General features: G+C 40.7%; 1 protein-coding gene and 1 long non-coding RNA gene across 5 annotated transcripts; both read right to left on the minus strand.

Annotated features, from left to right (window-relative positions):
* Positions 1–10,981: 10,981 nt before the first annotated feature.
* LOC131132444 (uncharacterized) lies at positions 10,982–15,027 on the minus strand. The gene is made up of 3 exons (XR_009130366.1): positions 14,907–15,027; positions 14,456–14,535; positions 10,982–12,612 (listed from the first exon to the last, which is right to left on the minus strand). It is a non-coding gene; the product is annotated as an uncharacterized LOC131132444 (long non-coding RNA).
* A 975-nt stretch (positions 15,028–16,002) lies between these two features.
* On the minus strand, positions 16,003–104,634 carry dock4b (dedicator of cytokinesis 4b). Of its 4 annotated transcripts, none has more exons than XM_058078052.1 (53): positions 104,462–104,634; positions 76,833–76,916; positions 73,931–73,971; positions 73,800–73,855; positions 73,633–73,729; positions 73,145–73,293; positions 71,504–71,588; positions 69,552–69,703; positions 66,681–66,762; positions 66,547–66,607; positions 66,338–66,470; positions 65,947–66,035; positions 61,059–61,184; positions 56,570–56,694; positions 56,113–56,275; positions 54,262–54,368; positions 53,187–53,340; positions 50,783–50,880; positions 50,612–50,695; positions 49,309–49,409; positions 49,027–49,108; positions 48,780–48,950; positions 47,426–47,618; positions 47,199–47,335; positions 45,922–46,056; positions 45,427–45,525; positions 44,227–44,321; positions 44,079–44,154; positions 43,915–44,015; positions 43,760–43,818; positions 43,290–43,438; positions 43,114–43,199; positions 41,291–41,317; positions 41,056–41,151; positions 40,927–40,987; positions 40,754–40,847; positions 40,549–40,697; positions 40,376–40,462; positions 40,048–40,152; positions 39,030–39,171; positions 37,616–37,782; positions 35,046–35,132; positions 32,622–32,798; positions 29,946–30,029; positions 28,219–28,338; positions 27,918–28,039; positions 27,094–27,205; positions 26,134–26,215; positions 24,657–24,766; positions 20,883–20,955; positions 20,111–20,227; positions 19,893–19,954; positions 16,003–17,487 (listed from the first exon to the last, which is right to left on the minus strand). In XM_058078052.1, exons 1-53 carry the CDS (start codon positions 104,496–104,498, stop codon positions 17,050–17,052), a joined length of 5,919 nt encoding a protein of 1,972 aa, XP_057934035.1. In that variant the 5' UTR covers positions 104,499–104,634; the 3' UTR covers positions 16,003–17,049. The 4 variants fall into 4 exon arrangements, with proteins under 4 accessions (XP_057934035.1, XP_057934034.1, XP_057934037.1 ...); XM_058078051.1 differs by having other exon boundaries at positions 27,094–27,214; XM_058078054.1 differs by lacking the exon at positions 41,291–41,317 and having other exon boundaries at positions 16,004–17,487; positions 27,094–27,214.
* Positions 104,635–107,516: the final 2,882 nt, after the last annotated feature.

Raw genomic sequence — 107,516 nt, forward strand, 5'->3', positions numbered from 1 at the left:
CCTTAGTCACAGATTACATTCATGGATAGAATTCCGAGGTGCAGCCAGGGCATTGAGGGGTTCCTTTTTCAGTGTTGGGCACGTCACTTTAAAAAAGTAATTAGTTATAGTTACATCTCCAAAATAGTAACCGAGTTACTCCACTAGTTACTATTAACTATTGCATTACTTATTCCCATCACTGTCCTTTATCCAGATAATGTGGTCCTGTGATCTTCACCACACACTGTATCAGCTCACAGTGGAGTGTGAAGCAGCTGGGATGAGAATCAGCACGTCCGTGGTTCCCTGGTTCTCATCTCCGAGCCGGGGATATGATCCGACCCAAAGTGGAGAAGTCTAAGTACCTCGGGGGTTCATGAGTGAAACTCAAAACTGCTGCTCCTCCGCATTGAGAGAAGACAGATGAGATGGCTCGGATGCCCTCGAGATGTGTTCAGGGCATGTCCGACCTGTAGTAAGCCTCGGGGGGATACCCAGGACACTTCAGAGACACAATGTCTCTCAATTGGCCTGGGGACGCCTCGGGATCCGCCGGGAGGAGTTGGGCAAAGTAGCGAGGGAGAAGGAACTACGGGATTCTTTGCTTAGCCGGCTGAGTCCGATGAAGGATAAAGATGGATGCATGCATGAAAGCTACTTTTCTGGGACTCATATGGTGTGGTGGAATCAGACAGGATGTTCTTTATGAAAATGTATTTTTCAGAAGAATTAAGCTGAATAGCCGTGGGCTAAGATAAGAAGTGTATTACAGTGCCTAATAGCCATCTTGTTGTATCATCCATCTTCATGTGGACAACCAGGGCTTGAATCAAACCTATTGGAGTTTATTCTTATGTTTTGTGTGTGTGTGTGTGTGTGTGTGTGTGTGTGTGTGTGTGTAAGCAACCCGCACGCAAGTGTTTACACAAGTGTGTGTGTGTGTGTGTGTGTGTGTGTGTTCATGTGTGGCCAGTCCACCTGACAGATGAGAAAAAGAAGGCCTACCGGGAACCAATTTCCCCCAGTCTGTTCCCAAAGCCTGTTCATTACCACAAGCAGCAGAGAACAATACTCCATAGCCCGCCAACTTCATTTGCTGCCATTTTCTCTCATTCTCTCCCTGGTGAAGCAACAACAGTGCGCCACCGTGACTCCCCGCAGTGCGCCAGCGAGCGCCTGCGAAGGAGAGATTGGTTGAAGCGAGTACTCCGCCGTTTCAGAGCTTCAAAAAAAAAATGCTGCCCGGAATGTTTTCTCCCTGTGTTTTTTCTTTTTTTTTCCATCCATCATGTTTCTAAAAGTGGGGAGGGGGAATGAGCCAGAAAACTTCACATCTTTAACTTTGTTGTTTGTTGTTGCAAAAGCATGGCAACTGTGAAAGTTTGTTACAGGACAAACTGGTTTGATGAGTGCTAATGTGCTAAAATTGGTTTGGATGAAATAGCTCCCTTTCCTGAGTAAAAAAAAAAACAAAACTTGTGTGAAATTACCTTGGGTGCCAGTCCAACGAGCACGCCCACTCTCCAGATCCACTGTCACCCTAAATATAAATATAGTAGAACATGAGTGAATATGGAAATTCTGTATGTAAAAATATAATAGGCCTGATTGCAAAAAAAAAATGCTGCCCGGAATGTTTTCTCTCTGTGTTTTTTTTTTTTTTCATCCATCATGTTTCTAAAAGTGGGGAGGGGGAATGAGCCAGAAAACTTCACATCTTTACTTTGTTGTTTGTTGTTGCAAAAGCATGGCAACTGTGAAAGTTTGTTACAGGACAAACTGGTTTGATGAGTGCTAATGTGCTAAAATTGGTTTGGATGAAATAGCTCCCTTTCCTGAGTAAAAAAAAAAACAAAACTTGTGTGAAATTACCTTGGGTGCCAGTCCAAAGAGCACGCCCACTCTCGTCCCACGTTGTCTCAGGTGGACTCCAGATCCACTGTGACCTTAAATATAATATAGTAGAACATGAGTAAATATGGAAATTCATTTATTCATTTTCTACCGCTTTTCCTCACGAGGGTCACGGGGGGTGCTGGAGCCTATCCCAGCTGTCTTTGGGCGAGAGGCGGGGTACACCCTGGACTGGTCACCAGCCAATCACAGGGCACATATAGACAAACAACCATTCACACTCACATTCATACCTATGGACAATTTGGAGTCACCAATTAACCTAGCATGTTTTTGGAATGTGGGAGGAAACCGGAGTACCCGGAGAAAACCCACGCATGCACGGGGAGAACATGCAAACTCCACACAGAGATGGCCGAGGGTGGAATTGAACCCTGGTCTCCTAACTGTGAGGTCTGCGCACTAACCACTAGACCGCCGTGCCGCCCCAATATAGAAATTATGTATGTAAAAATATAATAGGCCTGATTGCAAACAAAACAGCAGACATGTCGTTTATATTCCCACAGAGAGACAAATTAGATGCTAAAGGTGCAACAGCAGCGCCGTAGTCCGCCTCGCGTGCATGAAAGATGCATGTCTCATTTGGCATGACGTGCATGTTTGTTCGGACTACAAACAAGCAGATGCATCACGCGGAAAACGCTCTTTTGCACGGCTCACAGTATGTGGAATAAACCGGGCTCCTAATGGCCCCTGCTGCAAGCATGCATGACAACAGCCAAGCATTGACTTGGGCATTGTTTTGTTTTCATGACTGTGCATAATTGCAATATGCACAAGAAACCAACATATCAGAAGTCTATCTATGTGATGGCTGTTTACTTTTCTACCACCTGGCTTGAGTTGAATGGCAGATTTGCGAGGCTAATGCGCATCAGCAGCATTAGTATGCCTCACGGGAGCTGTGTGCACTTTGTCAAGAGGAGAGGTGATGTAAGGAGGGGGAATAAATGCAGTTGCAGTTTCCCCCGCTGACCTGGAGCTCACCATGCACCCCCCCACCCCAAATAGTGACACAGTGCCCCCTCTGGGCAGGAAGTGAAAGCTTACATTGTACTGTACACAATCATAGTTGGGAATCTTTGGGAATTTAATAATGATACTATATTCTATTTATTGTGTCTTTACCAATTTTACACGAGATAGACACATTATTAGCCACTCCTGCACAATGTAAGCGACATATTATTTTTTTTGAATGAGTTTCTGCAGGTGAGTGAACGCTGCATTATGACTTAAATTATCTATAGCAGGGGGATTTATTTTCAATATTACTCAGCCTGTCTGACCTTTGCAGGTATTAAGCAACTTAATGACATCTCTTTGTGTGCGGTTTGATTTAAGAGCTAATTATGATAGATTACGGGCAGTAAATAAATACAAATGTTAAAACCCACAGGTTAATGCAAGTCATCTCCAAATGTGGGAAATGTTAGCACAGTGGATTTGATTTGGAAAAAAATAAAAAGTCTCTGTGTTATGCTGTAAACACTCCTTGGAATAGATTAAGCTCCTTTGGATAAGATTTGAACCGAGAAGAAAGGGAAAACAATTGGCACTATCTTGTTTGGATAGACTGATAGTTACACAGCGGCTTTGCTCCAATATTTAAATGAGCACGTTTTTTTCTCTGCGAGAAATGCAATACTCGGCAGCACTCGTATGAATGAGATGTCTAAATAGGTGGACTGTATATAAAAACATATACAGTAGATATAGATTGTGATGCTATCCTCAGGGCCCCTTTTGCGTCAATAGTTTATTTCTCCGACTTGGCAGAGTGCACCTGACCCCGAGGGACCCGCATGTGTGCGTGTGAACAAGCGTGTCCACGCACATGAGTATGCGTTCGAATCACTCCAGCTGTCTCCTCACATCCATCCACTCTGTGATGACTGAACTTCACAGTGGATCTCTCTGAATGATACCTTCAGGGCTCCACCCAAACAGACGTTTCAAACAATGCTTCCTGGCACTCGACCCACAGAAGATCTACACATTGAGGAAAGTGGGGGAAAAAAAAACAGAGTGGATGGTGCACGTGGGTGTAGTTTGATGCTAAGTCAACAATCAGATGCCACTTCAACTGATTGGGAGCAATTCTGCTGTTGTGCACTCAAATTGTCACAAATAGTTGCTGTCATGTGAAGCAGCAATTTGACACAAAATGCATTGAAAGTGACTACATTGGAGTTTGAGTCTACATTTGAGTTCTGTCACTCATAGCTAGGTTTGACTTTCATACCAATATTTATTTGGAATTGAACAGGCGCTGTCTTTAAGTTCAAGTGTGGTGGTGGTGGTTGTCTTTTGCCTGGCGACAACTAGTGGCCACAATAATTAATTCAGTTGAGCTTGTGACGCAGATAGACACACAAATTTAACATGTCTGTAAGTAATGTGCAAATATAATTAGATGATACTGCGTGGTTTGAGAAATTATTTTTGGGGGGGTTTGACAGCACTAACTAAATTGTGAATATGTTTATGCTGCCAAGATGGAGGATTGGACTGTATATCCAAGCTCACCAGGTGGCGATCAGACTTTTCCAACAAAGTATCATAACTTTTCCAAGAACAGGATAGGGTTCATGTACTTCATATACAGTTCATAGGAAATAGAACTAAGATGTATTTGAAACCAATTTGAAAGTGTTATTTTCTGTTTCTTATTAATCTAATGAGGACGGCACGGTAGTCTAGTGGTTAGCACGCAGACCTCACAGCTCGGAGACCAGGGTTCAATTCCACCCTTGGAGTTTGCATGTTCTCCCCGTGCATGCGTGGGTTTTCTTCGGGTACTCCGGTTTCCTCCCACATTCCAAAAACATGCTAGGTTAATTGGTGACTCCAAATTGTCCATAGGTATGAATGTGAGTGTGAATGGTTGTTTGTCTATATGTGCCCTGTGATTGGCTGGCTACCAGTCCAGGGTGTACCCCGATTCTCGCTCAAAGACAGCTGGGATAGGCTCCAGCAACCCCGCTAGACTAGAGTCTAGTGAGGAAAAGCGGTAGAAAATGAATGAATTACTCTAATGAGCAACCTACAGTATACAGCCTATCCCAGCTGTCTTTGTGCAAGAGGTGGGGTACACCCTGGACTGGTGGCCAGCCAATCACAGGGCACATATAGACAAACAACCATTCACACTCACATTCATACCTATGGACAATTTGGAGTCGCCAATTAACCTAGCATGTTTTTGGAATGTTGGAGGAAACCAGAGTACCTGGAGAAAACCCACGCATGCACGGGGAGAACATGCAAACTCCACACAGAGATGACCGAGGGTGGAATTGAACCCTGGTCTCCTAGCTGTGAGGCCTGCGTGCTAACCACTCGTCCTCCATGCAGCCTAGGTGTATCTTATTGTGAACAATTCTTTCGTGATGACAAACACACCAGAAATGACGAATCCCTTCCGACGCCTGGTACATTGGAAGTGGCTTGATTGAACCTTGGAAACATTTCCAGGTAACGTCAAGTCTTTCTCCGCAGGAGATGAACATTTTGCATATTAAATGTGCTCGTAAGCTCACAGACGTTGTTTGTTCTCAGCACACAACAACAACTCGCCAAGTGTGAACCTACGACTTCCCAGACCTTTTAGATTGTTCTTGTAAAGGAAGTGTTGACAGCGCGCAACAATGCAAATCCACAGTGGATTTATTAACAACCCCAGTTTCTCAGCTTCCCCCCGAGGTGCCTCGACGGGTGGCGGGAGGCACGCATCCTCGCAGAGAAATCTTGTCATGCATATGCATCAAGGCACGACTAGGGCTCTTTAAGTGGCTTTGTGTGCACCATAAATTACAAAGCAATATTCTCTACTGTATAAAGGCCTCTTGCACCATTTAAATGGATTGTGCATCATTGATTTTTGCCGCAAGACTTCGTGTTTTACTATATGAATGTTACCGCTGACATTAATGAATTCAATTCCTAGAGGTCACCCAATTGTTGCGGTGACTAATTACAACCACGCTGCATTGACAGCATCTTCGCCCACAGCGTCGACATTAATTGGCCACCCGTCAAGAGAACACAAATACAACACATCCCTGCATTTGCACTAATGACACCGCTCCTGGTGGACTTTTCCAACCTGCATAGGTGAAACTTGGTGCATTTGACTCAATTCTGGCATCTAATTGGAACTATCCACCACTCACGTGAGGTCTTGCTGCATCGCTTGATCCTGACGAGCGAGCCCGCAAAACAACAATCAGCGGAACTCTATAATGAAAAAGAACCTATTCCATTTAATTAGGCTGCACCTCGTGGGTGTCTTATTACGCTGTTGAGGTCTAATCGGGAACACTCTCTCCACTGATGTTGTGTTTTCCGATGACGTGAACGAATTCTCAGCGGTTCGAGTCCATTAGGCATTAGGGACTGTTTATAACCAGAATTACTTGCATACTGGATCATTGTGCGGTGCATAATTTACATCCAATCTAAGGCGGTACAGCCCAGTTTGGTACAGATGCTCAATTGTATGTGGTTTCATTGATGGAAACATTGTCAGCTATCAGCCATTGCTGCTTCCGTTTTGGATGGATTCTTGACTATTTCTTGTTTTTAGGACCAGATGTGTGGTCGTAGTGACTTAACCAAAATAAATTAGCTGCACAATTGACAGACACCTGGTGAAAATGCATCATCATGCATTCCTTTTGCAGTGTTTCTATCTACAGGGTCAGGCAAAATGATCTGACACATTTGTAGGTTAAATAAAAGGCAAATAAAGTAAAGCAACAACAAGGATGTTCAAAAAGTACATTAATGCCATTCTGTTTCATTCATTCATTTTCTACCGCTTATCCTCACGAGGATTGCGGGGGGTGCTGGAGCCTATCCCAGCCGTCTTCGGGCGAGAGGCGGGGTATACCCTGGACTGGTGGCCAGCCAATCACAAGGCACATATAGACAAACAACCATTCACACTCACATTCATACCTATGAACAATTTGGAGTCGCCAATTAACCTAGCATGTTTTTGGAATGTGGGAGGAAACCGGAGTACCCGGAGAAAACCCACGCATGCACGGGGGGAGAACATGCAAACTCCACACAGAGATGGCCGAGGGTGGAATTGAACTCGGGTCTCCTAACTGTTTGGCCTGTGTGCTAACCACTTGGTCGCTGTGCAGCCAAGGGACATTCAAACAAACCAAATATGAAAGTAAACGCGTTCAACTCACATTCTCTCACAGTTTTATTTACATTTTCATTGGTTTCTTCTGATACCTGATCATCAGGACTTGGGTTTCGTCAACGTGAGGATGAATCGGATGAAACAATGAAAGCGCAATGGTCACCAGTCCAATTCCTGGCAGCAACTGAAAAAGAAACCAAAAACAATGGCATTATAAAGAAACACTTATTTGCCTTTTATTTAATCTACTAATGTGTCACATCATTTTGCCTGACTCTGTATATGAAGTACATGTGCCTTATCCTTCTGGGATATATAATATTTCCTCTTTATGTCTGTTTTTGTGACTGCTTTCATGTATGCCGAAACACAATTGCCGCATAAACAAAGAGTGACAATTTTTTCTGTGTTTTTGTAGATTCATCTGCATATAAGTGGGTTTAAAATGTGACTTATGCATGTATCAGTGCAGTAAACGCAAACAGAAAGATGCTTAGACGCTCAAACAGCACTGTGGGGGTGGTTTGCTTGTGACGCACCAAACCAAGCAATCACTTTGGGCTGCACTGTTCTCCTATATTGTGTTTCTGTTAAGCAGATGCGACACGACTGATCATCTCTGACACACACCACTCACATCTAGACCAATTTCCTCTCACATTACCTTCCCAGTGGAGTTTACCAATCTTTAAACAGGGGAGATGAGTCAGGGTTGTGAATTAAAGACGGGAGAAATCTTTTTTTTTTTTGCAGCCACATGCAGAGTGATATGATGGGTCTTTCATTTCTTGCCAGCAATCAAGATTTAAGAGTGGCGGAAATGGCAATGAGCACCGTGCCCGGTAGCAGCATGGTGCTACAAAAGCACAGGAAATGCTGCTTCAACGGCAAATACTACATTAGTACTTTTACTATTACACTAAAAGATACAATAAATCAACAAGACAATTTTACCTGACATTTTAATGATACAGATTAGCATCTCTTATTGCCATGGCAACGCAGCATCACCTTCAATTATCTACGGAGCAAACAATATTAGAAAGTAGAGTTCATGAAGGCTTGGATTCACTGATACGTGAACGCTGTGGTTGTTAGAAGGTACCTTCAGTGTCAGCCCAATGCAATATAAATCAACAGCTATATTTAGGTGCTGCGTCAACACAGAGTACACCAATTAACATTTTAAAGGTTAGCTCTTTCTCCATTGAGAACATGCACACACACACACACACACACACCCTCTTCCATTCTTTATCTCACATTTGTTTACCGCACATCTTTGACACAGTTTAAAATTCCGGGATCGTCTCCTGGAGTGAAAACATCATGAAAAAAAATCAGTCCCGAAAAAGCAAAGCGGTGTTTCGTCAAGGTTTCAACATACAGTAGGTAAGCGGGGCTCAATCGACTGGAGCGGGAAGAAGAAGAAAAAGACTCTTTAATGCCAGAGCCAACAACGATTTCATCTAATTGCAGGTACTGTAGATGCTTACAAAGAAGAACAAAGGTAAGCCAACAAATAAAGGCATGATTCACTGTCAGAATGTGGCCAAATTGTCATTACAGTGGATCCCCGCATATTTGTGATTCAGCACTCATAACCTCTCAAATACACAGACCCTGGGTTAAAAATAGGCAGTTTTTCGTTTTTTCCACAGAAGACACATCATTCACCCTGCGTTGGTAGTAATTTATAAATACTAGAGAGATCACGAGACACTCAAGAAGAGATGACATACGAGATTGGGTCTACAAGAAAAGTACAATAAAGAAATACAACAATATATTGCAATCTACTAATTATTATAATCTATCTTACACTCTTCTGCACTCTGTATGTGTATCCCAGCGACCCCGTCGCAGAGGCTGCACTACTGACCAAACAAGAAATCTTGTCACATTCTAATCTTGCAAAATCCCCTCATAAAGACATCATAATAAAGCATAGAATGTACGCATGTCAATGCAAGATGGCTACGCCCTGTTTACCTAGCCTGATGACGAGGCTAAAGCCTACACCGTGACTCCGAATCAACTTCCATTATCATTCATTGGTGGTGAACGCCTCTACATTATATCATCTTAAATGCGTTTTCAGTGCGATTATAAGAACATGATGAAAAAGGCAGTAACTAAAAAGCAAAGCGGTGTTTCATCAAGGTTTCATCATTCAGTAGGTAGCAGAGCTCAATCAACTGGAGCGGGAAGAAGAAGAAAAAGACTCTTTAATACCTGAGCCAACAGCCATTTCATCTAATTGCAGTCAGATGCTTACAATAAGAACAAAGATATGCCAACAAATAAGACAAATTGTCAAATGATTTACTGTCTGAATTCGGCCAAATTGGATCCCAAGCATATCTGTGAATCACCATCTACAACCTCACAAATTAATTGATTTTTGTTAAAAAATGATGACTTTTTTAGACATTTATTTCTCTCTGAAGTCTGTAATAATGTATAAATACATCGTCATACAAGGTTAGCTTTGAACACCCCATCGCTACGCGCTGAGAGGCTGCATAGCGGGAAAAGACGGTATAAAGGTTGCTGGATAAAGACTGCTTCAACCATGTTTGCCTTTTGTCGTCATGGCAAACCTGAGATGGAAGCGCTAACTGCGCTAAATATATCGGGGTATGGGTTTTGGTCCATATCTCCCATCCCTACTATTTAATAAGTGTGTGAGGCATATATAGGAGCTTAAACCGGGATGTTGCTTCTATGCGTCAAGCTTGTTTACTTCAGAACAGTGGCAATTGAAGAGAGAAGGGGAGGGTTCTGGAGCTGAATCTGAATCAAATCAAATGATCTGAAATCGGAACAGAATCAGCCAGAAAATTTGGAGGGTGTCAAAAACTAGACTTCTTTATGAGCTTTGGTACATCAGTACTGTACTCTCGGGGGTGGGCGTTTTAATCCAAACATTGATAGTACCAATACCTTTAATACTATCAATATTGCTGATACTGCAATTGGCTGGCAACCAGTCTAGTGTGAATGGCTGGAATATTGCTGATATGGTTATACTGTTAACAAACTCCTTGGACACAAAGGGAATGGGAGACAGTAGAAGTACTTGTTTATGTTTATTTATATTGCACTATTGACTATATTTCACTCAAGCAATATATCATAAAAGTGGATAATTATCTTATATTGTGAAAGAGTTTACAAGTAAGTTTGTTGATTTTTTTGGTTACCTAAAAGGCAAAAACGGGGCTGCACGGTGGTGAAGTGGTAAAGTGGTTAGCACGCAGACGTCACAGCTTGGAGACCAGAGTTCAATTCCACCCTCGGCCATCTCTGTGTGGAGTTTTCTCCGGGTACTCCGGTTTCCTCCCACATTCCAAAAACATGCTAGGTTAATTGGCGACTCCAAATTGTCCATAGGTATGAATGTGAGTGTGAATGGTTGTTTGTCTACATATATGTGCCCTGTGATTGGCTGGCCACCAGTCCAGGGTGTACCCTGCCTCTCGCCCAAAGACAGCTGGAAAAGGCTCCAGCACCCCCGCGACCCTCGTGAGGATAAGCAGTAGAAAATGAATGAATGAATAAAAGGCAAAAAAACAAACTCAATCAATGATCAGCATCAGCATCGCCAAAACTGTCCCTGGGTTTCAGGATGAGGATTTTCAGATCAATACTAAAATGTCTCGCCCACACCTACTGTACGCCACTAATTAGGTAATATACGGCTGCCACAGCAATCAGTGAGACGCTATTTCCCTCGTTAACCCCTTGCTATGTTATTGTGTGCGCCATTTTAGCATATATTGGCACTGAATATTGACTCACATGACCACACACAAACACCCGTGTCCCTTCGTCTCCTGGTTGAAGTCAAGATGGCTGAACGAGACGTTTTCTTTCAGCGGCCTGCCAAAAACATCACACGTTTGCGCCTCATTGTTGTGCGGCTGCCAGCGCTGAAGTGCTTTTTACTCTCATCTCCAAGCTGTTGAAAACATCCAGACACTCGCAGCACATGAAAGCTTTTTTATTCCCTGACATGGAAGAAGAATAAGCTTGGAAGAAGTATAGAAAAGAAGCCATTTAGCCCCGAATTGATTTCAATAGGAAGGCCTCCTGGCTAGCATCTTGTTCAATAGAAGGCAACAGCGTATAAGAGGGCAATTAGTGTCTGGCCATGCACAGGAGCAGCTTGCATCAAATCTGTTCCAGGAGTGATGTGCGATACCAAGTCAAATTCAGGCTGGTATTGGCTATATCGGTACTTTGTGTCTGTAGTCTATTTCAAAACATAGCATGAACAATACAAAATGCCAAATATTTACGTACTACGTACATATATTGACTAGCGGTATTATTTACAATATTATGACATTGAAAAAAAAATATTCTGAGATTTCAAGAATAAAGTCGGAAATTTATAAGGAAAAAAGTCTCAAAATTACCACAATAAATGTTGACATTTATGAGAAAAAAATCATACAAAAGAGTTGTCATAAATTTACAAGAATAAAGTCTGAATATTTAAAAAAAAATTCTCATAAATAGATGACTTCATTACTTTAATATTCCATTGTTATGTTACCTTTGGTCTTGGGAAATTGTAATATTACGACTTTTTTAATCATAAATTTTAGACTTTTTTTCCATTAATTGACAACCTTTTTTTTGAAAGGACTAATGTTACCTCTGGTCTTTGGCAAAAGGTCATTTCAGATTTTTTTCCTCGTTTATTTACAACTTTTTTCTCGTAGATTTACAACCGTATGAAATTTCTTTCTTGAAATTTCGTCAATGTATTTTTTGCCCGTGTGGCCATAACATTAGTATGTCACGCAATAGAGCGAACGCACTACACAACAGAAAAAACAGAAGATAAACCTTATATAAACTATGTGAAAATTATGTTTTAAGAAATAATCAAATAAAACCAGTGAAGAACTACTAATTCACAAGCAATTCAAACTCTAAAAGTTGGGTTGGGCGATACTTTTTATGTCCCCGTATGAATGCTAAAACGTAAACAAGCCGCAACGGATATACAAGAATGAAATGCGGTCATCATGAGGAAAAGGAACATTCTTGTGTTGAAGTATTTACGTGGCAGACTGCTCAGTGGTGGCACAAAATCATTATAAACACGGAACAATTAAACAAACAACAAACACTTACTACAGAGCGTGAATGGAAGCTAGCTGAGTTAGCTTGTGTGGTTGTGTGCGCGCTCGACTTTCCTTTCCACGTTGTACCTGTTACTATTACACATTACCAATGTATGAGCATAGTGGAAATCTACCAGCAGAGCCTCCGGTCGGCCTCTACTGTAAATATGTCCGCTCGATGGGTATCAGTGTGAAAGGCAGTTAGCAGCTGGTGCTTAGCGGGTTGCTGCAGGCCCCGGCCAACACACACCCCCTCCTCACTGATGAAGACAGATGGATTGGGCCACAGTCCTGACGCAGGATGCCACAGACACCCCCCACCACCACTCGTTCTCCTACCGACCTCCAGTACCACCATCAGCAGCACCTCATGGGCAGGCAGATTAGAGCCAAGCTTCCGATGATAGGAGCCTGCAGAGGGGGCAGCAGGCAGATAGGAGACATTTTCACCTGCACTTTTGAACCCAGTAGTAAACCATGTCAAGAGTGATAACAAAATATGAGGCTGGCCTATCCTAATGCAGTCATCCCAGCCCATCTCCACACGTCCGTGTAAAGCATGAACTTTGTCAAAAGTCTGTTTTCACTTTACAGAGAACCAAATGGAACAGAACGAAATAAGTCAAATAAATAAATACTTAAATGTGTCTCTAATTCACTAAAATGTAATTCATAAATACGTTCTGAAATGTGCCATATTTGAATATTGTGATATAGGTTAAAAAAAAAAGCTAATTATTAGTATCAACTTTGGTCCTTTTCACATTTTTGCTGTTCTTTTTTTTCCAAATATTTAAACTTTCTTCTCAAATAATCTTCGCAGATTTTCTTCTCTTAATAGTATGACTTTATTCCCATAATATTTGGATTTTATTCCCATAACAACAAATTTATTCACGTAAAATTGCAACTTTTTTTTGTTAGAATTACACTTTTTCACTTCCTAAAACAACAACTGGTTTTTTCCCATTTCTGCTGATGTTTTTTGTAACTTTCCAAATATTAAAATTTTGTTCTGGTACATTTTCTTCTCAAAATTATTCCTTCATTCCCATAATATTTTGACTTTATTCTTGTCATAGTATTATTTTTATAATATTTTATTATAATTATATTTTTATATTATTTTATAATATTTATTTTTAGATATATTTATATTTAATATTTTTATAATATTATTTTTAAACTTTTGCTGCAGCCTAATATTCCCAAAAAGACAACTTCAACAATCCATTGTTTTGTTTGTGTAACTTTTTTTTTTAAAAAGTAGGGCTCTCTTTAATATTTCAACTTTATGCTACTATAATAATTTGTTTCTATAATGTTACATTATTCTTGTAGAATTGTATTTTTTTCTCTTAATATTTTGACTTTATTCTTCTGAAATTGGAAAACACACATTTTTGAAACTAGTGATTTTGTGGTTACAAATGTCATCATTGTTGATGTTAATAATGACAACGCAAAACATGTCCGAAAAGGAGTAGGAAGAAACAGAGCTGATTTAATCCTAGCCCTTTTCCATGTCTCAGCAATTACTGGAATCAAGTTTTCTCAATTCCATACACGTGGCGGTGTAACTCAAACGCCTGAACCACGCCTGACACTGAGGTGCATTCATTCCTAAAATGGCGTTCATTTCCTCTAAGCTATTCACGCAACAGCATTTCCCGCATTGCCATTTCTTCTCGCCTCGTTCCGCTTTCAAAGCACTCCAAACCCTGCTGTCACCTCCCCCGTTCGGTGGCAGGCGTCCTCCGAGGACTTCACTCACGACGCCACTAAAAACAAGCTGTCGCGTTTGAAGCCGCCAGGTGAAAAATCCCCAATAAACTGCGAGAAGATAATATATGGGAATAGAGCAGGGAGATAAAAAGGTTCTTAAAAAAAAAAAAAAAAGATGCTCCCAAGCTTCCATTCTCCCTGGAGAGATTTGCAGAGCGAGACAAACACCTTTGGGTTTTTCTGTGGCTGTGTGTTCTCCAAAATTCACCCCAGGCAGCACAGCGTTAATACCCAGCACCGCTCCTGATAATTCTGTATCATTACCGGTGAATGCTATAAATGGAGGTTGTTTAGTGCTTGTATAATGGGGCTAAACGTGCTCTGCAGAATGCTCGCGCTGGATGTAATGAATGCCCCAAGAAAAGTGCTGAATGCGTTTACAATTACTGCAGCTCATAATATTTACATGCTCTTACAAGTGCATGCCTTACAGCTATAGTATTCTTTTTTTTTTTTTTTTTTTTTTTACCTGCTGTCCTCTTCTTCAGGCCTTTGTTTTATGCAACTGCAGCCATCCTGCCATCATATCTCCATTTGCAATAGACGATTCTACAAGGAGACTGTACAATTAACAAGGGGATGCTTTCCTGACATGATAATTGTTGCTAAATTACAGCCAAGCGTGTGTAATTATGATGAGTTGTGGCAGGTGTTTACAGTTTTGTACACAATTTACAAAGCAACACAATTCTAAAGCTTTGAAAGGCAAATCACATGTACTGTAATTAGACACAGTGGGATAAAAAGCGCACTAAACTATTGGATGCGGCTAACGCAAAAGAGGATTGACAACAAACACACATGGTTCAGCTTTGCAGTTACAAAATGGACGCCACAAAACATGTTAAAAAAACTCCAAAATGGCTACATGTGGCTAGCATGAAGCTAGTATAACTCAGGAGAAATTAGAATGACTGTACCTGTTATGGATTCATTGAGTCCAAGCGTCAATAAAGTAACTTAAAAGGGAGCAGGTGTCTCCAGGCATTTGGCAAGGCCTTGCTATATACTTCCTGTTTCCTGTCTGGACAGGAAGTGAGTACTTGGTGGCCATTTACAAAATGGACGCCACAAAACATGTTTAAAAACCACCAAAATGGCTACATGTGGCTAGCATGAAGCTAGTATAACTCAGGAGAAATTAGAATGACTGTACCTGTTATGGATTCATTGAGTCCAAGCGTCAATAAAGTAGCTTAAAAGGGAGCAGGTGTCTCCTGGCATTTTTGCAAGGCCTTGCTATATACTTCCTGCTTCCTGTTCAGACAGGAAGTGAGTACTTGGTGGCCATTTTTCAATGAAAGAATTTGTGCCGTCTCATTGTTGGCTTTTTATTTGCTTAATCGACAAAAATGTATGTTGTTACTTTAATTTAAATTACTTCTTAGCCATTTTCATTGGTAGACACTTGTATAAAGACTTAGCACTATCATGCTAGGTGTTAACATGCTAATGAGTGCAGCATTTTAGCTATTTTCATTGGTAAACACGTGGTAAACATTATGCTAGGTTTTACTATGTTAACATTAGCATTTACATTGCTAGCATGCTAACATTGGAATGGAAAAATTCAATAATTATATTACCATATTGTTACATTACCTAATTACTATATTAGGTATTATAGTATCGAAAAGATGACATATGAAATACAGGATTAAATAACTTTTACTTCTGCCTACTTTTGGACATGTGGAACTGTACATAATACATGTATTACGTGTTGTACTCCACTAAGTTGTATAAATGTTCCAGTTAAAATTAAACCATTAGTAACATTAGCAGAGCCGTATTTCTAGCCGTTTGCTTAGGTAGATTTATACAACACTTAGCACTGCTAGGTGTTAGCATGTTAATGTTAGCATTGCATAGCCGGGGTCTGCACTCTAATATGGTGTTTCTAGTTTACATGTAAGAACAGTAGTTAGTTAGCATTGATGCTAGCACTACGATAACCACATTAGACTGCAAACAGTACATAATGTGATTTTATATAATACTAAATATAATAACACAAACACAATGTCTACATTGGACAGTTTATTGAACTTGTAAATGTGTTAGGACGTCATTAATGTATGACCTTTGTTTTTCTACACTCACAAAACCCATAAAACATTTATAATAATAATAATAATCATTTGCGTCAACATTACATTCAAAGCTGTAAATTGTTATAACTACATTTTCTGTTAAAAACACACTATTTACATGAATTGCAATACACCTTTTTTTTCCTCTTTTATATTTGGCTTACTTACAGTAATCTTATGGCATCATTTACAGGTTCTCCAGAACTGATTGATGTGAAAATAAAAATTCACAACCCAAAAAATGAGACGTACAAACAATACGAGAGCGCCCACTAATCCCACTTTTCTCAAAAAATGCAGGCTGCTAAAATTCAGACTTCACAATATGATGTCATTTGCTTACAAAAATTAAACTGTACACATGTGAGCGATGTATTTTTCAATTCCAATTGTCCCATCGAGAATACATAACAGTACTTGTCGATCATGATAAACTTGTGCTTTAGATTACAGTAGATTAGAGCATTTGGGGGTGTTCCTTGGCACCAATTTAAAAAGAGAATCTTGCTTTAATTGTGCGTTTTCCTTTGGCACAATACTTTCGTAGTAACCCACCGCTTTAAGGTCATGCAGGCTCTGAAGCATGCAGAAAAAAAAGCTGATATTTGCGTTGGCGTTTGGTCCTCCTTAAGAAAAGTGCAAAAGTCTACAAGAGGGGGCAGATACCCTGAAACGTTGTCGCTGTAAAGGAAAAAGATTGTGAGCCTAGTGTGGATATGACGAGAGCACATTACTACACTTGAGTCAAAGTGCATGCTCCTCCTCAAGCACCATACAGTGTACAAATGTACAAAAAAAAAACGTGCAAGGTTCCCAATTAAGGCAAAAACAATCCAGTATATACTCATATACATATATTTCCCATGGAGACACCTATCAAAAGTGTGTTGGTCAATAGAAAAACTAAAGAAAAAGCAAGTGAGTGCCCAAAAAGTGCAAATAATGCCAGTGTGTTCCATCTTCCCAGCGCCTAAAGCTGAGACACCTTCCGCGGTAGAGGCCTCGGTCTGGGCACCCGAGGGTCCGAGGTTCCGTCCAGCTTCATGCTGCCCGTGCGCAGCTGGTGAGGTTTGGGAGGCAGGGCGGGAGGGTCCGTCTGCGGGGGGATGGAGAGACTGTGAGGCAGCGGTACGGGCCGGCGGGGGTTGTTCCTCTCGTAGACGCTGTAAGGGGGCGGCGTCTTGTTCTCCCTGCGGATGGGCTCGTCAGGGGTGGAGTTGGGGGTGGTGGCCGGCTGCGCGGGCAGGTCGCCGGCGGCGGGTAACTCAGTGCCCGACGCCTCGGAGACGCTGCAGCGGCTGAGGGAGGAGATGCCGCTGCTGTAGCTGCCGGAGAGGACGGGCGAGTTGGAAACCAGGCTGGATGAATGGCACTCGGTGGGTGACGGGGTGAAGGGGGGCACGCTCGTCTACAAAGACAGACACCCCTTAGCTTTACATTGCAGTAGGTCCTTAAAAACAGGGATGATCACAATCTTTCATTTGCGTTTTTGTAGTACAACCCCAAACAGTGGGTAGAATATTGTCATATAAAGGGTCTTTGACTGGCATTTTTACAGTAGGTCCTTAAAAACAGCACGATTTGGTCATATAAAGGATCTTTGACTGGCATGTTTGCCGTAGTTTTTTCAAAACTGGATTTTTTTATAATATAATGGATCTTTGACAAGCATTTTTATAAAAGGATATTTGTCTTGTATTGTTGCAGTAGGTTCTTTAAACCATGGGATGATTTTGTCGGATGAAAGGATCTTTGACTAGCATGTTTGCAGTAGGTCTTTAAAAACAGCATCATTTGGTCATATAAAGGATCTTTGACTGACATGTTTGATGCAGGTCCTTGAAAAAATGACACAATTATGTATTTTTGAAGTAGATCTTTGACTAGCATCATTAAAGTAGGTTCTTAAACACATAGGATGATTTTGTTAGGTAAAGGATCTTTGACTGGCATGTTTGAAGTGGATCATTAAAAACAGTGTATGATTACCATCAGAGCGGATCTTGGGTGAGCATTTTTGAAGTAGATCCCTTACAGTAGGGATCTTTGACTAGTATTGTTGGAGTAGGTTCTTAAAAACATAGGATGATTCGGCAGATAAAGGATCTTGGACTAGATTTTTTTTTAAGTAGCTCCGGAAAAACAGCGTATGATTTGGTCATGTAAAAGATCTTTGCATTTTTGTAGTAGGTCCTCAAAAACTGGATTATTTTATAATATATAGGATCTTTGACGGGAATTTTTATAAAAGGATCTTTGTCTTGTATTGTTGCAGTAGGTTATTTTGTCAGATGACAGGATCTTTGACTGGCATTTTTGCAGTTGGTCCTTAAAAATGGGATGATTTTGTCATATAAAAGATCTTTGACCAGCATTTTTGCAGTAGGTCCTTAAAAACTGGATGATTTTATCATGTAAACCAGGGGTGCTCACACTTTTTCAGCATGCGAGCTACTTTTAAAATGACCGAGTCAAAATGATCTACCCACTACAAAAATGCAAAACATCTATTTATTTTCAAATGTATTGAGGATTATTTGTACGTACAATGTATGTTGATGTACCTTACATAACCAAATGAGCCAATATTGCAAAACACACATAATTAACTATTAAATTTGTTTGTAATTACCTGAGTTTATTTTGATGACTTGCACTGAATTGAACCAGCCAGGGATGCATAGTCCGGACAGTAGCTGCTGATAGCCAGCCTCAAGCACACTTCCAAATGTTTATCAGTCATGGATAATATCCGTATCATAATATCCGTATAATATTCCATATCCGTATGGAAGTGATATGTTTTTTGCCTTTTTACTTGGTCCAGTTTTTGCCTTTTTACTTGGTCCAGCTCCTTCACTCATTTTAGTGACCATAAACTTTAGCGAGGGCTTAAAATCTCGCAATTCGCCGACTAGCTTAGCACTTTGCATCGTTGTTTACGCATGAGCGGTGACCTAAAGGTCAAAATTCAGTTGTCATCTGACTGGTTGTCCTGTATGTCAATCAAGTAACGGGGATGGATGATAGGCTGACATCGTAAGTTCTGCTGCACTTAGAGACGTTGTTTGATTTGATTGGTCGCCCGAAGGGCAACATTCAGTTGTCATCTGAATGGCTGCCCTGTATATCAATCAAGTGACGGCATTGATGCTGGGATATTTTTTTAATGTCACGCCGCGATCGACCAGCGATCGACCAGTACCACCTCCGCGATCGACCGGTAGCTCGCGATCGACTTAATGAGCACCCCTGATGTAAAGGATCTTTGACAAGCATTTTTGCAATATGTGAATTAAGACAAGGGATGATTTTTTCATACTTAGACTTGTGTTTTTAAGATCACTGATGCTTTTAAGGTACTTACAAAAGCACGACAGCAGTCCTGTCATATAGAGGATCTTTTTTTTGCATTATGACCTTTAAAACGAGGTGACTATGTAATATAAAGGATCTTTCACAAGCAGAGTGATCGTGTCATTCGAAGGATCTTTGACTAGCGTGAATGATGCACTGACTAGACTACATGTGCGCTCTTCAAAGCCACGCGCACACACACACACACACACACATACACACACAGCCACAAGTGATTGACAGTGCAGAGCTGCCACTCACACTTTCCACAGCTTGTTTCCTTTTTCTTTTTTTTTCTTTTTCATGCTAGCTGTCACCTGGGACAAAAAGCGGGAAGCTTAACACTTGTCGCTTGCAGAAGAAAAGCCTCATTAAGGACTCCGTCTGCACTTCATAAACCTTTTTATCACCTGAGAACATGCCTTCCCTTTCAGACAAGAAAATCTTCAAACCGACCTTTTGCGGCGACCTGGACATGAGGACGGGCGACTGGGACCTCATGTTTTTCGCCGAAGAGCCTGAATAAGATGGAGAAGAAGAAAGGGAGAATTCAAATATTTCCCCTGCATACCCTTTAACCAACACTCCTTAAACACAGCCGAGCCATCCTGTCAAATAGAGGATCTTTGCATTCCAATGATCATGCAGTGTGACTCCGCTTATGAATGGAATACCTGCGTACGGCGGCCTGGGAGGGATGGGAGGACATAGCAGTTTGCCGACAGGGTCAGAGAAGGACATGACACCCTCTTTGACGCTGTCTAGGCTCCAGCTACTGGGTGTGGCTCGCACTTGACAGCACACAGGAGACACATGACGAGTCACAACACAAACAAGATGGACGATGCATGCACAACCACTCATGCAATATGTACTTTTTAACATCGATATGATGCAAAACACGTCTATACTAGATGATGACAGCCATGTGCTGTGTTAAGTATGTGTAAACGTGTATGTTAAAATGTTGTATTCCGGTGTGCACACGTGTGTGTGTGCGTGAGAACAATACTCCACAATTAGAAGGTGTCATTTCATACAGGAGAAAATAGTCACACTTCTTTTTTTTATATATATACATATATCATATATATATATATATATCATGAGAACGACAGCCACATGTCACTAAAGGTGTCAAGTTAGCATATTGTTCACCGAGATCTCGCTGCATTATTTTTACATGCATTATCACATCGGAGACGGTGAGGAAATGTGTTTCTTCCGCCGTTAACGCTAATTATCTGGCGGGGATGCTGTTCTTTTGTGCACACGATTCTTCTATTGTCTGCGAAGAAACGCTCCCGCTGAGCAAAAAGAAGACAATTTCATATTTATGACTGTCATATCACATGCATGATGAGATCTTCCTTCAAATACAGTTGCACCATTGCATCATATATTTGAAGATGAAATGCCACAGAGACAAGCATGTGTGTGTTTTACCTTTGTCTGGAGCCGAGAGGTTGGGGTCACTGCGGGGTAAAGTGCCATCACCTATATGATGAGGAGCAGCCCTCTGCACACACACACACACACACACACACACACACACACACACATTGTCCATTATCAAAATAATTCTAATGACCCTAAAAGCTGCAGCAAAGTGCTTTTAAAGCAATTTTTCATTCGTAGCTACCTGACAACAACAGAGAAACAGTGCTTCAAACAGCAGCTGAATATACGATATTAATAACAAGCATGTTTTGAATCCAACCACTTTGCTATTTCTAGTATACCATATTTTCTGGACTATAAGTCGCTCCGGAATATAAGTCGCACAAGGCCAAAAATGCATAATTAGGTAGAAAAAAAACCATACATAAGTCACATATTTGCGGGTAATTTATTTTACTGGTCGTGCTTCAAACAGCAGGTGAATATACGATATTCATAACGACCATGTTTTGTACCCAACCAGCTTGCTATTTCTAGTATACCGTATTTTCTGGACTATAAGTCGCTCCAGAATATAAGTCGCACAAGGCCAAAAATGCATAATTAGGTCGAAAAAAAAACAAACATACATAAGTCGCACTGGAGTATATATTTGAGGGTAATTTATTTTCCTGTTCATGCTTCAAACATCAGTTGAATATACAATATTAATAACGAGCATGTTTTGTACCCAACCTGCTCGCTATTTCTAGTATACCATATTTTCTCGACTATAAGTCGCTCCGGAATATAAGTCGTACAAGGCCAAAAATGCATAATTAGGTAGAAAAAAAAAACATACATAAATCGTACTGGAGTATATATTTGCAGATATTTATTTTCCAAACTACTTGACCTAAACAGACATTACGTCCTCTTGGAAGACAAGTTCTAACAATAAAAGAATAGAGAACAGGCTGAATAGGTGTAAGATATGCTAACACAATGGTTATTCAGCTACACAAAAAATAAACATGAACAGAAAAGGTGTCCAGTGTTTATGTAACATAAACACTTTTTTCATTTACAAGTCGCTCTGGAGTATAAGTCGCAAGAACAGCCATCCTATGAAAAAAAGTGCGACTTATTCATTCATTCATTTTCTACCACTTATCCTCATGAGGGTCGCGGGGGTGCTGGAGCTTATCCCAGCTGTCTTCGGACGAGAAGCAGGGTACACCCAGCCAATCACAGGGCACATATAGACAAACAACCATTCACACTCACATTCATACCTATGGACAATTTGGAGTCGGCAATTAACCTAGCATGTTTTTGGAATGTGGGAGGAAACGAGAATACCCGGAGAAAGAAGAACATGCAAACGTGAAGAACATGCAAACTCCACAAAGAGATGGCCGAGGGTGGAATTGAACCCTGGTCTCTTAGCTGTGAGGTCTGCGCGCTAACCACTCGTCCGCCGTGCAGCCCAGTGCAACTTATAGTCCGGAAAATATTGTAATTATATTGTGAAGTATAATAAAACCACTTTTAACTTGTTTGCTCCCCATCACGTATTTAACCTCTATTACATTTTTTTGCGCCAAAAGCAAAAAGAGGTGATGATGCAACTGTAGTGCAGTTTCAAGAAGAACGTTCATAAGAATTGTGCCTGCAACTTTCCTATAGTAATACACTCTGTCTTGACGAGATCACGCATTGAGGGAAAATATGAATGCACACACACAGTTCGGATCCAAATGTGAAAATTGTAAATACTTCACGGCGTTATAATTGTAAATAAATGCAAATTTTCTATTTTCATGTAAAACAACCCTTTTGCAATTACCCTCAATGCTGCAGCAAAGTGCTTTTAAACCAATTCTCTATGAGTATCTACCTGTCAACAACTGAGGAAGAAAAAAAAAATAAACTCTCGTTTGTGCTTCAAACAGCAGGTGAAGTGCGGGGGAGATGAATGGCCTTGAGAAGAACACATATATTTATTTATTTTTCTCTGTTCACAGCTCAAGTGTGCACGGCCGACCTCCACACGGGGCACAATAATTGTTCAGGAATATTTTCTGTCGCTTTAGTGAAGGCCATCCTTAAGAAAAGAAATGAATGTGCACGTCTAAGCAATGAATGTCCTACTTTAAGAGCATGTCTTGTACCCAACAAGCTTGCTATTTCACTGCAATGTAGTACAATTATATAATACACTTTTTTAATATGGATAATATGGATGATTTCAATAAGTAATACAACCACATTTGACTCATTCGCTACCAAAGACGTATTGATACTTTTTTTTTTCAACTCAACCACTCGCTCCCACTCGATCTGTCCTTTAGGCAAAAAGAGGTGATGATGCAACTGTACAATAAAAGACATCATGTTTGGTGCAGTTTTAAGATGGAAAAAAAGGCCATAAGGTGGCAGGAGAGCCTTTTATAAGAACTCTGCCTGCAACTTTCCCATAGTAATACACTCTGCATACCAACCAGGATGTGCGCACAGCAACCAGGATGTTGGAAAAAAAAACGAAATTTGATTGCATGCACATACAATTCAGTCACTAATGTGAAAACTGTAAATAGTTCATAGTATTATGATTGTTAATAAATGCTTATTTATTCATTCATTCATTTTCTACCGCTTATCCTCATAAGGGCCACGGGGATGCTGGAGCTTTAACATTACTAGAGCCCTCTAGACATGAAATAACACCCCTATAGTCACTTTTACCCTCACTTTACCCATTATAGGAGACATAACCACAGAAGTTCCTTTTCCATTTTTGGCTGTTGTCTCATGAATGTCACATTGCTGATACCTGGTGACCAGTATAGAATACTGATTATCTTCTGAATGCCTTACATTTGTATCTTTTTAGTATTTTGCTCATTTTTATGCTTGAAATCCTTAATATAGGCCAAAAATAAATGAAATTTTCTTAGCCGCAAAATTCAAAGTGGCGAGGAACAACTATATGTGATAATAGAGGAAGATTTACATACTGTTAATTACATTATCATTCATTAGTAGTGAGTAGTGATACATTTTATACTTGAAATGCTTTTAATACGTGCGTGAGGTACATTGAAGAGAGAAGGTTTGTTAATCCAATAATTCAAAGTTTTATGGCAAATGTTGATCCAAAATTGGAGCAGTACACCTTGCACTGGTGGCCAGCCTATCACAGGGCACATATAGACAAACAACCATTCACACTCCCACATTCATACCCATGGACAATTTGGAGTCGCCAATTAACCTAGCATGTTTTTGGAATGTGGGAGGAAACCGGAGTACCCGGAGAAAACCCACGCATGCACGGGGAGAACATGCAAACTCCACACAGAGATGGCCGAGGGTGGAATTGAAGTCCGGTCTCCTAGCTGTGAAGTCTGCATGCTAACCACTTGTCCACTGTGCAGCCTAAATGGTTATTTTCACGTTTTTTTGTTGTTGTGGCATAGTTGTTTATATATTTTGGCTAAGTTTATATGGCTAAATTGGTGTCAAAGAGAAAGTTATGCTTGAAATGTAGCAGTTTTTTGTTAAGAACTGATATTTTGCTAACACTGACCTGTGTTCTACTGCTGATTACAAAAGAATAGGAAAGTCGAAGCTTTGTTTTAGTATATGCCATGCCTATACAGCACAATATTCTGTGTCAAAATCATCAAAAATGGCCGATCCTGAGAGGGATGGCCTTTGAAAAATGGCTGGGATTGAATGAGTTAATATTTCTACTTCCTCTTATACATCATAGGGACTCATTAGGGACTGTTTCATTGGATTCCATCTTTTCATGTCTGTATTTTCCCGGCTTACCAGCGTGGGGTCCAGAGGGTTGGGGAAGATGGCGCTGACGGGCCTCTCTCTGGGCGACAGGCAGGCGTTTTCTCTGGAATGCTTGTGTTTCTCCGCCATCTGCGGCGAACCTGCAGCAAGTGGGCGGCCATGAGTCACCCGCAGCCAAAAGATACAACAGAGCGGCGGGGAAGCGCGAGACTCGACCCGGGCGATGGACGCCAAGGCAAGTGGACACTCACAATGGACGGCGAACACAAAGAGAGCATTTCACAGCATCATGTGATGACACACGGCTGGCTCGCCTCCAGATAAGAACACACAAGCAGTAAGTCACCACAGGCTTTATGGCCAGCCAGGGGCCGGCAGCTGCTTTCACAAAGGGCAGCGTCGACGCGTCCATAAACGTCGCCATATATTCATACTTTTTATGACTTAGATGGGGCAGAAATACAGCGTGATAAGAGCGGGGCCGAGAGAACAGCATGCTGTAATGAGGTCCGAGAGGTACAACGCCAGCGTGCTCCAATCTTGTATTGGGCTCGCTTTATATTCACGGCATTTCTCTGCACCCAACTTTTCATTCCGCGTCCTCCTTGTCGTATCTCATGTGCCGCCTGTATGGCAAGATGTCAATCTCCCCTCTAACTTTAACAGACGGGACCATGTGGAGGTCTAAAGGGTCCCTGTTTCCTGGACGTGGCTTGAAAGACAAGAAGTCGGGCGTTTTTCCTCCCTGTGAGGTCTTGCATTCAATTTACATTTGTGGTACACTTTGGTGAAGATTCTTAGAAGATTCTTAGAAATAGACCTCTTTTCTGTGTTAACATTTTGGTGCAGATCAGGATAAAGGTGGATACTGGTAAAGCTATTGCTAGTCAGCTTGTTTTAGGACCAAAACGCAGCTTGAAAGACAAGAAGTGAAGCGATTATTTTTCAAAATCAATGTTTTTTTCAATGGAGTTTTGCATTAAATTCAAATGAGTGTGGTTGTGTTACATTTTGGTGCAGATCAGGATAAAGATGCATACTGGTAAAGTCATTGCTAGTCAGTTTGTTTTGGGACCATGTGACGCTTTAAGAGGCTGCTGTGAAGTGAAGTGAAGCCATTATTCTTCAAAATCAATGTTTTTTTCTTTGGAGTTTTGCATTAAATTCAAATGAATGTGATTGTGTTTGTGTTACATTTTGGTGCAGATCAGGATAAAGGTGCATACTTGTAAGGCTGTTGCTAGTCAGCTTGTTTTGGGACCAAAACGTGGCTTGAAAGACAAAAAGTGAAGCCATTATTTTTCAAAATCAATGTTTTTTTCAATGGAGTTTTGCATTAAATTCAAATCAGTGTGGTTGTGTTACATTTTGGTGCAGATCAGGATAAAGGTGCAGGGCTTGAAAGTACACATTGCTGCCCCCTACCGGATTGCAGTTTGTAATGCCATTTAGTACAGTTCTTGTGTTGTGTATCGTTAAACATAGATGTGATGGCGGTGATCCTTACCTCGGGCACTAGAGGGCGCTGAGCTGGTGACGTTGGGCGAGGCAGAGTGGTTGGAGCTCAGGCTTGAGGTAGATGGGCTGGGCTGGAAGAGGGAGAACGCATCAATCAAGAGTTACAGTTATGAGGTTATTAGGACCAATTCCTAATTTGATCATTTTTGGATGCGCTACGTGTGGAATATGCAGAATTGATAGATTGTTTTAAGGTTAGTAATTTCTATCTACTGTATTTTCTGGACTATAAGTGGCTCCGGAGTATAAGTCGCACAATGCCAAAAATGCATATTTAGGTAGAAAAAAACATACATAAGTCGCACTGGAGTATAAGTCACATTTTTTGTAGGTAATTTATTTTAACTACTTGACCAAAACAGACATTACGTCCTCTTGGAAGGCAAGTTCTAACAATAAAAGAATAGAGAACAGGCTGAATAGGTGTAAGATATGCTAACACAATGGTTATTCAGCTACACAAAAATTAAACATGAACAGAAAAGGTGTCCAGTGTTTATGGAACATAAACAGTTTTTATTTATAAGTCGCTCTGGAGTATAAGTCGCAGGAACAGCCAACCTATGAAAAAACATGTGACTTATAGTCCAGAAAATACGGTAAATTACCCACAAAAAAATGCAACTTATACTCCAGTGCGACTTATGTATGTTTTTTTCTACCTAATTATGCATTTATGGCCTTGTGCGACTTATATTCCGGAGCGACTTATAGTCCAGAAAATACAGTATTTTCCAAATTACTTGACCAAAACTGACATTATGTCCTCTTGGACACAAAAAATAAACATGAAGAGAAAAGGTGTCCAGTGTTTATGTAACATAAACAGTTTTTTCATTTATAAGTCGCTCTGGAGTATAAGTCGCAGGAACGGCCAACCTATGAAAAAAAGTGCCACTTATAGTCCGGAAAATACGTTAAATAAGCTGACTAAACTACGTAGAAGTACCTGCATGTTGAAGACTTCATCCGAGCTCTCTGACTGCCCTGTGATGTTGCTGACCTCGTTGGACGCCTGGGAGGACAGCGAGGAGGAGGAGTAGCGGTTCACCGCCGGGTAGCTGAGCAGGCTGCATTGTTTAAAAAAAAAAAAAAAAAAAAAAAACAAGAGATACATAAACATCCATAATTGTGAAGGTATACATAAAGAAAGCAAAAATAAGTCAGCTTAGAGACTCACCAGGATGCGGCGAGGAGACAGATAGCACATAGAAGAAGACATAAATGGGAGGAAAATGTCAGATTAGAAGAAGATTATCACAGCTTCCGTTGAGAGAGAGTGGAGTTTTTATAGAGAACAAACACAAGAAGCTTTTGCTTGAAGGTTGGAATCCAAAAAAAAAAAAAAAAAACAACTCAAATGAGACAAAATGGGAAATGTCAGAGTGAAGCGGATGCGAGGCAGGCAGTATCTTCCTGTGGGGCGCTGCCCCTTGGGATCAAACTGTGGAGGCAGAATGTCGCAGGGAGACAGCGCGACAGGGTCAGTGAACACATCAACACACACACACACACACACACTCAGGTGATGCTCAGGTGGTGGAGACCGGGAGGAGCACAAAGTGGCGCTTGAGGTGAAACAAGGACATGGAAAAGTTTCGAGCAAGAGAAGACAAAGGACGTGATGGATGGTGGAAAGACACGTCACAGTAATCCCTCCTTTATCACAGGGAATTCCGATAATTAATCCTTCCAAAAGTACGATTCCTTATTTGTCAATGGAATGTTTCATTGTTAGAACATAGAAAAATGAGGACTAGTAGAGGTCCTCACCTCCGTCTGGAGACCCCTCGACCGCCGTCCGGGCTGATGATGCTGGGTACCGAATTCCTGCAAGTGCGCGGGCTTCCATTGGTAAAGTGGACCGGGCTTGCACGCACATAAGCCGGAAACTCCTGGGATGGAAAAGCGGAATTGTTGTATGAGAATAATAATGACAGTGATGACATATGCAGAGGAAGTGTTTAATGAGGGGGACATTCCACTTCATTACTTTCAGGAAAATGATGTGCCTTGCAAATAGATAGTCATTAATAAGAATCTGTTTAAGGCGCATTAATGATGTGGTGCAAACCTGGATGCCCAAGCTGGATTTCATCAGATGGAACTGGTCCACCAGCTTCTTGTGGAGAGGCCTCATGTCCTGGGGGACCACCTTCTCGTGCACAGCCAGGCCGTATTCCAGAATGTGAGCCTGAGAGACAAATATCTTCAATATCTGACTTTGGTGCTCAAATATGCACATGTGTCATTGTTTGGAGACACCAGAAAACATCAGAGGAGGTTTCTATTTTAAGAAAATTCAGATCAAGTTTCACAGATTAGGATCAGAAAAGGATTCAAAGTGGTTTGTTTGGATTCCCCATGACAAAAAAGGAACATAAGAATGAAACCATTGAATTAGATTTTATACTTTTTATACACAAATTTGAATTTCAAGTCTGAAAAATCTGAAAAAATTAGGATCAAAAAAGGATTCAAAGCGTTTTGCATTTCACTGTATGCCACATATAAACAAAAAGCAAAACAAAAAAACAAAAAAAAACTTTCCTTGACATTTGAATTTAATTGTCATTTAAATTGCCCAAACTTCAACCATTAGGATTAAAAAAAGATTCAAAGTGGTTTGTGTTTGTTTTTACCCCCCATGTAAAAGGGGGGGGGCGGGGGGATAAGATTGAAACTACTTTTATTCAATTTATTTTTTATTTTGCATTTTAATAAACAAAAAACACACAAAAAATGATTTTTTAATTTAATTTTACTGTCATATAAAACTGTCATAATGTAAAAACCTCACACAGGATAGGATAGGATAGGATCCAAAACGGTTTCAAAGTGGTTTGGGTTTGCTTTTATTCCCTGTTTTAACAAAAACCGGAAAAAATAAAATAATTTTGTTGTTTTTTTTATTTTGTATTTCAATTCCAAAAAAATCACACAGATTAGGATCAAAAACGGATTCAAAGTGGTTTGCATTTCACTTTGTGCCCTGTGTAAACAAAAAACTTTTATTGCCTGTTTTAACAAAAACAGAAAGAAATAATATCATGTGAAATAATGATTTTTTTTTACATTTTGTATTTGAATTCCCCCAAGATCTCACAGATTAGAATCAAAAAGGGATTCAAAGTGGTTTGCATTTCACTGTGTGCCCTGTGTAAACAAAAAACTAACACGAAAATTGGAAAACTGAAATGTCATGATACTTTTGAGTTTAAAATTGACATTTAAAATGTAAAAAAGTCAAACATTAGGATCAAAAAATGTGTCAAAGTGGTTTGGGTTTGTTTTCATTCCCCGTGTAAACAAAAATAGAACAAAAGAATGAAAACTAACAGAAACATTTGAATTCAAAACTGACATTTAAGACTTAATTCAACTTTTTCCCTCAAAGTTTGTGGCAAAGAGGTCACAAAGATGCACAGTGAAGTGAAACAAGCACTTCCCTCATCTCCTCCTTCCTTTGTTACTTCTTCTCCTGACCTCCCTTGTGACCATTCTTCAAACACTCTTGTCACCCGCCTACATTTCAATATTCATACTCAACATATGCCGCCTGCTCATCAACATGCAAACACGTGTGTGTCCTCTTCCATTCCGCCCCTTGCTTGGCACCACATTGGATTTATTATGTTACAATTACTATTAGAGGATGCTGGCAATGTGGCTTGTGTGCGTTCACATTAGCATTATTATTGGACATTATTTGGACAAACTTTGCCTGGTACTACAAAAAAAAATGTTGACGTCAAACAAGAAAAGAGTCCCTTTCCTGCTATTTAATCTGCTGTTACCAACCTGTTCAAACATGAGCTCTCTCAGGCGCCCGATCTTCTCGCCGTCCTCGGGGTGATTCATCATGTAGTCCTTGACAAAAAAGGCCTGTGTTGAAAACAAAAATGTCTGTTATGCACCAACTTGGAACAGCGGGAGATGTTTTTGTCTTTCATGTTGGAGCTGAATCCACACTGGGATGCAGTGACTGACTGAGAGTCCAAACAAACACGTGAAAAACAATAGTGCTCGTCTGTTGACTATTCTATTGTTAAGAACGCGTAATTAGCGCTGCTCTGGTTGCAGAAAGGATTGTCATATGTACATATATTATCATGATATTTTAGCTTATATTACAAAGAAAATTGTATAGAAATATTTTTAGATTTATAACTATGTATAATTCTGGAAATTGTCATATTTACATATATTATCATGATATTTTTAGGTTTTTTTTAACAAAGAAAATTGTATAGAAATATGTTTAGATTTATAAATATGTATATTTCTGAAATTTGGCATAATTCCCAGATGTGACTAGTTTTATTTTAAAAATATTTGCCTAAAAATAAATATTTATGTATTTAATGAAAAACATGTATTTAAATTATTACTATCTAAATCTATTTATTTTTTTACATTATTATTACATTAAATAATTATTAATCATTATTAATAAATAATTATTATTACTTATACTACTAAAAATTATTAATAAATATTATTTTATTTAAAAAAAAATACTAAATAGTTCTAATTAAAATAATTACATTTATTGATGTATTTAAATAACAAAACACAGTTACTCTTAAATAAAAACTGAAATCATGTTGAAAATACTTATAATTACTAATAAAAAGTAGTTCTAGCTACAAATATGAGCTTATACGTGAACAAGTAAACACAAACAAATAGCCAAAAAAATTCAATACAAAAAAATCCATCCATCCATCATTAAGAAAATATCATTTAGCAATATCTGCAGTATATGTCCCCAAAATAAAATTAAAAAAATAATTACAAAAAATAAATGACTAATGGAGCGCGCAGACCTCACAGCTAGGAGACCAGGGTTCAATTCCACCCTCGGCCATCTCTGTGTGGAGTTTGCATGTTCTCCCCGTGCATGCTTGGGTTTTCTCCGGGTACTCCGGTTTCCTCCCACATTCCAAAAACATGCTAGGTTAATTGGCCACTCCAAATTGTCCATAGGTATGAATGTGAGTGTGAATGGTTGTTTGTCTATATGTGCCCTGTGATTGGCTGGCGACCAGTCCAGGGTGTACCCCGCCTCTCGCCCGAAGACAGCTGGGATAGGCTCCAGCACCCCCGCGACCCTCATGAGGAAAAAGCGGTAAAAAATGAATGAATGAAATGACTAATGGCAAGGGGATGCTAAGCTGTATACAGTAATGGCCAGAAGTTGTGAGAAGGACACAAATATTCATTTTCACAAAGTCCACTGCCTGATTTTTTATGATGGCAATTTGTATGCAAAGCCCCTCTTAGAAGTCATAATCCCCACAAAATATTTCCACTGCATTTCAGCCCTGCCACAAAAGGACCTGATGAAATCATGTTAGTGGTTCTCTGGGTAACAGAGTGTTGACAAAGATTGTTAACACTCTATTGAGACTCTTGTCAGACTCTATTGTCCTGATTGAGTGAGAAGGACAAGATGGGAAGCTTTAAAAAAAAGGAGGACGGCAACTTAACCAACCATTCATCAGATCATTAAAAACTTCAAAGGCGAGAGGTTCAAATGTTATTGAAGAAGACTTCAGGGCGCCTAAGAAAGTCCAGCAAGCATCTGGATTGTTACAGAAAGTTCATTGAGTTGCAGAATAAGACACCGCCAGTGCAGCGCTTGCTCGGGAATGGCGGCAGTGAGGCGAAGACTTTTGGTGTCAAGAAGGGCGCACAGAGGTCGCAAACATCAGGGACTGACTGCAATTCTGCAAAAAGATACCGATACTGAATAAAACTGTGATGTATCCCCTTTGAGATGGTTTGGGGGCATCCGGAGAAGAAAAGGTGAGTGCGACCATCAGTCCTGTGTCAAGCATCATGTGACCAAGGGAGGGGGGCTCAGTCACTATTTTGCAGAATGGTACTAAAACAACCTCTGAAAGCGATTTCTCAGAAGCAAACCTTTTTTTAAAAGTGATAACTAAGTGGCTTGGGGAACAACATCTGACCAAAACATCTAAAAACACTGAAGCAGCAAACAAGCCAAAGGTTAAAAACACCCTCCGAACGCCCCCCCCCCTTCAATAAGAGTCGACATGACAGCGGCGGACTTGAATATTTTGCCTTCATTGGCAGCGCGTTCCACAGCTGTTAATGGGAAATTAGCAGATTTATGCAAGGCTTTTATAAACAAAAATAACAAGCACGTCTCTCCATCTAAAGCTGCCATGTCCGTGAAGGGGCCTCTCAGTGGAAGAGGTGGTTGCTATGCGACACCGAGTGAGTCCACTCGCTTACTTGAGGATGAAACATTTTACAAGCTGCTCTTTTTCCCCACGCTGTGCTCCGGCTTGGGAGATTTTTGAAGAGGATGCAAACACTTCAGCGGATAACACGGCGTTCCTTGTGCCTTATATATTCCCGCTGCTTACCCGGCGCCATGCATCATCGGGCCCGCTCATATGTCACGGCGCTAAAAGCCCTCCAATCTTATACGCCATTTAGCCGCACCTCTTGGTAGCGGGCCAGGCCCCCGTTGACGGCGGCGTCGATGACCCCGTTGAGGCACATGGTGAGGGGGTTGACGTTCTGCATCTGGCGACTCTGACACTGCGTGATGAGGGTGCGCAGCTGCAGGTTCTTGTTCTCGATCACCTCGATGGCGTTCTCCAGCGGGCTCACCTCCACCTGTGGAGACAGAAATAAAATACTATAAATACAAACGTTTTCATACATTGTGCCTAAAACCTAAAAGTGGAGAAAATTTAGATTTTTTTTTAATAAAAAAAAACTCATGTACAAATCGGGACAATTGTACCTTGGTTAGTGTACGCCCCGGTTAGCACATTTTTCGGTTAGCATACAATATGGCTTGTCATTTTATTAATACACTGTGAGTCCAGCTGTGTTTGAATTTGTATTTTTAATCACAAAATGTCCTTGTTGGAACCTTGGTTAGCATACGCCCCGGTTACCATACAATATGGCTTGTCATGTTATTAATACACTGTGTGAGTCCAACTGTGTTTTTTGTATTTTTAATCATAAAATGTCCTTGTTTGCAGCTTGTTAGGTTTCTAATACAGTTGAACCTCGGTTAGCGTACGCCCCTGTTAGCGTACAAAATGGCTTGTCATGTTATTAATACACTGTGTGAGTCCAACTGTGTTCGAATTTTTATTTTTAATCACAAAATGTCCTTGTTTGCAGCTTGTTCGGTTTCTAATACAGTGGAACCTCGGTTAACGTACGCCCCGGTTAGCGAACAATATGGCTTGTCATGTTATTAATACACCGTGTGAGTCCAGCTGTGTTTGAATTTGTATTTTTAATCACAAAATGTCCTTGTTTGCAGCTTGTTAGGTTTCTAATACAGTGGAACCTTGGTTAGCGTACGCCCCAGTTAGAGCATTTTTCAGTCAAGAAGCTTGTGTGAGGTTAATACTTAAGATTTTCAGACATGCATGTTATCTTTTGGCTCGATTTAAATTTTCACTTCATTTGGAGCTTTAAATATATAAAAATATATATAATCCTATCGTTTATATTTTTCTCATAAAATACATTGAAAATAGGCATGTTTCAGACATAGTTGCATACGATGATTAATCATGATTAATTAATTTGAAAACTGTGATTAATCTGCTTTTGTTTGATCAAAAAACATCCTCTTTAGCAACATTTAAAGATTACAAAACGGAAACTGGAAGCAGAAGTCAGCTCCGTCGCCTGTGTATGACATCATCACTGGTTGACTTGGTACCGCTTTGCCAACTAACGCAGTTACACCACAAGTCTCTGCTTTTCTTTAAGAAGGTGAGAAACACAATTGACTTGACCGTAAAACTACAATTGTAAAACTATAAAACCGTGTTTTTGTGTTAATACACGATTATTTAGTCCAGTTATTGCAACCAAACGGCTGTTCATGCTTTCATTGATGACCGGTCATATTTCATTGCCTGTTTACTTTCGCTTTGAAATCGGCTGCCTTCCTGCATCACAAGCACTTACAATAAGGTGACGACAACACGCTCTGCTGTCCATCTGCCTTTTTCCCGCATCAGTGAGGTCGGAAGACTCGGAAGAGTTGAATCACTTTAGGGCCACTTGAGGCAGTAAGCAATCAATGGCCTTAATGTGTTCAAAACAGTTCCAAATTGAAGCGGCAGTAACAACTGGTATAAACCGTTCCAGCTTTGAGTTAAGGATTGCGTTGTTTATGACAAAATGCAGTTGAGATTGCGTGACTTTAAATTTATATTGCAGGGAGATTAATGTCTTTCCAATTAACAAAGAGCTGTCTGCTACAAAAAAATAGGAGTCATTTGGGGGCCGCAAACGCAACACAATGTGCATCGAGAAGTAGGTTTCATCACCTTTCTCATTCATCTTGTGACAAGTTTAAAGATAAACTGCTATGTTTGCAAGAGTAAAATAGTATTGGGTCACTTGCATGCAGCCTTGTCGCACCGACGGCTTAATCCTCTCCCTGATGGAGTTTTTGTCACTTCCATATTTCATACGCTATTGCACCGCCGAGCCGTCATTGCTGCTTTTATAAGCCACAATTTCACAGCGCGCTAAACACTCTAAATATGCATACGCACAGATCAACACAATATGTTATGTTGCACGGAAGTGCATTCAATGACGAGAAAAAAAAGCTTTTCATCCAACAGGGGAAGTAAAAAAAAAAAAAGTCAATTCCGCTCAAAAATTGGACATTTGTCATGAAAGCAATTAGATGTTTAGCACGGTGTCCAAAAGAGGCAGTGCTGGTGATTCGATGTAGCCAATAAGCCCAAACTCATGACCGAGGCCATTACCGTTGTTCAATGCACCGGTCTGGATCAATACGCCGCTATTGGATGACAGTCCTCTAACCTACAAAAGTGGATTACAGCATCCTCCTCCTGTTGTTGTTACACTCACCAGCTCCCGCTTGTCCACCTCGAACCACCGTGAGATGCCGGGAAGACTCTGGACCAGGGTCAGGGTCGTCCTTTCCACCCACAGGCTCTGCAGAGGTGCACGCAGCAATTAGCATCACGTGATTATGAGAACAACAATAATAATAGTAATAAACGGTGACAGACAGGCAGCACGGGGAAGCCAAACATTTACTCCAAGTGTAGGAGGAGGTCACATGTCATGTCTTATATCCGCTATCACCAATTGATGTTTGCCTGCTCGTCAAGACGCGTCCCACAAGGTCGCTCTGATGGAGTAGTGGAGGAGCTGGCATTCAGTGCAGTACTACTATGCTATTGTAAACATCATAAAATACATTTTTAAAGGAAAGGAGGAATTTATAATATCGTTTTTTTTCATTTTTGTTTAGATTTTTTTTACTATTAACATAATTTCTTAGATTCTAATAATAATTTTTTGTTTACTAATGACAAAAATGTCATATTACTAACATTATAAACATCAAATATTGTGTTTTTAACCCCCTCTCCCTTTTTTTTTTTTAGCAAAAATCATAACAAATAAGTATTTTTGTATCATTATAATTATGCAGTGAGCGAGGCAATGACTGGCATTCTTATTTGAGATTTAAAATTACAAAAAACTCAAAAACAAAGTTTTAATGTAAAAAAAAAATCAGCTTCCCAAAAACTGCTGTAAAATTGTTTCGATTTTTTACTATTAACATCATTTCTTAGATTCTATTACTTTTCTATTTTCTACTTTTATATTATCTTTTATGTTTACTAAAGCAAAAATGTCATATTACTAACAATATAAACATCAACTATTGTGTTTTTAAACCCCCTTTAAAAAAAACCAAATAAGTATTTTTGTATTATTATAATTATGCAGTGAGCGAGGCAATGACTGGCATTCTTATTTGAGATTTAAAAATACAAAAAACTCAAAAAAAGTTTTAATGCCAGAAAAAATCAGCTTCCCAAAAACTGCTGTAAAAATTGTTTAGATTTTTTACTATTAACATAATACATAATGTCTTAGATTCTATTACTTTTCTATTTTCTACTTTTATATTATCTTTTTCGTTTACTAATGACAAAAATGTCATATTACTTACAATATAAACATAAAATAGTGTGTTTTAACCCCCCGTTTTTTTTATAGCAAAAATCATAACAAATAAGTATTTTTGTATCATTATAATTATGCAGTGAGCGAGGCAATGATGGCTTTCTTATTTGAGATTTAAAAATACAAAACACTCAAAAACGTTTTAATGCCAAAAAAAAATCAGCTTCCCAAAAACTGCTGTAAAAATTTTTCGATTTTTTACTACTAACATAATTTCTTAGATTCTATTACTTTCCTATTTTCTAATTTTCTATTATCTTTTTTGTTTCCTAATGACAAAAATGTCATATTACTAACAATATAAACATCAAATATTGTGTTTTTAATCCCCCTCTAAAAAAAAATTTGAGATTTAAAAATACAAAAAAACTCAAAAAAGTTTTAATGACAAAAAAAATCAGCTTCCCAAAAACTGCTGTAAAATACAAATTATGATTATTTTCCATTTTTAAAGTAAATCTTAATTTTAACACTACTTTAGGATGAACTATACATATCACTTATAATTAACGCACATATTTATTAACATGTAACACATGTTGCTGCATGCTTTGAATGGGCAAATGTGGCGCCATCTGGTGGACAAATATAAAACTTGAAAGCCAATACAGTGTTCCCTTGTTGATCGCAGGGAATGGTTCCCAAAATACCCCACAATCAGTGAAATCTGGACTTTGATGTGTTTTAGGGCTGTCAAACCCTTCGCCATATACTTTATACAACATTTTTTCTCACACTTCTCTTTAGCTTAAACACTCTCCAAGCTCAAATTGTGTTTGAATTTTAATGATCAACCTACTAGGTTGTACACAAGAAATTATTAAGTGACTTCAGTGACATATTTCCCTCCTTTGACGGTGTAATGTTTTTGTATCCTTGTTAAAACATATTGCTCCTGTCCTTGTATTTTCCAGTTCGCTAGTTTTCTAGCAACTATTGACCACAACAAGAAATGGCACAAAGGAGATTGATTGACGGTCTGCAGCCAACCAGGATGCAGAACAGAATAGTGAGGTTCTCCCTTAGACAATCAGGACTTTTATGCACACGTCTTCAACTCTCACATGAATATACAGAAAAATCTAATACACCACAAGGACGTAGAACACAATCTAACACAATGCTCTTTAAGGTGACAAAAAGTCCATAAAATATCAGACTACACATTGATATGACAAATCTTCCCCCTTGTAATCGCTTCAAACTACAAAAATGTGTGCAACATTGAAGCAAAATGAGACGTACGGAGTGTGTTTCAAGTTGCTAAGCTGTGCATCCTGGTTCTTGATAATAATTAGCGCTACAAGAGTTAAGATGAATAATACATGTGCAACACAAATACATGTGCCTACACACCATGCATCAGCAACACAGAAGGGCTCATTATCATGAATACGTACAGTATATATTGTATAGCGTACAATTTAATGAGGTACCTTGAACTCGTTCTCCTTGTCTTTGGTGCCCTTGTGAAAGGGACGGTCGTATCGGAACCTCCAGATGTGATTGAACTTGTAGAAGCTTTTGATGTTGTCGGGCACGCCGTCTCGCTGCAGCACGTCCTGGCTCTCCGGGATGGGGGTCACAGCGTAGATCTGCAAGTCTGGTAGCGGGCCGTTAAAGGAAGCATTACAGGGATAATTGCATAGCTGGGATAGGCTCCAGCATGCCCGCGATCCTGGTGAGGATAAGCGGTGTAAAAAATGGATGTATGGACGTCAGTGATGGCATTCCTAGAAGATCATAGCACTTACTAAACGTTATTGTCATCCCATACCAAACACAGCCACTAGGGGGTGTATGAGCATCATCAACCTTATTTTGACTTAATGGATTTTCTAGAGTCATTCGTTAATTTTTTTAGGTTCTCATCTTTTCTTTATTTGTCATTTATTTTCAAATAAAATATTTTAAATACTTTTTTTAATTATTCTTATTAAATTTTTAATTTTAAAATATTTTTTTATATTTTTTAAGACTCTCATAATTTATATATGTTTTAATAAATATGTTTTAATTTGTTTAATATGTTTTTTCCAGTTACTCATTATTTTTTATTTATATATGTTATTTTTTTCTAAATTTTAAATATTTATATTTATTATTTATGTTTTCAAAGTTCCATTTTTGACAAAAAAATCATTTTATGTATTATTTTCCTTCAATATTATTCATTAATTATTTTTTCTAGAGAGGCGGGGTACACCCTGGACTGGTGGCCAGCCTCCTTCAATATTAACGCTTTATTATTTACATTGAATCTAAGAATTTATATTTATTATTTATGTAAGTCAATTTTATTTTGGATAATAATCATTTTATTCATTATTTTATTTTTTGATTTTTCTGTATTTATTGTCTTGTATTTATTATTTTTATTAATTAAGTGTTCCAGTAATTTATGTATATAATTGTCTCGTGTCATTCATTTTCATTCATCATTTTCATTATTTTTATGTATTATTTTTGGATTATTCTGTATTTATTGTATTGTATTTATTTTCCAGTTATTATTTATATTAATTGAGTGTTCTATTAATTTATGTATATAATTGTCTATTGTCATTCTTCCAACTCATCAAAAGTAGATATTGCAAAAAGCATCCATTTCACCATTGAGACAGTAGTGACTCAGATAAATAAATAAGCTCTGCTTCGTCCTACTCTTTTCAAGACATGTTGTAAACACTGTGCTGATAAAAGCATTAATTTCTCCATATACCGGATACAGTGTATCTATATCATATATAGCTAGTGAGCAGTCAACAACCTCTCTCTGCACACTGCACTGATTACGGTATATGAGAACACCCGCATACAGCGCACGAACGCCACAGTATCAGAGGATACACTGCGCATCCGCCTGGTAGATGGTCTGGTCCGGCTGGTTGACGTGCTGCATGGCGATGGCATGCGGGAACTCGGTGAGCATCCTCTGCTGGAAAGCCTCCAGCCTCTCATAGTCGTGGCCGCGGCACACAAACTCCTTGTTCTGCAAAGCGCAAGCGATAGGCACAGTGGGGTGAGTTTGACATCTAGTGGCAGCACGCCGCAACTGCACATTCATGAAAAGGCACTTAAAAGATCCGTGAATGTCACCTCCCATACTCAAGGACGCTTGTATAAGGAAAGTTAATTCTCCCTGTGGGCTTATTGCTTCTTTGGCAGAGGGGCAAAGGTCTTTAAGTTGTTCTCACAAAACATATGGAGAGCTCACACTTTGTCAAAGTCAAATCCAAGCACTTTGAAACACTTACATTCACTCATTTATGTACATGATTATCCCATTTATGCTATCATTTAAGTATGTTTTTGAATAGAATAAATGGCTTTAAAAAAGAAATGCATGTAGACAGCCACAGAGAATCTAACAAAGCATCCTTCAATTAAGTAATCATGGGGACATTCATCTTTACTATTATTTTTAAGCCATTTGTTTATTAAAACAGACCAAATTTGCCACAAATTTGTGGAATTTTTCACCTAAAAAGTGAATTATTTGCTACTGATGACACAAACAATCGGAAAAAAACATATTAATATAAACTAATGTAATCCTGTATGTGAAGATTTCAATTTGAACTATGAGCTTTTGTCATTTGTCATTTCATATTTGTCCACTTGAGGGCGCTACTTCCCTCCCATTCAAAGCATGCAGCAAAACTTGTATTTGTATGGTTTTTTTTTTTTAATTCAAAAACTGACTCTATGTCAACAAAGGTTTAACATTTTTATTTAAAAAAATATTATAATATTTCTTGTTATTTGTGAATAATGCGTGAGGATATTTAAAGCACCTCAAGCAGGGTAATAATGCTGTTAATGCCTTTAAAAAATTATATTTTTATATGTTAAAAAACATATTTACCCTTAAGAAAAAGGGGAACTTCTTCCCGTAGAATCCGACCCTGAAGAATTCTGGCTCGAGCCTTTGCTGGTCCATGATCTTGTCATAGAGGGAGGCTTCCATCATCTGGGAACACAAATATAAAAAAAGACTCCATTAAAAAAATATATAAAAATGTTAAAACAATAATTAAAATTATAATTACTAATAATTAAATAAATAAATAAAATTATAATTATCACAATAATTAAAACAATTAAATCATTAAAATTAAATCATTAAAATTACAATTAAAATTAATGATAAAATTAAAAATATTAAAATGAAAGAAGAAATAAAACCAGCTCACCCTCATTTTGCTGAGGTTCCTATAGTCATAGTAGGACTCATACTGGTCGGCCAGCTCTCTACACAAGATGATTCCGTTCTCCCAACACTGTGACGACAAACAAATGAGTCCCGTTTTTTTCCCACTTCCCTCCACCCTAAAAGCACAAGTAGGGGACGCTTGCTTTGTCTCACCTTGCCTCTGTCAAAGTTCTGCACAATGGTGAGGTGCAGGAACTCTTTCCGCTGCCACTCACTCTGCATGGGGTAGTTGAGGAACTCCCGCAGCGGCCTGTCCGACCACTCCAGGAGCTCGTCGTACAGCAGCAGGGTGTAGGACGCCTCTGTGATGCAAATACATATGTGACATTTGCAGGAATATAGAATAATATAATGTTACCTGTGTAGTTCTGCGCCTTAAGATGGAGGTCGTAAAGCTTGTGAATGTAACGGATGTACATCTCCTCCTTGTTCAGCTCTGTTTTGTAGAAGTTCTGAGCAAAGAGAGAAAAGACACAGAGTGAGACATCGCAATCATACTTTTTGCTACTTTGAACGGGTATGTGGACTCACCAGTAAACTGACAGTGCATCCTATTTTCTTGCCATCCACTTCACCCAGCTTCATGCAGTCTCTGAGACACAATCATTAAGTTTAGCAGCCAAAAACCTACTGAGGCGACGCTGGGTTTATTTATTTCACCTGTAGTCCAGCAGCCTCTCCATTAATCGGGTGACGGTGGCAATGAGGGAGATGCCGCTCTCCCTCCAGGTCTCGCGTTCAATCTTCTTCAGCAGGCTAAAAAGGTACAATATAGACAGATATCAAATATAGCAAGACGACGGGACGGCGGTCGCTCAATGTGTTGCCTCGATGCCATCATTTTGTTTTTTTAAAAGACGACAGACACAGAGAGAGAGAACAAATTGCATCTTACCTAGGGTACGGACCAAACAGAGGAATGCTACTCCAGGCAGGGAAGCGTAGGCGGGATAAATTAATACGATTAATATCAGCACACACACTCACACTATGGAGGCTTTTTTTTTCTTTTTTAGGAAAAATTAAATGAATATTCCAATTGACTTTATATATTTGGACGGGTCATCCAGAAACCAGAAGGTTGGCGGTTCGATCCTTGCTTCCTCCACCCAGTCACTTCACCCACCACCACCAGTGTGTGACCCCAGGGCAGCTGTAGCTACAGATGTAGTGTACCACCACCAGTTTGTGACCCCAGGGCAGGTGCGACTACAGACGTAGAGTACCACCACCAGTGTGTGACCCCAGGGCAGCTGCAGCTACAGACGTAGAGTACCACCACCAGTGTGCGACCCCATGGCAGCTGTAGCTACAGACATAGTGCACCACCACCAGTGTGTGGTGTGTGACCCCAGGGCAGCTGCAGCTACAGACGTCGAGTACCACCACCAGTGTGTGACCCCAGGGCAGCTGTAGCTACAGACGTAGAGTACCATCCCCACTTTGTGACTGACTGAGGAGCGAATGAATAACGGTTTGCGTACTATATAAAATCAACCCATTATTATTATTTAATTTTTCCACAAAAAAACTCCATATCACACAGGTTAGTGGGGTTAGTGGATGCTCTAATAAATAAATATCACACATATCGCTTTTCAAAACACCACAATTAAAAACAAAAGAAGATTTTGCAAGCATTAGCTGCAAATGCAATCACACCCAGGCAATATAATGCCAATTTACATTGTATTACACTACACTACATACAGTAATGTAGTAGAGCGGTGCGGTCATGGTGACTCACTATGAAGGACGCAGCAATTACAATACACAATTTACACTTCGATGAACAGAAACCTTAATGATATTTACACTGAATACTGCTCAAGGTATGAGATACACACACACACACACACACACACACGCACAAACAAAGCATGCAGAGCACAAACCTGGAAACACAAGGACTGATTGGACCAAGACCAGACAAAGACGAGATGACTCAAGATGAATGCTTACCTTTTTGACCATGCATTCATTTATATATTTCACATCATGGTACCCATATACTTGTTACTAGGGGGCTTACTGTTGCTAGGATACCAAAAACATCTTCCTACATCCAGCTAAAAAACGCTTATTATGTGCTGGAGCCTATCCCAGCTGTCTTCGGGCGAGAGGTGGTATACACCCTGGACTGGTGGCCAGCCAATCACAGGGCACATATAGACAAACAACCATTCACACTCACATTCATACCTATGGACAATTTGGAGTCGCCAATTAACCTAGCATGTTTTTGGAATGTGGGAGGAAACCGGAGTACCCGGAGAAAACCCACGCATGCACATGCAAACTCCACAGACATGGCCTAGGGTGGGATTGAACTCAGGTCTCCAAGCTGTGAGGCCCGCGTGCTAACCACTCGAACACCGCGCAGCCTAATTTTTATCATATTATCAATATTGTCCCCTCTTGTGCAAAATTGACTTGTTATGATATTTCACAATAATGTGTGTCCCAAGTGTTTGTTTATGAGCACAGAATGTGAGAAAATATGTTATTATGCTCAAATAAAAAAAGGCTTCACTACACATCTTAAAATAAAGCTTATAAAATAAAGGTTTTCTTCAGAGAAGTGGCTAGTGTAATGCTAGCACTATTGTGTCCTCTTGTCACACTTGTTATTCTTACGCTGTTTGCCCCCCGGCAAATAAACATTGGTACACCCTCTAATGGCAGCAAAAATGGCCGACACGCCTTTTCATAACTCACATGCTGTTGAAGAGCTCCCTATACGTCTCGTCTCCTTTGCCGTCCGACATCAGGCTGTCCAGCTTGTCGATCAGCTTCGCCTCCACCTATTTGGACCAAAAAAAATGCCTCAAGGCTTCCTTCTTGGCTGCTGGAAGTGATTTCTCACTGTCACATTTAGGTGAGGAGTTCCGTACCTGTTTAAAATTGCCGCTGCGTCTTTGCTCCCAGTCCATCATGTCATGGAAGATGGGGATCATCACATTTCTCAGGTCCGGCTGCGGGACAAGCGTCACCTCCAGAAAGGGGCCGATCATCGCCGGGATAAAGTTCAACTTGTGCTCCCCTGGAGAAGAAGTATATCAATACACAACACATGTTTTCACTGTGACTTATACTACATAAGATGCCTTTACATTACAATTGGGGTAGTATTTGGTCATTTGGCGACACCTAGTGGCTGCAATAATTAATTGAGATGCACCTGTGCTGCAGTTAAGTGCACAAATGTAATGATATGAACACTTTTTGTGATAGAATACACTTCTGCCTTGAAGATTATGCATCTATAAGTAATGTGCAACTCGATTACCTGTATGGATGGACACACCAGGATGCTAATTATGCATATATGCATACATAATTAGGCATTCTATTATGCCCTCACCTAAATTCTGCCACATACTGAAGATCTCACAGCCCATCATCACCCTCATGTCTCCATACCTGCACAGCATGGTAGCAACAGGATATGGTTTGGGTTATTTTGTTCACGCTTAGCAAAGATATATATTATATTACATAAGACAATAGCATGTTTACTTCTCCAGAGTCTTCTTCCTCTTGGAGGGAGAGAAAGACTCCAGCTGAAGGCACGGCTGGTTGATGAACAACACAGACAGGTAGAAATAGGAATCCCACACCTGAAAAACACCCCCCCAAAAAATGTCAGTTTTGATGCTTTTATTTGAAAATATCTCTTTTACCTTATAGTCGAACTTGTCATTGAGAAAGTTCTTCCTCAGAGCGTCAGAGAGGTAGAGGACGGTGGTGATGATGACGCTGGAAGGCAACATGTTGCCGTGACAAGACTGCAATAACACAACCAGCCACCAGGAGGACAGAGCGTCTTACTTGTTGGTGACCAGCCGCATGACCGTCCAGTCTTTGGGGAACATCTCAGGTCGGATGAGGATCCTGAAGACCGTAAAGATCTGAAGAAGGAAGTCCTGGACGAAACAGAATACAAACATATTTAAAAAAAATTATTGAATTTTATATCAACATGCATATAGGTTACAATCAATTCCAATACATTAATGATTTGGAGAACCTGATAAAGGGGAAATGAATACATGTAGCTCTTTTGACCACAATATGACTTATTGTATATCGCACAACACAGCAGCAACAGAACCAATGTTGTAATCACAGTAAAAACAACAAAGATAAGTAAATGTCAAGGTTTAGGTTGGCTGGTTGTGTTAAAACATCAAAAAATAGTTACTTAATTTAACAGCAACAGAACCAATGTTGTAATCGTAGTAAAAAGACCAAACAGGAAGTAAATGTCAAGGTTTAGGTTGGTTGGTTGTGTTAAAACATGATGGAGGTCAAAATAATAATTACTTAATTTAACAGCAACAGAACCAATGTTGTAATTACAGTAAAAACAAGAAAGATAAGTAAATGTCAAGGTTTAGGCTTGTTGGTTTTGTTAAAACATAACAGGGGTCAAAATAATAGTTACTTTATTTTGACCGCAACAGAACCAATGTTGTAAACACAGTAAAAACAACAAAGATAAGTAAATGTCAAGGTTTAGATTGGTTGGTTGGTTATGTTAAAACATCAAAATAATAGTTACTTAATTTAACAGCAACAGAACCAATGTTGTAATCACAGTAAAAACAACAAATAATAAGTAAATGTCAAGGTTCAGTTTGGTTGGTTGTGTTAAAACATGATGGAGGTCAAAATAGTAGTTACTTTAACAGCAACAGAACCAATGTTGTAATCGCAGGAAAAGGAACAAAGATGAGTAAATGTGAAAGTTTAGGTTGGTTGGTTGTGTTAAAACATGATGGAGGTCAAAATAATAATTACTTTATTTAATCATATTTTAAATATATATCTGTATTAATTCAATTTTGACCATCAAAAACACACACATAACTACTAATAAACATATGCATTCTTATAATAAATCAAACTGACTCAAATCATACTGACTGATGTATTTTTCATGCATAATACTATTGTTTCTCAGCATTAACTGACAACTGTATTAGTGTGCGTGCATTCCCAAAATAAATAGAGAGTGAGTGGTCGTACCCTCAAGTCATCTTTGCTGCTGAATGCCTGCAGCAGCTGCTGGTAGTGTCTGTCACTCATCTGTCGCAGGAGCGCCAGCAAACATGCCACAAACTCCCCCTGGCAGGATGGAACACACACACACACACAATAAAAGCATCATCATCATCATCATCATCATCATCATCAGGCATTCCATGTGTGCTGCAAACTCTCTTCAAGGACATTAATTGTCTTAAATGTCTGGCCTTAATTAACTTTATTGGACAGCTGAAATATATGTGGATACTTTTCAACTCTCACACCTCCCCTCTTTCCCCCTCCTCGAGTATCCGATGAGGATCTCATCACCAACCCCCGAGTGTATGTCGTATTATAAATCTTAATTACTGCCATTTGCGTTAATGTTGTTGGCACAATTATAGTCGCTGGTGCAGCAACTCCATTTAAAATCTATAATTACTTGCCAAAGCCCAAAACAATTTGGATATTACACACACACACACACAGACATACAGTGACATCCTGGAATTGCAGTCTCATCGCAGGCCCAGCAGGCTGTGGTCGGTTGCTGATTTCCAGGATGGTCCTTAGCAACACTCCCAGCAGGCTTTCCACGATCAGGTCCACCTCCTCTGAGATGATTGGCTCCTGGAAAGCAAAGGAGATGGACACATGCCTAAAGGAACATTTGGGGAGGAAGCGCTGTGTCATTTTTTTGATTAATTAAAGGGCTGCACGGCGGATGAGTGGTTAGCGTGCAGACCTCACAGAGAGCTGAGTTCAATCCCACCTTCGGCTATCACTGTGTGGAGTTTGCATGTTCTCCCCATGTTCTCTCCGGTTTTCCTCCCACATTCCAAAAACATGCTAGGTTAATTGGCGACTCCAAATTGTCCATAGGTATGAATGTGAGTGTGAATGGTTGTTTGTCTATATGTGCCCAGGGTGTATCCCGCCTCTTGCCCGAAGACAGCTGGGATAGGCTCCAGCACCCCCGCGACCCTCGTGAGGTAGAAAATGAATGAATGAATGATTAATTAAACAGGCCGAGTGGTTAACGCGCAGGCCACACAGCTAGGAGACCCGAGTTCAATTCCACTCTTGGCCATGCATGGGTTTTCTCCGGGTACTCCGGTTGCCTCCCACACTCCAAAAACATGCTAGGTTAATTGGCGACTCCAAATTGTCCATAGGTATGAATGTGAGTCGCCCGAAGACAGCTGGGATAGGCTCCAGCATCCCCCGCGACCCTATAATAAAACCATAAAGTAGAAACAATGATATATACATAATATTGTTTGTGTGTGCTGCCCTGACGAGACAGAGCGATAATGAGAAGGAGCTGCAGGCTGGCACAACGGCTGTCACCGCTGTCGCATCTCTTTAGATCCGCTGCCTGTCCGCTGCTCTGTGTGTGTGTGTGTGTGTGTGTATACGCATGTGCGTGTGTGTCCTTCACTGCATGCTAGAGTGAGTGCAAGTGGCACTGTGCCCACTTGCTTAAATTGATGGCTCTCATTAGTGAAGTGCACAGCGGCCCCGGTGTATCGCCGTGACACAACAAACTGACCGTAACCGCACAAAATAAAGAAGGCTGCTATTGCCGGGAAATTGCAGTTGGAATTCCTGCAGCTTTCATGTGATTTTCTCGTTATTTTAATTGTATGATGCTACTGGGTTACACGGCGACTAATTGACCTTCACATCATCCTCACACAGACCAATCTTGAGGATGACCTCTAGTATCTGTGATTTTAATTTGTGCCTGAAGACGCATGCGTAACACTCACAGAAGTTCCATTCTCCTCCTTCTTGAGGAGCGACAGCATGCTGGTGAGGATCCGTGCACACATGACCAGGTCCTTCTGCTCCTGCATGTGGGCCTGCAGGATGCGCAGCACCACCGGCAACAGGATGCACCTCGATTCTGCAACAGGAATAGCACGTTCAGTCCTCCCAGACACCTATAAAGAGGTGTTGTTACCATGGTGATATCCAGCAGCACGGGGCGGTTCACCTGGGTTAACGTAAAGCTGGCTCTCCACCGTCTTGGCAAGGCACTGCAGTTTGACGGCCTCCAAGGAGCAGTCGGCGTGGAGGATGGTAGGGAGGCTGCCCAGCGTCTCCCTGACGAAGCCGGCCACCTCTCGCACCGTGAAGATCTTCAGGAGCTCGCCGTAGACCGCCGGGAAGGTCCGCAGGAAGACCGCCTGAGCAGAACGGGTTCCGTTATGGACGACGGTTATGTTATAGTTAGCTGAGGCGGCAAATTAGCCTGGAATTTGCATTGTAGGGCAGGTTAGCAACAGTAGGGGAGTCAGCAGATCATGTAGCACTAAATTCATATGAAAATATTAATAGATTGACAATTAAAACATTAATTTATTATTATCTTTAATTAAAAAAAAACATTTATTGTGTTAGGGTCTTCTTGCATCATTTTACATAATTTTTGGTGTTTATTTATATATTTTTTTATTTTTATTTTATTATTTATTTATACATACGTATATTATTTAATTAGTTTTTTCATTAAATATGTATTTATTTTAAATTTTATTAACTGGGAGGAAAAATTAAAAAAAACAAAGCAACTCTAAATATATATATTTTTAAATAAATGTACAAACTGTCCGAATTTGAGTAATAAAACACATTAAAATTATAATAATTGCCCCTCCCAAAAATAATATATATGTATCTTTATTTATATTTTGATTATATTTATTGATTGATTGATTTATTATTATTATTTTTATTATTATTTAATTTGTATTTATTTGAAATTGTATTGACTGAGAGTACAACAAATTAAAAAAAATATAAAAAATATAAAAATTTATTTTAAAAAAATTACAAACTGTAACAATGTGAGTACCGGTAATAAAATACATTAAACTTAATAATAATTAAAAATAAATAAATAAATAAAATTATAACAAATCAGAGCAATGAGTTATTCGCCCTCTCAGAATTAAAAGTACAAAAAATATCTATGAATCTTAAGTAATTCTAATAAAATAAAATACATACACATTAATAATAATTGCACCATAAGACAAAAACAATAAACAATGTCAACAGAGAGGGGAATAATCAGGCATTCCCCCTCATGGCGTCCACACAGACTGCTGTGATTCCAATTATTACTGGCATTCTTTCTTTTTTTCTTTTTTTTTTTTTAAATCCTCTCCCTCTCCTCTCGAATTTCCCATTGGGAAAAGCCAAAAAGCTTCAACACACTCAAGACCCTCAAGTAGCATGAAATGATTCAATTACACCAGGGTGGGGAAATATGTGGAGGGAATACTTGACACACACACACACACAAAGTAATAACATGCTGTATAATCACACACACACACACACACCTGCGTTTGCGCCACCGCACTTGTGCCTTTGTTTTCCTGCGAGAGGAAGAAGCGGATGGACATAAAGAGCTCGTGGATGCAAACGCGGAACTCGTCCTCACTCTGGCCCCCCGTTGCCAAGGAGAAGAGGCGTCGGGACTGGATGATGTACTTGAATATGTACTCGCTGGCCTGAAAACACAACACATCATTTAAAGCACCTTAACCACACAAGACAATAACAGCACATGTTGATCAGTTCTCTCACCTTGAGGACCTGCTGGATGTGATCCTGATGTTCCGCATCCACAATGCGGTCCACGTACCACTTCAGAACTTTGATCAGGTCCCTTGGAAACACATGGCAGGTCACTTCCTGCTTATTCTTTACTGGTTTGTGCATATCAAAAGCGGTTTTCTCTTTTTACATCCACCAGGGGGCACCCTCAGCATTGTGTTCACACCATTAAAGCCCCAACACCAGTCTAGTGTGTTATGTCATTGCAATAGGTTGTATAGATATAATAATATATGATCACATGACGTATACCTGTATGACAGAGCCCCTGCAAAGTGGCTTTCAATGTAGGTGTCCATCACTGGTTTGAAGTGCTGAAATTTGCTGTCTTGCAGAAGATTGATGATGTGAACCTAAGACAAAAAGACACAGGAACGTAAGTACATGTATAATATATAATACTGGGATTATGGTATTGTATATAATGGTAATTCTGCCTAGCAACAAGTGACACAGCTCAGCAGCAATGAAGGGTTGCATGGCGGTTGAGCGGTTAGCATGCAGACCTTACAGCTAGGAGACCCAAGTTCAATCCCACCTTCGGCTATCACTGTGTGGAGTCTGCATGTTCTCCCCGTGTTCTCTCCAGTTTTCCTCCCACATTCCAAAAACATGCTAGATTAATTGGCGACTCCAAATTGTCCATAGGTATGAATGTGAGTGTGAATGGTTGTTTGTCTATATGTGCCCTGTGATTGGCTGGCCACCAGTCCAGGGTGTACCCCGCCTCTCGCCCGAAGACAGCTGGGATAGGCTCCAGCACCCCCTGCGACCCTCATGAGGATAAGCGGTAGAAAATGAATGAATGATTAATGAAAGAGGCCGAGTTGTTAACGTGCAGGCCACACATCTAGGAGACCCGAGTTCAATTCCACTCTCATGCGTGGGTTTTCTCCGGGTATTCCGGTTTCCTCCCACATTCCAAAAACTGGGAATTTAATACTCATTCATTCATTCATTCATTTTCTACCGCTTTTTCCTCACGAGGGTCGCGGGGGTGCTGGAGCCTATCCCAGCTGTCTTTGGGCGAGAGGCGGGGTACACCCTGGACTGGTGGCCAGCCAATCACAGGGCAGATATAGACAAACAACCATTCACACTCACATTCATACCTATGGACAATTTGGAGTCGCCAATTAACCTAGCATGTTTTTGGAATGTGGGAGGAAACCGGAGTACCCGGAGAAAACCCACGCATGCACGGGGAGAACATGCAAACTCCACACAGATGGCCGAGGGTGGAATTGAACCCTGGAGGAATTTAATACTAATTAATATAATTTAATTCAATACTAATTTACTAATTTAATGTAATAATAATACTGGGATTATGGTATTGTATATAATGGTAATTCTGCCTAGCAACAAGTGACGTCACAGCTCAGCAGCAATGATGCATCACTGTTTCAAAAACCGACAAACGCGTCAGCTTGCCAGACAATTTCATCACTCTGATCGCCTCGTCGGACTCGTGCGCCGGGTCAAAAGCTCCATCTTCTGGTCAGCGTGGCGTAACCGTGGCGAGATTGCTTCAGGTGTTTTTGGAAAGACTTACCAGCGAGTCAAAAACCTTGAGTCCATATCTTTGGGAGCTCTCATCCAGAATGCCGAAAAGTGTGTCCAAGGTGTCTTGCAGAAACTACAAAACGGGATAGGAAATGTCCAAATTGTCAATCAAGCAACCAACAATCAATCTTTAGCGATGACCAGATCCGGGGACGCCTACTTTGACAATCTCCGAGCCGTCAATCTCCTTCAGCTTAGAGAGGCTGTCGTTGATCCTCTCCGGGTGCGCTCGCCACTTCAACAGGTCCAGCATGTCGCCTGAGGTGAGGGAGTTTAAAAAAAAAAAAAACACATGTGAGGTGACAACCCACGAAGCAACATCACCACTTTGGGTCGGGTTAATGCGAGCTATACGTCCCTCGGCGGTGAAAAACATCACCGCAGCCTTCAATTACGCCGCCCAAAGTGACGGGAATCCAAACAAATGTTGACATTTTTAAGTTGAGCGGCGTAGAAGAGATAAGAAGTCATTTCCCTGAGTTCCCTGCACATGAATAAAACATCACCGCCACCGAGTCTTTTAGCGGTCTCTTTAAATTCTTTTTTTGGTGCAAATTTATGTAGAAAAATATCTGTCGAAAACATGATTTATACAAGACCTGGCAACCGAGCAAGCCAACATGTGTTTTCATTAAAGCAATACTAACTTCCTGTTAACTTTGATCCAAAATGACAGAACAACGGACATTCCCTTTTGCACAAATGCCGCATTAAAACGGCTGGAAGCGACAAAAACATAAACAAAAACATATTTAAGTAGCTGCTGTCATAATTTGTTTGTTTTCTTGTCTTCCTCGTTATCCTCATTAGTACTTTCTTCAGCAGCCTCTAAAAGAGAAAACATGTTTTAAAATATATAGATTATATTAATTGATTTATATATTTTTTATTTCTTAATTAATTTTATTTTTTTTAATTAATTAGTATTTTTTTTAAATTGTATTAACCGGGAGTATAGCAAATAAAAAAAACAAAAAGCAAATATAAATATTTATTTAAAAAATTAATTTACAAACTGTAACAATGTGATTATTATTAAACTTAATAATAATAAGATATAATATAATATATAATATAATAATAATTTTTTTTTCAATTATAACAAATTAGAGCAATGAGTTATTCGCCCCGTCAGTATTAAAAGTAAAATAAATATCTATGAATCTTAAGTAATTCTAATTGAATAAAATGCATACACATTAATAATAATTGCACCATAAGAGCAAAAACACTAAACAATGTCAACAGAGAGGGGAATAATCAGGCATTCCCCCCTCATGGCGTCCGCGTCCACAACATGTCGGGGTAAAAAAAAAATTATGCATATTTAATACAATTTTATGTATATTTTCCCTAAATTAAGCAAGTTTCAGCGTAAAAATAAAAACAAAAATACAAATAAATATAAGGCATTCGGAAGACGCATTCAAAGATGCTGTGATGGTATTTAGTAAGTGTTAGTAACGTCACTGTCATGTTTGCTGAGACGCACAAGCACCAGACTTGATCAACAGGTTTTGAAGGAACAACATAAAGTCAACTCTAAACCCCCGATGTTACTTCCTGTCCGCCCACTACTCAGCTCCCCTAACAAAAGGAACATATAAATATAAGGAGTATCAGTCTTATTTATGTATTAGATGGCTTATTTTGTTGTGACTATAGCTACAATATTGGGTAATACAAGTACAAAGATGACTATAGGGGTGTTATTTCATGTCTACAGGGCTCTAATAATATAAACAAGTATTTAGAACAGGGGTCTCAAACTCAATTTACTTGGGGGCCACTGGAGCTCGGGTCTGGGTGAGACTGGGCCGCATCAGGTTTTCCAAAAAAAAACAAAAAAAACACATTTATTAAAAACAAAAAAATTAAAAAAAACTTTGCTTTGGTTCCAATTTTCTACAAGAAAAGCTCTGATAAAACATTCCACTGGTCTCAAATATCCTTTTATTTTTCTACACAACTGCAGGGTCTTGAGACACATGCTAACTCGCTAACTAGCGACCTAAACGGTAGCCTTCAAGTTATTTCCTTTAAACTTAAATAGCCAAAAACTTACCACTTCCACACGGATAGGGAGGATAACTATTAACAGTTATTTAACCTTTAACATGAACATTAATCAAACGTAATAATTTTTTCTGGGTACATGATACCAGATAGCATCCATATCAAACTTGCGCGGGCCTCAAACTAGTGTCCTGCATGCCACATTTGGCCCGCGGGCCGCGTGTTTGAGACCCCTGATTTAGAAGGATGTTTTCTATGCTCTAACTAGGAAAATATTTCATTCATAAATAAGGAATGTATCTTTTTAAAGAGTTTTAGCGCATAGTGCAAAGAAATGGAAGCTATTCCCACCCCCCCCCTTTGCACATTCACAGATTTATTCACACACGTTTCCCCGCTCGGAGAACATATTCACACTTGCTGGTATTATTTTCCCTTCCAGCATATGTCAGTATGTTTGTGACTATTCGGTTCACCGAGTGCTTTCATCAGTCGGACACACACAAAAATGCAAATCCCCAAATGTAAGTTGTTTTTTTTTTCTTTACCGTTTTGTGTGAGCTTGGTGGAGCAGAGGAAGCTGGTGATCCAGAAAGACTCCTTGGTGCCTTTCAGTGTCTGGTTGTTGGACGGGATGTTGGCCTTGGAGAACGGTAGCTTCAGATAGCGTGTGCAGTCGGCCAAATTGGTGTTCTCTTCACACTGGAAACATACAAGGAATTGCTTTCGGTGTAATTGCAGATTGGATAATTGTTTTGAGAATATGACATAATATCAATTCTGTGGCTGCTGCACACCGTAGGCTGACGTTATTGGATGTTATATCATTATCCTGCTGCGAGGTGTTCTTTTCTTGGCCTTCAATGCTGCCAGTTGGTGTTATACAATCACAGAAGGGTAAGAAGCTGTTGTTGTTTTATTGATTCAGCGCGCAGATAGCTTTAGCGCTCGGCTGAGGCTGCCGGAGCCCCAAAGCTCGCACACGTCGGTCGGACTGCAGCTTCAGCATCTATTTTGGGTCTGAGGAGAAACTAGGCCATGCAAGTTTTCATTCGACTCTCCGCAAACTTTCATCTGACATTAGCGGCGGGGCCCCGATGCTTCTCAAGTCAAGGAAAATTATTTGACAACGCCGCTGATGGCCTGCAGCAGGCAGGAGGGTACAAAAAAAAAAAAAAAAAACACAAAAAATCAGACGTTTGGTCGCTGTTGTGCCCCGCAGCTGACAAATGAATCAATGCAGCCTGCGCGTCATTGTGCGATGAGGTTCACGCACACACCCTTTTTTGCCTGCAGCTGACGACGTAGTCTGCAATTACATTTTAAATGTTTTATTTGTGTCTGTAATATACACATGCTGAACAGACATGGGGCGAGCTTTTAAAAATAAATGATACACGGCTACCAGTGTTACATGCATGGCTGTTTGACAGCCTGTGGCGCCGAATAGAGACAGGACAACATGGGACACACTTAGGAGTGAATCACATAATCACACAGTAGCAGGACACAAATAGCTCCTTTAAGACGCTGCTCTGTAGTACTTGACAACATAAAATGTAGCAAAATATACATTGTTGCATAAAAAGGAGTATTTTTCTGCAGAGGACAAGCAGGCCGTACCTTATGGATAATGAGCTCGTGCGTGCCATCTGGCAGAGTCCTTCCGTCCTCTTGCATCAGGGGGACAAAGGAGTAGCCGAACAGCTTCTTCTCCCCCTTCTCTTTAGCTGGGTGCAAAAAAAAACAGGAATTAAATATCCTCACAAGCACACTTTTAATACTCATTTTTGGCATTAAAATGCAACCCCGGCATTATGGTTTATGTGCCGCCATACTCCTAATCAACACTCCGCACTCCAAAGGCAGGTTGAGCACAACTTTTCTGGCAGTTTGGTGTCACCGCAAGTCTAAATAGGGCTCCTAATGAGAAGCCCTTGGGTGTCGGAGCGAGCGGTGCCAGGAGGAATAAGGCTGCAGCATCTCCTGCATACAGCCACGCAAACTTGGCAGCAAACAGAGCACAAATGTAAAGAATCAAAAGTCCTCGTTAATGATTCATCTCATTAACAGGTAGGAATTTAGGATAAACGTGTGGCGACGATGCTGAACCGCTCTTCTCCATTTATAGCTTCGCCTTTTAAGAATGATTATTGTATGCATGAATGCGCTTGAGAAATAAAATTAAACGCAAATCTAAAAATTTAATAATTATTCCTACATTTATTTTATCTACATATTTACATTGCTTGACCATGAAAACATACTATAGAAGGATTTCAATGACTTAAACAATGCTAACATTAGCATGCTAACACCTTGCATAATAATGTTTAACATGCCCTAACTGCCCGAAGCGTGTGTTTATATAAATGCCTACCTCTGAAAATGCTACAAATGTTTCCATATTTAATTGTAATTATGTTAGCTAGTCGTGTCTGCTTAAATTCATATTCATGAAAATCACAAAAAAATGCTACTATGCTAATATTATCATGGTATGCTAACATGGATGCATGTTAGTATGCTAACACCTAACATGATAGTGGTGTTTGTGTCTACCCATGAGTCGACCCATGAAAATGGCTAAAAATGCTACTATGCTAATATCATCATGCTAGATATGCTAACATGTATGCATGTTAGTATGCAAACACCTAACATGATTGTGGTGTTTGTGAAAATGGCTAAAATGCTACTATGTTAATATTATCATGCTAGATATGCTAACATGTATGCATGTTAGTATGCTAACACCGAACATGATAGTGGTGTTTGTGTCTACCCATGAGCCGACCCCTGATAATGGCTAAAAATGCTACTATGCTAATATTAGCATGCTAGATATGCTAGCATGTATGCATGTTAGTATGCTAACACCGAACATGATAGTGGTGTTTGTGTCTACCCATGAGTCGACCCATGAAAATGGCTGAAAATGCTACTATGCCAATATTATCATGCTAGATATGCTAACATGTATACATGTTAATATGCTAACACCGAACATGATAGTGGTGTTTGTGTCTACCCATGAGTCGACCCATGAAAATGGCTAAAAATGCTACTATGCTAATATCATGCTAGATTTGCTAACATGTATGCATGTTAGCATGCTAACACCTAATATGATAGTGGTGTTTGCGTCTACCCATGAGCCGACCCATGAAAATGGCTAAAAATGCTATTATGCTAATATTAGCATGCTAGAAATGCTAGCATGATAACGTTACCATGCTAACACTTAACATGATAGTCGTGTTTGTTTCTACCCATGAAAATAGCAAAAAAGTGTGGTACCAAGAGTATGCTTGCAATGTTAGCATGCTACCGTGTTCTGACCATTTTTTTTATGGAGTTATATGCACGAAATGCCAAAAATGGTCATATATAGAATCTATTTTGTGCTATGCTTGGCGGAGGTAATAAGTACATCAAAAATGACACCCTTTTTGATTGTATGTTGCTACTTACTGGAGCAATGTCGAAACTCGAAGCGAACGTGCGACCCCCGGAACATGTCGACAGGGATGGGCAGCTTGATCTGCTCTGCCCAGCGAGGACTGTTGTTGTGGTACAGTACCAAAGAGTGGTACTCGTCCGCACCGGGTTCACCGGAACCGGCTGCCACGTGACTCTGGAAGGTACAGAACCAAATAAAATAAAATAAAAAATCAGTTTTAATTGTTAACCATTTTCTGTCCCCTGACATGGAAAAAACCCAGGAGCAAAAGCGCCCGAGATGAGCAACACACTGGAGGTAAAGCTCTGGCTCATCTGGGTCAGACATATTTAAATCTAAAAGAAGACGCATCTCAAATGAGGAGCCATTAAGGGACAAACCAACTAAGCACTTAATTGGGAGTGTTCAACAGAGAGTTGTGGGTTTAAAAAAAAAAGTCATAATTGAGTAAATTCCAGGTTTCTATACCTTGAGGATTTGTCCATCAATATCCAGCACGTAGACGGTGATCTCCACATTCCGGGCGACACTTTTCCCACCCTTTTCAAACTCTCCTTTCTCCAATGTGATGTAAAGGTCATTCCTCATCTCTCCTGCATGGTCAAAAACAGGCAGTCATTGATTATGCATACGAGTGTAGTGTTATTAATGACCGACTGACAGCTTGGGGACATTGTGAGTGAAATGCATCCTGACAAAGGGCGGACAGCATTAGTATTATTTAACCAGACTTAACCACGGATGTCGGCCCTTTTAAAGCCCATTCTAATGAGATCTAAGGAAGAGTCGGTAAAGTCAAGGATACATGTTTTTATGTTTTATTTCTAAGGTCAAACTGTCTTGATTGGTTAATGGAGACAATCCAACAGGCTAATAAAACCCAGTAATTGCCTAACTGTAACAGTGGATGTACTGGGATTGCTCCTGTCATTGAGGATCTTTGACTAGCACTTTTATATTGTGTTCTCAAATTTGGGAGCATGATGGTGCGTTCAAGGTGTTTATTGCTCAAAATTGTGTCCTCCTACTCCACGCAGGATCTTTTTGCAGCAAGTTCCTAAAAACAGCAGAGTGCTCCAGTCATATTGAGGATCTTTGACTAGCACTTTTTTTTGCAGTCGCTCCTTAAAAACAGCACAGTGTTCCTGTCACATAGAAGCTTTTTAACTCGAGTTTGTGCAGCACAATAATCCTGCAACACAGGAGGATCTTTGATTAGTGTTGCTGCAGTAGGTCCTAAAAAACAGCAGAACACTCATGTATATACAGGATCTTTGACTAGCACTTTTACAGTGGGTCGTCAAAAACAGCAGAACGCTCCTACTCCACAGATGATCTTTTTGCAGCAAGTTCCTCAAAACAGCAGAGCACTCCTGTCATATTGAGGATCTTTGACTAGAACTTTTACAGTGTGCCCTCAAAAACAGCAGAGTACTCCTACTCCACACAGAATCTTTTTGCAGCAGGTTCCTAAAAACAGCAGAGTGCTCCTGTCATATTGAGGATCTTTGACTAGCACTTTTACACTGTGTCTTCAAAAACAGCAGGGTGCTCCTGTCATATTGAGGATCTTTGACTAGCACTTTTACAGTGTGTCCTAAAAGACAGCAGAGTACTCCTACTCCACACAGAATCTATTTGCAGCAGGTTCCCAAAAACAGCAGAGTGCTCCTGTCATTGAGGATCTTTGACTTGCACTTTTACAGTTTGTCCTCAAAAACAGCAACATGCTCCTACCCCACGCAGGATCTTTTTGCAGCACGTTCCTAAAAATAGCAGAGTACTCCTGTCATATTCAGGATCTCTGAATATTTATACAGCATTTATACAGGAGGTCCTTAAAAACAACAGAGCATAAACTATCAATATAGACGATCTTTGACCCTCATTTTTACAGCAGGTCCATAAAAACAGCAGAGCACTCGTGTCTCAAAGAGGATATTTCACTGAAGTTTTTGCAGTAGGCGCTTAAATAAAGCATAGCAGTCTTGCAACACAGAGGATCTTTGAAAATATGTTTAGTAGTCCTTTCACATAGAGGATCTTTAACTCGAACTTTTGTAGGAGGTCCTTAAAATGTGCTATATAAATAAAGTGGATTGGATTGGATTGGATTAAAAACAGCAGAACACTTCTGCAACATAGAGGATCTTGGACCCTTATTTTTACAATAGGTGCTCCTGTCATATACAGGATCTTTGCATTGTGTTTCTGCAGTACGTCCATAAGTAATTGCCTAACGGACAAGGAAGGTTAAAATAATCATATTGAGTCACGTGTACGCAACACATTGTATGTATTTACAGCTGTACAGTTTGTACAGTTGTACACTTTGGAGTCACCTTCTCATTCAATACAAAGTGTCTCGAAAGTTTTGTTTTTGTGTCATTTCACCACCTCGAAGGTCAACATTGATTTCCTGTTCTTGCCATCAGTAACCATGGCAATAACAAGCATCCTATAGACCATACTGTACACACACACACACTGGAGGACTGTATAGATCCCATTTAGAGCAAAAAAAAAAAGGCGTGGTGTTGGGAAAATGATTCAGTCATCTCCAGACGAGAGAAAAAGAGAGAGCGAGACGGCTTCCTTTTGCCCAGGGGCAGACTTCTACGGTCAGAAATGGAGAGAGCGTAAAAAAAAAAGGGTTGTAGTCAAGCAGAGACAAAGAGAGCGAACATAAATCTGTGTTAGTGAGACACTGGGGGGACCCACGGTCTGCGCTGGCTTTTTATCTGTGTGACCAGACAGTGCACCTCACTTAAAGTCATAGAAAACAAAAGATTTATTTTTTTTTATACTTTTTTTATTCAGTGTTCACCACATGGAGAGAGCGTGGAAGCTGTAAGGCCTGAGGGCTCTGCATCATTTGACAGGCAGCTATCGACATATGAATATTTAATCATGTAAGTGTAATTTAGCTCTCATGCGCCGTGTGAGGTTGTTACCAAGGCAACTGCCGTGGATATTAAAAGGCTGGACAGCATACTGTACAGTACACAGCATGAAAGCCTCGACTGCTGTTTGCCATAAAGGGGATATAATATATCCTTTAGGGAGCTTTATACCTCAGTAGAAGGTGCTGTATTGGGATCGCAATACGCTCTTGTTCTTGTACCATAGCGTTTTTTTGCAACACATTCGTACTTTTGTCATATAAATGGTCTTTGACTAGCGCTCCTGTCAAATACAGGATCTTCGACAGGTGTTTTGGTAACAGTTTCCTGAAACAACTAAGCTCCTGTCATATCAGGGATCATTGACGAGCATTGATGCAGTCGCTCCTTAAAAACAGCTTCCTGTCACATAGAAGCTTTTTAACTCGAGTTTGTGCAGCACAATAATCCTGCAACAAAAGAGGATCTTTGACTAGCGTTGCTGCAGTAGGTCCTAAAAAACAGCAGAGCACTCATGTCATTGAGGATCTTTGACTAGCACTTTTACAGTGGGCCCTCAAAAAACAGCAGAGTGCACCTACTCCACAGAGGATTTTTTCGCAGCAAGTTCCTAAAAACAGCAGAGTACTCCTGTCATATTGAGGATCTTTGACTAGCATTTATTCAGGAGGTCCTTAAAAACAGAAGAGTGCTCCTGTCATATTGAGGATCTTTGACTAGAACTTTTACAGTGTGTCTTCAAAAACAGCAGAGTACTCCTGCTCCATATAGGATCTTTTTGCAACAAGTTCCTAAAAACAGCAGAGTTCTCCTGTCATATTGATGATCTTTGACTAGCATTTATTCAGGAGGTCCTTAAAAACAGCAGAGTGCTCCTGTCATTGAGGATCTTTGACTAGCACTTTTACAGTGTGTCCTCAAAAAACAGCAGAGTGCTTCTACTCCACAGAGGATCTTTTTGCAGCAAGTTCCTAAAAACAGCAGAGTAATCCTGTCATATTTAGGATCTTTGACTAGCATTTATTCAGGAGGTCCTCAAAAACAGCAGAGTGCTCCTTTCATATTGAGGATCTTTGACTAGCACTTTTACAGTGTGTCCTCAAAAACAGCAGAGTGCTCATACTCCACAGAGAATCTTTCTGCAGCAAGTTCCTAAAAACAGCAGAGTACTCCTGTCATATTGAGGATCTTTGACTAGCATTAATTCAGAAGGTCCTTAAAAACAGCAGAGTGCTCCTACTCCACGCAGGATCTTTTTGCAGCAAGTTCCTAAAAACAGTACTCCTGTCATATTCACGATCCCTGACTAGCATTTCCACAGGAGGTCCTTAAACACAGCAGAACATAGACAATCAACATAGACGATTTTTGACCCTCATTTTTACAGCAGGTCCATAAAAACAGCAGAGAACTCATGTCTCAAAGAGGATATTTCACTGAAGTTTTTGCAGTAGGTGCTTAAAAAAAGCATTGTGGTCTTGCAACACAGCGGATCTTTGAAAATATTTTTAGTAGTCCTTTCACATAGAGGATCTTTAACTCAAACATTTGTAGGAGGTCCTTAAAAACAGGAGAACACTTCTGCAACATAAAGGATCTTGGACCCTTATTTTTACAATAGGTGCTCCTGTCATATACAGGATCTTTGCCTCGTGTTTCTGCAGTACGTCCATAAAACTGGCAGAGTGCTGCTGATATATAGCATTGACATTACCGACAAAATAAGAATAAAAGTTCAGGATTTTTCTGAAACTGTATTAAACAGCGCTGCTCCATATACTGCAGTGTCCCTTTTGCACATGATTCATGGGATTACAGTGATTTTATTTGGGGTTTGTACTATTTTTACAAAATGGTAACTTTCAAACTGCCATTCATACCTAAAGTCATGTGGTAAGTCGCTTTAAGTGGATGCAATGTTAAAAAGAAGCAGACATCCAGAAGGGAAAGTGATTACCCACAGTAGCCTTTTCCTAACCACACATGACATAGTGTAATGCTTGACCCGCACCACATGATTAATGTGCTCGTTTAAGAGCCTTGTGGTATCCCACCTGGCATGATGACATCAGAGAAGCCCAGCTTCCTGGTGATGGACACGCCACGAGTGAACAGAACCATGTACTCTCGTCTCAGCTGATCGATGTCGCCGTGGAGGAGCTGGAGAGCCACTGCTAGACCTAAACATGAGCAGAAATATAAGCAGGTATCAGTTGTAAGTCACATGACCAGCAGGTTGAGTTGAATGATAAGGATTTGTCATTATATGGTGCCTTGAAGAATGTAAACCTGGTTTCTAGACGCAAACAAAGGTATAGAAAGTTTGGATGTTATTTCACGCCCTGAAGGAGATACCAAGGCACCCCAGAGCAATATCAAGATACTAGAAGATGATACTACTGCCTTGCACGCCTCTATAGAGGAGGTTAAAAACCTGACGGAGGAAAATACAGCGCTATGCAATGACATCAAGGTACTACAGGATGATACCAAGGTACCAGAAGATGATACTACTGCCTTGCGCGCCTCTATAGAGGAGGTAAAAAACAGAGCTATGCAATGACATCAAGGTACTACAAGATGATATCAAGGTACCAGAAGATGATACTACTGCCTTGCGCACCTCTATTGAGGAGGTAAAAAACCTGACGAAGGAAAATACAGCGCTATGCAATGACATTAAGGTACTACAAGATGATACTACTGCCTTGCACACCTCTATTGAGGAGTTTAAAAACCCGACGGAGGAAAATACAGCGCTATGCAATGACATCAAGGTACTACAGGATGATACCAAGGTACCAGAAGATGATACTACTGCCTTGCGCGGCTCTATAGAGGAGGTTAAAAACCTGACGGAGGAAAATACAGCGCTATGCAATGACATCAAGGTACTACAAGATGATATCAAGGTACCAGAAGATGATACTACTGCCTTGCGCGCTTCTATTGAGGAGGTTAAAAACCAGACGAAGGAAAATACAGCGCTATGCAATGACATCAAGGTACTAGAAAATGATACTACTGCCTTGCACGCCTCTATTGAGGAGGTTAAAAACCGATGAAGGAAAATACAGCGCTATGCAATGGCATCAAGGTACTACAAGATGATATCAAGGTACCAGAAGATGATACTACTGCCTTGCGCACCTCTATTGAGGAGGTAAAAAACCAGACAAAGGAAAATACAGCGCTATGCAATGACATTAAGGTACTACAAGATGATACTACTGCCTTGCACGCCTCTATTGAGGAGTTTAAAAACCCAACAGAGGAAAATACAGCGCTATGCAATGACATCAGGGTACTACAGGATGATATCAAGGTACTAGATGATACTACTGCCTTGCACACCTCTATTGAGGAGGTTAAAAACCAGACGGAGGAAAGTACAGTAATAGGCAATGACATCAAGGTACTATAGGATGATATCAAGGTACTACAAGATGATAATACTTTCTTGTGCGCTTCTATTGTGGAGGTTAAAAACCAGACGGAGGAAATTACAGCGCTATGCAATGACATCAAGGTACGACAGGATGATACCAAGGTACTACAAGATGATACTACTCAAATCGTCACCTTTATGCCTTCCCACATAGTATCAGAATTTGGGACCAAATATAAGGTGAAATAAAAATATGGTATAGTTGTCTATCTGCGCAACGTGGGAGAATGATGGTGCATTCAAGGGGTTTATTGCAAATTTGTTGTGCTGTATTTGGAAATGAGGCCAAATCCTACACCAAACTGTTTTGAAAGGCTAGCAAAACATACTGCCTTCATGGCAAAATACAGTAATTCTACTAATATGCAGTACACGGTCATGCTTTTATTTGTTGCATTAAGAAACACCACATAATTAGACAATTCACCATGTCCCAAAAGGAGCAGAAAGTAGCAGAGCTTATTTGTCTCTAAAAGCCACTGCGGGGAAACAATTAGGCAAGCTTCATTGCTATTCAAGTTTGTTTTATGTAGATGCAGAGGACAAAAAAAAAGAAGCATCCTCAACCTCCTGGCCTCAGCCCACCCTGCCTGCCTCCTCTCACAAACAAGTCCAAAACAAAACCGCTGAGCTGCCGTAGGACCGCCTGCTTGTGCCTACGCTCACACGGAGGTGAGGGCTGAATTAACTACCTGCATGGCCTGACTCATGCAGTATGGAGCTTGCACAAACACCCTTATGAAACCTCTTTCCATAGTTTCTCCTTTCCTCCTCACCTTTAGACAGCCTTTGTCTAGTTTAGGCTGCTAATAAGAGATTTCTGTTGCACTGCCAGGTCTCTAGAAAGCAACACAAAGATGATTCACACAACACAAGCCCCAACAACACTTATCTCACACCATTGAACCCTTTTTAATCGGCTCCCTGACACTAAGTGTTATAAATCGAGGCTCTTCAATTATGCAGGGAGTTCTACAGCAACTGCAAGGACCTTTAGTGAGGATGGGAAGAATTTGGGTAGCACTTAGGATTTTTTTCAGAAAATGCATCATAAGAGATGCTGAAATGCCAATTCAAGTTGGGGAAAAATATTGTTTTTGAGAAGTTGACATTTTTGGTCATTAGGACCTCATTTCTGTTTTTTTCCCCCATTTTCACACTGTAGAAAAATAACAATGCATAAAAAGCAAAGTTGCTGCCAATTACCTTACCTATCTAAAAGCCTAATAAGAATAATAAGCAGTATTGTATTTTTTTTAATTATTGGAGTATAAAAAATAAACTTATGTCAACTTTAAAGTTGATTAAAAATTATTAATATTATAATATATTCATTATATATATATATATATATATATTTTTTTTTTTTTTTTTCACACTGACTTTGTTGAGGAGTGATTATTTTAAAGAGGAAAATATCCACTCTTTATGGCAGTTTGTGGGAAGCTGACATTTTTGGTCATTACTTCTACTGGTCTTTAAAAAATATTTAAAAACTCCCATAATATGATTCATACTCCATATGAAGAAATATAGGATTGACACTTAAAGTGGAAACAATATATGCCTATATCATATATTTACAGCTGTTTTTGGGAAGCTGACATTTTTGGTAATCCTGGCCTGGAGTGTGTTCCCCTCATTTTGGTACTGTTGAAAAATAAAATGTATGAAAAACAATATTGCGCCCAGTCAGTGACCCATCTGAGTGCCTAGTAAGAAATAACTGAGGTTTATTTTTTATTTTTTTAAAATAGTATTTTTAGTTTTTTAGGTATGTGGTCATTATAAGTTAATTAAAAACTCAAAAAATATAATTATGATGTGTACAGTATATAAATATGTGATGTGTACAGTATATTTCACGCTGAAGTAGTTTAAATCAAAGTGGAAAAAGCTGATTAATATATAGTATATTTATAGCAGTTTTTGGGAAGCTATTTCTAAATCGTTTTATTCCATATAATAAGTCTAATAAGCATTTTTGTAATGTTTGTTGTAGTTATGTCAATGTACGAGGCTTTAAAAAATTAAAAACTCGAAAAATATAGTTTAAATTTGGCTCACTTAAAGTTTCAGATGTTATTGGGAAGCGGGCAGTTTTTTGTCAGCAGGGACAAATGAGGCTATTCCATAAAATATGGGGTACGACGAAGAATTATAACATAAGCAACAGATTTCGTATTTTTTGTTATTCAGGCTATTTTTGAACAAGCACCCATTCATGCTGATTTTCAACACGTGAGCAGACCAACAGCTTTTGTGCCAAATAACAGAAAAATATGATTTATGGTCCAGTGTCTGATAAGGATGCAGGAAGGTGGTCTGCTGCATTCTTCTTGATATTTTATTAGACTGTTATTACAAAGGCAGTGGCAGTGGAAGCGCCGTCACGCCGTATCGGTCCTACAGCTCAGATAACACACAACAGTGTGACATTGAGCATAATTGCTGCATCCATCCAATGCGTTGGAGGGATGGCCTGTGATAAATTACCATTCTGGATATCGTGCGAAGTAATTATTGGTCCCCCGGGGGACGCTGGAAAAGAGACGCTGACTAAGTAAGATTCGGTGTCAAAATTGTCTAGCGTGAGGACAAATGTCCTTGTCTTTGAGGCTCAGTCACCGTGCGTTCTCGTTGGAAAGTGCACACCAATGTTTGAAAGCAGCGAAACAATGCTTTCATATTTCACACTTTTTTTTTTCTTTCTTCTTGACGTCTACGGCCGACCTGTTGCTACGGGAAACTGCTGATGCTGTTGTTCGGCGTGGTGATGCGTGTGCGGCTATTTATATAAATGCTGCCTTTTTGCAATTGCTGTAGGCTTCCTGTAGAGACAACCATGTGAGGCTCATTTTAATTGCTGCCCCCACCCCCTCAAAAAAAAAGAAGAACTCAATGCCCACAAAGTGTGGTGACTCAGGCCGGACCGGACATGGTACCAGACTGATGATGATGCAACACGGCTCCAGCACTGCCAGACTTCAAACAAGTCCTACCACTTATTAGTAGTGGTGCTTTACAAAGAGATCTTTCAGTGTCTATTTCAATAAAACAAAATTTGAAAGTATATTTATGGAAAAGCGGCTGCACGGTGGACTAGTGGTTAGTATGTTGACCACACAGTCAGGAGATCTGGGTTTCAATCAATCTCCGCTTGCGCATCACCCATTCAAAAAACTTGCATGTAACTTGGTATGAATAGGAGTGTGAATAGTTGTTTGTCTATATGTGCCCTGTGATTGGCTGACCACCAGTCCAGGGTGTACCCCACCTCTCGCATAAAGTCAGCTGGGATAGGCTCCAGCATTCCACCAAGGTCTTAGTGAGAACAAGTGGCATAGAAAACGGATGGATGGATATTTGGAAAAGTCATTATATGCATCTTTCAGGACCTTTACTAGTATGCTATGCCTCTTATAAAGCGAAGTCAAACACATTTAAATCTGATTTTCTTTTTCTTTTTATACAAATTTTACTTCAAAACTTACCTGTATTGGATCCAGACAGGTTGTACCTCGAATTGGCCTTTTTGATGATGTTCTCGTGGATTTGGTACCACTCACTTTCTGTGTTACATCTAAAACAATACAGAGGGAAACCAAATTACATTTTCTCTTGTGTTTTTGTGTGCAGTTTGGTTATTATAGTACCTAAAAAACAAAGTAATACAACAGAACAATAATGCAATTAAATACATAAAATACACAAGTTAACATAACACACACAATATTTAAAAATAAGCAATAAAATCATATAAAAATATGTATTTATTGTGATTATGCATGACTTATAATAGCTATTCCCCTGATTGCTGTGTTGGCACCTGCACTATTCATATCAGCTAAACAGACAACTGTCGCCCCGTTTCCATGCGCTTACGCGTAAACCTTGAGCAGGTGGTCATCCTTGGAATCGGCCGTGAGCAGATCGGCGATGCTTACGATGGCGCAGCCAAACGGCCGGCGGTATTGAACGCTACACTGGTTCTTCTTCTCTCCGGCGCCCATTCTGCCTGCAAAACGAACAACAACACATTCTAACCTATGATGCTTCTCTTAAGGAACCCTGCTAAAAATAGCGAGGCCTACCTATTCTTATCATGTGCACAACAATGTAGACATCTTTCCGTAGGTCGCTGCTTCCCAGATCCTGGATTGTTACAAGATGTGAGCAACACTTTTGGTAGTCGATTAGGGTTTTTAGGGTTTTTGGCAGTACTCACCACAAATAGTGTGCACTGTCTTTCCGTCTTCTCTGGTGACTTGGGCAAGCCGCTCTTATTCAGCCGGACAAAGAACCTTTCACTGCACAAATTCAAAGAAAGAAGAAAGAAATTACGGCTGCACGGCGGTTGAGTGGTTAGCACGCAGGCCTCACAGCTAAGAGACCCGGGTTCAATTCCACCCTCGGCCATCTCTGTGTGGAGTTTGCAAGCATCTCCGGGTTCCAAAAACATCTTAGCTTCATTGGCGACAACAAATTATCCATAGGTGTGAATGGTTGTTTGTCTATATGTGCCCTGTGATTGGCTGGCGAAGACCCGAAGACAGCTGGGATATAAATTGTAGCTGTATATAAATTTATTTATTATTTATTCGTCATTTCCAAATGCCCACAAAGCATGCTAGGTAGTCCACCAGCAACAATGATATGAACTATGAACAATAAATCATTTGATATCAAGAGTATTTTAACTCGGGCTGCACGGCGAGGAGACTCGAGTTCAATCCCACCCTTGGCCATCTCTATGTGGAGTTTGCATGTTCTCCCCGTGCATGCGTGGGTTTTCTCCGGGTACTCCGGTTTCCTCCCACATTCCAAAAACATGCTAGGTTAATTGGCGACTCCAAATTGTCAATAGGTGTGAATGTGAGTGTGAATGGTTGTTTGTCTATATGTGCTCTGTGATTGGCTGGCCACCAGTCCAGCGTGTACCCCGCAAGACAGCTGGGATAGGCTCCAGCATCCCCTGCGTCCATCGTGAGGATAAGTGGTAGAAAATGAATGAACGAAGAAAGAAATTACACAAAGAGAGCACAAAGGAATGCTCGTCGTAAAGTTATAAAGTGGTATTTTGTGTGTTGAACCCACGGCACGGTGCCCTCAAACGACCACAAATTGAAGTCCATGTCGGGCAAAAGCGGAAAGGACGACCACTGCCCCCTCTACTCAAAAAAAAAGAGCCGGCAGAGGCATCCAGCTGGGCCTCTCTCGCTCTCTCTTATCCCGGCTCGGCTAATCCAGTTAGGTGACTTTCACAGTCGGCCCGATAAGCAGACAGAAAACCTTGTAATGCACCAGCGCCTGACAAAGAGCCAAGTTGCTGACACGGCTATAGCAGTCCGAGCCACTCGCACAAGGACACACAAAGCATCCGTAAAACTTTTGAATGTGTGTACTTCAACAGCGACGATGGCCCGGAATGTCCCAAGTCAGATTAGCTTTGTCTGAACTGTCCAATCAAAAAGCAACACGTGAGGGAATGTTCACATGTGGATCCATGATGCTCCGTGTGACTTTCCACACCATTTATCCCACCATACGGATTCCTGTGCATCAGACGCCGCGCCGTGCTTAGCATGGTTTCCCCCACCTTAATTAGTGCCTTATTGTCGCAACCACCGATTACCAGCTACTCGTACACACACACACACATATGCAAATATGTCCTCTCCCAGTCCTTTGCCAGCCCCTCCCTCACAGCTTGTTGATCTACTCCTCCCCCAGTGGGACCTTATCTCGCTCTATCACCGCTCGTATTAACACAATATGAATGGCTCCGTTCCCTCCCCTCTGGGCCCCCTAGAGCACTCGCCGGCCCCTCTCATGTTATTGATAATTGCATTTACGGGGGCTAGTGGGGTGGGGGCAGTTGTCGAGGAAAGGCTACCTAAAAGTTATACAGTCGTGGTTATGTTAGCACAACACATCACTGTGTTCATTATCCCTCAGACACAAAAAGGAGCAGCCGTGGTGCAAAAGGGGGTCTTCTGGTGCTGGCATGGCACCGAGACAAACAACGGGTTGGACCCCCATCTGGTCCATGACACACAGAAAGCACCCACACCGGATTCAAGCGGCGCCGTGGCTCGCGGCCAGACGGGCCGAGATGTGTAAATGTGCTTGTCTGTTTACTTGCAAGGCCAGACAGTGCGAGAGACAACGCTGGCGCGGTGCCATCTTTTTTTCCTCGAAGACAAGCAATGCAGTGGCCATGCACACACACAAGAGGTCCGTTTTTTTTTTTTTTTGGGGGGGGGGGGTGCATCCCAGCTGAATGCATCAAGTATGAGGATGGTTATTTACCGTGTCAAACACAGAAAGTAAACAAACCATTAGTAATGGTAAAAGTAATTGTGTACATGTAAACATAACTTGCAATGTTAAAGTGGAAATACAGTATCATAAAGTTAGTATGTCCACTAAATCTCGTTCTTTTTCTCACCTCCTGAACAATCACGACAGAGGAGGGGTGATCATTGGATCTAAAATGATTTGGTTCTATGAAGGCGACAGTGAAAACTAAGCAATGTCTTATTATTAAAATTAAACATTAAGGTTTACTATCCATGATAGTATCTTTAGCGATAATAAAGGCCTGGTCATTTAGCGTCACGCTTTATATGATGAAATCACAAGTCACTTTAGCCCTCGGGTCATTCCTGCCAAGCGATTTTGCAACTTTCAAACCCAGCAGCGATAGGAACAAGCCCCGGGAGTCGTACTCATGCTGGCATTTAAGGTGGCAGATAATGTTTTTTCCCCTAATTCGGCCGAATGTCCTCCTCAGAAGTCCCACACGACGCAAATCAATATTATTGGATGGATTTCCGAGTTCAATTACCATAGTAACTTCAGAACTGTGAGGGTCCTTCATTTGAAATGAGAAAGAAAAGTGCTCTAAAATCCACTTCAAAGAGCATTGAAGGAGTCTTATCATTAAAGCATTCTCTCTCCTGGAGTGCTAACATGACAGAAGAGAAAAAACTGGAGATAATGACAGTGGTTGAAAGATAAAATGCTTTTAGCGCTGGAAGTAGCGCTGGATGCTACCCACCAAGTGCATAGAGATGTGCGCAATTCAAGTCCTTACCTAAGTGGCCGGTTCTCCCGCCCGTCATATATTTGGAAGAAGACCTCCAGCTCCTCCCCCAGATTGGCGCTCATCAAGCTCTTGACGTGGACAAATAAATGATGGGTACTGGCCGGCGTTGGCGTCTCCTTCTTGCGATGCCGATGCTCCATCTGCGTTTATGATGGACGAGAAAATGAAAATAAATATATGATATGTACTTGACGCTAATTAGGGGTGTGAGAAGTGTGGCCTGTGGGCCACATGTTGTGCAAGACCAGCAAAAAAAATTGAAAAATAATAATAATCATCATAGTAATAATAATAATAGTTGTATTATTATGAGAAAATTGTAGTAGCATAAAATGGAAATATTAAGGAAAGTCATAATATTATGAGAAATAATGTCATTTTAGTAGCACAGAGTTGAAATAATCAAAGAAAATAAACAATTAAAAATAATTAAGTTGTGATTTTTTTTAAATAGGGGAGGGAAGTTATAATAATAATAATAATAATAATAATAATAATAATAATAATAATAATAATAATAATAATAATAATAATAATAATAATAATAATAATAATAATAATAATAATAATAATAATAATAATAATAATAATAGTTGTATTATTATGAGGAAATTGTAGTAATGGAAATCTTAAAGAAAGTCATAACATTATGACTGAGAAATAATGTCATTTTAGTAGCACAGACTTGAAATAATCAAAGAAAATATACAATTACAAAAAATTTAGTTGTGATTTTTGAAAAGAAAATAGGGGAGGGAAATTAATAATAATAATAATAATAATAATAATAATAATAATAATAATAATAATAATAATAATAATAATAATAATAATAATAATAATAATAATAATAATAATAATAATAATAATAATAATAATAATAATAATAATAATAATAATAATAATACGGATAATATCATGGGAATAAAGTCAAAATATTTTTGGAAAAAAAGTCATGATATTCCAACAACATTTACAAAAAATATGCGGAAAATTTGGAAATTAATAGCTTTAATAGAAAAGATCGAAAAAGAAATGTAAAAAATTGTACAAAATCAAAAAGAGACTATATATGAATATTATCACAATTGACTGACTATACTGTAAGTAAATTGCAAAAAGCTTTCTGAAAGGTTTAAATGGTCAAGCCGAGGTCTTCTAAATGGCTAATGCTACCTTCCCTTCTTCCCACATCACTCCTGCAGGGAATGTTTATGCCTCACTTGTCACCTGAGGTCACAGAGGACGTCCGCATCCATCTGTTCATGCGGGATATGTCACTCCCAAGACGTGTGTGTTTTAGCATCCTCCTTCTCGGGTTGTGTGAGTAATCTCAAATCATTCGTGGTAACAAAAACAGCCCACGATAACACCCCCGCGAGTCCTTTCCAGCACACGTGATGCTCATCTCTGTTTAATTAATCCACTCCACACTGGCGCAGTGGCGCAGTCCAGCGCAGAGACGGTGCCGTCGACAACAAAGATCTCGCTGACAACACAGGCGTCCTTCTGGGATTGTTGTGGGCGACCATTGTGTGTGCATTTATTCTGGGGGAGAATGCACCCCCGTTTCCTTATCTTGTCAAAAGTGCTCATTGTGTAATACCGTTGTATGGAGGTAAGCTTTTGTTTGGACAATAACAAAAAAAGAAACAGATGGATTAAGTGCTTCAATTACTCCAACTAGTGTGTTTTCCTTACACTGTATCACAGTGAAGATGTGGTTGCTATGGTAATGGCACATCTCTGAAGATATGAAGGAGAAGAAGCAGGGGAGCACTATCGAAATCCACTCTGGCTTTGACTCAACCTTTGGCCCCCTCTCCATAGCGACGTAATCCAGTCCAGGGACTGACTACATGTAACATATGGGGACCCACTCTCTAGACACCAGCATGGGGACCAATATCATCCATGGAGAACAGAAGCATCGCGCTCACCAGTCTGTAGAGCTCCGTCACGCTGATTTCATCCGGGTCCACCATGCTGAACTCCTGTCTAGGGACCAGATCCAAACCCAGTTGTCTGCGGATAAAAACATATCATACATTACATACAAACTATTGAGTGGGAACACCACTATTATTGTTAGTAGTAGCATTACAGGGGTGTCTAACATGGAACCCGGGGACCATTTGCGGTCCACAGCTTGGTTTTATTAGCCAGTGACACATTGTAGAAGTAAAATTTAACATAAAAACATCAAAATGGAAGAAATACAACAAAAAATGAAATATTTCGAGAGTAGAAGTAAAAAAAAACACCCATTTATATTTGCCCCAAGGTATGCTAGGTAGCTTGCGATACTCTTTTTCAACATTTTGCCATGTTTGTGCATTTTTGCCTGATTGCAAAATATGTCGATGAGGTTGTCGGAGAAGTAAACATGGAGGAGTTAATATACTCATTCATTCATTCATTTTCTACCGCTTATCCTCACGAGGGTCCCGAGGGTGCTGGAGCCTATCCCAGCTGTCTTCAGACGAGACTGATGGCCAGCCAATCACAGGGCACATATAGACAAACAACCATTCACACTCACATTCATACCTATGGACAATTTGTAGTCGCCAATTAACCTAGCATGTTTTTGGAATGTGGGAGGAAACCGGAGTACCCGGAGAAAACCCACGCATGCACGGGGAGAACATGCAAACTCCACACAGAGATGGCCGAGGGTGGAATTGAACTTGGGTCACCTCGCTGTGAGGCCTGTGTGCTAACCACTCCACGCCGTGCAGCCCGAGTTAATATACTCTTGATATCAAATGATTTATTGTTCATAGTTCATATCATTGTTGCTGGTGGACTACCTAGCATGCTTTGCGGGCTTTTGGAAATGACGAATAAATAATAAATACATTTATATACAGCTACAATTTATATCCCAGCTGTCTTTGGGCGAGAGGCGGGTACACCCTGGACTGGTGGCCAGCCAATCACAGGGCACATATAGACAAACAACCATTCACACTCACATTCATACCTATGGACAATTTGGAGTCACCAATTAACCTAGCATGTTTTTGGAACGTGGGAGGAAACCGGAGTACCCGGAGAAAACCCACGCATGCACAGGGAGAACTCCACACAGAGATGGCCGAGGGTGGAATTGAACCCTGGTCTCCTAGCTGTGAGGTCTGCGCCACTAACCACTTGACCACCGTGCAGCCCGATATTAATAGTTCATGACAAAATAACAAAATATACGTATAAATAGCAGTATGGCCCCCAAAATTGATGTATAGTGGTTGCACGTTTCTGGGCTCTAGCGCCACCTGTTGTGTTCGAATCCGCTTAGCCTGCAAAAAACGGTTTCCGTTCAAGCTAGAGATTTATTTTTAAAAGGCCAGCGCACGTGCGTACAAGCCTAAATTTACTTTTACTGCTTTATTTTCCTCGCTTGGCTGTTTTTCTGCACCCTGTTTCCACCCTAACCACACAATCTATCCTAAGATGTCGTCTTCCCAGAAAGAAACAGAAGACGTGTCACTAAGTAGACTCAAGGGTCCAAAGGGAGAGACAGAAGTTGGGATTATTTATTCCGAATCTCGCAGCCCTGACAGGAATTTTCTACTTACTCGTTGCCCCAGTCCAATCGGGCTGTGATGTGCTGTTTGACGTCCCTCATGCGGTCGTGTGTGAGGTGGCCCACCAGCACCTGCCTCCTCAGGTCCAAAATTTCATTCATCACGTGCCAAAGCCGGTGGAACAAATCCCCTTCGTTCTTCTGCGGGATGAGAGGCGAGAAATCGTATTACTTCAAGCCAGATCGTGGGAAAAAAATCTGGCCTTAATATAAAACATTTCATCTTCTCATGCCTGAATCCCAGTCTAGAGCCACTTTGTGCAAATTAGCCTCAGTGTCCTGCTGCGTTTTAGCCACAAATGCATGCGCTTTGATGTGTAAGTATTCATCAGCTCACTTTAATCAGCGCCCCAGATAACTTAATGGGTCACAAACACAATCAATCCCGCTAATAAATGTGTGGGAAATGGCTTTTTGGTGATTGCATTTAACACGGTCACAGACAAGCTCCGTTGTGGGACTCCTCAAGCAAATACTTACCACATAGAGCCGCTTCCACATGGCCCCCCAGTCCCGCAGGGTGGACGTCATCTCGGTGATGACCGTGTCCTCCACGGGGATGACCGTTTCAAATTGCCTGGAAGGAGACAAACCTCGATTGAGACGTGAACGCGTGCAAAAAATCAAGCCTGCAAAACATGACGTACCCTTTATTCTTGACATGGGCGTTCTTCAGGTGGATGTAACTGGATGGGAAGATACCCTGTGGAGCACCCAAATAACGTAGGCTCTATCAATCACAACGTCATTACTCCCAGCAGTTCAATGTTGCACCTACCTTGACGTTTGGGTTTTTCAGAATGAATCCGCGGTACCAGCCTGCAGGGACAAACTTACTTAATTACCTTTATAGACGGTTGACACCAGGAAAAAACATAAAAAGGTCTGTGGTCTGGATTTCTCATTTTGGAATGTTAAACTTTATAGCTTGGCCACAAGACGTGTAAGAAATCATTCTTGGAGGCCTTCTCATGGTAGCATAGCAGTACACTGATGAAGCCCATTACAGATTTTCATTTTTGATAATCATTTGAAAGAAAAAAGGTTGAAATATTCATATATATATATATATATATATATATATATGTGTGTGTGTGTGTATATATGTATATGTACTATATGTAGATTGGGTCTACAAGAACGATACGACAGTTGCTTGAATTACGACTATGTTACACACTTCTGCACTCTGTGTGTATGCTAGTGGACCCGCCTCCACCCACCGAGACGAAGAGGCTGTACGACTGACAAAAGGGTTGTTCTATGGAATAAACACGCCAAGGTGGTGAAATCAAGTTTTTACTTTCAGGATTTTTTTAAAACATGACAAGATTAATTAATTAATTAATGGATTAGTTAAAGAAGACCTATTATGCTTTTTCCTCTTTTCTGACCTATAAATGTAGTTAAAATGTTCTATTCTCATGTTAAACCATGCCAAAGTTTCAGATAATGAGGTTTGCGCATTTGGAAGTGAGAACTGAAAGAAGTTTGGCATGGCTGAAAACGCTCCGTTTCAAAAGGCGTGGTAAAACTGCCCTTTTGTGATGTCACAGAGGAGTGGACTTCCCTCTTTTTTTCTCCACTGTAAATCGTCTTTGAATACTCTGAAAAGCGCTATACAAATAAAATGTATTATTATGATTATTATTATGGCTGCACGGCGGCCGACTGGTTAGCGCACAGACCTCACAGCTTTGAAACCCGAGTCCAATTCCACCCTCGGCCATCTCTGTGTGGAGTTTGCATGTGTGCGTTTTCTCCGGGTTCCTCCCACATTCCAAAAAGGTTAATTGGCAACTCCAAATTGTCCATAGGTATGAATGTGAGTGTGAATGGTTGTTTGTCTATATGTGCCCTGTGATTGGCTGGCCACCAGTCCAGGGTGTACCCCGCCTCTCGCCTGAAGACAGCTGGGATAGGCTCCAGCACCCCCGTGACCCTCGTGAGGATAAGCAGTAGAAAATTAATGAATGAATGAATTATTATTATATGGTTCATAGTTCATAGAAGCACTTTGGGTGTGTGACCAATCACAGAGGAGTGGGCGTGACCAAAGGCGGGCTGTGGGTGGAATAAATTAAAACAGACCGTTTTGGCAGGAAGCACAAACCAAATGAAATACAGATGGAATAAGTGCAGATTCTGGAATATCTAAAACCTTTTCTGTGTGGGTTATTGTGTGTAGCTGCTCTATAGGAGACCACAACTCAATACAAAGAGTTGTAAAATGAGCACAATAGATCCCATTTAAATGAAAATTTATTTCACAATTTTGCGAGCCTCAATATATTACCATGTGCATGTATGTCTATTTTCAGGAAGAGAAATCACTCTCGGCACTGATTTCAGCACTTTGGTTCCATAGAATAATGGCATGAACGAAGTGAGCCCGATACAATCTTTCTGACTTAATGGGTGGAGGCAGGGCCGGTGGCATACACACAGAAGAGTGAAACATAGTTGAAATGTTGTTAATATGTTGTTATATATTTGTAATTATTCATTTTCTACCGCTTATCTTCACAAGGGATGCTGGAGTCTATCCCAGCTGTCTTCGGGTGAGAGGAGGGATACACCCTGGACTGGTGGCCAGCCAATCACAGGGCACATATAGACAAACAACCATTCACACTCACATTCATACCTATGGACAATTAACCTAGCATGTTTTTGGAATTTGGGAGGAAACCGGAGTACCCGGAGAAAACCCACGCATGCACGGGGAGAACATGCAAACTCCACACAGAGATGGCCGAGGGTGGAATTGAACTCGGGGAACTCCTAGCTGTCATATGTGTTTTCGTTGTGCTAAAATAATGTTAAAATCTCTTCTCGTCCCGTAAACCAAATCTCGCGTATCCTCTCGTCTTGTGACTCCCCTATTGTCGAGTGTATTCATATTTCTGCTTGACACGGGACGGCAACACGTCTGTAAGAGGCAGCTGACACGTGTTTATTTGCTGTCAAATGCTCCGTTTCTCTGCAGGCGGATTCAAACACAAACCGCATAAGGAGTGACGTGGCGTTGTCAGCACAGACACTCCGCACTCGCTTTGAAGTGTCATCCACGTGAGGCAGAAACATTAGCACGTCTGGGCTGCTGTCGCTCAGCATCCTTGCTGCTCTCGCTCCTCCTTCCTGGGCCGAAGCATCCCTGCTGGCGGTGCTATTGCTGACTTCCTGCCAGGTGTGTTGCTGCAATATCACATCCAGGTCTAGTGTGTGTGCGAGCGAGCAGGAAGTTAAGTGTGCAGAACAAAAGCGATGAACGCCAAATTTGAATAACACGTGGAGGAGAAAAGCAGACTCGGCGTGGGCTGCATGGCTGGAAAAACAGTCAGCTTGAGATTTTTCCGTCAGTGCTCATTTTGTCCTTTCTTCAGCGAGGTCTTTGTTATCATGTTGTCTTAAATGTAACACTGCAGCACTTCATTGGAGGACATTTCATGTACGGATGGGGGGGGGGGGGGGGGGGGGGGTCAGGCACGTGCCGCTACTCAAGCAGAACCAATTATTTTTCCTCCCTGCTTTGGTTCTCACATCACCCCCATTGAGAGACACTGCATACGTGGCAACACGCTATATGGACGTTGCACATACAGGAAGTGAAAATAGTCTTGCGGCTATAAAAGCGTCCACTCGTCTGGGAACATTTCTATTAGATAAATTCTACCTACCTTCACATTTCTCCAAGATCTGCACCGTGTCGCCGATTTCCAGCGGGAGGCCATGCTGGACGGTACCTCGGAAACTGGCCAGCACTGTAAAAAAAATATATATATATATATGAATATATATATGTTTGAAATGCTTCATTGAAAAAAGGCTTCAATATGAGCATAAGTGGAAATCATTGGGTGCCATAGAAACAATAAGCAGTAATGGGATGTAAATCTGCACAGAAGAGGTCATTATCATGCATTTATGGAGGCTAAAATGCGGTCAAGATTAATGTAAAGCATGGAAGGACACTCCGTGCAGATGAGGAAATGCATAATTTATTTGGAGATTAATAGCACGGTTATGTTGGCAGTGAGCCACCAAAATTTATTAAGATTAATCCCACTATAAATATATATTTGTGGGACAAAACATTATTATATATATTTTTTTTAAGTTACTATATTACCTTCTGGGCTGCTTTATTTGTTTTACCGGTGATGAATGGTGCTTCTTCATATTCTACATACACATTTTAAAGCAAACACACGGCACAGCGATCATTGCACACACTGTCTAAAGTCTCAGCACGGGTGTTTTGCAGCTCCGTGCATACAAACGAGCCATTCAAGTCGATCGTGTAAATACGACGTTAGTGGGAATATTGGAGCCAGTTCACCTGAACACACCCTCCAAACAAAGTTGAGCTGTGCTGCATTTTGCATTATTTATAGTCATGTCTACTTATAGATTGACACCAGGGTAATGAAATGATGTTTAAAGTATAGTTTCCATGTGTTATTTACTTAAAGTGGTAATTCACACATGTATAAACTACAAATGAATGATTGTAGATAACCACAGTGTATCCCAAAGGGCATCCTCTACTTGTATTTTTGAATTACACTGAATATCTGATGTCAAGCAGTCACTACTTCATCAAAATTGAAGAGCTGCATTTCCTTGTAATAAAACAACAACGAGACACTCACTGTTCTGTGTCTTTTTCTATGCAATCTTCCCCCAGCTCCTTGTTATCCCCAAAACACCCCGAGGGATTTGTCACCCGTGCACATCTAACTTTGTAATCCTTCAAAGAACGAGCACTCAAAAAGCACACACAGAGCGGCAAATACGTTTACTCTGACGAAAAGTGTGCCTGATGCATGAATTAAGCAGGAGAAGTTAATTATTCAGCCGCGAGTCTGTTACATGTCAATCCACAAGGCTGCTTGCACGTCCTTAAATGACTATTTCTGCAGGTCCAAGTCCCCCAGTAAGGTGGAATCACGCACTAAATTGAAAAATGCACACTGAAGGGACGAGCTGATTAAATTAAACCACACAGGACGCTGCTGTTTTTGACTGCCGCTGTAAAAAAAACATGCGCACACAGACAAAGCTAAGACCAAACAAGAAAGAGGGGGGGGGGGGGGTCTCAGCAAGTGAAGGAATCCAAGCTGACAAAAAGCATCGTCAAAAACGAGACTTGAGATGCAGAAGCTGATGAGTCACAAGCGATGCAGAGATGGTGGTCTGACATGGACGCGCCGTGTCACGGGGTCCTTGCAAGGTTAATGTGTCAGCACTCATCTCTATCACGATGGTATGGCGCTGTCACTTTGGCAGCTCACGTCAAGGTTGCCGTGGGGGATATGGTGCATTCCAAAATACAGGTACAGGAAGTGGACAGCACATTTCTATGCAGACCCTCCAGGATTTTTTTGATGTTGCTATTGTGCTAAGTCACACAAATTGAACAAGGGCTGGCCCTTTAAGGCTGGCCCTTTAAGGCTGGCCCTTTATGGCTGGCCCTTTATGACTGGCCCTTTATGGCTGGCCCCTTAAAGCTGGAGCTTTAAGGCTGGCCCTTTAAGGCTGGCCCTTTAAGGCTGGCCCTTTAAGGCTGGCCCTTTATGGCTGGCCCCTTAAGGCTGGCCCTTTAAGGCTGGCCCTTTAAGGCTGGCCCATTAAGGCTGGCCCATTAAGGCTGGCCCATTAAGGCTGGCCCTTTAAGGATTGCCCTTTAAGGCTGGCCCATAAGGCTGGCCCATTAAGGCTGGCCCATTAAGGCTGGCCCTTTAAGGCTGGAGCTTTAAGGCTGGCCCTTTAAGGCTGGCCCTTTAAGGCTGGCCCTTTAAGGCTGGCCCTTTAACCCTGGCCCTTTAAGGCTGGCCCTTTAACCCTGGCCCTTTAACCCTGGCCGTTTAAGGCAGGCCATTTAAGGCTGGCCGTTTAAGACTGGCCGTTTAAGGCTGGCCCTTTAACCCTGGCCCTTTAAGGCTAGCCCTTTAAGGCTGGCCCATTAAGGCTGGCCCTTTAAGGATTGCCCTTTAAGGCTGGCCCATAAGGCTGGCCCATTAAGGCTGGCCCATTAAGGCTGGCCCTTTAAGGTTGGCCCTTTAAGGTTGGCCCTTTAAGGCTGGCCCTTTAAGGATGTCCCTTAAAGGCTGGCGCTTTAAGGCTGGCCCTTTAAGGCTGGCCCTTTAAGGCTGACGCTTTATTTGCACATTTTGGCCAATTATTGTTGTTTTCAGCAATCAAATGTGCCCCTGCACAGCCGACTTGCGTCCACCTCTTCCTTTACGTTGAATAAACCTCAAAGCAACAACCTTTTGAAAAAGAGGGACTGATTACGTGCTACATGCTATCAACTGTTCTAGATTAGCACACTAATCTAGGTGCCAGCTGGTTAGGTATACATGCTAGGTGTCAAAATGTGCAGCAACACCTGAAGTGTTAGCAGTAAGCGCGCCAAACACGTTGCGGTGGAGTCTGAATATAAATAATATTCCTGTTGCTCCTGCTGGAGACCCCAAATTCTACATTGGATATTTGCATACATGCTTTTTTTTTTTAATCGGACAGCAATATAAGTTTGCACCAAGACCGGACAGCAATTTTAAATATTTAATAAATGAAGTCTTATTATGAAAAAGGCTCATATAAAATCCCTTCCTGCATCCAAATCCCACTTGTGTTCTCCCGCTGCAGTGTTGCATGCTCTCAGTTGAGCAGAGGAAGCGGAGGCCTCCTTTCCCAAATGCGTCTAACAGGTGTTCTCCACTTCCACTTGCAGTCGAGGCTTGTCAAACCACATTAAGTTTGGTGTGCTCTCTCAGTGCATCTAAGCTCCTTAGAAGAACAAACACAGCCGGGGGGTTGGGGGGGGCTTCCAGTAAAAAAGCGCAACAGCAGCGCTCCTCCTTGAAATAAGCAAAAGAGCTCCTTCAAAGCTTTCCATTGATCCAAGCACGTATACGATGATCTCCCCATAAAAGCTTGTTATTGTGTTGCTGCAACTCTATTTTACGGGGCGGATTAGAGACAATTCACCATTAAAGTGCAATCAAAAAGACGACGATCCAGATTCCTATTAACGCACATTTTAACCTCATTAGCGTTCTTTTCCCAGACTGATCTGACAATGATTCACATGCATAATCCACTCCCACGTGTTCATTATACAGCATTTATATCATTAATATGCTAATTTGTTCGCTCCGCAACTGGTGGCGCTCCCCTGGCCTGCATTGCTGCCAAATGCACGCTTCATGAATATTTAGGATCTGGTGTGAACGTTATGAAATAAATAAGCACTAATCAGGTGATGTTAATGATAAAAAGTTATGCTGTTATGTTACGTTAAAGTACAGTACATGTATGCTAAGCGATGCTACTTTACGCTACGCTATGTTGTGTGATAGCAATGATAGCCAATGTGATAATTCATTGTGTTACATTACACTATGTTACAACACTATGTTACATTACACAACATTACTGCGTTATGTCACGCGATGTCACCTTATGTTACGTTACACTACATTGCAACGCTAGGTTATGTGAATCTGTAATCCGACGACAGTAATGATAAAAAGTCATGTTACACTATGATAATGACTCATTGTGTTACATTCCGCTTACAAGGTGGAAGTTACAAGGCTATGTTACATTACTACAATGATCAAAAGTGATGCTACACTATGATACACCGTTGTGTTGCGTTACGCAATGTTACAAGGCTATGTTACATTACTACGTTATGTCACGTGACATCATGTTATGTTACGTTACCACGTGATGTTACGTTACGCTACATTGCAACGCCAAGTTATGTGAATCTGTAATCTGATGATGAAATGATTATGCTACACTATGATACGTCATTGTGTTACGTTACTATACGTTACATTACACAACATTACAACGTTATGTCACGCAACGTTACGTTATGTGACGCTGAGTTCAGAATCAATAATGAGATGATAGTAATGATAACAAGTTATGTTATGTTACACTATGCCACTTTGTTGTGTTACGTTACAACGCTATGTCCCATTACACTACATTACCACATCGTTAGGTTACGTTACATTACTACGTTATGTTTCGCTGAGTTATGTTGCATTACCACGTTACGCTACGTTGCGATGCTATGTTATGTGAATGGTAATCAGTAATAGTAATGGAGGACAGTAATGATAAAACGTTTTGATGCGTTACGTTATGTTACTATGCTATGTAACTATACTATTTACATTGCGCTACGCTACGTTACTATGTTATGTTACTCTACATGATGCTGTGTTACCCTATGCTACTACGTTATGTTACGTTACACAACATTAGTAAGGTATGTGAATCAGTACTGATATGATGGTAATGATGTTATGTTATGCTATGCTACGTTACGCTGATTAACGTTATTGTTAACATTGTGCTGTTATATGAATCAGTAATCAGATGATAGTAATGATAAGACATTATTTATGTCATATACAGTATACTGTTGTATGCTATGTTATATTATCTGTGATGGTATGTCGTTATTTTCGACCACAAGTCACATTGAAGTACATCACGTTTACAATTGCACAATTCAACATGTCCGAATAGCAGTAGGAAGAAGCAGAGCTTATTTAACCTCCCCCCTCCTGATGGCCTCCACAAAAGGAAGCGCTACTTCTTTCCCACCGACAGAACTGAAATTCAGTTCCTCTAAACCAAGCTAAAACTCCTTCACTTCCTCATGTGTCGCCTGCTGTGTTGTGTTCATGTTCCCTGGCCGCATTCCCCTCGCTCAAAGACCTGACATATAGCGCAGCCAAAACCACCACAAGGTTACTTTTAGTCCAGGGATGCGACTTAAAAAACATTCCCATTCTAAAACCAAAACTAGCTGAGCTATGCTTAGTCTACGCCAGACGCTGCTAACACTGTTTCCCAAATCAAAGGACTCTGGGCATTTATCTTGCATGCTGTGGTGGAGGAGGGTAAAAAAAAACGCATGCCACAACTGTAGTCGCCTCGTGGATCCAAGACAGACAGCGGGAATGCGGTTAGCAACAGGAGGACTCACTCTGGAATCTTTATGTCCAACTGACACACTCTTCAAGTCGCAGCAGTTTAATAACGCGTTAAGCCTTTCACAAGGGGACGGAAACACATCAATACCGCATAATTGCTGCAGAGTTCAAGTTGTAAAAAGTTGATAAAGTGCAGAACAGCACTTAGCGGAGCCGCACACACGAGCACGGACAAACATTAAGGCTGGAGACAAACAAAACGGCGTGTTCTCAGTTGGAGAACCAAAGCCAAAATTCTAGTAACAAGGCTACTGGGAGATCTCTCCATCTTTTCCATACATGCTTCGATTAAAAACGACATAGGAAACGACAGGGAAAATACCTTCGTTTAACTTGGCACCCCGGAGGGAAAAATGCATGCATCCACAAGCGAGGAATAGGCAGCATACAAAAGCTAAACTAGGTGGACCGGTGGAGCGGAACAGGCTTTCATTCGGCCATCTTCATTGCCAGCTGCCAGGTTTCTTTTCACCTCATCTCTGCGCAAGGAGATAGCAAACTAACCACCGTGGCACAAGACTCTCTATCCACAATAAGTGTCTGAATGCAGGGGGGCAATTGGAATGTTATTGAGGGGCTGCAATGCTTATTTTTCGCTCACTGGTCATCGAAATTTGACTCTTGAAGCGGACATGCATAAATAAGAGAGGTTGCATGGAAATATCGGTGAGTTATTTGCAGACTTTAATCTGTATACGTGTTAAAAGCATGTACAAAATCGCTGACTGATGCCAAATTTAAGAAGATACCACTATGTCATTTCCTCATTTGTCATGGTTAATTGTTTATAGTCCTGTGAATTTCCATAGAATTCCTTATATTTTCGTAGTTAGAGCATACTACTAAATACATGTTTATGTTTACTACTACATTATTAGAGCCCTCTTAACATAATCTAACACCCCTATGGTGACATTTACACTCATATTATCCAATTGACATAATAAAACATAATAAAGGAAGAACTAAATTTGAAACACTTATATGTTAGGACTACATTAAAAAGCCATAGCATTTCAGTATGTGGAATCAAACTATGGAATGGATTGAGTAAGGACCTCAAACATTGCACAACAATGAGCCAATTCAAGAAACAATACAAGCAGTTGATGTTTGCTAAATACAAGGATGAAGAGTCTTCAACCAGTCATCATGTGCTATATATATATATATCTATATATTGACAGTTACTATGGTACTATATTGACAGTATGGTACTATATTGACACTCTATTGACAGTTACTATGGTACCGATTATGTAATTGCATGGTCATATCACCTCATACTTCGGTACGTAACAAAAATTAAATTAAAAAAAACCTATATTAGGAAAGCAGGAAGTGAGCAAATGTAACAGTTACTGATTGTAAAAGTACCAGATGGAGGGGTAGGATTTAATAAGCTTTGCTTCTTCCTACTCCTTTTGGACATGTGGAACTGTGAACTGATTATGTGATGCATTCAATTGTAATCTGATGCATGTCCAAATGAAATTAAACCATTACCATAAAGGTAGACATAACAAAATAAAATAAGCCATTTATGACACAAATAAGACTCATATGCTTGTGTGCATTACTCTCGATTTTAGATGATTAGTTGATGATTAGATGATAGTTGAGTTGATGGAACCTGTGTGGAAAACGAAAACGATGCCATGATGATACTTTAGGGTGTGACATGGTTCCATCTGTGTGTTTCTTCACAGCGCCGCATGTGGGTGTGGCTTGTGTATCACATTGTTTGCACCCAGAGATCCGTTCCCATCTGGATGACACAGTGTGAACATTTCCGTGTGGACAGAGCCTAAGAAAAGGTATCCAAGAATGCTCCAGATATACAGTACTTTAGCGTAGCAAATGTACAGCATGTATAGCATAAAAGATGTATCATCCATCCATTATCATCCAGATAGCTATGACATTTTAAAGCAGAAACTGGTCTGCGTGTCATATTCCCGACATGATAACGACCCCAAACACACCTCCAAGATGACAACTGCTTTTCCGCCTACACATGCCTCCCATTCCTGCAGCGAGACAGCGATGGCGGTGGCAATTAATATGGAAGAGGCTGCAAAAAAACCGAAAACATCTGCCTGTCTCTCTCCCCCCCAGCTGTTAAAAGTGGGCGTGCCAATCAAAAACATTCCGCTTCCTTCCTTTCGCTGAGTAGGCGGGACCGACCTCTACCTGCACTTCACACAACACATTTGCATGGAAGGTGGGTGCATATTAAAAAGGTGCATGGATACCCTCAAGATAAGCCTTTTTTACTGGACACTGATGAGGACTAGTGCTAATTGAATGGAGTGAGGTTCCTCTGGGTGGTAAATTTAGAGTTGTGACATTGCATGTGTGCCATAATCAAAGCCGAAGGCGGTCCCACAAAATAATAAGAGTGTGTGTCCTTTTTATTTTTGTGCCCAGGCAGCATATACACCTCCAATAAGGACTGAAGGTAAATGAATGGAGTGAGGTTCCCCAGGCACAAGAGTGCTTTAACAAGTCAGCACGATGTTACTTTACATTTGCATCAAAGTTGGGTGAATATTAAAAAGGCACAGTTGTAGCATATACCCTCAAGATAAGCATTTTCACTGGACCGTGAGATTATTATTTACTTCAAGGTCACACCTCCTCCTTGTAAGTCTTTTGCATCAAGTCAAGGACAAATCTCCCACAAGTTCCAAGACAGACACGCTGTAGATGATGAGTGAGAGACACCATACTTTTATGACATTTTTCCATGTCTCGTCAAATTTGGCACGTCTGCCGCCAACCACCGAGAGTCTTATTTAGCCTGGTTTGCCGCAAACAAGCTAAAAGACAGCAAAAAAGGGGCGGATGAAAGGCGCATCACAAACAGCTGAGAGACAAAGAGACGATCCCGGCGGATGAGAATCCCAAATTGAGTGTAGTCGTTATCCCATACATCCTCGCCCAGTGGCGTTCATTCAGCACTCCTCCCGAAGAGATAAAACAAAAGCGCTCAGTGAGAGGCCGACTGTATAATTGTGTGTCTGTGAGAGAGACAGTGAATGAAAGGACTGCAGTGTTAGCGGTCCACGCTGAGCCGGAGGGCCACTGGGTGCAGGTTCCGATGTTAAATGCGCGCTCGGATTCGCCGCGGGAGGCCCGAGACACTGGAACAACCGCACGCAAAGTGATAAGCGCGCTGACAGACGGTGGTTGCCTCGGAGCACAGCCAGCGCCATTGAAGACACTTCACACAGACACACACAGGATCTACTCAAGGACACACAGATGGCAGGTGCTACACAAATACGAGCCAGTGGAGCGCACCTCATTAATCGGCGAGGCCCGTCGGCCGGTGAGCTCATGAGGGTGTGCTAGAAACTTGTGGTTTCACTTTGACGGTAAAAGGTTAGCCAAGCACCGCCACAAGATGAGAATATATAATTGATGACGGGTGGTAACTGAATGGAGTGAGGTTCCCTAGAATCGTTAAATCTTCGGAAATAAAAGTTAACCACAACAGTTACTTATACACACACACACACACACACACATAGTATATATATTTATATATATGCAGAATATGGACTGGTGGTAATTTTGTGGAGTGAGCTTCCCCAGCTGGTTAAATTATGGTACCTTAGACACTGACAATAAGAACTGGTCACAATTGAATGGAGTGAGGTTCCCAAGCTGGTAAAGGTAACATTAAAGCAGCAAAGAAAATCTAAGATACTTACATATACACTATATACCTACAACAAGGACTGGTTGTATCTGACTGGGTATCTTAGATAATAAATAAAGTTAGTCATGTATACCTACAAGGAGTTAGCAATCGAATAGAGTGAGGTTCCGAAGCTGGTAAAGGTAGCGTTAAAGCAGCCTAGAAAATCAAAGAGACTTTCAGTCTCTCTGGATATCTTAGAAAATAAATACAATTAGTCATGTATACCTACAATGAGTTAGCAATCGAATGGAGTGAGGTTCCCAAGCTGGTAAAGGTAGCATTAAAGCAGCATAGAAAATCAAAGAGACTTACATATACACTATATTCCTACAACAAGGACTGGTTGTATCTGAATGGGTATCTTAGAAAAAAAATAAAGTTGTAGTGTATACCTACAATGAGTTAGTAATCGAATGGAGTGAGGTTCCCAAGCTGGTAAAGGTAGCATCAAAGCAGCATAAAAAATCAAAGAGACTTACATATACACTATATACCTACGGCAAGGATTGGTTGTATCTGAATGGGTATTTTAGAGAATAAATATAGTCATATATACCTACAATGAGTTAGCAGTCGAATTGAGTGAGGTTCCCAAGCTGGTAAAGGTAGCATTAAAGCAGCCTAGAAAATCAAAGTTTACCACAACAGACTTACATATACACTATATAACTACAACAAGGACTGATTGTATCTGAATGGGTATCTTAGAGAATAAATAAAGTTAGTCAGGTATACCTACAATGAGTTAATAATCAAATGGAGTGAGGTTCCCAAGATAGCATTGGAGACCGTCACCAAGCTATTTTAACTTATAGCTCCGCAAAAGAATGATCAGGCTGTATTTCCTATTTTGTTTTGTGCATTTAGATCTGATTAATTAGGCTATCATCTTCAGTAACATAGAATAAATATTATTAAAAAGCTGAAGTTGCCGTATGGACAAAAAGGTGGATTTCATAGCTGCAAGACCTTTCATGGGCTGCTTTTGTGCACAATCACCTTCAAAAGGTCAACCTGCCTTACAAATGTTATCATCAAATATTTATCACTCCCATTTGACCAAGAATGTAGTGTCTTTCCCTTTCATGTGTTAGGTATCTTTACGGAAGAAAGGTCAGATTTTCTCTGGTGAGTAACCAAGCACGGATCGGCACGGTTTGATATCGCTAATAATCCAGGCAAAACTTCCCAAACAGTTTATTCACAAAAGGGCCTGACTTGAAAGTATCGAGTTCTGAAGCACTTCCACGAGAACACTGCGACTCCTTCCCCGAGCTCAGCATGGCTATTTCTTGTCAAGACAACAATGGAGTGATGACAAAGTACCACCAGTGGAGACGGGCAACCGGAGCAGGCGGGTCTAAGTCTCAGAACAAAAATAAAATTCCACATTTGGCCTATGGGAAATGAAGGCGTGAGTGATTCTGTATTTGTACTGATTGTCTTTCTTTCCCGGTTGGATTATGTGGTTTGGTCTGAGAAGAAGTGGAGATCAATAACAGGACATGCTGACACAAATAATGTATCACAAATGATTTTTGGTCAAATGTTGTTGCAGTGGTTTTAAAGAGGAAGTGTGCTTGCTTCCTTTTCAATTCTAGCGTCTGCTTACTTGCTGTTTGCTGTCAGGAAATGCACCCATTGACTGATTCTTGAACAGCACACCTACAGAACGCTTGCATGTGGAAACAGTCCATACCTTGGCTTTGGACTTCTTATTTTATCTCATTTACATGGCAACATGTCATTTGTGTGTTTGCATGGTCGCACATTTACAGTAACCTAAATTGAATGACGTCTTTATTATATGGAGTTCTCAACTGGTTTTGCTTTGGCGCCCACCATCAATCTTTAAAAGGGATACAACAACAATTATTTTCTTAGTCGATTAATCTCAAGCTTGGTGTTTCGATTAATCCGTAAAAGGTTAGGACGTAAACCAGGGGTGGGCAAATTTTTTCACTCATGGGCCACATTAGGTTGAAAAAATTTGGGCTGATATACTTGAACGACATACTTGCTCACGGTGCAACAAAACAAAAACTACACATCCACAGCAAGTTAACACGCCGCATAAATCAACAAAAAAGAACTAAACTAAAACTAAAACTAAACTAAACCTAAAATTGTTATTTCCAAATGCCCGCAAGGCATGCTAGATAGTCCACCAGGACCTACCCCAGCTGTCTTCGGGCGAGAAAGGGGGGCACACCCTGGACTGGTGGCCAGCCAATCACAGGGCACATATAGACAAACAACCATTCACACTCACATTCATACCTATGGACAATTTGGAGTCGCTAATTAACCTAGCATGTTTTTGGAATGTGGGAGGAAACCGGAGTACCCGGAGAAAACCCACGCATGCACGGGGAGAACATGCAAACTCCACACAGAGATGGCTGAGGATAGGACTCGGAATTGAATTCTCGGAAGAATTGAACTCGGGAATTCAATTCAAAGACACTAAAATTCAAGAATTTATTTGATTTTTTGACCTGGCAAAGACTCGAAAATTGATGAAAATCCACTTTTGGGTCGTGACCCACCAGTTGATAACCGCTGCTCTGCGGCAGAGGGAGTGAACCTGCTGTTGATTATTTCAGTCTTTCTATGGATGTTTATTATAAAAGGCGGCGGTTATCAAGTATAACTGTCGAGCCACGTGCTCATGTTTGTGTAGTTGATCGTCCCCCCCCCCACCAGGCCCCCTAAAGCTGTAAACATCAGTGAAACACCAACATAAGTGTACAGTGCAGTCAACATTCCATCAGAGGGGGTTCAGCTGTTGTCTGGGCTATTTTGCTGTCCTCTGCATGCCACCGGCTGGTGCATAGCAAAGGATTGTTCCAGGGGGGGTGGAATGGATGAGGATGAGCTGTATCGGAATCCCACTGGACTGTTCCAGAGGGAGCGAGAGAGACGTCACTCAAACCATCTCGCAGCGGAAAAATAATTAACCAACACTCCACCGTCACCGAAAATCCCCCGTGTCTACTTTGAATTTTGTTTCAACTTCAACTCGGAGCCGCTGTGCGCTTAATCTTGCCCATTAACGAGACCGTGACTGCGTGAACAAAAGAGGCTGCTCTCCAATTTGTTTGGTAATTCCTCTCTTCCTGTCAGGCACCCCCTGAATGAGAGAGATTCCCAATTCCTCCCCTGCACGTCCTGCAAGATTAAATTGGAGGAAGCGGCGCCCCAGCTCCACGCCAGCTACAACTAGGCTAATGCCGCAGCAGAAGCAAGACAGAGCGCTTGGGAGCTTGTCGAGCTGATACCTACTGCTCAGCTAATTTGCGCATGCCAAGGTCCAACACAGACAAAATCAATGCGGTGGAGTAAGACACCAAACTGCCCCAGTTTTCCCGATTTAGGTCATTTGAGTGCTAGCACCAAGGCTGTCTGTAATTAAATAAAAGTGTTGCACAAAAAGTCCGCAGGATGGAGATGCAGATGAGGAAGGAGGGGGGGGGGACGGTGAAGGCTGGAGTGATTAATTTCATCTTTGTTTTTCTCCTCCCACCCAAGCAGGTAACCTCATTTGTGTGCCCATTCCACGGATGGCGCTAGCTGGGGGGGGGGGAACATATAAAAATCATTTTTAAATTCTAATGAACTGAACAGACTCAGCCTGGTGACGGTGCATCCGTTTGTTACGATCCTGATGTATGTTGCTTCCTGTCTTCAATGATAAGAGAACTGGGAATCAAACCGACAACCCTCAGGTTTGGATCACAAGCACTGCCGCCCCATGTATTGCCATTCAATGTAACTAAACCATTACAATAATAACCAGTATTCCAATTCCAGGCTGTTGTTCTCAACCAGTGATTTACAACCAATCACCTTGCTAGGTTGACCTACCTGCTGATTGTGTTTAAAAAGCTATTAACCAGACCAGCTGGGAGGAATGATGTGATATAAAAACGTTGGATTTCCTTCATAAACTACTGAGACGGGACAAAGCGGCTGGAAGATTTATCAAATGAAGAGAAAATCAATGCAATCATCCACAAATGTGACCGACTCCCACCCGGGTCCATATTTATTCCTAGGTGGCGGTGATGTTGAGGTTACTGCTGCATTAGGGCCCTGTGCAAAGAGGATTATGGCACCGCTCCAGATGAGGGTCCCGAGGGGGGGGGGGCTTACGGGTGACGCATCATTACTGATGATGTCTGGAAACATCCACCAACAAATCAATGTCTGCCAAGTCAATCATTCCCATTACTGTGTTCACCGCTGATGTGAGTAAATGCCAAATGTAGGAGAAGACTATTCATATTTAGCTTCAGGACAAATACACAACATGCAATTATCGTGACATGTATAAGGAAAAGAGCAGCGTTGCTAGCATTTGCGGGCCACTATTTATAGCAATTCCATGCTCATTAGGTCACAGCAGAAGGCCCGAGTTGGTCGGAGGAGTGGGGCATCATCTCGGGTATGCTTACATGTACAGCATCTCACTAGACAGAAGGTTTTTTTTTATGTTACAGAATTTTACCATTCACACTCACATTCATACTTATGGACAATTTGGAGTCGCCAATTAACCTAGCATGTTTTTGGAATGTGGGAGGAAACCAGAGTACCCGGAGAAAACCCATGCATGCACGGGGAGAACATGCAAACTCCACACAAAGGGTGGAATCGAACTCTTGTCTCCTAGCTGTGAGGCCTGCGTGCTAAGCACTCATCCACCACCATACAGCCTCCAAGTAGGATTCCTTATTTATGAATCCAATATTTTAAAACCTGGTTACAACCGTCTAAATATAATTTTTAACATTAGAGCCCTCTAGTCATAAAATAACATCCCTACAGTCACCTTTACATTGGTATGACCCAATATACAAGACATATTAAAAATAAAATTATTTGTTTGTTTGTTTTTTTAATTCCAGTTTCTGTACAGTACTTTCTACGGTGACCAGTATAAATATTGTATATCAAAACATGTATTTGAATGCATCTTCTGAATAAATGCCTTATATTTGTATTTTTGTTCATTTAGCCATTTCCTTGCTTGAAAATGCTTAATTTAGACCAAAAATGCGTAGAAAATTCGCTAAAATATGGTTGTTTTTGGGGCTGCACAGCGGATGAGTGGTTAGCGTGCGGACCTCACAGCTAGGAGAGCTGAGTTCAATCCCACCCTCGGCCATCTCTGTGTGGAGTTTGCATGTTCTCCCCGTGCATGCGTGGGTTAATTGGCGACTCCAAATTGTCCATAGGTATGAATGTAAGTGTGAATGGTTGTTTGTCTATATGTGCCCTGTGATTGGCTGGCCCGAAGACAACTGGGATAGGCTCCAGCACCCCCCGCAACCCTTGTGACGATAAGCGGTAGAAAATGAATGAATGAATGAATGGTTGTTTTTGACTAATAACAGGCCATAACCAAGCAAAAAAGGAGCAATAATTTATGAATTAATATGTTTTGAATAACTGTGATAAAGTGAAGATGCGAAATTTGAAGCGCAAAGCGGCGAGGGACGACCGCAGGTTTACTTTGGATATTATCATACCTTCAGGTGTGAGCAATGTCCACGAAGGAACAGAGTCCTATTTCAAAGACACAAATCACTGACTTTTAAAATGAGCATGAAAGCATCTTCCTTCCAAAGTGCTCAAAGACTGAAAGATGATAGCGGGATTTCGAGGTCAGAACGGAGTCACTGACAGGATCATTATGTGCGATAAATAATAGGTAGGGGGCCACATGAGCCCAAAATATTTCCATTATCGATCCATTAACGGTGAAGATTACTCAATGCTATTTTTACACATCCAGTCCCCTTGGGGAAGAAGAAGAAACCCCCCCACCACCACACACGCGCATAACACTTGATCAACAAAGCCATCTGTCGTCAAACAGGATCTGGCCGTGAGTCCCAGTGAAACGTTTGCTAACTGGCACACGCTGGATTACGTCCATGCCCGGTGTGTGTATGGATAATATGCGGCGAGGCCAGCTTTCAACACAAATTGCTTGTTAGCGAGAATAGCCATGGGACCTCACACGGAATGACAACCATCTGCAACCGAAGGCTTGTATTGTGGACATACAGTAGGAAACGTGAATACTAATATTTAATATTAAAGTGCGGCATGCGTTGGCCAAACAAAGGCTCCCACGGTGGTTTCCTTCCCCACTTACCCACACAAAGAGGATCCGTTTCAGCTACTTTTAGACGCAACACTTATAAGCCCTCAGACTCCCTCCCTTGAGGGCGGAGCGTGATTGAAGTCGAGAAAATCAAGACACCAGGTGGAGGCTTGAGGACCGCCGCTTGAAGCTAATGTGGGATTTTTTTTGGGTGAGAGAAAGGGGATACCATCGCCGCCGCAGGGGGTGATATACGATACGGGATCTGGTGCAATATCACATCCAACAGCGTGTCAGGCAGTTAACCCATAAGGCCTCATTCAATCAAACTTGCTCACAGTGCAACAAAACAAAAACATCACATCCACACCAAGATCACACATCACAAATAGTATCAACTACTTCATAAACAACAGCTAAGCATAACGTAACTTAAAACTGTTATGTCCAAATTCCCGCAAGGTATGCTGGGTAGTCCAGCCGCAGCAACAATATGATAATAATAATAATAAATGAATATGAATTCATTCATTCATTTTCTACCACTTATCCTCACGAGGGTTGCGGGGGTGCCCATCTGTCTTCGGGCGAGAGGCAGGGTACACCCTGGACTGGTCGCCAGCCAATGACAGGGCGAATAAATAAATAAGTGAATAATAATAAATAATAATAATAATAATATAGGACGAGTGGTTAGCCCGCAGGCAACATAGCTAGGAGACCTGAGTTCAATTCCACCCTCTCTGTGTGGAGTTTGTTCTCCCGGTGCATGCGTGGGTTCTCCACTTTGAGCTTCAAATTTTGCAGCTTCACTCCATCACAGTTATTCAAAACATATTAATTCATAAATCATTGCTCCTTTTTTCTTGGTTATGGCCTGTTATTAGTCCAAAACGCACATATTTTAGCTAATTTTCTTCGAATTTTTGGTCTAAATTAAGCATTTTCAAGCAAGGAAATGGCTAAATGAACAAAAATACAAATATATTATTTATTTATTTATTATTATTCAGAAGATGCATTCAAATACATGTTTTGATATACAATATTTATACTGGTCACCGTAGGAAGTACTGTACAGAAAGTGGAAGTAAAAAAAAAAACAAACAAACAAGGACTCATGTGTGTTATTTTATTTTTAATATGTCTAGTATATTGGGTCATACCAATGTAAAGGTGACTGTAGGGATGTTATTTCATGACTAGAGGGCTCTAATGTTAAAAATTATATTTAGACGGTTGTAACCAAGTTATAAAATATTGGATTCATAAATAAGCAATCCTACTTGGAGGCTGTATGGTGGATGAGTGGTATGGAGACCCAAGTGTGATACCACCCTCGGCCATCTCTGTGTGGAGTTTGCATGTTCTCCCCGTGCGTTTGTGGGTTTTCTCCGGGTACTCCGGTTTCCTCCCACATTCCAAAAACATGCTACGTTAATTGTTGACTCCAAATTGTCCATAGGTATGAATGTGAGTGTGAATGGCTGTTTGTCTATATGTGCCCTGTGATTGGCTGGCCACCAGTCCATGGTGGGATAGGCTCCAGCAAGAAAATGAATGAATGAATAATAATACATTTCCAACCCTACAAACGTCACCCCTCATTCAATGGACATGAGTGGTTTAAGCCTATTAGCGTGGAAGCTACAAAGACCATATTCTAAGCAGGCCTGCTGTATGAGTCACCACTTTAAGGAAATAGGAAGAATGCAGAATGCAACAGCTCCTTCTCCCTCTACAGAGTAAAGCTATTTCAATCAGCTGAGCACTCGTGTGCAACAAAAATCAATTACAATCGCACCCAACACTCCTTCAATTGACTGGTGCAGGAATGAAAAAGACATGAAGAAAGCAAGCGAGCGATGGCGGGCTTGCCATGAAAAGCCCCTCTTGTTGCAAAGGGGCGGGGAGGAAGTCGAGCAGAGGTGAGGTGGACGGCAAAGAGCCAGAGGATCATCAATGTAGAGGAGATGGAAAAAAAAAAAGAAAGGTCAGAATCGCTGCCGAGCTGTGAGAGAGAGTCGTGATGGAGAAAAGAAAGTGGACGTGACGGAGCGGGATCAATATCACGACCGTCACAGCTCTTGAACTTACAGTCAATGTACACAGCCAATATGGCAGCCGTTTAGTGCTTGGTCTGCAATGCATTAAAAAGTCACTCGTGTTGGGCTATTGACTTGTACTTACACTGCATTGGCCATTAGCTGATTTATTTTCCCGCTAAAACACATGGCTGATATCTGTCAAAAAGCACTGTGCATGAACAGCTGTGGCTGTAGGCAACCTCTTTATGATGGAGTGGTTAGCATTCACCAGCTTTATCTTTTTCTGCATGCACTTTCTGTTCTGTTACTCCGCTCAGCTTTGTGATATAAAAAAAGTTATTAAGCTATTTTGACTTTCTCATAGTTTATGTTTTGATTTAATTATTCGTCCTCCATTTTTTTTCCAAGTTTTTATTTTGTTTATCATATTTTAACCTTTTTTTCTTGAATATTTCAACTCTATTTTATTAAACTGACATTATTTTCCTCATAATATTCTGATAATATAATGATATAATAATATAATGATATAATAATATAATGATATAATAATATAATAATATAATAATATAATGATATAATAATATAATAATATAATAATATAATAATATAATAATATAATAATATAATAATATAATATAAAATATAAATATATATATAATAATAATAAATAATAATAAATAAATAATAAATATAATTCTCTTAATATTTTTTTTTACAAAACACCAGCTGTCTTTTCCATTTCTGCTGTTTTATTGTCTTAATAAGTTTTCTTCTTGGAAATGTTCTTCTCAAAATTATGAATTTATTGTCATAATATTATGACTTTTTCATCATAAAATTGTAACTTTTTCCGCAACCTGATTTTCATTTTTTTTATTTAACATTTGAAATAAAACTTTTTTTTTCATTTGTCGTCTCTTGTTGAAAAATATACAATTTTTTAAAAACAATGCAAGGTCTATGCTCATAAAATGAAAATCATATTACATTATTTTCATACATTTTTCTAATTTTCTAATTATTTTTACTTTGGTCATGCAAAAATACTGCATATTTTTCTATATTCATATTTTTTATGATTTTGTTTTTTAGTTTTCTTGTTCAATTAAGAAGGTGCCGCTGGCTGAATAAAAATTAAAAAAAGCTGCAGGCTGCAAAATGACAATAATAATCCAAAGTACTATTTCAGACACACCAATATATACCATTATCCAAATAAAACTGTGACCAGAGGACATAAACAGCTTGTTATGCTCGTTGCCCGTTGCTAACCTCATTTAACAGCGTTGGTGTACACAAAAAAGGACAATTTTGTTCCGAGAGAGGCATGAAAAAGCCGTTTTCAAATCTCATTTCAGCGTAACATGCCTCCAACGAAAGGAAAACATGTTCCAATAGATTTGACGCAAGGCAGACTAAGTCGCACAACAAAGACCCGCCGCGGTTAAGAGCCTCCCGAGAGTTTGTAGCGCTTTATCATCTTCAAGACGACGGTGAGATTCACCGGGGATGCAGCCTGCATGCGTACACATGCACTCAATATGGCCTACAAATAAACACATGCGTTAACGGCGGAATATCTGGGACAGACGCGTGTGGATTTGGAGGTGAGGATTGCAGCGGAGAGATAACGGAACGGGCTGGGGGTGAAGAAGTATCAGGAGGCGGAATGTGAGATAAGGGACATTCATGGTGGTGTAACCTGCTCGCCATGAAAACACTTGACCAGACAGAAGTGGGAAAAGGGACAGGAAGAAACTACAGGAAGTACAGCTACCGGTGGAAACAGGAAGGTGAGGACAAATCAGGTCTGAAGACATCGGAGGCCTTTTCTTCATCCTCAAACCCAGTGACCCAAACTGGACCTGAGTGCCCAATTATTTAGGCCAAGCCCCCATATGCGTGCATGTTTATGTATTATGTATTATTATGTACTATTATTATTCCGGCAACGACACCATTTTGTGTGGTCTTTAACAATCTCAATACATATTCATTTTAAAAATGCATATTTCGGCCAAAAGCAAACTGAGATTCGCTTTTGAAAATCCCCGGCCAAAAACAGGTCAACAGAACATAAAGCTATCGATGAGTGTCATTTCGTGCAGCCAGGCGTACACGCATGTATATCTTATAACACGCATGGTGGATTTTTACATCTAATATCTCACCATGTGAAGTCCACTATGATTGCTTTTTCAGGCTTATGATTGGACAAAATGTGCATGAGAGACAGTGAAAAATAGTCATCTACTCTAGTACTGGCGGCCAATTCAAGGCACATAGAATATTGTGTTCTAGGGATACATACGGAAACATGGAACATTCATTCATTCATTCATTTTCTACCATTTATCCTCACGAGAGTCGTCAGGGTGCTGGAGCCTATCCCAGCTGTCTTCAGGTGAGAGACGAGGTACATCTTGGACTGGTGGCCAGCTAACCACAGGGCACATATAGACAAACAACCATTCACACTCACATTCATACCTATGGACAATTTGGAGTCGCCAATTAACCTAGCATGTTTTTGGAATGTGGGAGGAAAAAAACCCACGCATGCACAGGGAGAACATGCAAACTCCACACAGAGATGCCCAAGGGTGGAATTAAACTCGGGTCTCCTAGCTGTGAGCTCTGCATGCAAACCACTCGTCCGCCGTGCAGCCAACAAAGAAACAAAAGAAAGATGTTATCAGAAAAAAAGGGTTTCTTTCGACCTTTTCATCTTCTTTAGTAATGAGCAGTATAAAAAAGAAAGAAAAAGCTTTTTGTCAAGCATAACTTTCACTTTGACACAAATTTTGCCTTCATGTTAATATTCAACCAAACTATCAAAACAATTATGCCACAACATAAGCACAAATAATAGTTGTCTAATACAATCAGAATTTATTTACAAATATAACACCATAAAATATTTACAATTTACTATTTACAAAGTGTGTACACGCGTATGCATGGGTTAAAATTTCACTCCTCCAAGCTTTTCCACTTCCTCCTTCCTTTGGTATGCTTTAATACAAAAGCAAAAGATGCAGGGTGAGCTCTTATAAAATGCACCTTGTGGCCGTTTATACGGACAAGTGGCATCTCTGTGTGGAGTTTGCATGTTCTCCCCGTGCATGCGTGGGTTTTCTCCGGGTACTCCGGTTTCCTCCCACATTCCAAAAACATGCTAGGTTAATTGGCGACTCCAAATTGTCCATAGGTATGAATGTGAGTGTGAATGGTTGTTTGTCTATATGTGCCCTGTGATTGGCTGGCCACCAGACCAGGATGTACCTCTTGACCTCTCGCCCGAAGACAGCTGGGATAGGCTCCAGCCCCCACATGATGCTTATGAATGAATGAAAACCGCACTAAACATGATCTCTTCTATTGTGTAGTTGCATCATCACCTCTATTTGCGTCTCGCGCAAAAAAAAACGTAAAAGAGATCGGTCGTTCGGGTTGAAACAAACAAATAAATACGCTGTTGGGAGTAAATGAGTGGGGGAAATGTGCATTTTCGAACCTCAGTTTGCCTATTTTTACAATTTTGCTTCAGTTCGCAAACATTTCCCATTCAGCATACAATCTAGTACTCGTATTGTCGGATTATTAATACACTGTGTTAGTAAAAACGTTGCTGTGGAAGTGTGCAAATGTCAATGTTACCCAGCTCAGTTGCTGTACTTGTTTGCAAATTACCACAATAACAAGCCTCTGCTTTTCTTGTTAATCATGGTTGCAAAATAACCCACAACGGCGCCAAAGGAAGTAGCGAGTGCCAGCACTTCGATGAGAAATGCTATAGAATTCTAGAAATAACTAAAAAAATGTCTTTCTTCTTTAATATTTAAACTTTATGCTACAAAAATGATGTTAATTTCCCTCATAATACTATGTTATTCTTGTAAAATTACTGCAGATTTTTCAGTTTTTGCTGATCAGTTTAGTTTTCTTGCCGAATTACATTTTTAGAATGTGTCGTGGGCCAGTACAAAAACCACCAAGCGCCACAAATAGCCCCCCGGGCCGCACATTGGAGAACCCGAGCTTCAGCAAAGCGAGCTTTATGGGGCAAATGAAAGCCCTGAGGTCATTACGATTACACTGGGTCACCCACACAAGCGCCCCGCCCCCACAGATCAATTTACACTTCCTTTATGGTCAATACCGGACTACAGCCACGGGGTATGGATGGCCGACACTAGACCAGCACATGTCATCATTTCTGACAATAAACCAGCACACAAATACAAAAAAACAAAAAGAAAAACAAGCGTCTCCTGACGTGTTAACAACGCCCCTCACCTGTCAATCACAGTGATTGTCAACGGCAGACACCCCTTTATTTATGAAAATGGAATGCCAGTCATATTTCCCCCTCGGCCCACACAGATGACAAACACTTCTGCAGGAAAATTACCGACAGTTAAGCCGCTGAATTCCTAATAGGACACATCCCATTAACCTCGCTCACGCAGGGATCACACATTGCAGCTTTTTAAGTAAGAATCCATTCCTCTCCGCCATTTTTTTTTTTTTTACTTCTATTGTCTTGAACCCGTGCGATGAAACGAAACCAGCAATTGGCGTCTGTAAAAATAGCCGGGAATCACTCCCCATGGCAAAGCCAGGGAAGGATGCCACTGGAGTGGAAAGGCAAGGAAAGCCCACGCCGCCCCTACCCTACCCCCCCTCCCCCAACCCCTGCCGGCCTGTCATAACATTATGCACGGCTGTGGACTAATATTGCTGCATGCTTGTCTGTGTCACTAACAACAATGGCGGAGAGGACAATTCCAATTCATCTCCTCTTTAAGCAAACAGCCTTTTTTTCGGCTGTAATCCAATTTGAAGTGTTTTATAAATAGAGCGTGGTTTAATTGAACGACGGGGTGGGGGGGGCATGTTGCTGCAACTTGTTTACTAGTATTGTCAGAGTGGATCATGTCATCCAGGCAATGATGAGGAGTAATCTGACCGTTGTTCAAAAGCAGGAGCGCATACCAAGATCAACTATACCTAATAGATACCCTGCATTTATTCATACATTACACAATGGGATTGGAGGACAAGGGCTGCCATTTTTTCCAGATGGAGGCGACAGGCGAGGAAGCAATTACAAGCCCCTCCCCCAAATCCATGTCCAGAAAACCTTGGGGTTGGCTGCATTACGGAATCATTGCTTATAATGCCGGAATGGGCCTGGAAGGTTAACACACTCCAAAACAACCTGCTAATCCCCCCTGAGGAGAAGAGAGGGAGAGTTTGGGGGTGACGGGGCAAAGCGGGTGCCCCCCTGATGATGAGTAAGAATAAAAGGGGGGATTATAAGTCTAGCTCTTATTTCCAATCATCAATCATTGCTGACACAGGCCATCTTATTAGATAGTTTCATTATGTGTCTACACTGTGATGAGCAATGACACGCCTGATTGGCCTCATCAGAGGAGCCTTAATGAGGAGACGCCATGTAGCCTTAACTTATTTTCTTGCCCCTGATAAATGACCGCCCTCTCTCTCTCCATTTAGGGATCACAAATGAACATCATCTCATTGATCTTGCAAGAGTCTCGCTCCAGGTTAAAAAGCAGTAATGCGCCTTAATACCAAGTGGCCTGGAGTCCGTTTACATTTCATCCACGGTAGGAGCGTCCAGCCCCCGCCCCCTGCACGTCAGGGAGATGAATCGACATCAAACGGCACTCCAATTAAGAAGCGATCCGCCCTGATCTTTATCTGACTGGTCCAAGATCAAATGGAACTTGACGAATTTCGAATCCCTTTCACATTAGCTAAACGTACACGCAAAAAGAAGATATACTACTACTATATTTACATATTCAACCGCCAAGATTTCATTCATTCATTCACTTTCTAACGCTTTTCCTCACAAGGGAGGGCGAACCAAGGCAAAATTGTAAAAATAGGCAAACTAAGGTTCGAAAATGCACATTTCACCCACTTATTTACTCCCAACAGCGTATTTATATGTTTGTTTCAACCCAAACGGCCGATCTCTTTTACTTTTTTTTGCGCAAAACGCAAATGGAGGTGATGATGCAACTGCACAATAGAAGAGATCATGTTTAGTGCGGTTTTCATTCATTCATTTACTACCACTTATCCTCATGCAGGTCGCATGGGGTGCTAGAGCCTATCCCAGCTGTCTTCGGGCAAGAGGCGGGGTACACCCTGAACTGGTGGCCAGCCAATCACAGGGCACATATAGACAAACAACCATTCACACTCACATTCATACCTATGGACAATTTGGAGTCGCTAATTAACCTAGCATGTTTTTGGAATGTGGGAGGAAACCGGAGTACCCGGAGAAAACCCACGCATGCACGGGGAGAACATGCAAACTCCACACAGACATGGCCGAGGGTGGAATTGAAGCCTGGTCTCCTAGCTGTGAGGTCTGCACGCTAACCACTAGACCGCCATGCAGCCCTTGACAAGATTTCTCGTTCAGCAAATAATCAATGTATTAATTAATCACATAATAAATGAAAATGAACTTGCTAATTATAATATATTGGCGTGTGAGCCCTTTTTTCAGTCATACAGTCTCAGTGGGTGAAGGCGAGGCCGCTAACATACACACAGAGTGTAACATAGTAGAAATTAAATTAGTAGTATTAGTATTTTTAGTGTGGAGCTTATGCTTTTGTCTGTATTTATCTGTTTGTAACCTGAAGAGTACTGTATGGAATTGGACGACATTCTCAGGAATTGTGGGAAATGGGATATGGAGAATTTATGAAATTTTGGGGGTGATCCGGATCAACGTCTGGATACATGAATTGTTTTAAAAGATGCATATAACTCTACAAAAAAGAGTCAGAGCACTTGGAAATAGAAATACAGGAGAAATTTCCAACAGATTCTGCTAAATATCAGCGACTCATCAAGAAAATTTGTTGTGAATCTCAAACTGGGGGGGGGGCTTTGGCGCTTGGCGGAGGTCTTTGCTGTGAATGAAATGCCGTCATTGTGAGCAGGAATGTTTGTGTGGGGAAGTATTCCCCAGGTAGACCGTTCAATCCTGGCGAATCTCATCACAAACACTAGCCCGCCCCCTCCCGAACTAAATATGTTGAAATTAATTAATTAATTACTTATTGAAATTTATAGGGGAAAAAGTATTTCCTATGGCCCCTACTCAAAATTTCCAAAAAGGAGTAAGAAGAAGCAGAGTTTAATTATGCAAATGTTACGGAATTAAATCAAATGCATGCAAATTCTTAGCAGGGCAACAGCTGTTCTGACTGGTATGAATAAATGAGGTGTTATTCCATGACCCCCAAGTCGGGGTTCAGGGGTCAATTCAGGATTAGCCGGATTAACATTTGTTGAACCACTCCACACAGAATGTAGAAGCAGAACCTGAAGACCTGCTAATGGGATATCGAGCCTTGACACACATCTTCACGTCTGTATGCTATTTTTATGGCAAATTATTCAATGGAAATCCTGATGTAGATCTGCTTTACATTTTTTTAAATAAAAAAAGATTCATGATGGATAATCGAGGCTGCACGGCAGACGACGCAGACCTCACAGCTAGGAGACCCGAGTTCAATCCCACCCTCGGCCATCAGGTTGTTTTGATATCCAATATTTATACTGGTCACCGTAGGAAGTACTGTACAGAAACCGGAAGTAAAAAAACAAACAAGGACTCATGTGTTATTTTCTTTTTAATATGTCTAGTATATTGGGTCATACCAATGTAAAGGTGACTGTAGGGATGTTATTTCATGACTAGAGGGCTCTAATGTTAAAAATTATATTTAGACGGTTTTGACCAGGTTTTAAAATATTGGATTCATAAATAAGGAGTCCTACTTGGAGGCTGTATGGTGGTTAGCACGCAGGGCTCAAAGCTAGGAGACCCGAGTTCGATTCCACCCTCGGCCATCTCTGTGTGGAGTTTGCATGTTCTCCCCGTGCATGCGTGGGTTTTCTCCGGGTACTCCGGTTTCCTCCCACATTCCAAAAACATGCTAGGTTAAGTGAATGGAGTGTGAATGGTTGTTTGTCTATATGTGCCCTGTGATTGGCTGGCCACCAGTCCAGGGTGTATCCCGCCTCTCGCCCAAAGACAGCTGGGATAGGCTCCAGCACCCACATGACCCTTGTGATGATAAGCGTTAGAAAATGAATGAATGAATGAATCTTCGTTTAGAGTAGTCAGTATCCAGCTTGCATAGCTTCACAGGTTTCTAACATAATAACAAGCAAAAAAACATTGAGATCATCAAGTGCCTCGCTGAGGAAGCTGAAGGTCATGCACGTACAAAACCGTTATGTAAACAGTCCCTAAAAGGAGTATCTAACTGTAAAAAAAAGAACCCATTACAATAAGCTTTCATTGATCTGTCGGCTCCTCGTCACTCATAAGAAGCACTGACAGCTCTTCACCTGCTCCAACAGCGCTGCCAACTCACAGCTTCTCATGTCACACATTGCTTTTTTGTGGGTTTCACAACAGGAAAACACCCGGGTTCCTTCCTCTTAAGAAAAAAAAAAAGAAAGAAAGAAAGCAAGACAAAAGATGTGCTGCGCTGCCAGAACATGACTTAAATGTAGTTACTGGGGACTGAAAGGGGATGTTGGGCATTTAATCCAATTAAATGCAACACTTTCTATTCGCTATGGAGCCCTGCTTCTTTATTTTCAATTGTGTAAACATGTCATCCTTGAAAAACTGTTTATGACCTTCTAAATATGATTATTAACATTATTAGAGCCCTCTAGACATGTAGTAACACCCCTATGGTCACATTTACACTTATATAAGACATTTAAGCATTGGGATACTTCCTTGTTGTTGTTTACTTCTTGTTCTGTGTCTCATCCGCTTACTGACACTTAGTCTTTTGAATGAATATTTTACCAATAATAGCCGTATTCAACCATAAAATGGCGATGATTTATTCATTACAGTCATCCGTCACTCGATTGCAGGTTTCCACAAACAATAAAGTGGTTGAATACGGTTCAATAATCGCACAAAAAATACAGATTTAAGCAAAATGTACTTGTTCTTGGTCTATATTAAGCATTTTCAAGCATACACATGAACTAAATATAACACTAAATATAAAACTAAATATGAAATTAACTAAAATACAAATACAAGGCAGAGGAAGCATTCTAATAGTGCATGTAGTACTATACTTTGGCCACCAGGTGTCAGTGTTTGGTGAGACAAGGACCGGAAGTGATCTCCAATACTGAAATTTATTGCAGGTTTAACAATAATATGATATTCATAATCACAACACCACTACTACTGTTGGGCCCAGAACCCACTTCCTGTCCTCTACACATCTGTCCGCCCGCTACTAATATCCCCATAGGAACACTTTCACTGTGACACACACGAGCAGGAGTTTTATTTATGTCTTATTGACTTTTTATTTTGTCTTCTGTATTGGGTAATATGAGTGTAAAGCCATTTAAAGCCACCAGAGGGATTACTGCTGCTACCAAATGACCAGCGGTTTCCTTTCCACTTTCTCATGCACGCCACATCATTGTCAAGATTTTCACAAGACTAACTTGCTTTATATGAGTATTCACTTTTAGAAATGTCTTTAAAAATATCAGAGTACAATTTGAGGTTTTTTTTTCCTGGAAATAGGCGAGGAAAAGAAGCAGCCAGAACACGGGGACTACTTCCCTGTTCACTGTGCTTCACTGATTTTAGGTCACGGTGGTAAAGGTGGCGTCAGAGCAAGGCCAGGGTGGTTTAATGCAAACCAAAAATGTTGATGTGACACTTTTGCCTGTGAAATGGATTATTGCAGTGTCTCATACACACACACACACATACACACACACACATAGAGCATATCTCAGGAGATATTGTTATGAGACATTTAGGTGCCTCACATCTCTGTGATCATCTCATTGTGAAGAGGTGGAGGATGTGTGGGGGGGCAGCAAATAGGAATTCTCGCCTGTGTTCCAACACCCCCCAACCCCCCTTTTCCTACATTTGGTTTGTTGTCACTGTTTGATTCCACAACCTGCAGCAATGCACTAAAAAAGACAACTCTTCCCTCATGTATGTATCAAGAAGTGTCAGATTTAAGTGATCTTCGTGCTTATTAAAGCAAATAATAAACATAAGAAAGGTATAGGAGATTGGACATATATATATTCAAGCTGCATGCAAACGAAAAGAGGCTGCTTTGCAATGTGGCAGTCAAGCTCCCAACATCAGAGCCAAGATGCTCCCCCCCATTGTTGTTAAAAAAAAACATCAAAACATCCTCCCGTAGTAAACAATCAAAGCCAGACCGATTCCTCAAAGGCAAACGATCACGTCTGTGAACGCACCACGCGTAGTACACATCCAGGAGTATTTGAAATAAAAAAAAATCAATGAACTTACCGACGCCGTATTTTTCCTGCTCCGTAGGTATCCACATGGTTTTGTTAAGTGAGGAGACGGAATAGCGGCGAAATCGGTGCCGTCAGAGGCATTCTATTGGCGTGCTTTCCTCCGCTCCGTAGTAGGAGTCATTGTTTGGATAGAACACGGCGAGAATGCGCCGCTGCTACCGCCGCTGCAGCTGGTAGCGGTACCGAGACTTGATGCATTCGCGTACCCTCGGGAATCCCGCAACTACTCGAGTGAGATCGTTATGTGTTCAAATTGGCTCATTTTTTCACAACTTCTTTTCATTCATTGATTCTAAATGCCTCCACTAACGAGTATTTGTCATTACTGTGCCGTATAGCCGCTTTAATTGTGTTTTTTCCCAAGTATTGCTCACATATGTATTAAAATGTCACAATTTGAACACAAAGCAAAACGGTATACGGTAATAAAGTTTCTATTTTAACTAAATGCAACACTTCCTTCCTGAAATTAATCACCAGCACTTTAATCGATGTGATGGATACAGCTGAGCGTCACAGAAATGAAGATCCGACATTATCGAGTTGTATTAGAACGCAGCGCTCACGGTGCATTGTGGGGCTTGTAGTAATAACCCAGTGACGTCAATGTGGTTAGGCAGGCCTCTTTTTAGCCCAAGCCTACTCAGAAATTTACCTCAAATTGAGGAAGAAGGAAAATGGAAGAGACAGAAACAAAGACATACACACACATTGGTTTAGTGGTTAGCCTCACAGTCTGGAGATCCGGGTTTGAGTCTCTGTAGGAACATCTTTGTGAGGAGTTTTGCATGTTCTCCAGCTACTCCCGTGTCCCATATCATGCATGTTAGGCTCACTGGAGACTCTGATTGACTGTGAAGAAGAATGTTGGCCAAAGTTGGCTGGGGTAGGCTCCAGCTCACCTGTAACACTAATGAAGAAAGAAGAAAATGAATGAAGCGTATGCATTTAATTTCATGCAAGCAGTGCACAACATGACCTTGGTCGGGACTGTGGACGCAGTGAGCTTCAAATGGGGCATGAAAAATACATGACTGTGTATGGAGGAGGAAGCAGTCGCACAGTCAAAGTCAATGCACACACACACACATTTTCTGATTTGCGTTTGTGTGTGTGTGTGTGCACATGTGCGTGTCTCCATGTGGGTGAATGCAGCGAATGTCACACATTTTTTATGAGCAGCCTGTGTCCTCACCAGCTAAAATACACTCGATTTAGCTATCGGTGCTGTTTGAATGCGGCCTGCGGTGCGTTTGAGTACAAAAAAACAAGTCAAAAGTGACGCTAGAGCAGGGGTCTCAAACACGTGGAGGACACTAGTTTGAGGCCCCCGTCTTGATATGAAAGTTTAATGTTAGTGCGGCCCGCGCAAGTTTGATATGGATGATGTATGGTAGCATGTACCCAGAAAAAATGATTACGTTTGATTAATGTTCATGTTAAAGGTTAAATAACTGTTAATAGTTATCCTCCCTATCCGTGTGGAAGTGGTAAGTTTTTGGCTATTTAAGTTTAAAGGAAATAACTTGAAGGCTACCGTTTAGGTCGCTAGCTCTCTAGTTTGCGAGTTAGCATGTGTCTCAAGACCCTGCAGTTGCGCAATATGTTGTAAATTAAAAAAAGTGTAAATGTGACTATAGTCGTGTTTTGTCATGTCTACAGGTCTCTAATAATGCTTTGTTCATTTTAATCTGAAAAAATAATTTGTCTCCCCACCAACTATATGTGGTTTCTTAAGTTTTTATTATTTGCCGTTTTATTATTATTATATTTATTTATTACTGATTGATTGATTTTCTTTATTCTTGATTTGTTTATTTATTTTTCATCTGATTTTGTGCAGAAAAATAAAAATTAAGATATTTGAGAACAGTGGAATGTTTTATCAGAGCTTTTATTGTAGAAAATCGGAACCCAAGCACTGAAAAGGTTTGTATATTTTTCTGTTTTTAATAAATGCTTTTTTTTTTTTTGAAAACCTGATGCGGCCCAGCCTTGCCCAGACCCTAGCTCCAGTGGCCCCCAGGTAAATTGAGTTTGAGACCCATGCGCTAGAGTGTCCGTATCGTCCACCATTTCTGAATTAGTACCCCTGTACTGCAGTACATTTTATTAACGGTGGAGCATAATTAAAAATAAACAGATTGGTCTGGATTAGCAGTACAGTACATGCTGCCCAGCTTCTATTCAGTCGCTCTGATTGGAGCCGCTTGAGTTGTGAGAATGTTCTGCTCTGCATATGAATAAATCATAAGACGAGGGGGGTAGCAGAGTAAGACAGAAACCCCATGGATTCATCCCTTGGAGGACAAGTGGTGGTCTAGTTTCCAACGATGTGAATCAAATGCGCTGTCAACATAATGGCTGTGCAAGTAGAGGGAAACAAATATAAACAAGACAAAACAGAAGCAGGATGTGAGAGGCTGATTGTACTGTCAAGCGCTAATAAAGGACTGAAAGCATAATTGTTCCCAATTTTTTTTCATGGCTAGGCAGACCTTTGGGGTATTGTTTTTGTCCAAGTTTAAACACCTAACTTTGTGACATAAGTGGGCTGAGGAAAGTACCCTGAGGGATTCCTACTGTTTATCACTATTTGTTGCATTGTGGAATGGTTTCCTGTGGATGAAAAATGATGCATATTGGGAGACATCCACCTGTAGATATGCTAAGATATTAGGTAGATACTAGATCAGGGGTCTCAAACTCAATTTACCACTGGCCACTGGAGCTAGGGTCTGGGTGAGGCAGGGCCGCATCAGGTTTTCCAAAAAAAACAAAAAACGCATTTATTAAAAACAGAAAAATGAATAAATTATTCTTCTACACAAAATAAGATGAAAAATAAATAAACAAATCAAGAATAAAGAAAATCAATCAATCAGTAATAAATAAATATACTAATAATAAAACGGCAAATAATTCAAAATTAAGAAACCACATATAGTTGGGGACAAGGGATTTTTTTTCCTAACCGTATAATTGTAGCAACATTAAAAGTATAAATACAAAGTGGACTGTGCATAGTACCCTGAGGGACTCCT

This window comes from Doryrhamphus excisus, chromosome 7, assembly GCF_030265055.1.
Source record: "Doryrhamphus excisus isolate RoL2022-K1 chromosome 7, RoL_Dexc_1.0, whole genome shotgun sequence".
Taxonomy (NCBI): domain Eukaryota; kingdom Metazoa; phylum Chordata; class Actinopteri; order Syngnathiformes; family Syngnathidae; genus Doryrhamphus; species Doryrhamphus excisus.

Excerpts from the sequence above, each read along its gene's own strand:
- dock4b (XM_058078051.1), bottom strand. The coding sequence starts at position 104,498 with ATGTGGATACCTACGGAGCAGGAAAAATACGGCGTCG. Across the intron at positions 73,730-73,799 it reads GCCCATGTCAAGAATAAAGG|GCAATTTGAAACGGTCATCC; the intron begins GTACGTCATGTT and ends GTCTCCTTCCAG. Across the intron at positions 43,200-43,289 it reads GCAGCGGCAATTTTAAACAG|GTGGAGGCGAAGCTGATCGA; the intron begins GTACGGAACTCC and ends TGGTCCAAATAG.